Below are 144,179 nucleotides of genomic sequence, written 5' to 3'. Positions count from 1 at the left end.
AGTTGCTAATTATTGTGAGTTATAGTACGTTTTATGTCATTTTCATATATATTACTCGTTTTGTCCTGATTTATGTGATACAAATGAAATTTCAAAAGTCAATGAATTTTTTATAAGTTTTTTTTAAAATTAACTTGTTATTTATTGTGATTTATAATATATTTACGTAAAACATACTCTAAATAAAAATAATTAGCAACTTAAAATATATAAAAACATACTAAAAAATTGATGAACTTCAAAGTTCATATGTACCACATAAATTAAAACAGAAACAGTAATATATATTGGGCCCCGTGCTGGCACGGGGTCCCATATCTAAGTATCTAGTACTACTATATAGAAGAGCCATGTGGTGGACGACCACTGGCACGGGGTCCATATCTAAGTATCTAGTACTACTATATAGAAGAGCCATGTGGTGGACGACCACTGGCACTTTAGCAAATTTGACTTTCATATAAGGGCAAAATGGTAATTATATTCCATAAGCTTTTTCTTACATGATGAGATATATATCCAGTAGATTCCAGAATACTTGTAATAGGAAACATACGTTTTTCCTTCCTTGGTATACATAATCAGTAGATTCTAGAATCCATCTCTCTCTTTCACGTAGCTCTATTTTTTCTCTCCCAATGCATTCCCATCTTTTCAGATATTTTTCAGTTTTGGTTCAAGGTCCATAGCCACATTTGCAGAGCTGTAAGTTTTTTTTTTCAAAGTGTGTCGGTGGTGTTTTTGGTGATTGCCTTGTTTGTCTTCTTTAGGAGTCAATTCTTGAATTTGATATGCTAATCCTATTGTGAGTTGCTACTTTAATTATTTTTTTTACCTGTTTTCTTGATCTATTCAGCACTTTTGCATATGAGGGTCACCATAATATAATATATATAAAAATCATCTATTTACTTGATGTTATGACTTCTGTATATTGTTAATATTTTTTATATTGATATTTACACATATACACGTTAGGTGTTTGAAGAAGTGTGACTATTTTTCTTTAGCATTGTACAATAGTTGTCATATGATAATTGCTTACAGATACAAAAGTGGGATTCTAAAAAAGGAGATAGTATACTCTATATCCTCTGCGGTGCAATGAGTTGACACTGTTCACTATGTCGATCCTAGCAAAATTAGCATATTCATTCGACATATATCTATTATATGACATGGGGCTTTATTGATGAGCTTCAATCATTCTTTGTCTTGTTGTATCTATCTAATTTCAGTTTGTACGAAGATTTAGGACATACAAAGAGAGTAATGGTCCTGTGCGTAAACTTATAAGATGACATCTTAAGAGTATTTTTTCTTATATTGCAGCCTGTCATTTTCAGTACTCAAAAATTTTGTTGATAGGTAGAATTAAGTGCAGAAAAGAGAACATATATTGTTACAATTTGTATTTGTGACATGGCGCGATGTATCCGATAGTCCCAATAGTCTTAGTATGTCTAAACCTATCCTCTTCACCCAACAATTTCGCAATCCCAAAATCACTTAAATGGTCAACCATGTTTTCATATAGCAAAATGTTGCTAGACTTCAAATTATAATGCACCACTGGCTGTGAATAGACATTATGGAGACTAAATTGGGTATATTGTTGTTGTATGTTTAGTGGTAGTACTTAAGTAGAACGAGTTACATTAGACCTCAAACATACCTAAGTATCTAATAGTTTTAGCTTCATACCTCATTTGTTGTGCTAAGAATTAGTATCCAGGAAATCAACTAATTCGTCACTTTAAGAGGTGAACTGTTGCGAAGCTGTGTAACTATGTTTGTAAGGTGCTGAAGCGAAGCACCTTTGAGAAGCGAGTGCTTTGGCAAAGCGATGTTAAGCGTGAAGTAGTATGAAACAACTTTCCTTTATATTTTTAACATTTAAAAAGGTTTATTTCTAAGCAAAAAGAAGTTTGACATCAAAATTTTACATTTCACATCTTCTCCGATGATTGACTTTCAGATAAACATCTTTTCTATCTTCTTCTTTCTTCTTCTATTCTCCATATTGCTATGTTTTCTTCTTCTTTCTTCTCCAGCGCTCTCTGTTGTCTGCGCAGCTCTGGCTTCTTGTTTTTCTTTTCTTTCATCTTCTACTTTCTCCATCCTAATTTCAAATGTAGCATGTGATTTTGATAAAAGACAATTCAGAAGAAATTGATCACAACATACAAGATACTCTGTTAGTGTTTGATTTATAAATAGTATATATAAGTGTAATTAGTACTTTCACATGTGTAAATATTCAACTACGTAAATATTCCACTTCAACATCCAATAGTATGACGTTCGCAAAATATGTAGAAATTTTGCAGTTACTATGTTTAAGATAGTAATATTTTAATTTACTTTATATAATGGTGTTTATATGTGATTTGATCATTTATGTTAATCAATTTTAGACCACGAATAAGACTACACGTTGGGCCCGTGTTAGCACGGGCTACACTTATCTAGTGAAGGGTAAAATTGGAAGAACACTCTAAAAGTAATCTTGAAAACTGAACAATTTAAGTTAATTTCAAAAATGTAAAATGACTCAAAAATTCAATTAATATGGAATTGAGGGAGTAGTACATTATTGGATTAAATGTGCATTGTGGGGCTCAATTGTCACTCATTCCAACAAGAATTCTAGCACTCCTTTCTGACTTTCTTCTTCTTCTTGAACATCAAAAAAAAATACATTCTTTTCTAGCAAATTAATTTCAATAAAAAGTCAAAGATGCATGTTCAACTATTGAAATTAAACATGCAATTTTCTTGAAGATTGGTGTTTCAACGTTGGGGATCTTGTCAATGTCAAAAAAAAAAAAAGTTGATAGTGTTGTTGATGCTTAAATAATTGAAAAGTTGATGTAGATCTTGATTCTTCCCTCTACATCTTGCTCAATCACTTTGATCTTCGTCTGCAATTTTTTGTTATTCATATTTTTCAGGTATGAATTTTTTTTTTTAGCATAATGATTTTCAGTCTTTAAGAAGATAGTGGGTTAACGAGATTGTCTGTAAATAGTTTGATTTAATTGATATTTAATTTGAATGCACAAGTTGTTGCAAGAGGGTCTTTTTACATGTCATTTCTAATGTCAAAATACCCAAAAATCACATGCTACACAAATATTTACTACTAAATTACAGTATAATTTCCACATTTTCCTTTTAATATTCACTCAAAATTTATGTTCTTTCTCCTTTTGATTTCTCTTCTACGTGTTTAAAGGACAAATTGGGCCAACAATCCACGTGTTAAAAAGTGAGGGGATCATCATACAAATTTGTTGGTTGTACCTCGCTCAAAATAAAAAAATTCATATATTTGGGTAAATATCCACATAAATATTATGTGTCTTACTTGTTGTTTCGTAGTCTTTTTTACTTATGTTCTTACACCATTCTCAGTTAAGGACCTGATTTATTGACTCGTGGTGGATTCTCACAAGCCATCAAGAGAAAATGACATTTCGATTGTTGATTTCTAGATGATCACTCAACTTATATGTATTATATCAGAAAGTCATTTTCTTATTGAAAAATGAAAATCAAGAAAAATGTGACTTTATGTAATAATAACAATTAATTGAATGATTATCTGAAAAATTAACTCTTCGAATTCTAATAGGTGTGCTTGATCAATAAAAATAGATTATATTGATTGTGGACCATTTTATCTAGGGTTGGGCATAAAATATCAAATTACCGAATCAAATCAAAGTTTTTGGTAATTTGGTATTTGGTAATTCTGTATTTGGTATGGTATTTGAGAGTAAAATTTTAGAATTATGATATTTGGGTTTGGGTTTGGTATGAGACATTAGTATCATTTGGTATTGGGTATTTCCCGAATACCAAATTATTTACTTAATGAAGGTCATATATCAAAATATCCATTACTCATTAGTACAAGGCCAAAGAGAAAGCTAAAGAATAAGCATGTATAATAAATACATGTCTTTTAGTTGCATCAATTTATTTTTCTTGATGTCTTCTTACTTGCTGATCTTCTACTATATCGTGCATTCACATAAAAAGAGAAATGATTTGAGAAATAGTATTAACTTTGTAATACAATCAGCTATAACTTCAATACGGTATAACCGAATACCGTACCAAACCAAAGTTTAATTTACCATTTCCCGAATTACCAAACCAAAATTTAAAATTTTGATATTTGATATCTACTTTTAACTATCAATTACCGAATTATCAAACCCGAAATTTGAAAATCCCGAACCGAATACCGAATGTCCACCCTACTCTTATCTACGACCCTGTCAATTGGCTTCATTTGTCAAAGGATGCCACTAACATTAATGTCAAGTAGAAACTGACACTCTCAATAGTTCGTGTATAAAACTCAAAAAACTAGAATAGTTCAGGTATATTTTTTACCCTTTTAACTCTTACTTCATATTTAATTTCCTTAAACCCTAGCCTTAGTAGCATTCTTTTATGTGATTACCCTTTACTGCTTGGTTGGATGATTCTTACATAATGTTTGTCTCGTATCTTATTGTTATTTTAAATATAATATCTATTTTGTTTGTTACTTAAATTTTATTATATCGTATATATCATTAAATCGTTGTTATATAATGACAAAAAATTATTTTATGTAACGATCGATTTGATTTGATCGCTTTATTGATTTATGTTTCCCTATGTTACCCTTACTAATTATTTAATAATATTAATTTACACTTTATTCTTTTTTTTAATAATAATTTTACCTCGTATTGATTTTTTTTCTTTATAATATTGTGAGTTTATTCTTTAAATTGTTGGTGCATGATATTATAAAATGACGACCGAATTCATACAAACTATCCAAACATTAATAATTAAAACATGAATCCCTACACCAATTTCAACAAATCCAAATGTAAAATCAAAGAACAAAATGCTGATCCTTTTCAGCCTCACATCGCGAACGAATGTTTTATTTTCAAATCAGCTTAAAACATGGTCATAAGTTGATAAAAAATCTAAAAGACTTCATCCATTTTCTAAGATTCCCCTACTATTGTCTCAATTCAAAAATTGAGGTCATGATGGTACACACCCTGAAAATTTAATTTGGTGTGTAAGTCGAACGATATAACACATACAAGACTCCCAAAGGAAAGTCAAGCCAGAACTGAAGAGAAAAGAAATACAACAAAGATGTTCTCAAAATCTGATATCATAAGCATAAAGAGCATATAATACACTTCTAGAATCTGAAGTACACCTCAAGTCTTTGAAGAGAAATTAGAGACGTTAAATGAATGATGGAGACCATTGGTGATTCGAGAAGCAGGATCTCACCACAGCTCTGAATGGAATCACCGGCTAGATCCGATCAACCACCACGAGGAACACCCTGACTAGGATTTGCATCAAGAGGATAACATAAGCAGGGTTAAGTACAATCCACATGTACTAGTAGGTTTGACCGACTGAGTATAAGGAAATCAATCAAACTTAAGAAATAAACTATGAAACATTTTCATCTGCATACAAAAGAGTCTCATTCCAGGATCAGTGCCACCAATTTATATAAGAACTATGCAAGTAAACTAAACACATAAGACTACAAATAATTTCTCATATCAACGGGCAAATTACACAACAAACAAGGTTTTCCAATGCAATGCAATAAAATGATGTGATGGAACCAAGGTTATCGCACAACCTGTAGTATACACTTTGTCGAGCTTTAGCTTCCAGACAATGATCCATGAGGGACTCGCAATCCATATACCAATCTTGCAATCTCAATATCTCATTAACTTGCCACCTAGCTCTTGGTTAAGGATAAATGTAAGGTGTCTCATTTTCTTTCTCAAAATAGTATATCTCCAGTTTCTCATATTCCCATGATCAATGGTATGATGAATGGGGATGAATCCATCACAACACATATAATACAAAGGCATAATCAAATCATTAAGTCTAAAGTTTTCAAATCAATAAGTCGTGAAATACACCATCACATGATAGAAATAGTGAAAGAACCGACTCAACCCCTAACTCGGGCATTACAGGTCAAACATGCCAAAAAAGTCATCTCAAATCCTTTTCTCGGGCAATCTCATGAATCACATGTTTTCAAAGCAAATACTAATACCACATAAGGCCCCCACACTATCAAAATAATACAAATAAGTCCTCACATGAGAAAAACAATAAAGTACATAATTTCCAACATCTCAATAGCATATTACGATCATATCACATAGCCTAATTCTAAGAACGATCAGTTACCCAACCCAATTTAGAAGAAGGACAAACCAAAACCTATCTCAAAGGTCGAAACTTCACCCGAACCATTCTACCAAAGTCTTTCTTCCACCAAACGATCTCCAACGATTTTCAACTATCAAGAATGGAAAGAATTCATAAAGGATTCCAGTTATACCCATAATGCTGAGTTGAGAATCAGGGATAAAATAATCTAAAAATCTCTTCAAAATTGGAAAGGGTAAAATCAAATTGTTATTTGCAAAATATGCTCGACAAGTAACAAAAAAACAAGTAAAAATCGAGTTCCACATCATTAAATTGCCAATTTTCCAACTTAGGGGAAAATCTCAAAATCCACATTGAAATCATGATTTAAAAGAGTTTTAAAAGATGATATACAAAGAAATCTATAAGGAATTGATAGAAGAAGCTTATCCACATGAGTTTTCTGAAAAATACCTTTCAAAAATCACATATCCTAAGCTCCAATTGATTGAAAATGGTGAGATATGAAAAATAAGAAGAATCCCAAAATTATGTTCTATCCAGGTGCAAAATACTCATTGCGGTCTCGAGCCACTAACTTTTGCAATGGTGAAGAACACTGAAGTAGTGCATCATGAACGCGAACTCAATGTCGCGAATGTGAAGCTCTTTGAAGAAGACTATTCACGAACGCGAGTCTATATATCATGATCACGAAGAGTACATGAGTTATACAACGTGAAAATGCTTATTCGCGTAGCTCTTTTGCCTACTATGGGTTGTCACAAGATGTTGTTGAATCAATTTCACTGTATCCATGAAATCTTTAAATAATTATGTACCCCAAGATCGAACCTCAATTGAATCAAAACATCCAATGGGAAATCTACCCCTCCTCCCATACAAAGCCTCAAATGGTGTCATTCAAATTCTGAAATTGGTACCAATGACCACCAAAGTCCATGACATAATCTCGAAGCATATCCTTAAGTACCTAAATAGTCCGCTAAGATTGACCATCAGTCTGAGGATGGAAAACGGTGAGGTGAACTGAGTACCTCTTTCAAATACAATAGAAATAAACACTTCATGTAACCGAACAATCTCTCCGATGTAGATCATACTTACCCAAAGTTAAGGGTAATCCAGTCACAAAGTACATAGTAATGCGCTCCCACTTCCAATTAGGATTAGGCATTCTTTGCATCGTATCACTCGATCTTTGATGCTCCTACGTCACTTGCTTATAGTTCAAACACTTGGCTACAAAGTACATAATGTCACTCTTCATGTCACATCACCAATAGTGTTGCATCAAGTCATGATACATTTTTCTCCCCTGGATGAATAGAATACTTTGAACAATAAGCCTCATACAATATCATACGTACCCGACCACCAATTCTAGGTACAGAAACACAACCACAAATCCTCAAATCTCCCTCAAAATCACAAGAAGCCGACTTAGCTTCACCTTTTAAGACTTTCTCGGATCACTCTCAACTTATCATCTTCAAACTAGTGGGAACGAATCTGATCAATCAATGTAGACCTAGCCTCTACTCAGGCCAAAATACGTCGAGGTATCAAAATATCAAGTTGGACTAACTACCTAGCCAAAGACTAAACCTCTAATATCAAAGGTCTCTCCTCCATCTTTTGAAATGTCAAGCTACCCAGGTAGGTGTTTTTCGACTCAAAGAACATTAGTTAGTCCAAAGAACATGACCACAAACTTATAATGCCTAAAACGAGTCCTGAAAGCAGTCTTCATAATATTCAAATCTCGAACTCTCAACTGATGGTAACCAGTTCAATCTTGGAGAACATTGACGCACCTTGAACTGATCAAATAAATCATCAATGCAAGGAAAAAGATCCTTATTCTTAATTGTAGCTTTGTTTAACTATCGATAGTCAATAGGCATCCTCATACTACATATTTCTTCTTCAGAAATAAGATCAGTGCGTACAACGGTGAAATACTAGGGCGAAAAAACCTCTTCTGCAAAAAGTCTTCTAATTGTGCTTTCAATTCTTTCAACTCCTCCGGAGCCATCCAATAAGGAGAGATAGAAATGAGATTAGTTCCCGACTCTGAGTTCGTATCCGAAAGGAGTGATATCCTTTCTTCGTGCTCGTCACATGATGGAGAAGTGGTGTTTATCTTTACTATTCTTTATAGACTTTTTATACATTTAAGTTCTCTATTTTTATTTTTAAACACAATCATTTTATGTGACGTATTTTCCTTTTCGATTCATCTAAATAAAATATGTTATCTCTTTAAAATTAGAAACAATTTAACTTTAAAATTCTACTTTTATCCTTAATGAAAGGTAATGTCTTTCAAGGATGACACCTTTAACTAATTAATGTGAGAACTATTACTCCATTTGGTAGCCCATAAATGATCTAAAGTACTACCTCCATTTTAAAAAAATAATCTAGTTTTCTTTTTAGTTTGTTTTAAGAAGAATAATCCCTTTACTTTTTTACAATACCTTAATTTCAGTTTTTCATCTATTATGTTAAAGGCCACAAGGTTAAAGAGTATTTTCATACATTTGACATAACTTTAATTTAGGACCATGAAATTAATATGTATTCTTTATTTTCCCAAATTTCGTAGCAAATCAAACTAAACCAATTTTTTTTAAACGGAGGGAGTAGCATTTTTTGCTTTATAGGAGGACGACATAATGCACGAAGCAATCTGTTAAAGAAGTTATTAGGTATTCCTTTTCTTCACTTTTACTTGTCTATTATTCTAAAAATAAAACTTCATTTTCAATTGTTATTTTTGACATATCAAGAAAAATACATTATTTTTTTCAAGTTTACCCTTAGCATCAATGACTTATTTCTCAAATCATTATTCAAGACCTAATACTAAATATTAATTAATAGGAATAGTGTGGTAAAATCAATCAGTATATTTTTAAGAAGTCTGTTTTAATGTCACTCCCCGACCCTACACCATGGACGTGAATGACACTCGGAGACCATTGTTGGTCACGAGCGAATCCTTGACCTGGCTAACTATGATACATACAACTCAATAGAATACGGGGAAGCTTTAATAGATGAACATTTAAAACTTTTACAAAACTTAAAAGAGAAAATGGACAAATGACCCCCAACCTATTATCGGATTTTCAACAACACACTTATACTTCACGGGGTCCTATTACCCCGTGTGCTATTTTAAATAAGAATTATTTCCTCCCTAAAATGTCATTACTAGGCATGTGTCTTGTGGTGAAATACACACACTTGACACGTGTTAATAAAAAAAATATCCTCTTTCCTCCTCCTTTCTTCCTCAATCATTTCTTCGACCCTAACTATAATAAATACCATTTTTTACCTCAATAAATTTTTATATCTCTAAAAATTTATAAGAACGAAAGTTCAGGTCGGCTTTTCAGCCACTCTGAATCTCTAAAGCCTTGAAGATAGTAGTCTTAATCAAATATTTCATTCAATTAATTCAATAATCTTTTCACATTTCATTTGATTTGCTTAATTAGACAATTTCAGATACACATTGAATGAGTCATGAACATTCGAGATTAGATTCAACCTCTGATTCCGTTGACGGCTCAAAATTATCAGGGATAAGTAGACCAATTTGTAACACCAATTTGAGAAACCTCTCTCTCTCTTTCCCAATATTTCTCCCTCTAAAATTTTCATGATTAATTTATAATTTGAGTTTTTGATTTTGATTCTTCATGGGTTTTAGGAGAACATGTAGGGTCCACTTTTAAAATGTAGAAGAAATTATTTTGTTTCAGTTTATTCATAAGTTTGAAAATCTTTTTTTAAAATAGTATTAATTCACTTTGACTTGTTACTCTTGAGTCCGTGACATTTTAAAAAATCAATTAATGGGTATATTTTTTTGAATAAACAAAATTTGTTAGATATGTTTTGAATAAGTCTATTGAAAAATTATTTATTCATAAAATGCATTAATTGTTGACAATTTTTATACCAAATATCCATTGATTAAGCTTCAATAATAATAATAGTGAAGAAGGTATAGTTGTATAGATAAATAAGAAGAAAGAAAGAGAAGCAAAAACGTAAGTTAAAAAAAATAGGCAACTCAATCTCTCAAAGATAGTGAAATACACTCTCTATGCCAACTCAACACTTAAGGGGTTATTTATTTCATTTTAAAGTAATCCAGGGAGATAATATGGCTCCCGTGAAGTATAAGTGTGTAGTTGGAAATCCGGTAAGACGCTGGTGGTCATTTGACCATTCATTGTTTGAAAATACTTAATATAATAGTTAAACATTAAGCAAAACATCTTAAAATTACTACAAACTATCTAACTTTGTCTGTCTATGAAGCCTCTACTATCTAAATATAGGTAATGAGACAAGACCCACGAAACCTTAAAATATGACTAAAACCAAAAAATAAACTAAAGTCCTCTGAAGCAAAGAGGTCTCACCAAAAGCTAGTTGACGAGCGCATAATGTGATCTTAACGGAATGCATGTTGATGATCCTAAGTACATTGGATATACGTGTATGTAATGGGGTTGAATAAAATAAATAACTAAATTGAAGGGCTGAAAGCAACTCAAGTGAATCACTACATGAATATGAGGTGAAAATCATTTAAGCTTTACAATAAGATATGCAGTAAAATCTATATGAAAATAATATACTTTACTTTGTTGGGGAGTTTCTCTAATTGAAAATCATCATTATAATCCTAGCGATGAAACAACGTTCACCTACGTTGAAAAGGTGATCTTGTACTTTGCAGAGGTATTAGATGCTAACTATAACTAGGAGTCATCCAATAAGTCTTCTTGAGGCAGTGAGGAGTCGTCTGAAAGTCGGTACAATCTTATCCTATGCTGGCAAGGTAGTTTTGTAGGGTTTCAAGTTAAAAATAGACTCTTACCTAAATTGATGCTCGATTCTACTACTAGAATGATCAATATCAATATGCTCAATAGTCCTATGAGAGAACATACTTTACATTACTTTCACTTTTCTTTATTGAAGTACTTTTCAGAAAATCAATTATACTCTTTCTCTTTCTGAATTGTCAAATAATACATATGAAACCATTCATATCCTTTCTTTAAAAATTCATTTCAAAACATGCATTTAAAATGTATACTTTCAGACTCACCTTTTAAGTCCAAAATCCATCGTATAAGAAATCTCATATATTAATCTTTACAAAAAAATAGAGTTCATGTGATACGAAACATGAACAACAATTTAGAATTCAATATGCAAAACAGAAATCAAAATCTCAACGGTTAAAAAATTGGAACTCAGAACAAGAAACACAACTGAATTTAAATTTCAAGAAAATTGGGAATATAATTCTAAACATAGTGTTTCACTGACTGAATTAAGATGTAGGGAGTGAGAACAGACTAGTCCATCACTATGAGTAGTCTTACATACCTGGAAGAACAAAGCACTTGAAGAGGTCTAAAAAAGAACAAGATTAGAAACCTTGAATGCCTAGATTTTGTCTTCCTAGCGGTTTTTTTAGTATGGGAGTTGAGAGCGTAGAATTAAAAGAAAATTGATTACTTGGTGGAATATATTCCCATAATTGAAGTTAAAATATCATGGCTTGGGCTTAGAAAAAGTAGGAAAAGACAAAAGAAACCCCACTTAGAAGATTGTTGAAAACCTTCCATGGGGCCATGCATCTACGGTTCGTGGATTGATCTACTGACTGTATGTCATTCCCCGAGCCTACACCCTGGATGTGGCCGACATTCGAAGACCATTGTTGGCCCAGAGCGAACCATTGGTCTAGCTTACTTAACTCAGTGGAAGACAATATTCATATAATAACTTAAAGAAATAATATCTTAGCCAAAATGGCAACTCAAATCTTAAACGATACAAATGAAAGGAATAATACTAAAGAACTAACATCTGGATGTCTACGAAACCTCTAATAACAACTGAGATGGATGTTGGAACAGACCCCATAACATCCTAATAAACTAAACTAGAAAGCAATTAAATGGATCCTCCAGAATGCAAGGAGGCTCACCAACAGACTCTGAACTGATCATTGGATCAACGATGCGCTGGAATGACGGTCCTAGTTACCTGTGTCTGCATCATAAGAAGATGCAAGCCAACTGGCATCAGTACATTGAATGTACGAGTATGCGAGTTGGAATGCCAAAACAACATAGGCTAAAAAGAAACTGAGAAAAACTGAAGAACTTACCTGGCTCAACTCAAGTCAACATGACTGAACTCATTTCAATATAAGTTTAAAAACAAGTGCAATATAAACAAAAGTTGTTTAAAAACATTATATTAACTATGTGTGTATACAAAGATATAAATAACTCTGAGACGTATGTAAAAATACAAATAATTGATGTATATAAAAATACAATACTTCTGTGGGAGTTTCTCTAACCGACAACCATCACATAAGAGCTATAGTGATGATATAGCAATCTACCTCACGCTCCCAGCGCATTCTATACCCGGCCAAAGGTATAGGACCTAAACTATCTAATGGATCCACTAGTCTATTCCGAAAAGGATTCATCTAAAAAGTATGACCCCTTTCTACCCATGGTAGCTACATGGTTTTATGGTGACGTAAGTTATCTGAACTCATGCTCGTCCCCAATTCGGTGCTCAATACTACTCCTAAAATATACTAGCTCTTATGTTTAAAAATAAACATACTTCTTCTCTGATTTGAGATTAGTGCTCAAAAACTTAGCTCAAATGTTATCTTGGAAATCTCAGTTTCCCTTCTTGCTTCATTTAGAAAGCTATTACTCCTTTCTGAAAACTAGCCCGAAGGCTCTCTGGAAATCTCAGTTTCGTTCTTATTTAAATGTGAAAACCATTTTAAATCTCTTTGAGTAAATACTTAGTCCTCATATGCTTCTTTCAAGAAAAGAACTTCAACTTTACGCTTTAATGAACTCAAAACTTAAGTCTTAAATCAAAGTTAAAACATTTGTGAAAGATTTTTTGAAAACGTTAAGAACGTATCTTAACTTGACTCTTGACTTTTCTTGATTTTGATCTTAACTGCTCTTGACTTGACTCTTAACTGATCCTTGAATTGAATTATGGATTCAAGGATTATGATTTGTGTTTGGAAAGACTTCATGATGTTTCGGAACGATTTCGAATAGCTAAACTTGAGAAAAGTTATGAAATCACTGTCTTAAAACAAGTCCGCAATACGGAGATGTTTCTAAATAAATACTCGCAAAATTTAATTTTGAGACAGAGGAGTCTGTGTCCTGTCCGTGACGCGGAGTCAATTTTTGTTCACTGGGGGAACAAGTCAGCGACGCGGACTTGATTGACGAAGTCTGCTCGACTTTTTCCTTCTTCGTTTTCCACCCCCAATTCGCCTAAACTCTAATAGTTTCCTCAAATTCATTTTAGATCCCAATACCCAGTATATGTACTCAAGAACCTAACTAAATGTAACTCTAAAACACAACGTAAAGATCTCAGAAACTCCACAATTCAACCCAATTCAAGAACAACATTCAATTCAAGAATTCATGTCAAGAACATCAACATTCAAACTCTTTTAGGACGAACTGCGCTGAACTAAACATGTTTGATGTGTAGGTGAATGAACCCAACGCTATGAGAGACTCGTATACCTTATAGGATCAATTCTTTGGCGAATCCACCACCAAAATCGATCGTTCTTGGCGAATCTTGCTTTTCTTCTTCTCCTATCTCTTCCGTTAGTTCTCCAAAAACCCTAACTCTAATTTTTCGAAAGCGTAAACTGAACTAACTCAGTCTTGACCCCAATTATTTTACTAACAAAGGATATAATTGATTGGTTAAGAAAAAGACCAAACTACCCTTTAAAAATCCGATTGGGCATTTCTTTATTCGAACTGCCCAACTTCCAAAAGACGTAACTCACTCATCCGAACTCGGAATCGCACAAACTCGGTGGCGTTGGAAGATAATTCCAAGAGATTTCCAACAATATCTGTAATCACATCTAAATCATCTTGAGCTAGGAATTATAGTTGTTTGAAATTGACCAAAAACTCACTTTAACTTACTTAAAAATTTCTAGATTTCCTCATTCTTTCCAAAAGTAACTATTTCCAGATTTTAAACTTCTTTCTAGTTCTTTCTAGTTGCGAGATGTTACAATATCTCTCCCTTGGGAACATTCATCCTCGAATGAGATTACTCTTACTAGGCTTAGGGTGTAGCATCAAATTCAAACACCCAACAAGCAAATGCAAACAAAACAACATGCTCATTCATAATTTAAAGAGCACTAAGAAGAAAATTTGTACCTTGATCTGCACTTTCTTTAGATTTAAAGAGATGTGGATATCTCTTCTTCATATCTTCCTCAGCTTCCAAGTAGTTTCCTCAACAAATTGGTTCCTCCAAAAGACTTCGACTTATGCTAACTCTTTTGTTCGCAACTTGTGAACTTGGCGATCTAGAATCTGAACAGGAATCTCCTCATAAGTTAAGCTATCCTTGATCCCAATATTTTCAGTTGGTATGATCAATGAAGGATCGCTCATGCACTTCTTCAACATGGAGACGTGAAATACCGGATGAACAGTTGCTAACTTTTGTGGTAGCTCCAAATCATAAGCTACATTGCTAGTACTATTGGCTATGCGATAAGGTCCAATATACCGGGGACTAAGCTTCCCCTTCTTACCAAACCTCATAACACCCTTCATGGGTGAAACTTTCAAATACACCCAATCATTTATTTCGAACTCTAACGCCCTTCTCCTAACATCAGTGTAGGATTTTTGAGGACTCTGTGCCGTTTTCAATCTTTCTTGAATCAGCTTAACCTTCTCCATTGCTTGATAGACAAAATCTGGTCCTATCAATCCTGCTTCACCAACTTCAAACCATCTAAAAGGAGATCTGCATCTTCTCCCATAAAGGGGTTCATATTAAGCATTTGGATGCTAGAGTGGTAATTGTTGTTGTAAGCAAACTCAATTAAAGGTAGGTGATCATCCCAATTGCCTTTGAAATCAATCACACATGCCCTCAACATATCTTCCAATGTCTGATGGTACGCTCTGCTTGCCCATCTATCTGAGGATAAAAGGCAATACTCAAGTTCACCTTTACACCCAAACCTTTCTAAAAAGATTTCCAGAATTGTGCAGTAAATTATACACCTCTATCTGAAATAATGGAGAATGGAATCCCATGAAGTCTTACCACCTCCTGAATATATAATATGGCATAATCTCTGCTGAATGGGTAGTCTTTACCGGTAAAAAATGGGCTAATTTTGTCATTATGTCGACAATCACCCAAATAGAATCATATTGTCTGCGAGACCATGGCAAGCCTGTGATGAAATCCATATTTATCATCTCCCACTTCCATTCTGAAAGTTCTATATTTTGAGCCAAACCACCGGGCCTTTGGTGCCCTACTTTCACTTGTTGGAAATTTGGACACTTAGCAACAAACGATGCAATGCCTTTCTTCATGTCATTCCACCAATACACTTCTCTCAAATCGCGATACATCTTTGTGGAACCCCGGTGAATGGAATATCTGGAGCTATGAGCTTCCTCCATGATCCTCTCTTGGAGTCCATCCACCATAGGTACGCACAATCTACCTTGATATCTCAATACACCATCTGCCCCTTGTTCAAAAGCTAATACTCTTTGCTTATGAACATTTTCCTTTAAGTCTAGCAAAATGGGATCTCGGTCTTGCTTTTCTTTCACTTTTGACACTAATGATGATTAGCCCCATTCGTCACCACTATTCCTCCTTTTGTGGAATCCATAAGTCGGACTCCTAAGCGTGCAAGTCTATGCATATCCTTCTCTAAATCTATCTTTTCTTCCTTAACATGGGCGGTACTACCCATAGGTAACCTGCTTAAAGCATTAGCAACCACATTAGCCTTACCTGGGTGGTAAAGAATACTCATGTCATAATCCTTGAGTAATTCTAACCACGTTCTTTGTCTGAGATTAAGCTTTTTCTGAATGAACACCTATTGAAGGCTCTTATGATCAGTGAATATATCAATATGAACACCATACAAATAATGACGTTATATCTTTAAAGCGACTACTGCAGCAGCCAACTCTAAGTCATGGGTTGGATAGTTCTTTTCATGAACTTTCAACTGTTTGGAGGCATAAGCTATAACTTTTCCATTCTGCATTAAAACACAACCCAAGCCAACTCTAAATGTATCACAATACACCACAAAACCTTGAGTACCTTCTAGTAAGGTCAACACTGGGGTAGTAGTTAACCTCTTTTTCAATTCCTGAAAGCTTTTCTCACAAGCTCCAGACCATTGAAATTTCACTATTTTCTGAGTCAACTTCGTCAAAGGTGACGAAATGGATGGGAAACCCTCTCCAAACCTTCTATAATAGCCAGCCAAACCCAAGAAACTCCTAATATCAGTTGGAGATGTGGGTCTAGGCCAATTCTGCATTGCCTCAATTTTCTGAGTATCAACTTTAATTCCCTCTCCAGAAACAATATGGCCTAAGAATGCCACAGACTCAAGCCAAAACTCACACTTAGAGAACTTGGCATACAACTCCTTATCTTTCAAAGTCTGAAGAACTATTCTGAGATGACTAGCATGATCTTCTCCATTCCTTGAATAGATTAGTATGTCATCAATGAAGATGATAACAAACATATCTAAATAAGGTTTGAAGACCCTATTCATAAGGTCCATGAACGCTGTAGGTGCATTGGTCAAATCGAACGACATGACCTTAAACTCATAATGACCATAACGGGTCCTAAATCTTGTCTTGGTAACATCACATTCCCTTACTCTCAACTGGTGGTAGCCTGATCTGTGATCTATCTTCGAGAAAAAGGAAGCACCCGAAAACTGATCGAAAAGATCATCGATCCTCGGGAGAGGATACTTATTCTTGATGGTAACCTTATTCAACTAACGGTCATACATACACATCCTAAGGAAACCATCTTTCTTTCTCACAAACAAGATCGGAACGCCCCAAGGCGAGGCATTGGTCGAATGAAGCCCTTATCTAACAGATCATTTAACTGCTCTTTCAACTCTGTTGGTGCCATTCTATATGGCAGAATAGGTATAGGACGAGTATCTGGAAGAAGGTCTATACCAAAGTCTATTTCTCTCTCAGGTGGGACTCCAGGAAGATCATCTGGAAAGACTTCTGGAAACTCTTTACTATTGGAACTGACTGAATAGGAGGTACCTCAACACTTGAGTCATTAACTCGAACTAAGTGATAGATACAACCCTTCAAAACTAACTTCCTTGCCTTAAGGTACGAAATGAAACAACCCTTAGGCACTACTGAACTATTTTTCCACTCTAAGACTGGCTCATTTGGAAACTGAAACTTTACTACTCGAGTCCTACAATCAACTGAGGCATAACAGGCATGAAGCCAGTCCATACCAAGAATGACATCAAAGTCTACCATGTCTAACTCAATTAAATCAGCCATGGTACCCTTGTGATTAACGGAAATATGACAATCATGATAGACTCTCTCTTCTAGAATAAACTCACCAACAGGTGTAGAAACACTGAATGGTTCTCTAAGTTGCTCAGGAATAACATCAAAATTCATAGCAATATATGGAGTTACAAAAGATAAACTCGCTCCTCGATCTAGCAAGGCATAAACAGTAAAGTCAAAGACTTGAATCATACCAGTGACAACATATGGCGAATCCTCTTGCTCTTGGCGACTAATGATCGCATAGAGGTTGTTTGCTCCTCCGCCAGTACCGAAAGTAGCTCATCTAGGTGCAACTCTGTCTGGTGGAGCGACTGAAGAAGACTGAGCTCCTCCGCCAGTACCGAATCCTTCTTGTTCTTTGGACACTCTCGCATGAAATGCCCACACTGACCACACTTGAAGCAACCAGTAAATCCCTTACGAAAAACACCTGAATGGTTCAACCACACTTGGCACATGCAAGAGGCTTACTACCCCCTTACGCCACACTGCCCTGAGAATAAGCAGGCTTGGCTCTAGAATTCTGACCATAGTACTCACCCTTGTTCTTAGGTGCATGTGCACTAGCAGATGATAGAGCATGTCCTTTCTGTTTCTGTTGGAAAGATGACCGGTTGGCATTACTCTTTTGTTGTCCGAACTCGTTCCCTGTCTTAGCCCTTTCGTTCTTAAACTCCTCTATATCTCTCAGCTTCTCTTCCTCTACCTGTTGCATATAGACCATCAACCTTGAAATGTTCATGTCCCCAATAAGTATTGTTGCTCGGCCCTCTTTGCTTTATAGACGGCTCAACCCAGTAACAAACAAGCTTATTCTACTCCTCATGTCCTTAACCATTTCCGGAGCATAACGGGATAGTTGGGTGAACTTCAACCCATATTCATGAACACTCAGAGAATCCTGCTTAAGTGTAAGAAATTCCCGTACCATAGCCTCCTTCAACTCCCAGGGAAAGAATCACCCCAAGAAAGCCTCTTCGAAACATGCCCAACTCGCAGGTGGTGCATCCTCAGCTCTACCCCTTTCCACTGATTAAACCAAGTCTTAGCAACATTTTTCATCTGATATGCAGCTAGCTCAACTCTCTCAGTATCAGCAACACGCATCACATCGAATACCCTTTTCAGTTCCTCAGTGAAGTTCTATGGATCCTCAGTAGTGCTTGAACTAGTGAAGCTTGGAGGATTCATCCTCAAGAACTCACGAATCCTTGAAGCGTCAGGCTCTCCCTATCGAGCTCCTCTTTGCTGCCCAGCTTGATTGGTCACAACTTGACTGAGGATCTTTATAGCTCATAGAACTCAGCATTGGTCACTTCCCCTTGAGGTTGCACTTCAGGTGCATTGGGTAACTTTTGTTCCTCAATATTCCTCCTAGCTAGACGACCTTTGATTGCTCTTCGTGGAGGCATGATTATCTGAAACACGCGCAAGCACGAATTAGAGAGAAACTTTTAGAGATTAAACTCTAACGCACGAAATGAGTGTGAAGGAAGTGAAGAAATTCCTAAATATTGCAGCCTCCTAATAATAGATGTGGCGCGATTCACATCGATAACTAGGAATCTACAGACATGGCTTCATAGACTCCCTAGAACTCTTGAACTCTGTGCTCTGATACCAAGTTTATCACGCCCCGAGCCTACACCCTGGACATGGCCGGCACTCGAAGACCATTGTTGGCCCCAAGTAAACCCTTGGTCTGGCTTACTTAACTCAGCGAAAGACAATATTCATATAGTAACTTAAAGAAATAATATCTCAGCCAAAATGGCAACTCAAGTCTTAAACCATACAAATGAAATGAATAAGACTAAACAACTAACATCTAACTGTCTATGAAGCCTCTAATAACAACTGAGATGGATGTTCGGACAGACCCCACAACATCTTAATAAACTAAACTAGAAACCAATGAAATGAATCCTCTGAAATGCAAGGAGGCTCACCAACAGACTCTGAACTACTCACTGGATCAACGACGCACCGGAATGTCGATCCTAGTTACATATGTCTGCATCATAAGACGATCCAGGCAAACTGGCATCAGTACATTGAATGTACGAGTATGTAAGTTGGAATGCTAAAACAACATAGGCTAGAAAGAATCTGAGAGAAACTGAAGAACTTACCTAGCTCAACTCAACTCAACATAACTGAACTCATTTCAATATAAAGCAATTTAAAAACAGGTGCAATATAAAGAAAAGTTGTTTAAAAACATTATATTAACTCTGTGTATATGAAAATATACAAATAACTCTGAGATATATGTAAAAATACAAATAACTGATGCATATAAAAATACAATACTTCTGTAGGAGTTTCTCTAACCGACAACCATCACATAAGAGCTATAAAGATGATACATCGATCTACCTCACGCTGTCAGCTCATCCTATACCCGGCCAAAGGTATAGGACCTGAACTGCCTAATGGATCCACTAGTCTATTTCGAAAAGGATTCATCCAAAAAGTATGACCCTTTTCTACCCATGGTGGCCACATGGTTTTATGGTGACGTAAGTTATCTGAACTCATGCTCATCCCCAATTCGGTGCTCAATACTACTCCCAAAATATACTAGCTCTTATGTTTTAAAAAAAACATACTTCTTCTCTGATTTGAGATTAGTGCTCAAAAACTTAGCTCAAAGGCTATCTTCGAAATCTCCTTCTTGCTTCATTTAGAAAGTTATTACTCCTCTCTGAAAACTAGCCTGAAGGCTCTCTGGAAATCTTAGTTTTCGTTCTTATTTAAATGTGAAAAACATTTTAAATCTTTTTGGGGAAATACTTAGTCCCCATATTCTTTTTTGAAGAAAAGAACTTCAATTTTACTCTATACTGAACTCAAAACTTAAGTCTTAAAACAAAGTTAAAACATTTGTAAAAGACTTTTTGAAAACTTTAAGAACTTATCTTAACTTGACTCTTGATTTTTCTTGACTTTGATCTTAACTGCTCTTGACTTGACTCTTAACTGATCCTTGAATTGAATTATGGATTCAAGGATTATGATTTGTGTTTGGAAAGACTTCATGATGTTTAGGAATGATTTCGAATAGCTAAACTTGAGAAAAGTTACGAAATCACCGTCTTGGAACAAGTTCGCGACGCAAAGATGTTTCTAAATAAATACTCACAAAATTTAATTTTGAGACAGAGGAGTCCGCGTCATGTCCGTGACGCGGAGTCAATTTTTGTTCACTGGGGGAACAAGGCCGCGACGGGGACTTGTTTGATGAAGTCTGCTCGACTTTTTCCTTCTTCGTTTTCCACCCCCAATTTGCCTAAACTCAAATATTTTCCTCAAATTCAATTTAAATCCCAATACCCGGCATGTGTACTCAAGAACCTAACTCAAGGTAACTCTAAAACACAATGTAAAGATCTCAGAAACTCCACAACTTCAACCCAATCCAAGAACAACATTCAAATACAAGAATTCATGTCAAAAACATCAACATTCAAACTCTTTTAGGACAAACTGCGTTGAACTAAACATGTTTGGCGTGTGGGTGAATGAACCCAACGCTATGAGAGACTCACATACCTTGTAGTATCAATTCCATGACGAATCCACCACCAAAATCTATCGTTCTTGGCGAATCTTGCTTTTCTTCTTCTCTTTTCGCTTGCATTCTTTCTCCGAAAATCCTAACTCTGATTTTTCAAAAGCGTAAACTGAAATAACTCAATCTTGACCCCAATTATTTTACTAACAACGGATTTAATTAATTGGGTAAGGAAAAGACCAAACTACTCTTTAAAAATCCGGATTGGGCATTTCTTTATTTGAACTGCCCAACTTCCAAAGGACATAACTCACTCATCCGAACTCGAAATCGCGCAAACTCGGCGGCGATGGAAAGATAATTTCAAGAGATTTCCAACCACATCTGGAATCACACCTAAATCATCCTGATCTAGGAATTATAGCCGTTTGAAGTTGACCAAAAACTCACTTTAACTTACTTAAAAATTCCCAAATTTCCTCATTCTTTCCAAAAGTAACTATTTCTAGATTTTAAACTTCCTTCTAGTTCTTTCTAGCTACGATATGTTACACGGTAGATCTCTGTGGAATTCATATAGAAGTCTTAAGATTCAGAAGTTCATTCTAAGGGCGCAAATTACGACCTGTAAAAGTTCATATGACCCGTAGATGGGTCCGTAGGAATTGGACCTAAAAAATTGACTTTCAGTACTTTTTCCATGAGTCAACAGTACGGGTCGTAACTCTTTCTACAACTCGTAGAAGTGATTCTTAGGTTACTAACTCAGAAAACTCTGTTGTAGTAGTCTCTGGTAAAACAATCATAACTTTTTACTCTGAATTAAGAATGAGGTAAACTTGGTGGCATTGGAAAGATGACTAATAAAACTTTAATTTCATAGGCAATAGGCCACCATAATCAGTATGTGCTAAGAAATATAGTTATTTGGAGTTGACCTAAGTAGAATCTTGTATCAAACTTAATTGGGGAGGAAGCTTTCAACTCAACTTTGTGCTAGGAGATTCTAGTGACCTTAATTCATATCTCCCTCACTAAATAATTGACCTTAGCACTTAAGAGAAATTTAAGAATGCCCGATACGACTTTATATGCAAAAGAAGAATGATTCGGATCTTAACTTTGAAATTTTTAAGGTGTTACAGTTAATTTCAAATGTGACAAGTAAAAGTGAACCTAGAGAATATGAATATATTTGTTTTCTAGCTCTTTACTACTCTTGGGTCCTAACATTTAAGAATTTATCAGGATATTAAAAATAATTTCATTTTGGATAATGACTTTCATAATAATATTACATCAAGAAGCTATTAATTTAAATAAACAATTCTTTTATCTTTATCATCCTCCATCTGATTATGAGTCCGTTTGGATTGGCTTAAAAATTAGATTTTAAATCAAAAATAAAAAGTCAAACTGAAATGACTTCTAAGTCAAAAAAAATAAAAAATAGGGGGAGACCTACTTTTGGTTTTTGACTTATTATAAGCTATTATAAACTTATTTTAGGTCATTTTTTACCTTGCCAAACACTTCCTAATTTATTTTGAGCTATTTTTGTCTTATTTCAAGTTATTTTTTATATACTGCCGAACACTTCTAGGAGTCAAAAACCGACTTAAAAGTAGATTTGACCAACTTTTAAGTCCATCCAAAAAAATGATAGAAACTATAAAGTAGCTAAACCTTTTTTTCTGTGTGTCATTTATGAATTAGGACTTTGGTTAGCTAGTGGCTAAACAAACTATATATCCATATAAATAAGATTTCCTTGTAAACAATTTTGGCCACTCATCTAATAACTCTCTTTAATTAAACTTTGTATTAGTCATGCAGACTACAAGCTTCTCCCAATTCAACATTCCATCGATCGTACGGGCCTCACCTCGCCCTACAACCACCATGCTCCGTTGCCAAACCACCTCATCACGGAGGTTATCTCCGCTTTACGCAATGGCTTCATCCACATATCGCCACCAGGTTACTCACTCAATGCCACCAGAAAAATTGGAAATCTTTAAGTCATTAGAATCTTGGGTCTCAAAAAATGTCCTCTCACTCCGCATGCCCGTAGAGAAATGTTGGCAGCCCATTGAGTTTCTTCCTGACCCATCTCAAGGGCCTGAACAATTCGAAGAAGAGGTTCCAGCCCTAAGGCAACAAGTTTTAGGGCTTTCGGATGAGTACTTTTGTTAGATCGAGAAAGATTTTGATAATTGACAAATAGAGGAACAGATGAAAGGAACCGGTTGCTCCAACATGTCCCTTTCAGATTGAATCTGACTGGGATAAGGAGAACGTCAACCACGCAAATTAGAAGTTATAAAGCGGTGGAAGGGTTGCTTTTTTGACAAGAAACCAGTGCAAAAAAGTTTTTTTTCATAAAGAAATCCTAAGCGGAGTAGGAAGCGTAAATAAAGTAGGAAGCATAAGCAAAGTAGGAAGTATAACAGTGTGAATAACTTTCAAATTCGAAACGGAGTAGGAAGCATGATCAGATATGTAAATCGAGTTCAAGTTGAAAAAGGTTTTGAAGAGTTCAAAGTCTATAAATAGGGCAATATTTTCTTTGGAGAAAATCGCGCACTTAAACAGAGTGTTACAAGCAGAATACAATCAAATAAAGGGAGTTCATATTTGAGTGAATTCTGATTACGAAGTGCAACCAACGCAAGGAAACAAGAATTGAAGAACTGATTCATAGGCTTATGTTTTATAGTTCTTAAGTCATGTTTGCTTGTATTGAGTTTTTATCGAGTTGTATCTTTAATTCTTTCTAGATCCAGTGAAGTATAAACTGGAGTAGGAATAGAGACTTCAAGTTGGATAGACTTAAAGACTTGGGAACATAAACCTTGGGGGGTTTATGTTGGAGTTTAGGAATTAGAGTTAGTTCCTAGGATTGCAAGAGTTGTAATCTGAATTCATAACTTCAAGTGAGGTCGACAATCTAGTTGGTTGTTGGCGTCTAGGAATTAGAGTTTATAATTCCTTAGGTTACATAGGCTTATAATCTTTTTTTGAGGCTCAGAGTTTAATGAAGTGGAGTTAAATCCTACAGAGGTGTAGGTCGTGGTTTTTACACTTGATGAGTCGAGGTTTTCCGCGATAAAATATTGTGTCATTACTTTATTTTCTTTACATAACGTAACTGTTGTAATCTGCAAAGAAACAGATAGAATATACATGTTCCTTAGGCAAATCTGGGGGTCAGTACTCCAACAACTTTGTTATGTTGGAGGGTAATATGCTAACTGAGGATGCTTTGCCTACCTATCAGACCGCGAATAATACATTTGATGGAGTACGCAATGAGACTGGATCCAGCCCATGTCCATGGGCAATTTGGACTAGGGCATGGTCCGCTGAGGAAAATCAACTTATTGATCTGCTACGAACTTATTTGTATCTTTCAGGGAGAGTGGATATGTTGATGGTCGAGAAAACACTACAATACTCTATTGGAGCTGGAATTGTAAGTGTTGCTCTGAACATTTTCATAAAATTATTTAGTTAAGATGACCTATATATAACATCATATAACCTAAATAATGCAATAAATAAGTTGAATGAAACCACCAAATATATTGCACTACTCCTAAAAGAAGTAACGAACACCAATTAAATGTTTAATTTACTACCCTTCTGTTCCAAAATAATAATCCATCCGTTTACTTTTACTTGTCACTTATTTCTAAGAGACTAACTTGTGTGCACTGACTATGTAAAGTTTTTTACATCATCAGGTAAGTTAATTTCTATGTTAATCTATATTTCTAAACAGTTTAAGTGTTGTGCACGATCCGTGTATAGATTTTCTACACTATTAGGTAACTTTTAAGATAAACATGGTAACTTAATTAAGTGATTAATAAAATATATTTTTAATATAATTATAATTATGGTAAAATAAAGTAGATTAAAATTGAGTCCTTTTTTCTTCTCTAACCAAAATTAATTTTAGTTATCTTCTTAATTAACCAAGTTTATTTGCTTTTCTACATTTGAATATTTTTTTTCATCAGAAGTAATTTTCAATGCCACAAATAATTTCTTAATTGTCGTTGTTTTTTCTTTTGAATTTTTGGCAAAGTCATGATCAGTACACACAAGAAGAAGAATTAAAAAAAGTAGCAACTTATTATTCTGATATGCAATATTACGATATATATCCTGAAGATCAAAAGGTTGATAACAATATAATCACTAATACAAATATAATTATTATCCCTAAGAAAATTCACGAACAAGAAAACATGATTTTTACTGAAAATAATTAAAATATCAATACGACGAAGACGCAAAAACTAAAAAAATAGAACAAGAAAATAAAGAGATAAAACAAAAAAAAATCAGATTCAAAAAACCAAATTAACTTGGTTAATTAAGAATATAACTATGAATTAATTTTGGTTAGAGAAGAAAGAGGACTCAACTTTCCTTTGCTATATTTTACCTAATTATAATTGTATTCAAAAAGATATTTTACTAACTACTTAGAGCCTATTTGGTATTGCTGATAAAAACTGCTTATAAAATGCTTTTGAAAAAAAGTAATTTGTGTTTGGCTAATTCATTTGAAAAGTGTTTTTGACAAGCAAATTGTGTTTGACTAATCTTTTTTAAAAAGTGTTTTTGAGAGTCAAATTATGAAAAAGGATAAGTATCAATGTACTTTTAATACTAAGATTATTTTATAGAGAGAAATTATTTTAAATATCTATTAGAAATTTTTTAATGAAAATATGCATATTCAAATTTTGAATCAATATTATACATAAATTAATTAATTAATTAAATATTAATATAATATTAACATGATGACTTAAATATAATTCAAAATATCAAGAAAAATAAATTTAAAAACTATTCCACAAATTAAACCACTATATACAAAAAATTCACCACAAAAATAAATAAAATCCTTCATATTTTTAATCCTACAAAAATGTTGTTGTTACATTTATTTCTGATTCTGTAAAATAAGACATAAATTAAAATATAAAATAATAATAATAGTATATAAACATAAAATACAAAATTATTATATAAAAATAAAAAATAAAACTCGTGCACTAACGGTGCACAAAACTTAAACTTATTTTTAAAATAGATTTTTATTTTTACTTGTCACTTTTGACATTTCAATAAAAGACAATATTTTTTTCCATGTTTTACCCTCAACATTAAATATTTATTTTCAAGACATCATTTAATAGAGGATAGTTTAGTAAAATACATATATCATTAATTATTTTCTTAATGGGTGTGTCAAGTCAAAATATGACAAATAAAAATGAATATAGGGAGTAATTAATGTTTTTAGTTTAGGCACATCACTTAATTAAGTAATATTTTTATTTTATTTCTATGAAATTACCATCGCCAAAAGGCTGGGTCTTTGGCTTATGGGGGCTGGCTTGCCCATTCAATCTACTCAAATCTTAAGAAACTACTCATTTCTAAAAATAAAAAGTATTTTTATTAACTTAGCCCTAAATAAGAAGTGTTAATAAATTCAAAGACTGCTCATTCCAAATTCATTCGAACAATGTGATACGTAGTCTTTGAATTTGGAATATTAAAGTTTGTGTATTAAAAATCATATAAGAAGCAATTCCCTGCAAATTTTTGAAAAATACATATGTCATAAATATAAACTATCTATCATGTTTGCATCTTAGGACGTCGGAGTAGAGAACAATCCATTTATGGGCTTTGTGTACACATCATTTTAAGAGCGAGCCACATTTCTAACGCATGGTAATATGGCTAGGCTAGCTATAGAAGGCGGAGACCCCGTGCTAGCGCGTATATGTGGAGCCATTGCAGCAGACGAGAAGCGGCATGAGAATGCCTACACAAGAATTATTGAAAAGTTACTGGAAGTGGACCCAAACACGACTATGATAGCCATTGCATATATGATGAGAAAGAGAATCACAATGCCACTGCACCTCATGTATGATGGGTAAAATTCGAATATATTTAAGCACTTTTTGGCAATTACCCAAAAGCAGGGGGTTTACACATCTCGTGATTATGCTGAATTATTAGAATTTTTCATAACAAGTTGGGAATTGGAAAAACTTGAAGGCTTGACAACGGAGGAGGCGAGACGTGCACAGGATTTTGTGTGCAGACTTCCACGTAAGATTAGGAGGTTTGAAAATCGAGAAAATATATTAGAGTCACATCCGGTGAAGTTTAGTTGGATTTTGACAAGCAGGTTTGTGTTTGAATGTATTGATTTGTAATAAATATGTAAAATTAAAACTAGTACATCGTTAAATTGTTTGTAGCTAATTTAACTATCGCGAGCAGAACATATAACGAATATGCCTGCAAAAGAAGAGGCAAAGAGACTACTTTTTAATCATGTCTAGGAGTGGCAAACGAGCAAGTCGAGTCGCATATGTGTCGATCGAAAACGAGTTAAATAAAAATGGATAAAGCACTCAATTCGAGTCACATTTTAAATGGTAAAAACGAGTTACCCAATGGATAATATGAATAAATATGGATACCCATATTATAGTAGAGATCTTGTTAAAAATAAAAATAAAAATAAAATCTTTTTAAATTATTTTTTTTATCACTTCACCCTCCCTACCCCCCCCCCCCCCCCCCCATCCCATAAAAATTAGTTTGTTTTTTATTTTATTTTTTAAAAAGTTCTTTTTCATCCAACCCCCTACCAGCCCCCTACGCCCCCCACCCCCTCCCCATTCCAAAAAAATGAAAAATTAATATTTTTTTTACCACCCCACATCCTAACCCCCTCCATCCACCCATGCCCCCCCCCCCCAAAAAAATTAAATAAGTCTTCTTTACCCCACACCCTATCCCAAAAAAAAATTAATTTTTTTAATTAAAAAATTACCATGCCACCCCCCCTACCAGCCCCCCCCCACCCACCCCACCCCTCCCCTCTTATCCCAAAAAAAAATGTAAAAACAATTTTTTTAAAAAAACCTTTTTTTTACCACCTCACCCCTTATCACTTTTTTTTTTATGAATGGGCATCTTTTACCCATTTAAGCTAGTTAACTATCCACTTTTAATGGGTAATATGAGTATTATTCGTTTTTATCCATTTTGAAAGAAGAATCAAGAGAACAACAGAATTGTACTCACAATATTCATCAATAAAAATCACATTTTCTATTATTTATTTTGCTTGTAGTTAATTTTAATTTTCAGCTCTTACAGAAATTAGTTGCGAATAGGGCGGTCTCATTATAAAATTTGAACAATTCTCCTTTCTTTGAGTAGGATCCATCTCACCCGATTTTAACGCTCCCTGCCCAAATTAAATTGCAAAACAATGATGGAAACTATAGAGTAGCTATACATTTTTTTCTCTGCGTCATTTATGAATTAGGCACAAATTATATATCCATCTATATAAATAAGCTTTCCTTGTAAACAATATTGGTCACTCTTTAATTAAACTTTGTATTAGTCATGATGCAGACTATAAGTTTCTCCCAATTCAACATTCCATCGATTCTACGGGCCTCACCTCCCCCTACAACCACCATACACCGTCGCAAAACCACCTCATCACGGAGGTTATCTCCGGTCCTCGCGGTGGCTTCACCCACAACTTCTCCATCACGCCACCAGGTCACTCACTCAATGCCACCAGAAAAATTGGAAATCTTCAAGTCATTAGAACCTTGGGTTTCTGAAAATATCCTCCCACTCCGCAAGCCCGTAGAGAAATGTTGGCAGCCCATTGAGTTTCTCCCTGACCCATCTCAAGGGCCCGAACAATTCGAGGAAGAGGTTCGGGCCCTAAGGCAACGAGTTTTAGGGCTTTCGGATGAGTACTTTGTTATGCTTGTGGGTAATATGCTAACTGAGGATGCTTTGCCTACCTATCAAACTTTGTTTAATACGTTTGATGGAGTACGTGATGAGACTGGATCCAGCCCATGTCCATGGGCAATTTGGACTCGCGCATGGTCAGCTGAGGAAAATCGACATGGTGATCTGCTACGGACTTATCTTTATCTTTCGGGAAGAGTGGATATGTTGATGGTTGAGAAGACACTACAATACTCTATTGGAGCTGGAATTGTAAGTGTTGCTTTGAGCATTTTTATAAAATTATTTAGTTAAGTTGACCTATAACATGAGATAACATAAATAATGTAGTAAATAAGTTCAATGAAACCACCAAATATATATATATATATATATATATATAGATAGATAGATAGATAGATAGATAGATAGATAGATAGATAGATAGATAGATAGATAGATAGACAGAAGCAATTCCCGACATATTTTTTGAAAATACATCTTATAAATATAAGTTGCTCATCATGTTTGAATTCAGGACATCGGAGCAGAGAACAATCCATACATGGGCTTTGTGTACACATCATTTCAAGAGCGAGCCACATTTCTAACACATGGTAACATGGCTAGGTTAGCTACAGAAGGCGAAGACCCCGTGCTAGCGCGTATATGTGGAACTATTGCAGCGGATGAAAAGCGTCATGAGAATGCCTACACAAGAATTATAGAGAAGTTGCTAGAAGTGGACCCAAACACGACTATGATAGCCATTGCGAATATGATGAAGAAGAGAATTACTATGCCGTTGCACCTCATGTATGATGGGCAAGATCCGAATATATTTGAGCACTTTTCTGCCATTTCCCAAAACCAAGGCGTCTATACATCTCGTGATTATGCTGAAATATTAGAATTTTTCATAACAAAATGGGAATTGGAAAAGCTTGAAGCCTTGACAGGGGAGGCGAGGCGTGCACAAGATTTTGTGTGCGGACTTCCATGTAAGATTAGGAGGTTGGAAAATCGAGCCAAAAATTAGAGTCACGTTCGGCGAAATTTAGTTGGATTTTTAACAAGCAAGTGAATGTTTAGATGTATTGATTTGTAATAAAGATGTAAAACTAAAATGTATCCTTTTACTTTTTACTCTTTACTAATAATAATAGTCTTTTTGGCTAATCTACTAAAATGAACTTGTCTTTAGTTAATAGCGGTTTGTATTTAGCTAAATTATTTTGAGAAGTACTTTTATTATTAGTTTGTGTTTGATCAATATTTCAAGTGTTTTTAAATTTCAAATTACGAAAAATATAGATACTGCTAATTAATTCGATAAATATAAAATTTTGATATGAGTAATCTTGTTCTAAAAGAATTACATAAGTATTTATATTTGGAAGAACTTGCATGTTTGTTGGACTTCAATAAGCTATATAGCAATGTATTTTTTTCATTTTTTTTTAGATGTTCAAGACTTTTTGTTTGAGAAGAGATGATACTATCACATTACTCACTTAATGTTTCATACCATATATTGATATGTGTAACAGTTTTTCATGTTTATAGTACTAATATAAAATAATAAAAAAAGCATTTTTGCAAAATGCTTTTTTTATTGTTTTATATTAGTACTATAAACAAATGTTTTTTTTATTATTTTATATTAGTACTATAAACATGAATAATATCACATTACTTTCACTTAATGCTTCATACCATATATTGATATGTGTAACAGTTTTTCATGTTTATAGTGTTATCTCCTGTATTCAGGTTAGTCAAGAATACAGAAACAGAAAATAGATGAAATAGACAGAATGATTTTAATTCGAGTCCACAGAAACCACTGTGTTTCCTTAAGAAATTTAATCCCCTCACTGTACTCGAGGTTGCAGATTAATTTCTCCCAAGATAAAATGGATTAACCTGTTAAAGAAGTAGCGGTACCTCAAACTTCAATAACTTCAGCGAACGCAAGAACAGCAACAAGAGTACACACAGACTCAGTCGATCGACAACTTTGTTTATGTAAGAAAATAAATGCAGAGAGGAAAAAAATTTCAGTGGTGAAAACCGGAAAAAAATATCTTTATTTATGGCCATTTACAGCAAGGAATGCGTCTGTTCAAACAATTCTGTTCAGACCCATTTTTTCCAGAACGTTATGTCTTTTGGGAAAAATAACGGCTTTTCGGAAGGACAGGTCCCTTCAGAACATTATTACCGTTGCACATGAATTTCAAATAAATTTTGTTGCGCCAAATTAATTTTGTTATTTAACTAACATTCTGAATTAATTTATAAGAGAAAAGAAATGAATTAACAAGATTGATTAAATAAATTTTGTCCAAAAATATTATCAATCAATCACATCATATGCCAAATCCAAATCTGACGCCGAGGCCGAGCGAGCGACGACGACAGCGCGAGGGGGCACCTTCTTCTTAACCCTTTAAGAACTAAAGGAAGTGTTTCCTAATATAAGGACAACAATTTCCTTGCTTCTACCAATATGGTAAAAATGACTTTTCATTTTCCGTCCAAAATTGATTCCCCCACTTTCATTGGTTCTTCATCTTTCCATTTTTTCTTTTTATTTCCCATTCACACTTTGTTAAACCCAACAATCCCCCACATGAATGGGAAATGGCTATAGTTAAAACATATGCATGAAAAACTTGTGTGTCTTGTAAGTAAGGGTTAATCACATCTGGATAAGTAGGTTTCCCTTTAAACTTTTCGTAGTGAACATATATCGGATATACTCGGTCAATCGGTAGATTTGAAATCTTTGAACCGTCGAGCTTTGGTGTATACCTAGACAACATAAGTCACACAATCAACCCTTGAACTGTTTTTGGTTCTCATTGTTTTGTTCGTTTCAGCCATGAACACATCTCGGTTAATAAGTGCTTAGAGAACTGGCCTTACCTGATTCTCCTTGAAGCGGCTTACACTTCACACTTACATAGGTGGTTTCTAACTGTGTTATCCCATAGATACACTATTTGATATACTCTGTATCAAACTTAGAAACCATTAAAAAGTCCTTATGCATTTATCCTGATTACTGAACATTGTCCCATCATGAGAATAGACCATAAAATAAGTTTTGACAATGTTGAATCGTCATCTATGACTTTGTTTGATATCCTTGAACCTAGATCTTGGGATCTCTAGTCTTCTAGGTAGAGTTACCGCCACGATGTCTTGTTCTCAGCCATAGTTTCATTCCCGTCGATGATCTCTTAACTCCCTCTCTAGTTAGGCCTTTTGTAAGTGGATCCGACACATTATCCTTTGACTTTACATAGTCAATTGTGATAATTCCACTAGAGAGTAGTTGTCTAACAGAGTTATGTCTTCTTCTTATGTGACGAGACTTCCCGTTATACATAACGCTTCCAGCCCTTCCTATTGCAACTTGACTATCGCAGTGTATGCATATAGGGGCCATTGGTTTGGGCCAAAACAGAATATCTTCTAAGAAATTTCTGAGCCATTCAGCTTCTTCACCTGCCTTGTCTAAGGCAATGAATTTTGACTCCATTGTAGAGCGAGCTATACATGTTTGTTTTGATGATTTCCAAGATATTGCTCCCCCACCAATAGTGAAAACATATCTACTCGTGGATTTCGTTTCAGTTGACCCAGTAATCCAATTTGCATCACTATATCCTTTAAGAACTGCTGGATATTTGTTGTAATGCAAAGCATAGTTTTGAGTGTCTTCTAAATACCCCAAAACTCTCTTCATTGCCAACCAATGATTTTGATTGGGATTACTTGTGTATCGACTCAGTTTACTTATAGTTCAGGCTATGTCTGGTCGTGTACAATTCATGACATATATCAAACTTCCCAATACTCTGGCGTAATCCAATTGATACTGACTTTCACATTTATTCTTAGCAAGATTAAGGTTCACATCAATTGGGGTTTTTCCCTTTTTGAAATTTAAATACTTGAACTTTTCAAGTACCTTTTGAATAAAATGAGATTGAGACAATGCTAGACCGTTAGGAGTTTTGTGAATCTTTATTCCCAATATCAACTCAGTTACTCCTAGATCTTTCATATCAAACTTACTAGCAAGCATACGCTTAGTAGCTTTTATATTGGCAATATCCTTGCTCATTATCAGCATGTCATCCACATATAGGCATACAATGACTTCATGATCCATAGTGTCTTTAATGTAAACGCATTTATCACACTCATTGATCTTAAATCCATTTGACAACATGGTTTGATCAAACTTTGCATGTCATTGTTTCGGTGCTTATTTTAGTTCATAAAGTGACTTAAGAAGTTTGCATGCTTTCTTTTCTTTGCCGGGAACTACGAAGCCCTCAGGCTGTTCCATGTAGATCTCTTCCTCCAGCTCTCCATTTAAGAAGGCGATTTTCACATCCATTTGATGGATTTCAAGACCGTATACTGCAACTAGGGCAATTAACATCCAAATTGATGTAATCCTAGTCACTGGCGAGTATGTGTCAAAATAATCAAGACCTTCTTTCTGTCTAAAGCCTTTGACAACAAGTCTTGTTTTATATTTGTCAATAGTTCCATCATCTTTCATCTTCTTTTTGAAGATCCATTTTGAACTCAAGGGTTTGTTCCCTGGAGGAAGATCAACCAACTCCCACGTATTATTGCTTAAGATTGATTCAATCTCACTATTGACAGCTTCCTTCCAAGAGGTTGAGTCGCTAGACAACATCGCTTCCTTGAATGTTTAAGGCTCACTTTCAAGAAGGAATGTTACAAAATCAGATCCAAATGAAGTAGTTGTCCTTTGACGTTTATTGCGCCTTGGACTCTGTTCATTGGTTTCATTCTCTTTTGGTTCTTCTCGAGGTTGTTTAGACCCCCCACTAGATGACTCAAGTCTAGTTTTATACGGATAGATATGTTCAAAAAAATTAGCATTATCTGATTCCATTACCGTATTATCATGAATATCTGGATGTTCGGACTTATGAACCAAAAATCGACATGCCTTACTATTTGTGGCATATCCAATGAATACACAATCCACAGTCTTAGGCCCTATTTTCACCCTCTTAGGTATAGGAACCTAGACCTTGGCAAGACACCCCCACACTTTGAAATATTTCAAGTTGGATTTTCTACCTTTCCATTTCTCATATGGAATAACATGTGTCTTCGTGTGAGGCACTCTATTGAGTATTCGATTTGCTGTAAGGATTGCTTTCCCCCACAAGTTTTGTGGTAAATCTGAACTTATAAGTAAGGCATTCATCATTTCCTTTAAAGTTCAGTTTTTCCTTTTTGCAATTCCATTAGATTGTGGAAAGTAAGGAGCAGTAGTTTGATAGATTATTCCATTTTCCAAACATATTTCTACAAATGGAGATTCATATTCTCCACCTCAATCACTTCTGATCATTTTGATCTTTCTATCCAACTGATTTTCAACTTCAGTTTTATACTGCCTAAATACATCTATTGTTTCATCCTTACCATTTAGCAAATAGACATAATGATATTTAGTGCAATCGTCAATAACAGTTATGAAATATTTTTTTCCACCACGTGTTGGTGTTGACTTCATGTCACAAATGTCAGTGTGAATCAGTTCTAAGGGAAATGAATTCCTTTCAACAGATTTATAAGGATGCTTAGCATACTTAGATTCAACGCAAACTTGACATTTTGATTTTTTTTGCACTCAAATTTAGGCAAATTATTTAAGTTAATCAGTTTTCGCAAGGTTTTGTTATTAACGTGTCCCAAATGTTCATGTCATAAACATTTAGACTCAAGCAAGTAAGAAGAAGCAGAATCTTTATTCATATCAACTGCAATTACATTGAGTTTAAAAAGGCCCTCAGTGAAGTAACCTTTTCCTACATACATCTCATTCTTACTTACTACAACTTTATCAGAAACAAATACACATTTGAATCCATTCTTAGTCAGAACTAGTATAGAAACTAAGTTCTTTCGCAATTCCGGAACATACGAGACCCTGTTCAAAGTCACCACCTTGTCTGATGTCATCTTCAGGAGAATCTTGCCAGTTCCTTCCATCTTTGCAACAGCAGAGTTTGCAATAAACAACTTCTCGTCTGTAGGTGCTGGAGTATATGATGAAAATAATTCTTTGTTGGCACAAACATGGCATGAGGCACCAGAATCTATCCACTATTCTCTTGGATTTCCAACCAAGTTGCATTCTGAAAGCATTGCACAAAGATTGTCCATCTCTCCTTTGGATTCAGCCAAATTTGCTTGATCCTTCTTCTTGTCCTTCTTGGGACCCCTACATTCAATAGCCTTATGACCACGTTTTCCACAGTTGAAGCAGCTTCCATTGAATTTCTTCTTAGGAGGATTGCTCTTTGGACAAGATGTTTTCTTTCTTTTCTTTGATTTTGTGGGATCTTCTTCAACAATATTTACTCTAGATTTTGATGAATTACCACGTGACCTCTTTTTTGCGGCCTTGTTGTCCTCTTCAATTCTCAGCCTTACCATGAGATCTTCAACAGTCATCTCCTTGCGTTTATGTTTCAAGTAGTTTTTGATGTCCTTCCGCAATGGAAGTAACTTATCAATAATGGCAGCCACTTGAAAAGGATCATTCACAACCAATCCTACATTAAAGATTATGTGAGTATTAAGAATAAACTTAATATTTCCAACATAGGTATTAAATAAATGTATACCTTCAGCAAGGAGATCATGGATTATGACCTGCAATTGACTTGGGTGACGACGGTTTTACTGTCTATCATCTTATAGTCTAGAAACTTTGCCAAAATAAACTTCTTCATTTCGGCATCCTCTGTTTTGTACTTCTTTTCTAAAGCATCCCAGAGTTCTTTTGAGGTTTTGACATTATTGTACACATTGTACAGATTATCCTGCAGGCCACTTAGAATATAATTTTTACACAAAATAGCAGAATGTGTCCATGCCTCTATTACCAAGAATCGTTCTTCAGGCGGAGTTTCATCCGACATAACAGGAACGTTCTCATTAATGAACCTCTGCAGACTCAACGTAGTCAAATAGAAAAACATCGTTTGCTGCCATCTCTTGAAGTCGACTCCAGAAAACTTTGTAGGTTTCTCAGCCGGTGCTAGGGGAGCAGTTGAACGATTGTGTGCAACCGATGTTGTTGCAGCACTTACTGTTCCAGCATTTACTTGACGTGAATTAGTCATTTTTCTATCACAAATGGCAGACAATTTTAGTATGTGAAATACTAACAGTAAAGAATAAATCTTTACACAGATTGTTTCTGATTTAACGATAAAGCTTTTCTGTTCTTTTAATCGTTAATCGAATAAATTTTAAAAATTCAAACAGAGTAGAAAATCATAAGGTTTTAATCTCCAGAAACCTCAAATATAGAAACTATAAATTTCTTAAGATTGTTATCTCTTGTATTCAGGTTAGTCAAGAATACAAAAACAGAAAATAGATTAAATAGACAGAATGATTTTAATCTGAGTCCACAGAAACCACTGTGTTTCCTTAAGAAATTTAATCCCCTCATTGTACCCGAGGTTGCAGATTAATTCCTCCCAAGATAAAACGGATTAACCTGTTAAAGAAGTAGCAGTACCTCAAACTTCAATAACTTCAGCGAACGCAAGAACAGCAACAAGAGTACACACAGACTCAATCGATCGACAACTTTGTTTATGTAAGAAAATGAATGCAGAGAGGAAAAAATTTTCAGTGGTGAAAACCGGAAAAAACATCTCTATTTATAGCCATTTACAATAAGGAATGCGTCTGTTCAGACAATTCTGTTCAGACCCGTTTTTTTCCAGAACGTTGTGTCTTTTGGGAAAAATAACGATTTTTCGGAAGGAACATGTCCCTTCAGAACGTTATTACCGTTGCACATGAATTTCAAATAAATTTTGTTACGCCAAATTAATTATGTTATTTAACTAACATTCTGAATTAATTTATAAGAGAAAAGAAATGAATTAACAAGATTGATTAAATAAATTGTCCAAAAATATTATCAATAAATCACATCATTTGCCAAATTCAAATCCAAATCCAAATCCGAAGCCGAAGCCGAAGTCGAGGCCGAACGAGCGGGCACCTTCGTCTTAACCCTTTAAGAATTAAAGGAAGTGTTTCCTAATATAATGACAACAATTTCATTTCTTCTACCAATATGGTAAAAATGACTTTTCATTTGCACTTTGCAATGACTTTTCATTTTCCCTCCAAAATTGGTTCCCCACTTTCATTGGTTCTTCCTCTTTCCAGTTTCTCTTTTTATTTCCCATTCACGCCTTGCTAAACCCAACATATAGTACTAATATAAAACAATAAAAAAGCATTTTGGCAAAATGCTTTTTTTATTGTTTTATATTAATACTATAAACATGAAAAACAGTTACATCAATTATATGGTATGAAGCATTAAGTGAAAGTAATGTGATAGTATCATCTCTTCTCAAACAAAAAGTCTTGAACACCTCACAAAAAAAAAAATTAAAAAAATACATTGCTCTATTTCATATGGTATATTTTTTTTTTTGTCAGGTGTTCAAGACATTTTGTTTGAGAAGAGATGATACTATCACATTACTTTCACTTAATGATTCATATCATATGAAAAAGATAGAGTATATGAAGATCTCATCCCTTATCTTATAAGATAAATATTTTATTTAAATCAAGGGAATAGGGTCTGAAAAATACCCCAACTTTGGTCGGATTTGTTGTTGCAATACTAAACTTTCATGAGGACCTATTACCTCCTTAGACTATTTAATACCGTATTTTTTACTCCCTGAACTATTTAATAGTGTATTTTAAAGGTATATATGTGCTTACGTGGACACATTACTACTTATAATTTTGCATTATTTTTTATCTCCACGTGGCAAAATATATATGTTTAAAATACAGTATTAAATAGTCTAGGGAGGTAATAGGTCCTCATGAAAGTTTAGTATCGCAACAGCAAATTCGACCAAAGTTGAGGTATTTTTCAAACTCTTATCCCTTAAATCAACTAACATTTGACTCTAAATATTTTGTCACTACATTTCATATTTTTTAATTAGACGAGAAGTCAATAAAATGTTGCTTCTTTTTAACAAGTCACGATATTCTTGGGCAAGCCAACAAATAACACTACATGTTGTTGTTGTTGTTGTTGTTGTCATCGTCGTTGTTGTCGTTGTGGTCGTTGTTGTTGTTATCGTCACCAACAATAAGTGTTGTATTTCTACTAGATACATTAAATAAGAAAGTGTTGCCCATAAGATTTTAGGTTTGAGATCGATACATTATTATTTGGTAATTGTTATGTATCAGATGCATTTAGTATAAATTCGAATTTATGTATCATAACTAAAAAATTAGTGCATGATACATTATTATTTATGTGTCTTATTTTATTTGAGATCATGAAGATCCTTTCAATTTAAATTGATAAGTGTTGTATTTCTAGTAGATACATTAAATAAGAAAGTGTTGTCCATAAGATTTTAAGTTTGAGATCGATACATTATTGTTTGGTAATTGTTATGTATCATATACATTAGCATAAATTTGAATTTCGTATCATAACTAAAAAATTAGTGTATGATACAATATTATTTATGTATCTTATTTTGTTTGAGAAATACTATATTTTAAAATTAAAAAAATACATTATACATGTAATTGTTCCAAAATAGCTTCTTCTTTTTTTGTGTGATAAATAACACAGTTTATGTATCAAGTACATTTATATTGAACATGATAAACACTAATCAAAGATTCAACAACATTAGAGTTATGTATCAATACCTTAAATATGAACATTATACATTGCATAAAACAAAGGTTATTGTAGCAGCGTATCAGATCAATGATAACACTAACAAAGACTAATTTAAGACTCAAAATAAAAGAGATACATTAAAAATTTGTATCTTTGATAGTGATGGCCGTGCTATGGCAGATCCAACTTTTTTCTTCTTTTTTTGGACGTTTTTCAATAGTAGAAACATTAAAAGAAAATAATATTTTTTCAAGATAAATATTCAACGATAATATGATTAACTAAAATAGCAATGGTTCAATAAGATTTCAATGAGGGCAGGGCGAAGAGGTAATTTTATTTTTATTTTTTAAGATGAAAAGATTAAAAAATAATAATAAAAGAAATCAAAAATTGAAGTGATGGAAAGAAATCTACCTCTTGAATAATTTGAAATCATTAATTGGAAATAGAAAAGATTTGAAATTCAAAAAATAGATTAATTGATAAACTTGAGAGAGACACCTTCTGAAAATCAAAATGAATTTGAAATTTGTAACTGCTAAAGAAGTGGAGAGAATTTAGGAACAAAATGGAGGAGTGAAATGGGGAGTGGGAAACGTAGGTGTAGGCTGAAAATAGAAGTGAAATATTTATGTATCCGGAAGATTTTATGAATTGGGGGAATTAAGGAAGTTTTGAAATTTTTAAAAAAGGTAGGGATAAGTGAATATTAAGGTAAGTAAATGTGTGTATATAAGTAATTTTCCCTTAAAAATATGGTCTTAAAGAGGTGGTAGACAATACTTCTTTAAACTGGAAATTATATTTATTATTTCTTTTAAAAAATCTACCTACTAATAAAATATTTTTAAAATACAATTGCTACTAATTAAAGTAAATTTTGAAATTAATTATAATCGTGCCAAGCACGGTTTAGTTTACTAGCTAATAATAATAACAACAGGAAGCAACTATGTCAACTGTTGAGCTACTTGTTCACTCTTTTAATATGAGAGAGAAATAAGTATGGTTACAAATTACAATAACATAGTAACAATTTATTCCCTTTCGGTTACCACTAAACTATATTATATTGTACTAAAGAAAGTAAAGAAAATAGTAAATTTCTTGGCCCAAAGGATCTTTTACATAATTTTTCTATCACTATCTAAGTGGACACTAATAATAGTGATGATTTAACTTTCATAAGTCAATAATCTTCATAACTTTTACAAAATTGGAACCCAAGAAAAGAAACTTGATCCATGTATGAGAACTCTAAATATATAATTACTTGTCAAAGTGCTGGTTAGATCAAAGTAAATACACCATAATTATCCGCATGGGGGGCCAAAGATTTTCTTAATATTTTTTTCTTTTATAGCCCCAATAGGACATAATAAAGAAGGGTTACTGGTAATGAAACCAACATCCCAAATATAACCCTGCAAAACAAGAGAACAAAGTCATTTCAAAATTATATCTTTTACTAAAAATATTGATAATGCAAGGGCAAAATAGGTATTTAAAAAATTGATTTTATAAAGAGAAGTTAACGATGTCAATGATTTTTCTTCTTATTATTATTATTCTTATTATTATTATTTTTATTATTGAGGATAATATGTTTCTAGGAGTTGGGTTCATCGGATAAAGAGAAGAGGGTAGACAAATTAAGATTAATTAAATTGTTTAAATATTTTATGTTGCCTTCGTTACACCTAAGGGCATTTTTGGCCCATTTCACAAATAGTAAAGGCATAAATGGACCAAAATATAAACAAAGGACATTTTTTATCATTTCAATTTTCATATAGTATGAAGGCATTTTTTACTCTTTTCCCTAAAATATATTTTTTAACATATTTCTAATATAAAGGAGGCCAAAACACATATTTTAATAAATTGATGTTAGATGTGTTAAATTATATATCATAATCGAAATAAGAATTTATCAATAACTAAGGGATCGAAAGTAATAAATTAGATGAACTTACCCTGTACTTAGTATGTCTGGATGCAACCCATATTCTCTAGCGAAGACGAATGGAACGATTCCTTGGGGAAGAGCTGCCTGAATATTAAGTATAAAATTAAATTTTTATTTCCTATAGTTATCTTAATTTATTTAAACTTATAATATATGAAAAAATAGAGTTTCTTTTTTTCAAACCAAAATATTGCATTTTCAAATGAAAAAAAATGAAAAATCTCAACAACTAAAAGCTTTGAGTTCATGCATGCTCTGAAAAATGTTATTACAAACTTCAATAATTAACATCATGGTGCACGAATTGAACCACTAAACATGTAATTAAGTGTAAATATAATGTCCAAAACTTTTATGTCATATGATTGTTTGAATTAAATTTGATAACGGTATTATTATCAATGTTCAAATTAGAAAGAATTAAGTAACATATATTGTTAATGAGTTTAACTAATGTGCACCAATAATGGAAAAAAAAATTACATTATTATGTCAAGAAAAAAACTTAATAGTAGAATTTCTATAGGGAGTACACACAATTTAATCGTAGACAGTCATGCTATATTTATATATATTGTAATAGGTAATTATTTGCCTTCAAAATTACAAAGCTTATTTTTTTTTATAAATATTTATCTATAGATAAATTTTTGAGTGACCTGATAAGTACCTGTACAATTGCGGTATGAAGTCGAACTCCTTTAAGTCCAACGGCAATAGAAGCGGCTGACATTACTAGAGGTCCACCTATAAATCTTATGGCCATCCCTATTGTTGCCATCTTAGTACCACACGCAATTATTCGAGGTTGAAGTGCCATGAACAACCCTATAAAAATACCATACACATATTGAATATAATGTTACGTTGCTAGGCTAGTACGGCTCGCTTGGCTCTTCAAGCAATTACTTACTAGTTATTTCATTGGGGTACGTAAATTTTGGTAATTATGTGACATACCTAAACTGAACATTGCCATCCCAAGGCCTGCATCTGAAATTATTTTAATGGAATATTTTACCAAACTTGGCATCCCCACATTCCATCTGCTCAAAAAGTTAGGCAACTTTGTTAGTAAGTACTCTATGATTCAAGGAAAGTAAATGACTTTTTTTTTTCCTTTTCTGAAGATAGTACTAAAGTTTAGTCCCTCTATTTGACTTCTGAACAGGTTGAACCATCATTTAAACTTTGGCATCATTAAAATGACCCTTTATGGAGTACAATGCCAACAACCAATAAAAAATTATATTAGTACATTATATTAACCAAAAGTATTAAAATAACTTTATTAAGTTCCAGAATTACATGGGTAATATGTAATAATTACTCTCTCTTTCAATTTGTTTGTATACTTTTTATCCGATACGAAATTTATGAAGAAAAAAAAAAAACTTATAATTTGATGGTCTTAAGTGAAAGATATGTAAATTATAATGTACCAAAAGATCATTTAATATTGTGGCTAAAGAGTTGTCAAGAAAGGAAAGAGACGTCCTTAATCGGATCAGACGGATTAAAAAGAAAAATAAAACAAATAAATTGAAACGAAAGGAATTAGATTTTAGGGTGTTTAAAGAACTTACCTGAATGAGATAAGAGACCATAGAAGTCCTAAAATACTGGAATAAGTGTTTGGATTACGAGAAAGTTTTCTCCCAACCATAACGATAATGAGCCTTAGCATGACTAAAGCATTTGGCATTTCTTGTTTAATAATATTATTTGTATTTGATGAATCAGCAGCTCCAACTTCTTGCACTGGGAAATTTGATATATCTCTGAAGCTGATTTCCTTTTCTGGATTAAACAAATCATAACTTGTTGTTAGTGATTAAAGAAAAAAAATTTACTTAACCATCAAAATTCATTGGTCTGACTAATCCAAATTCATTAAAATAGTGATTACACTAATCAAAGGAGTGATTTCTACTAGAAATTTCTTTATTTAAGGCTCCAACTGAGTTGATCGACTTGTTAAGTATATAGAAATTTCATTTATTCCATCACAGTTGACTGAGACGAAGTAGGTTAAAAGAAGCATAAACAAAAGTGGGCAACAATGGAGTGGAGAGATGATGATTTATCAAAGTTGTGTTTATGAGTAGCAGATTGAAAGTGCGCTCTATCAAATAAGTCTCTCCATCAAAACACACGTGCTTTAAAGTAATGATATTGTCTATATATGTTAAAGTCTGGTCCAATTATTATTTTGCCCATTTAAGAGGAAATTGTTGTTCTCATTTCCCTTTTTGACTTTTTCCATTTTATTTTTGCTTTTTACTTATATCCATATTTTTTTATTATATGAAAATAAAACTCGATGCTATAGATTGCACTTTTTTCAGGATAGACAAGTCCCTGTTTAGGAAAAGTGGCACATGAAAATCAGTCTTATACGCTTCTCAGTGTTTTAATAAATTATTACTTTAAATAAAAATATTTTCTTATCATTTAGCAACAAAAGAATAATTTAACGCAATAAGTATTCTTTGAACCAAGCTAAATCATATATGTACCACTCTCTTTGTCATGAAATTTAAAACAGAAGGCAAAAGTTAAAAAATTATTAGTCTAAAATTATCTTTAAATAGTAATGCTTGTGTAACTATAAATTATGGCATGATTAATGAAATAATTTATGATCAATACAAGGGAGATGCCACCTGCAGGGCTAATTATATAAAAAGAAATAGTATAAAATATCTCATTAAAATTATCTTAAATATATAAAAGTGATATAACTTTTGGGACAGGTAAAAATAATAATAAAAGAAGTCCAAGCTAGTTGATGAACTTTGTGATGGACTATATTTAATCGAAGATATTGATAGATCAAACCAATCAATTAAAGTATATAACATACTAAAAATAAAAATTGTATCTGACATAAATACTATATGCACAAATATATTAAACAAATTTAATTTGGTATAATTTGAAAAGGAGTAGTAATAATAATTCAGGTACTTTGAGTGGTCAAATTTATTGAAGATTTTGGAGTCATTATAAGAATCAACCAATTTGTTGTATTTGATATGTCAGGTCACAGGTGATATGTCTGGATGTAAGAAATATGAAAGTGAAAAGGATACAACATGTGAGAATCTAGGGACAATACTTTATTCTTGGGCATGCAAATGAGAAAGCAACCTATCTATATTATAGTTTGACTCTACCCAGTCAAAGGAACTATATAACTAATTTATTTTTTTCTTGGGATCAACATGCTTTGTTTATTTTGCATCATAATTTGTTTGTAATATTTCCATGTACTAGTGTTAATTAAGTAAATTCTTGAAAAGGAACTAAAGACACGTTATTTTAGATTACAAGGAGTATTAGTATCAATGGTAAAATATGCATGACTCACCGCCAAAGATTCCTCCACCCTTAACTAAACATTAAATAGGCTGTCGAGTTTAAATTTGTGTATGGAAAAAAATGGCATGTTATATATTTCGATGGTCTCTTAAAAATAATTAAATTCGCTATTTAAATATTAATTATTTTATTTTCAAAATGTAATCATCATTTACTCTCTCTATGTCAATTTATATAATAAATTTTTATTTTTAGTTTGTCTCAAAAGAATGATATTATTTTTATTTTAAAATATCAATTTTAATATCAATGAAATGATTTATAGCCAAACAAATATTTATAACTTATTTTAGACCACATGTTTCAAAAGTTTTTTAAAAAAAAATAAAATCGTATCAAATTAAACTAAATCATATAAATTGAAATAGTAAAAGTATTAATATACAAAGCATACATATTTGCAGATTAATTACTAGTATTATTTTGATAGGTAGCTTCAATTTCTATAAGAAATATCTTAATAAAATCGTGTTATCTTTTAAATAGACCTTATGCCACACAAATTTTAATTTCAGATAAGAAAAATTTTAAAAACCACCAACTGCGCATAAGTCACAGAAAACAACAATTCCAGAGACCAAAACAAATAAGTTTGAGTTTGACAAGACATTATAGCAAACGTACCTCCAACATCATCTCTGTACCCTTGTCTCTCTCCATTTAGACATGACGACTCCCACGCCATTTTACTAGATGGAGACGCCTGCTTCAACACCTTACCCGCCACTGGGGACATCACCCACATTGGGGTATTCCCACTTGTTGTCACAGTAATTGTATCCAATTCATTGAAATTCGAGCCCCTGGGCGTCGGCTGCAGCGAGTACGCGTCAGAAGACGCGTATCCGCCGGATAAGCGAGGACTTGCTGCACGAAACCCGACGCCCAGGTCCCCGTGCCCGAACGGGATATCCCCGTTATGTAAAGGCGTGTGAACGGAGAAGATTTCAGCATTGGAGAGATTTGATGCCCTAGGTGTAATTCCTATAGAGGATGAAAATGCGGATTCCGGTGCCGATGACGTGGATCGACGGATACGGACGTGGATACGTCCGTTACCGTTGATTTCTGATTCCGTACAAAGTGGATTCCGGCCGTCTAGTGAGATGACGTCATTGTCGATCTCGAATTTCGTTATGGATGCAGCAACATTGCCGGGGAATTGATTTTTGATTAATATTGTGGCAGCTCTATATTCAAACAAGAACAATAATAAAGTATACCTGCATTAAATTAGAATTGTAATGATTAGACAGTTCAATATGGTATCAGAGCAGTCAGAATTTGTGAGGGGTATACCATATAATGCATTGAAGGACAACAAGTTGAACCATGAGGCTTTGAGTGAAATCACCATACATGGCATTAAGCAAAGGAATGCCCATAACCAAAGTATTAGGCAAAGTTGAAACAGAAAAAAGAGTGATAAGCCAATCCAACTGCCCTTTACAAATGGCCCAAACTGAGAGCAACACAAGAACCAAAATCTTTGACAAAGTATCAGCCATTATGAATTTTGTGTCCATTTGGTAAGGATTGTTTTGAGAGATGAAGTGGAAGGATAGCACTGGAACGGCAAATACCGCGACGAAACGGTTGATGCCGGAGCATTGCTCCGGCGAGAATATCTTCCACCATTTTACTGAACCATATGCCACTATCATAGCAAAGTATAATGGAACCATTGCACACATTACTTTGTAAAAATCATTTACACCTATCATCTTACAATTAAGTATCTTTTTTTCCTCTTTGGGTGTAATATATTATTGTAAGGAAAGTGAAAGGGTTGATTGAGTTTATATAGAAAAAATCTATTTGTTTAAACTTTGGATGTACGTTAAATGAGATTCTTAATTAATTATTAGGAGTACTAAGCACTGGGATTAATTGGTTGGTAGATTCAATAATTACTGTTCTTTTAACGTATGGAGAAATTTTATAAGGCGCGGGAAATATCTGATGGTCTAGAATTACTTTAAACATACTCGCACCAAATTATATACACTCAGTTGACTTTTTTACTTTCATTTCTCGAAAGTTAAATTGTATATGAATTTTGATTAATATTTTAAGATGTATCTTGTCATCATTTTAGTATAAGATAGATTGCAACTTAAAGTATTTTTCATCATATAGTTTTGAAATATCTAAATTTAAAATAATTAATTAGTCTAATTCAATTTAGTTGCAAAAATAAGTCAAATTGACTCTCATGAAGTAAAATGTGACAAGTAAAGTGTGCAAAGTTCATTGTGTATATATAAAAGTGAATAGACGGATTAGGGAGTAATCCCTCTGTTTCATATTACTTGACTCATGTTGACCTGACACAATACTTCTTAAGAAAGCTTTAATTAGAGGTGTATTTCACTAAATTAATCTTATTTATACAATTTTAAGACAATAAATTTGACTACTACTTCTTTATGTGGTTATTTAATATTCCCTCCGTCCCATTTTATATGTCATCCCTACCTTTCTATAAATGAATGTACCACAATACTTGTCATTTTATAAAATTTATGCATAAATTACCACATTTTACCTATTATACCCTTAAAGAATAGTTAATTAATCTTGTCATTTATTAATAAAGTTGAATTAAGAAAATATTAAACAAGGGTAGAAGGGTAAAGTTACATCATTTCTTAATGCAAGTGCAAAGTAAAAATATGACATATAAATGGGACGGAGAAAGTACTAAGTTATTATGTGAAAAAAAATAATAGAACTCTCTTTATTTGCTAAAATAATAGTAAAAAAAATATCTAATTTTATTACGGAGGACAAAGTAAAATAAAATGGAGGAACTACTATATATACATGTGTTTGCTAAGGAATTATATATGTTATTTACTGTCCAAGTCAATTAAAATGACTATTTTAGTATTAGGATGATGTAGCTTTCCTTTTTTTTGACAAAAGAAAATTGTTTGGATGATAACTATTTTTTCACTTTCAATTTTAAGATTGTAAATTCGAATCAGGATAAAAAAAGATAAAAGCTTTATTAAAAAAATGATAAATGTAACTTTCCTTAATCATGCTACCTTCGAATCCTCTAATCCTTTCATTGTTTTCTTTAATTTGCTTTCTTGCAGGAAATTAACATCCAAATTCACTCATCATGAATTATGAATTGATCCTTCATTGTGCTTAATTAATTAATTCATGAATAGTTCTTCTAAATGGCACTCCAGCCGACAAGCTGGCCATGGGAATATTTAGGAGGCACATTGGGATTTGGGATTAATTATGCGCATCCTTCATTCATATGTTCCATATGTTAATTTTTATGTTGCCTTTTTTCAAAAATTAATTTGATTAATTTTTAAAGTTAAAATTAGATTACATTAATTTGATATTTTAAATAAAAAATTAGATATTAAAAAATTATACGAAATGTACAATAAATTATAATTTTTTGCATATCAATATAATAAAAAAATACATTGTAAAATATTAATTAAAATTCTTATCATTTGACTCTTAAAAAAATTGTAACAATTAAAATGGATGCAAAAAGCATAATTTTTCAGGTGGGGAAAAACATAGCAAGTTGAGAGTTGAGACAACTAGAATATACTGTAACTAATTAATTAAATGTGTATGTTTTTCAACCGTTTAAATATTTAGATAAAATTTAATCATACATTTCAACATAATATCATAGTAGGTAAGCATTATTGAAATTAAATTTCATCGCTATCCAAAATTTACATCTTAAGAAAGAAAAAATCACTTATTTTATGTAATATTATAAAAATTAAGACAGAGGGAGCATGTAGTTCAAAATTTTGGTGTAGCACGTAAGAGTCAACTCAATTTTGAATGATTTGACAAAATATGGGAAGCATAAAGACAGCAAAAGGTCATTACATTCTCCCATTAAAATCGGCATACATGAAGACTCAACCCTACCTATGAATGGGAAGTCATATATTTATTTAATAAAATTCATGATAATAATATAGTTACAAATACAGTAAAATCTCTATAAATTAATATAGGTGAGATCATGAAATTTATTACTTTATAGAGATATTATTTAATCGATAAATTAATATTTATTAATTTAAAGAATGGTTTGAGATTTAATGAAGGTTAATTTTGATCATATCAAAATTATTGTATCTTACTAATTTATGTATCGTATTTATTGATTTCACATAAAAAAAAATATCATACATAAAGTACAACGAATACATCAATATCATTATATCTTACTAATTTATGTATCATATTTATTGAATTGTCACTATCATCCAAACAAAAGAGCATGGATGACAAGTGTGTTTTTTGATGAATATATCTGTTTGTTTGACCACAAAATGCATGATAGACGAGTTTTGTTTATGGTAGATAATTGTTCATCCCATAATAGAAATATTAAAGGACTACAAAATGTTGAATTGTTTTTCTTGCCACCCAACATGATATCCAAAATTCAATCTTGTGATGCTGCTGGGATAATAAGAGCTTTCAAGATGTATTATTGTGGTAGATTTTATCGTAGGATATTAGAAGGCTATGAAGTGGGACAAACTGATCCAACAAAGATTAATGTTTTGGTTGTTATCATTTTTACGATCCCTGCTTGGACAACAAATGTTCAGCAAGAGACAATAGCAAATTGTTTTCGACACTATAAAAATTCATTCGGGGGATGCAATCTCAGAGAATTTGAATGAACCCACTTGTGAAAACGTCATTCATGAACTTGAGGTCATGATTAATGATTTCGGTTACCACAATAAAATGGATGTCAATAACCTGTTGGAATATCCGGGTGAAAGTGATACATGTTCAGAGGTCTAGAGCTTAGAAGAAATTGTGGATACCATCGGAAAAAGCAATGTTGATGATGAAGTTGAAGATGATATTGTACCTTTGGAACCAGTTACGCGTAAGGAAGCACTTATCGCATCTAGAACTCTTTACAATTTTATGGTGCAGTTCGAAAAGACAATATCGGAGCTCTTTGATGCAATAAGAAAAGTTAGAGATAAACTTCAACTAGATTTAAATTTTAAGAAAAAACAGAGCACAATATAATTATATTTCACTAAATTGTCTTAGATATATTTGTACTTTTAAAGAATTATTAATTTATGATATTAATGGGACTATATATTTATATAGGGGTCTTCTGGAAATATATTATCTTATTATATTATCGAAATTGGTGATTTCTCCCCTTGGCCCAAGTTGAAACTGGAGGAAAATATTACTTTAGAGAGATTATTAATTTACCGAATATTAATTTATAGAGGTTTTACTGTAATCATAAAGTATGATAAGATACACATTGGTGCAAATGTAAAGATATTGAACGCTTGGCCATGTATAGGCATGATCTCATATAGTCTCACGGTGTGTTTGCTAAGGAGAAAATATTTTTAAATTTTTTATACTTAATTGATCAAAATTTTATTTTAAAAAAAAAAACTTTAAGATAACGAAATAAATTTGTTAATGGAAGTAGACAAAAAAAGTTTTATAATTAACATTTCACTTATCCTCATTCTCATCCTCCAACATTTCTCCTAGTTACTACACCTTCATAGTGTTTACTTAAATTATACATAAATATCTTTAAAATAAAAAAATTTGAGTTACTTATCACACATCAAAAAGTAGTTAATTATCTATCAGAAAAATATTTTTGTAAAAATATTTCATATAGAACACATCCTCAGGTTGTGTCCGGCATGAAGAAAAATATTCTCTAGCAAAACAAGATTTCTTGCTTATATTCTTGTTTTTGATATAAAGATAATATATTTTATCCTAAAAACATTTATATTTATCTAAGATAAAATTCTGAAAAAGGGGTAAGAAGGGGGTGGAGGTTGGTGTGGGGTGGGCGTAAGGGAGAGGGTGGGGTTGAAAATAGGTTGGGGTGATGTGGGGGTAGGGTCGGCGGGTGGGGGTGGGTGATTATTTTATTTACTCTTATTATGAAATCAATTTTTTTATTTTTAAACAGCTTATTTTTTTTAAAATAATATTTTTAAAAAATTTAATCAATCGTTCACCAAAAAAATTTTACCCAATGCACCTTCAATCTCTTTTCAGAGTCCAATTTAGGAGGCGGAAAAGCTAGCGAGAGACATCGACAGTTCATATTGTCCATTATCATATCAATGCATATAGTAGAAAATTTTGCCACTGACACAAAATATTAAAGTAACTTTGATAAATTGGTAATATAAAACTGACATCCAAATTTTCTGTAACTTTTCACACCTTTAAAGTAATATTCTTAACTTTCTTTAAAAAGAAATCACACAAAGTAAGTTATCATTTTCTTCACATTGCATTCTCTATAATTATATATGTATAGATTTTATTTACTTAACATTAGTTCATTTTCTACTATATTTAATCAAGGTAGTCTTATACTTTGGGAGTTTTAACTTGTTATATTTGGTGTAGTAGAATTTGTTTGTTCTTTTTTTTTTGGTTCAGAGTCCATATTGGAACCCTAACTAAATTCGGATTGTGTATTGTAGGGCTCATCTAAGGGTGAGTGGTGACTCTTTCAATCGAATTTTTTCTATAATCAAGACTCGAACCTGAGACTTTCGATTAAGGGTGGAGCAGTCTCACCACTAGATATGTTGATATTAAAACAACCTTTGTAAATACTTGGGAGACTTCAAATTTAGGTTAATATTAAATCAAATAGTAAGATATTTATGTTAAACAAAACTGTCGAACATGTTATAAAATGTTTTTAAAAGATAATAGAGTAAAATGGGTGGAATAGACAGATGATGTTAGTGTAAGAGCCGGCAATGTTTGTCATTTTATGATGAAACATAAGTTTAGTGAAACAACATATGATGGCCCTATAGATGCACATAAACACCTAACCACCCTCACGCATGCTGCTCACCTCCACTCTCCCATTTGTCTCTGTCTCCTCTTCTCTTTTTCTATAACTTTGATTCGGAAAATGGAGAGGGGATTACACGGTGAGAATTCCTCCTTCGACCTTTGGTCCTTCCTTATTTTGTTTTTTCATGCATTTGATCCGCATGTGTTTGGCTATGCAATTTAGACTTTAAATTTAACGTTTTATTATGAAATTAATATTTATTTGTGATATTTGAACGGAATTTTATAATTTTTCATACACATAAAATAAAATAAAAATTGTTAAAAAAAAAAGAAGTAATGCACACGGACGACAGTATTATATCTTATTTTCTTTCGTTAGACCCATGTCAATTTTCATACTTGGAAATAGGAAGAGATAAGAAAAGACTTTTAATTAATCGTTTCAGTGGTCATTTATTTCCATTTACTTATTTGATGATTTTCAAATTAATACTAGGTGAATGTCTCCAAAATCAGGTATATAAAAGATTAATGTTTGGAAGAAAAAAGAGAGAAGTATTGAAAACACATTTGAATTTGACGTAAATTATTAATTTTGTTTCTGAATTATATATTGACAGCTCTAAAAATGCCTATCTATTTGACTAACTAAACTTAGATACACACGCGATCTCCGACATGACATAACAAGTGATCTCAAATTCTGGTAGGAGAATGAGACTCTTAATAAGAAGTCAAGAGAAGTGCTGAAAACACTCTTAAACTTGACAAGAAGTTCTGAGAGTATTTCACTCATGTTGCAACTTGCAAGATCGGATTGTATTTAATAATTTAGTTGATCACGCAAATACGTATTTTTAAAGCTGTCAATAATTCAGAAAAATAAAAGAAATGGAAATTCATATTAAGTTAATTAGTATATTTTCAATTCTTTTTTTAAAAAAAACTAGTAAAATTTACCACACCATCAAGTAAAAGCATGTGCGTGTACATATAATAAAGTAAAATACTTTTACATAATTAAATTGTTAGAGAATAAATATTCAACATCATATTAGGTTGGAAGGCAAAATTATAGTAATCCACAGACAATGTAACACGGTCTGTGAAAAAATTATGACCATTAATAGCTCTGTCGACTTATTACACGAGTTCTAATCACAAAAAAGATATGAAAAAAAAAAAAAAGATATGAAGAGTAATAAGAAATCAAGATGATTCGTTTCATGTATAGTTGGAGATATTTGCAAAAATATAAATTTTTAAAAAAATGTTATTGTTTGAGCCTTATTAACAATCTTTAGCTATAGTTAAGATATTTATTATTTATAGCAATTATTTAAGATGCTAGAAAAATAAAATCAAATTGAGGTATCAAGTAGTTATATTCGCTATACACATTTAGATTGTATTAATAAATATAGATTGGGTGAATATAAAAATACAAATAACAAAAAATATAAGAAATTTTATTCATTTGCTCTAGTTTCACTTATATTCATATGTGCATTTAGAATGTATCTACGAATACAATGTGAATGTATACAAAAAACAAAAAAACATAAGAGACAGTATTCATTAGCTCTTCACTAGAATTCATTCACTCTAATGTAAAAATACAACAAATTAAGAAAGAGAGACAAAATATAGAAATACAAAGAGAGGGAAAATACGAGTTCGAAGTCAAAAGGACAACAAAAATTTTCGAAAATTCTAAAAGGGCAACAAAATTATTTATCAAGCCAAAAGGGCAATAAATTTAAACACCGTCTAAATCAGGGTTTTCGCCGCAAGGCGCGGATACCCATGCGACCTGTAAGGCGCAGACATCTTTTAGCCTTGTAAGGCTTAGCCGCCATGAGCTTTACAAGGCGCAGGAAATCTGCGCTTTGCTACTTTTTCTATAAAAAAAAAATTTGCTTTGCTGCTTTTTCTATAAAAAAAAAAATTGCTTTAATAAAAAATTTGATGCTTTGCTGTAAAAATTATTCGTCTAAAATAAAAATAAATCAACGGTTACATCAAAATCTACTTTGATATCATTTTTCCTTTAAGTTTTTTCGTGTTTTATCTCTAGTATGTTTGGGGCGAAATTAGTAGTAAAAAATTATTAGATAAAGTGAATAAAAATAATTTAAAAAATACTATATTAAAATTACAAACAAATAAATTTATAAAAATAATAATTAAAAACTATATAAATAAAAACCAAAAACTAAAAAAATTGAAAAAAAGGTGACAAGTCTACTGGCCGTTTGTGTAATATAAATAAATTCCTTTTCACTATAAACATACATAGATAAAACACGAGTAAATTTAAAACAAAAATGATATCAAAGCAGATTTTGGTGTAACAGTTGATTTATTTTTATTTTAGACAAATGATTTTTACAGCAAAGCAGCAAATTTTTTTATTAAAGTAAAATTCTTTTTTTTTTTAGAAAAAGCAACAATTTTTTTTTTTTAGAAAAAGCAGCAAAGCACAGATTTCCTGCGCCTTGTAAGCTCATGGCGGTTGAGCCTTACAAGGCTAAAGTTGCATGTGCCTTACAGGTCGCATGGGTATCCGCGCCTTGCGACGGAAACCCTGATTTAGACGGTGTTTAAATTCGTTGCCCTTTTGATTTGATAAATAATTTTATTGCCCTTTTGAAATTTTCGAAAATTTTTGTTGCCCTTTTGACTTTGGACTCAAGAAAATACATAGTATAGAGAGAGGAGAATGGCAATTGAGGCGAGCAAGAATAGAGGGAAAGGGGGTAGATGCTAGAGAGAGTGAGATATAGTTATTAAATGTATTTTTTTAAGTATAACTATAAATATTAAATATATAATACATATTTACTATATCATAATATATATAAAAAAAAATACCATTAAAACTAAGAAAGAAGAAGAGGAATGTGAAAATTATTTTTTCCCTTTTTTTAGAAAAAAGATAATTCGTCATGGTATACCAATTAAAGGACGAAATTGGTATCTATTTGACTCATTTTGAAAAGTTGACATAAAGTGGTCTTTATCACTTTTTTTTTGCTTATAGAAGTATCAAATAATGACCCATAAATGGACTCACCACTTTGGGCTAGTCCATTAATGTAAGGACAAATTACTTAATTACACTCCTTTACTTACTTTAATATCCATTTATCCCTACTTATTTCAAAATTTTCAAAAATCCCTTATTTACCTATGTATCCCGCATGTATCCCGTGCACAACGCTATGTATTCCGTGCACAACACTATGTATTCCGTGCACAACACTATGTATCCCGCATGTATCCCGCTATGTGGAATGTATCAAACCTAATGTATCCCGTGCACAACGCTATGTATCCCGCTATGTGGAATGTATCAAACATAATGTATCCCGTGCACAACGCTATGTATCCCGCAAACATCATTTTTAAGGGATTTTTGGTAAATAGAAAACTAGAAGGGATAGGATGTTATTTAGTACTTATAATATGTGGTTCCTATAATTTATACTTAATGTAAATATCTAATTTTGTTTGATAAAATTTGACATGTTGGATTTTTATTTTATTTTTAAAAAAATTAGTATTAGTATATATTGATCTGTATTCAACTGGTAAATCTATATACATTTGTTTGAATTGATATACAATGATCCGTATTCATCTAACGATGTTGTATATATTTATTTGCATTGTTATCCATGGGCTCGAGTTCACTTAATAATTTGATATATGTTTATATTAATTTATTGGTTTGTATTCACCTAATAAATTGGTATACATTATTTGTATTAATATATATGATTGTGCATTGGCAGACATTGGGTTCATAACTTCATATTCACTTAATAAGTTGATATACATTAGTATGATATATACTGATTTGTAGTCACTAATAAATTGATACACATTTGCATTAATATATTTATAGTTCTGCATTTGTATATATACAGAAATAGTAGTATGTCTACGATTTTCATCATATTGAAATGCTAAAATATGTTTTTACATGATATAAATATTATTTATATAATGACAAGTAATTATTAAATAATTATTTTTATTAATAACGCGATCAAAATTAAATATGAGAGAAACTCTATATGAAAGATTTGCGCATAACCAACATAAATTAAATAGTATACATATTGCTCATGGAGCCTAAAAGTATTTTATCGATAAGTACTTCTAAAAAGACCTTTAAACATGAAATTATAAACTGATTGTGTATAATGAATAAAAGCATTAGAAGAATCAAATGTGAAAACAAACCTAAAGCTATCAATTTCACTAACTTTCCACGGTCCTTCATTTTATTATATATAGTTCCCAATTAATTTACTAATCTGTGGGTTGAATCTAGTTTGGACCGACGATTTTTTTTTTGCAAAAACAACCCTGTTGGTCCAACAGTTGAATCAGATTTTAATTAATTAATTATTATGTATATTTTAAATTGAGTCATGTCGTGTCGGTGCAGTGGTGGTTGTCTATTAGTCTATTGGACTCCAACGCCTAATTGTTCTAGCCCCCCGACCCATCCCATGAACCGATTTAGGGAGTCAGTCTATGCCACATCAGTGCCAAGCCAATATCACTGGACAATGCTTATTGGACTAGAACAGGATTGACCCAGCTCACTTTACAAGCTTATTGTTGATTTATCTTTAAGGAAAAAATAGCAAACTAGTCACAATTTCTAACATAATTATTAAAAATATCTACACTTTAAAATAATTATTTAAAATGTCAATATGTTAGAAAATAAATTGTATCCTAATATAATTAATTTCTTTTCCTTTTATTTCTCAAATCAAGCTCAAATTAGATCCTTTTTTTACTCCATCATCCCGTAAAAAGTAAAAAATAAAAATACCCCTATTATCTACTTACCCTCTTTCTAGGTTTTACCCCAAATTATTCCTCTCTCTCTCTTCCATTTTTCACCATTGTTATTCCCTTTTCTTGTTCAAGAAAATCAACTCTTCCAATTTCCTACACTTTGTTCAAGAAATCTTACAATTAATTCAAAATATTTTTCAACCATTGATAAAGGTAAATTTGAAGTCAACAAGTATTTTGTGAGATTTCTTGTGATTTTGTTTTCATCATTCACCAAGTATTTTGTATTTCGGATTTTTCGTATTTAAACAGTATTGGTTGGTTTTTCTGTGAGGTTTTCATTTTCACCAAGTATTTTATGAGATTTCCCTTTTTTATGTATTTCGGATTTTTCGTCTTTTAAACTCTATTGTTCAATTTTTTTGTGATTTTGTTTTCATATTTGAGATTTAATAGATTGTAGTAATCTACATTAGCATTCATACATCATGAATTATTTTGATTTTTTATACATTCATAATTAATAATTTCGAATTTTGCTTATAGGGTCACTAATATATGCACAAGTGAATACGGATTTGGATTTGGTGAAAAAAATCAGAAAAAAGGAACATAGCAGAAGAAGACGAAGAAGAAAGAGAGAGTGAGAAGAAAATTGAATTGTATTCGTATTAATATTTGTTTGTCAATTGTTTTTCTTTTACTCATCATTTGTATTTTTATTAAGAACATTGTATTTCTTTTTTAGTTTGTAGTCATTCAAATAGGTATGTCAAATTGATTTATATTTCTTAAGCATAGATGTATTCTATTTTTTTCACAGCCTATTTGTATTTTTTTTTTTAAATATTGTATCCTTCCTCAACATATTGTATTATTTTCACTATGTATGCTATTTTTTTTTCTAGAATCTTGTATCTCTATTTCTTTTATAGTCAATTTATATTATTTTTAGAATATTGTATCCTTTCTCAACAGATTGTATTATTTCCACCATGTATGCTACTTTTTCCAGAATCTTGTATCCTTTATAAATCATATTCATATGTAATGATTAGATTATATTGAGATACAATCAGTATTACTTTTGTAATAAATATAAAAGAAAAAAACATTTGACAATCATGTAATACAATTTTGATCACTTGAATACAAGTTGTAGTTTTCACTATGAAAGTAAAATATCAATTTTAATTTGAATGGTAAAGTCATCACATAAAATGTAAAAATAATTGGTATACAATTACGATTTTAACATAATAAAAAAGAAAGTTGATTTCTTTGAAATTGTAACTGATGAGAATTAAGTGATATGTTCCTTTTTAAAAATATTATATCCCTTGATTGTCTCCTTTATGTTATTAAATAATTGTATTCTTGCAAATCATACAAATAAGAAAATACATAAATCAGATATATAACAAACTAAAATATTGACATTTTAAATAAATATTGAAAGTATGGCTAAGGGATCCTATTAAATGTCAAAATATTGACATTTTGAAAAATTTCCCTTTTTTTAATTGTTTGTTAATCCTAAAAATCAATTTAAGCTCAATCTCAACAGATTGATATTTTAATGTGAATCTCCTCTTAAAATTGAGATTGCTTCTTTGTAACAAGGGAGACTTCAACTTGATGTTGCTTATATATTCTATCACGATAAAAATAGTTTTTACTTGTCAAATATTACATTTTTACTATATATATCGATTCAATGTGTCAAGAACCATGATGAATCATGAAATTTTGATTGTTTATGTATCTTTCTTAATAAGCAATTTTAATTTCTAAAATATCGAGCAATCAATACTTAAAACTTTAGTTAAATTTTGATCCTGATTGTTCGAATTGATCCTTCACTTGTCTTTACACAAAAAGAGTAATAAAACCAACAATCAAATATTGTCCTAATATCCAATAGTAGTAAAGAAAAAAATGGATTTTAATTGGACACCAAAAAGGCATAGATTCTCCCTTAAATTTATTTCGAACAGTCAGTTACACGCTTAAACTATTATGGTGATCTATTACACACTTTTACTACTTAAAAGTGAATTTATTTACCCTCTAAAACTGATGTGGAAAAATAATTTAAAATAAAAATAAAAATAGGCGCGTCAAATTTATTTAAGTAGACAAAAAGAAAATCAAAATTCAATTAGACCCCACCCCACTCTTCACATCTCTTCTTTTTCACAACCCACCCTCCTCCTCTTCTTCTTCAACCCCACTCTCTTGATGGAACACATTTTTCTCCTCTTTCTTTTAAGCAAAAATCTCTCCTTCTTCCTTAACACTACTAAAAAAACAGCGTTTAACGACGGATATTAGCGACGAACAATATTCCGTTACTATATAACGATGGATTTGCGACGGAATAACCATTTTGTTGCAAAATTAACAAATGATTTTTTGATTTATAATATAACAACAGATTTGCAACAGATTATTTAATCGGTTGCTAAATATTAGCGCGAAAATTTGGCGCCTAATTTTTCCTACGGATTTAGTAACAAAGTAGTGGTGACAAATTTAATTAATATTGGGCGACGGAATTAGTGACGGAAAAAAGGTTGCTAAACTATTAAATATATTTTTATAAAAATTATATTATATAGTGACAAAAATATCCGTCAATATAATTTTTTCTAAATATATATATATTTATTTGAAAGCGACGGATGTTAGAATACGTCACTTATTCCGTTGCAAACTCCAATTTCAGATTTTAACTACTCTCATTTAATCTCATCCGTCCATCATGATTCATCAAACTCCAAGAGTCAATCTCATCCGCTCATCCGAATTTGATCAATGGTCCTGATTTAAGACCCTTGCTTTCCTATTTATACAAAAGACCCCAAACCCCTAATTTTTTTTCTTTCTCCTTCTCTCCTCACCAAATCCGCCGCCCAGACCCCTTTTTCCCTCATTTTCGTCCTTCATTCTGGGCAGTGCAGCCTGGAGAACGAGCAGAGAACAACAATGGAGAGCTCCGGTAGGCGTGCAAAGACCACCAGCGAACCTCAATCGCTGGCAACAGCTCTAATCGGCGAGCAACCAGGCGACCAGACGGTCTCAGTCCGGCAACAGCAGCAACACGGAAATGGTGCCACTAGTTGCCTCTCTCTCCGGCGAAAAACATCAGCAACATCAACTCCACACAGCGAGCAGCGATGGTGAGCACCGACAACAGCCAGCTCCAGCGAGCAACATCAGCAAATGCTGGCAACACCCAGGAGAAAATAACGGCGTAGTTCCAAATGGACAGCAGTCGCTGCCTCCACCTTCTCTCTTTTCCGACCAGCAACTGCGACTCCACGCGAGTTCGTGGAGGATAACGGCAAGAGCATTAAAGCTTCGACCAACAACTATGAATACGAAGAAACAAGCTAAAAGCTCCGGTAAATTTTCTGAATTAAGCTAGGATCCATCCAGGTAGGTCCCTTTAATGTCATTTTGTTAACGCTTAATTGTTCATATACTTTTCTGCTAAAGTTAATTTATTTGTTTAAGACTGCTTACTGTTATCTTGTTACTCATATGCTTGACTGATTATTGCTATCTATTCATTCATTTTGGCGATGGTCCGCTTTAAATCCTTTTTTGTTAACCAACTTGTTCCTTATTCAAATTAGAAATAATTTGTATGCGTAATTTAATCATTGATTTTTTTTGTTAATTGATATGTTTGATTTTGAAAAATAATTGGAGTAACTAGCTGATAATAGAAAATGGCTTAATTATGATATAATTTGAGTGATTAATGGATTTGTTCAAAATTGGTATATGATTATAAATGGCATATGATATGCATATAATTGCTTTCTCTTCTTTAGTTGGACAATTTGGTCATAAGTTGTATAACAACTAGTTATTTATAGTAGTATGATTGAATTTTGATTCTTCTAACCAGCTTATGGTAAGTTTTTGAGACTTCCATTTTGAGATAAATTCTAGCTTAATTCGGTAGGAAATTAGGAGTAATTTGTTAATTGATTGTATTACCTTGTTAGCTAGTCTACCAACTAATATGTTATGATTTAATGACTTTGTTGATAGCATCTTGTATGGCAATTATCTCATTCTGCTATGTGGTATAAGATGATCCGATAAAGCCTATGAAACAGTAGTTACAAGTATGTGTACTAGTTCTGTTTCACAGATGGGACTGCATTCAGGTTTGCATAAGGTTGAGCTCTTTCAATCATTCTGGTTCATGTTGAGTTGAAGAACTTCCTCTTCAATACTAGATGTGTTATTTATTCTGTGGGGTTGACGGAAATTTATTTGACAAAAAAATGGATAATATTTCATAGTAAACATTCATCTTTCGGGCTTGTCTAGGAAAATACTCCATACTAGACACTTCAGTTGTTTTCTTTATTTTGAATTTATTGACTTTGCAGATCCAAGATGTTGCATGTTCCAAAGTGAGAAGCATCTTAACGCCATTAACTGTCCAACTAGCCTTGCAAAGAATTTGTCGTTCCCTTGTTTAAAGCAGTATACTGTAGTAGTTTTGATGTCTCAGGCATCTCGTATGAAAAGGTTGAAGTCATTGATGCAATCTGTACCCAAGAGTTATTCAAGAGATGCAAAGGATAGTCTCATGAAGTTCTCATATATTTCCTCTTCCAGCATCATGATCTAATCTACGTTTATATTTATAATATCTTTCCCCTTCATGTGTTCCTTGCCACGGAAAGAAAGAAAAAAGAGAATGTGATAATCAGTCTTTCCCCCATCCCTCAGCACTTTAAACAAGTAAAGCAACATAACATCGACAAGTTCACTTAGGTTGTCGCATGCCTTAGGCATTTACTCTATTCTTGTACAAGTATACCAGTTAATTAAACATGTTTTAGTGTTTTTGCCTAATATTTTTAAGTTACGCGCAACTTAGTTCCATATCTTGGAGATCTTAAATTAATGCACATGCATGAATATAAAGCTAACAAATTAGTGTTATTGCTCTTAGGTAGATTTCTTTCCTAGGCTGACTTTATACATCCATAATCTTCAACGTACAACCTTCAAAGTCATTCTTCGTGTTCTGCTTTTTTATACGGTGTTTTTTATGTCTTGCCTACTATTTTATATTCTGGCTGGAATTGCTGGTGACTTTTTTTTTGAGATGGAACTATTGATTTGGTTTTGTTGCATCATCATTGATACATATAAGCTTAAATGTACGGTAAGTTGGCAAAAAAAATATTAGCACATTTAATTAAGCTAAAAGGTTATGTGTGTTTCAGCATTTTCCTTGCATTATAATTTTATTCCTAATCTTTAATTTTTTCCTTTTATCTCAATTTATTACAGGAAAAATATGAAGAAATATTACGGGAAAGAACAACCTCTCAATCTTATATTGATCAATGTGAAACATACTACCAAGCTGCCCGGGAAGAAAAGAAGAGAAGAATATAGGGTCTTGGATCTGAAGCAAAAACTTACTACGGGCAGAATCTTTGTGCCTTATCATCTGTAGAATATTTTAAACCCTCTAAATATTATTTTATATGAATTTTTGTTATTTTAGAGGTATTTAGTATTTGTTATTTAATTTATTTCAGCAGTGTATATTTAAAATAAATAAATGAAATGATTTTACAAGAAAAATTTTAGCAACAAATTTAATGACGATTTGGTCGTTGCTATAAAAAAATATTAGTGACAGATTAGCAACGAAACATTAAAGTGGCAAATGTACTGGCTCAAATAACAAAATATTGTGTGACGGATTAGTGACAGAAATTTCGTCACGAATTTATTTTAAATGACGAAATTAATTATGAAATTAGCAACGAGCTATATAAGTATAACAACGGACTAATCTGTCGCTAACAATTGGCGACGGAAATCATTCGTCTCTAATACGTCGCTAAACTTGCGACGGAACTCATTTTTTCGTCGCTAAGAGATTACTAACGAGCGATATAGCAACAACCAATAATCCGTCGCAAATTCGGTTTAGCGACGGAATATCATAGATTAGCGACGGATTTCGTCCGTCGCTAAATGCTGATTTTTTTGTAGTGCTTCTTCGACTTCTTCTCAGCTTGCTTAGCAAATTACTTATCATCAGTCTAAGTTTTGTGGGTTTTGATTTGTGTTTGTTAACAAAAGATTTCTTAATTTCATCGACGGGATAAAATTTTGGGGGTTTCTTAGCCGCTGCAGCTATGGCTGGCTTTTTTGAGAGAAATAGGAGAATTTTCCACTCCATAAATCAACTCCATGTTTCAATTAGTGTTCTTGGCGGCCATTGTTAAAATTTTCATCTTATTGTAATTTTGCTATGAAGAAAATATAATCATTACAGAATTTTAATGATTAATTAGTGTAAAATATAGTTAACAAAAGAAAATTTAATTAAAAATAAAAAAAGAATAATTTTATTTTTAATTTCTAACATGGCACTGATGTGGCAGCGAGTGTAATACACCACATATTGTGAGAGTGGTGTTACACGTCTCAGGGGGTAAATAAATTCACTATTAAATAATAAAGGTGTATAATAGATTATCATAATAGTTTAAACGTATAACTAACTTTTCGAGACAAGTTCAAGAGAAATCTATGCCTTTTCCCTAAATTGTTGCTAGTAACATGCACAAATTGAAGCTTCTAGGCAGCTAACTGTCAGCACATAACATGTAGGCGATTGGTTTAAGTGGGATTATGTTTATGTCTAACTTTATTTTAAGGCTTAAGTCATACACAACTCATCAAAGTTGTCCGCATATTTCACTTGAACACTTCAACTAAGTTTTGTATCTATTGAACATCTCTAGTACTTCAAATTGATACAAGTTGAGCATTTTTTACTTATGTGACATTTTGGGTGTGATTCACGAATAATAAGCGCGCGAAAGAATTAAATTAGACATTTTTTAAGCTTAAAAATCTCTTTTTTCTTTATTGGACTTGTTGCCATCACTTCTCCACCTTACCACTCGCATCCGCCATTGTTGCCATAAACACCCTTCTTTTTCCTCATTTTTTTCTCTTCATTTACCATCATAATCATTTTATTTTCCTGATTTGTTATTATCGCAGCCAATACATCCATTTCTTCCTCTTCTTTTAAGCAACAATTGTTAGGACCGAAATAAACAGGTGTAATGCAGAAGCTAGCAAAGCAAAGCTCAAAAGACCACGAGTAAGAAGACAAATGAGAAACATACCAAAAGAGACAGATTTAACGTGGTTCGGTCAATCGACTTACGTCCACAAAGGAGATGAGCAATCCACTATAAATATAAGAGTACAAAATATTGAGAGAAACTACTTCAACCAATTAACTTGGAATAGAAGGAGGTACACAAAATTCTCCTCCATAACCACAACTCTCAAAACCCTAGGACTACATTGTGAATGTTGATTAAGTTAAAAGGAACAAGCCTCTATTTATAGAGTCCTAAACCTTTTCCTACAAGAAAAGGATTAGCCAATCCAAAACATTTTCCTAAAAGGAAAACCTATTTATGGTAAGAAATTCAGGGCAAATAAAACCCAACATCAACTACCATCACCTCTACCATTAACATCGACACTTGGTCTGTATTTTTTTCTTCAACTCTATATTCCTTTTCTTCTTCTTATTATTTCTACAGTCACTTCACCTCCTCTATCACCATTGAATCTATATTTGCCATTGTTCATTTAGAAGATTAGAAAAAAGAAAAAAAAAGGAGAGTAGTGTTCTGATAGGTAGCAAGGAAGAACTTGGGTGGTTGGTAACAATGGTAACTATTAAACTTTTTTTTTTTGAATCTAAACGATCTGCCATTGTTAATCTATGATAAAGAAGAACAGAAAACAAAAAGAGAAAGAGACGGTGGGGGCTGATCATGGGTAGCAGGGGAAAGGTTTGGTGGGTGGGGGAATTGTGCAGGGATTACAAAATTTTCTTTTATTTTTTATATTTTTTTTCACTCATATTGAATTATATTATTTTAATAATTTTTTTGGATCCAATTGACACATGTCATAATTTAATTCGTCATAGTGTCATGTCATAGCGAGTGTATCTCACACATTTAATATTTTTGGCTAATTGTCCAAAAAATGTCAAATAGGTGTCAATCCTAAGTGATAGAGGAGTTCAATAGGTACAAAACTTAGTTAATGTATTTAAGTGGAATATGCGAACAACGTTAAAGAGCTCTGTATGACTTAAAACCTTATTTTAATTATAACGTTGTTAAGATACTCAAAGGACCAATTATAGGAAAACCACCCAAAGGTTTCATGAAAAGGATTGAAAAAACCATCAAACAACGCAATACAACTGCTTAGGTAAAATCAAAGATAACAAAAAAAAAATTCTACTTAATGAGATCACTTATAAGATAATTATAATTTAATTTATATATAAATAATTAGTAATTCGATAAATATCATAATTATAATGACAAATACATTTTAGGAAACCAGAATGACCGAAATCATCCTTATTTTAAGTATAATTTTATTTTTATTTTATGTCTTTTTTATTAAAAAAATAATATTTTACGCATAAGAAATTTGAAAAAAAATTAAACTTTTTTCTATTAAGTGGTAAAAAAATCTTAATTTCTCCTTCTTATTTTCAAGGGAAGATAAAAAAATTACAAGTGGACATAAAACAAAATGAGATACAATATTGTTTTCCCATTGGAATATTAGCATCACTTTACCTATCACATTCTTGACAAAAACTCAAACGACCAACACAAAACAAACAGCTAAAAAGCGGTTTTGGAAAATCCAGTGACTAAAACATGCAAATGGTTTTACTGTGGTCTATTGTATTTTAACTTTTCCCAGTTATAAATATCCCCAGTTAATGCACTGCCTCAACAAAATCAACTAAGTAAACAACCAAATTTGTGTTCTATAAAAAGTTCTCATATTTAGTGATCAGTAAAAAAATCAAGAAAATGTCGACTACTGTAGGCCAAGTCATTCGTTGCAAAGGTATGATTCCATGATTTTGAAATCAGTGAACTTCTCTATTTCATGATTCTGAAATTCTCTCCTCTTGTTTTTTTAATTTTGAGAATTTTTGTGGTAATTATGAACTAATGGGGACATATTATTTATAGCTGCTGTGGCATGGGAGGCTGGTAAGCCATTAGTGATGGAGGAAGTGGATGTTGCTCCTCCACAGAAAATGGAAGTTCGTCTTAAGATCCTCTATACTTCACTCTGTCATACTGATGTATACTTCTGGGAAGCTAAGGTAAACAAAACAAAATTACTTCTTGTTATTGTTGTGAGCAAATGTTATAAGGGGATCAATTTTTGTTTTTAAAGTATTCTTTTGAACTAATTTCAGGGTCAAAATCCAGTCTTTCCTAGAATTCTTGGACATGAAGCAGCAGGGTATGTGCTATCTTGTTTCAATTGATTGATTTAAATTCATCATTTACCGTGTCTAAAGCCAAAAGGGTACTGAATTTTGTTGTTTTCTTGATATCTAGGATTGTGGAGAGTGTTGGAGAGGGAGTAACAGAACTTGCACCAGGAGACCATGTTCTTCCTGTCTTTACAGGGGAATGCAAAGATTGTGCTCACTGTAAATCTGAAGAAAGCAATATGTGTAGCCTCTTAAGGATTAACACTGACAGGGGAGTGATGATTAATGATGGACAATCAAGGTTTTCCATCAATGGAAAGCCCATTTACCATTTTGTTGGGACCTCCACTTTTAGTGAGTACACTGTGGTTCATGTTGGATCTGTCGCCAAAATTAACCCCCTTGCTCCTCTTGACAAAGTATGTGTCCTTAGTTGTGGAATCTCGACAGGTATAAACAAAATGACTATGTTAGTAGTTTCTTTTAAGGGGTTCAAATTGTTGATTGATATGCCTTATTTTCTAGGCCTTGGAGCAACTTTGAATGTTGCTAAACCAACAAAAGGCTCAAGTGTGGCTATTTTTGGACTAGGAGCTGTAGGCCTTGCAGTGAGTATTCTCCATATTGCAAATGACTTTCTTGTTCTGTTTAATCATTTCCCGTATATATGATGTTTTAAGCTTACGAATGATCTGATCTCATTTGGTCAGGCTGCAGAAGGAGCCAGAATTGCTGGTGCTTCAAGGATAATTGGTGTTGATTTAAATGCTAGTAGATTTGAGCAAGGTAATTAACTTGTGCCTTATACATTCTTGATCCATTATCTTATAATTCCTTCCTTGTAACTTGTTTCATAGCAAATTAACTCATGCCATCCATTTTACTTCTATTCTACAGCTAAGAAATTTGGTGTGACAGAGTTTGTGAACCCAAAGGACTATAGTAAACCAGTTCAAGAGGTACTCATATTTACTTCTCCTAATGGATCATTTCGCGAAAGAAAAACAAAAGACAGCCATGAGTCATAGTTGATCATCTTTTCTTGAATTTTGATTATTTGATCAGGTAATTGCTGAGATGACTGATGGCGGAGTCGATAGGAGTGTGGAATGTACTGGCCATATTGATGCTATGATTTCAGCATTTGAATGTGTCCATGATGTATGTTTTCTATCATCAAATTTCCTTAGTTGTATGTTCTTATTAATACATCCATCTTAACGAACATTGTCGTGATTAACTTTCAGGGCTGGGGAGTGGCTGTACTTGTTGGAGTACCCCATAAAGAAGCTGTGTTCAAGACACACCCTATGAACTTTTTGAATGAAAGGACTCTCAAAGGAACCTTCTTTGGAAACTACAAACCTCGTTCGGATATTCCTTCTGTTGTTGAGAAATACATGAACAAAGAACTTGAATTGGACAAATTCATCACTCATACACTTCCATTTGCTGAAATCAATAAGGCTTTTGATTTAATGTTGAAGGGAGAAGGCCTTCGTTGCATCATCACCATGGAGGACTAAACTTACTGTCCTAGAAAAGGAGCTTCTGGCTAGTCGCTACTGTTTGAGAAAAGACCAATAAATTGTCACTGTCCTATTTTCCCTTTCTTGTTTGGTGATTGAGTTGTAACATTCCTGTCCAAGTCCATCCATGTCTTTTCTTTTGGTTTTTTTGCCTATAGATGTGCTTTGTCTTTCGCAATGCCATGTCTATTTCTGTTCTTGTAAAAAAATGCAATTATCTCTGTTTTATCTTAAGTATATTTACAGAATTTCATTGATTTCTATAGTATTCAAACAAGGTATGATAATGCATCTTTTAAATTAGGGCTGGGATAGCACAATATATACATGAAGCTAGCAATCACTGGCAGAGCTAAGTTTGTCGTGTCAATCGTTGTGGTAAAAAAATATAATTATGAGGCTAGCAAGTAGCAACTGTTGCATCTCTAGCATTCAAGTGATCATCCCATCGGCATATTAGTAATCTTTGGTAACTTCTCCTTAGAATTCTCCGACGTCACCTCCTACGATCACTCTTTTCTTTTTCTGCACACTTTTTTGTTTCTGCAAAATACTTTTACTATTGCATTTTCTCATTGTTCATCTGAATATCCTTGAGTAAATTAGCTATGGGAAAAAAATTTCGATAAATCTAAGCTTAGATTGCAATATAAAATTGGGAAAGTAGATTGCAATGAGCTCTTATTACTAATTACTCCCTCCATCTCAAATTATTTATCGTGATTTCTAAATATAATTATCTTTAATTACTCTCGTTGTCCATTTTGACTTGTCTAAAAATAATTATCTCATCTCATTTTTATTATCTAGCTAATTTAGAAAATCAAGTTTTATTATCTAGCTAATTTAGAAAATCAAGAGATAATTTATCATTTGACTCATAACTTACATGTACTATTAACTAAAGTCATTTTTCAAAATATTAAATTTATTATATTCAAATGATGATGTAAAAAAATTGGCATTTTATTTATTGCTCCTTAAGAAGTGTACTAAATCAATATGGATAGAAAAAATATTTATTATTTTAGAAATTCAAAATAAAACTGATTATTTGTTTTAAATTTCATCTATAATAGTAATTGTTCTTGAAAATTAGGAACATGTCAATAGAATAAGTATTTAATAAAGAGGGATTATACCTTAAGACATTAATGATAATAAAATAGTAAAAAGGAATTTAATAAATATTTTTAAAAAATATATAAAAGAGAAATACGATAGAGGATAAATTCTTAGTCAAGGTACACAAATAATACCTTGTATGAATTTTTTAATATTGTATCGCTCGCAGTCTCGCATGTGACATTAGTCTCACAAATTGATTGACGCAAAGATTTAAATTTTTGGGGCCATTAATTTGTGAGACAAAGAGAAGCTTTACACAATTAATATTAGGTGCCTGAGACATAAAGTAAAGTTTTTAATCTTCGGCTAAAAGCACACTACAAGTTAATGGCAGAGTTAGAATTTTTAATAAGAGAATTCAAGATTTAAAAAAATAAATATACAAACTAATCGAAGGGGGTTCGACATATACTATATATATTAAAAAAATTAACAATATATAAATAGTAATATTTTTCGCTGAAGGAGGTTCAGATGAATCTCCTGAATGTATGCTGCCTCCGCCCTTGATTACAACCGTTGTGTAGGGATAATAGTGGGTGGGGTATATGTGGGGTGGCAAGGGTTAAGGCTATATAGGGCGGGGGCGGGGTAAATGCGGGGTGGGAAGGGTTCAAAGCTATATAGGGCGAGGCGATTTTAAGGTTGTACGGGGATGGAAGGAATGCGGGGTGGGGCGGATTATGGGTCTATGTGATTTTATGCGGGTTCATATTTAATTTTAACTTTATACATGTTATAAAAGTGATAGAGCATCATTTCGTAAGATAGTTTTTTTAAAGTTACTAAAATATTCAAGATAGTAAATGAAAATGGTTCAATCAAAACTAATATGATTTCTTACGTGCTTCCCAATTAACTTATACAAAATAAAATTTTAAGTCATTATCTATTAATTTAGTACAACGTAATTTTATTTTTAGTATCAAACTTAACTAAAAAAAGAAAATATTAAAACTATTATGCGGGATGAATTCATGCAGGCGGGTCTATGCGGGACGGAGTAGGACGGATTGAAAAAAAAAAAGTTATTATATAAAATAAAGCGGATTAAAAATTTTGCAAGTTAAGCTCAATCCATCCTACATCCCTATTGTTAGGCGAAGCCACCTTAGGCAAATAAGGATGGTTTAGTACATGCCTTTTTATCAAAAAATTATGTTGTATGATAAAAATTATATATTAGTTATTATGATTGATATTTAATTTTACTCCTCCTTAACGTAATTAAAAATAATTTGTACATTCTTCGTCAATTTTCTGAATCTATCTCAAACCCTCGCCCCCACCCTAGTCCGTTTTTATTAGTTTATTTTTTCAATATAATTTGATAAATTATTGTGTATCTGTATGATAATTTAGTACATGTATATCAATTTCACGGAGGCAATGCATGATATGACATGGAGAGATGTCATCAGGCTTCATTACATTCATGCATGCATGTTATCATCAATGTTTGGTTTTCTTGTAATCCACCTTTGGCTGTCGTCACTTGCATTAGTTTAAGTAACTATTCGTCTCGTATTAATTGTCTATTTTTAAAAAATATATTTCTTAAAAAATTATAAACAAAAAGTGTTTCGTCCTATTTTATATTATTATAGATGTTTATCTTAAATTATTCATCAATTGACAAATTAAGATATAATTAATTTTTTTCTTATTTTATTCTTCAAATTAATTTATTTTTAAAAGTGTTGAATATTGATCGATCACCTAGATGAATATTATAAAGTTATAAAAAAAATTATATTGTTAATCATAGTATTAATAGACTAAGCACATAAATAAAAGTGCATTAAAATGTTAAGAAGGTAAATTAATAAAAATATCTTTTTTATTTATTATTTCTTATGAAGTGTGTAAATAAAATAAGTTGACAAGTAATATAGAACGGAAGGATACTATTTTATTTGTATGTCTCTCCAATAAATTACAATTTATTTAAAAATAAGATTTGGTTAATTTTATTTCAAGGATATTTAATATTAATAATAAAATAGAATAAAAAATAGTTAATAGTTATTTAATTTTATAAAATGATAAGTAAATTAGAACAAGTATATTAAGTAAAATATTGACAATTAACAATATAGAATGTAGGGATATTTCGTCCATCGTTTTCTCCTAGTGTATTCTAGCAACAACTTTACCCCTCCATGAAAAGACTAATTTGCCATCCCACATTATTTATTGTTTTCGTGCAAGTTTTTTTCAAGGCTTAAGTCAGCGACGGCCCCTTAAAGTTGTCTGCATAATTCACTTAGACACCTTAACTAGGACTTGTACCTATTGAACACCTCTACTAATTTGGATTTGAACGCTTTTTTGACAATCAACTAAAAGTATGAAATGTGTGTAATACACCCGCAATGACGTGGAAAATTGACAAATCAATGACGTACATGTGGCATTTTGACCGAAAAAAATAAAAGAAAAAAGAAAAAAATTGAAGTTGCCATCCACCCAGCTACAAATCATGCAACTTGTTGCAATGTCCAATGATGCATTGAGAATTTCTATGAAGTAGAGACAGATTTACTATCAACCATAGTCGTCGTCACTATAGCCCCATCCTCCACCATAGCCATCATCACCTTCAAATCCTCTTAATCCACTAATTTTTTTTAAGTTGAAAATAGCAAATTACATATACATAAAAATTAATCAATACATGTACCTACAAAATATGAACCATTTATAATTTTAGATATCAATAAAATCATTGACTACATAATCATCTAAGCAATACACGGAGAAAGGAGGAAGGAGAGATGATTCATTTTTTATTTTAAATCTGATTTGTTAGATATATTTTTCAATAAGAAAAAAAAATGGAAGAAGAAACAGAGTAGTCATTGTATGAGTCTCTATTTTTTCCAGTAAATAAGATCACAATATCCAGCAAATTTAAAGAAAATGGAGAAGAAAATCGTAATGGTGTTTCTCCAGTTGAATACGATAGAGGTGAGGGGGAGGGAGAGGAAGAGGAGGCGGGAGAAAAAAAAAGGGTGGAAGGTGGTGGTGGCAACATCGACGGCGACGACGGAGATGGTACTGATTTTGGAAGAGGAGGCAGGGGAAAAGAAAAGGGTGGAAGGTGGTGGTGGCAACATCGACGGAGATGGTACTGATTGTGGAAGAAGTTATGGCTAAAGAAGATGGAAGAAGAGAGAGATTTTTTTTAAAAAATAAATCAAAAATACGTTCTGACGTGCTAAATGGATGTGTATTACACCTTCCTTGCCATGTTAGCGAAAAGTGTCAAATAGGTACTTATTCTGAACAATAGAAGTGTTCAATAGGTACTAGTCCAAGTTAAAGTGTTTAAATGAATTATACGGACAGCTCTAAGGGGCTGCAGATGACTTAAGCCTTTTTTTAATAACATATATTAATTAGTAGTAGTTATTAATTAATTCAAATAAATCAATGAGATGTTTAACTTAATATTTCAAATTAGAATACAACAAATCGTCAAATTAGCTGCAGGATATTTTAATTGCTAATTGTATCATAAAGAAGACGAAAAGATATATATTTCTGACCTGTGACCTGTGAGAGTGTCTAGCTATTAGAGAGTTATGGCCTAAGTCAGGAAACTAATATCCATCTGTTTTGTTCTTCTCCAGGTTGGCTTGTTTCACATGGCACATTATTTTACAGCTATATATGTCACCCTACTATATACACAGTTCAATTTTTATAATATATGTTTTCATCACTGACCAGTTCACTGCACTTGTAAAATTATTACAAGCCCAAAAATTTGATATTTTGTTAAAATTATTAAATTCGATCGAATCAATAACTGGTTAGTTATAGTTGTCATTGTCCCAATTGGTAAATATCTTCCATGAGAGATTATATATATAACATGAGTTATTACAAACAAATAATTAGAGGTGATAATAGATAAACAATTAGAACAAATTAAATAAGAAAAAAACAATTGATATCTTCTCGAATCATAGAATCTTCATTCCATATCAGCCAAATTGTCAAAGGGTATCTATCAAAGTTAGAATGTGTTTCAAAATATATAGCGTTCGTCTTTTATTGATATGAATAAAGAAAACATAATAATACAATATATGAATAAAAAATTGGTATACTTTAGTAAGTCAAATAAATTTTAATTAATCTTTCTAATATATTCTAAATTGTTAACTTTTAAATTTTAATTTTTGTAATGTAATTTTAAATATAAAAAATTATTTCTAAAAGCGTGAAGACCTTCTACTCGTATACCCACCAAAATTTCGTATTCGGAACCTCATCAGTCATCACAAAAAGTAAAACAAAAATAGTACAAAAAAACAAGAGGGAAGATAAACAACATAAAAGTACTCCCTTCATTTTTGACATTTATTAATACTTCTAATCAATCACTAAATAAAATAATTTTGTTCTATCAGAGAGTAAGAAAAATGTACCTAAGCACATAACTTAGCCCCTATATCTTTCGATATCCGTATTGAAGCCTGATTACAATTGTGATTATAGTACTACTCTATTGCTCTGACCATTTTATATTACTTAGCTCCAATATTAAAACTTATTACTCTGATTTATAATTTTAATTTTTAATTTTAAATATTATTCCTTTCATTCACTTTTTCTTGTCATATTTTAACTTGCCACGCCCATTATGTATTTTATTAAACTGTCCTATTAAATGATGTTTAGTATTAAGTCTTGAAAAATGATTTGAAGAAAAAATATTTAATGTTGAGGGTAAACATATAAAAAATATACTCCAATTTATTTTTTCTTGATATGTCAAAAGTGACAAGTAAAAATAAATTGAGGGAATAGTCAAATTAAAATAGTACAAACAGAAGAAGATTACATCATGTTAACGTCACTGCTCACATACCCAATTTAGTAAAAAAGGCAAAATAGGTGTGCCATTAAAACAAAAGGGTAATAATGGAATTTCGAAAGCAGTTTCGAGATCCCTAGATGTAATGTGTGGGCATTATTCATCATTACAAATGATTTTCCCGAAGATGCTAACGGTACTCGTAGTAGCATGAAAATATATATGCTCCCCTCCTTCATGTTTTGACACCTGTAAATTTCAGCTACATTCCACATTAATTTCTGTGAACTCCATGTGACGTTATCATTCCCCTTTCTTCAGCCGCTGTATTGAAGTTGTTAATTGCTTATCACACACTGGATGACACGTGGTCATCAAAATTGGCGCGCATGGTATTTCGCCTTCTGTTTTCATTTTATTGACCGAAATACCCTCCATATATCTTTTTAGTACTAGATGATACATTTGGGTGTGTTTAGTCGAAAGTGAAACACTCACTGTCTCAAGTTTGTTAGATTTGACACGAAATTTAAGAAATAGACAATAATTTTTGAAATTTATCATATACAAAGACTTTTTTTATAAATATTTTACTTAGACACCTCAACTAAGACTAGTACCTATTGAACACTTTTATCTATTCAAAAATTGTTCCTATTAGACATTTTTTGATAATCAACAAAAAATATGAAGACTGTGTGATATACTTGCGGTGACATGGCAAAATAGCTAATTAAAAAATAACATGTGTCACTGGGCCCCGAAAATTATAAAAAAAATAATTTTGTTTAAAATTATTTCAAACACATCTATATCTAATTTTTTTAAAAAAGAAAACGAAAAAAAATGAAAATGTCAACCTATTCTACCCAACCCCCCTTTCATCTTCATCATTTTCCCAAAACAAATTCTTTCTCAAATCACAAAATCTACCATTTCATCTTCTTCCCAAACACACATTCATTTTCAAATCATAAAACCTAATTTATTTTCAAATAACTTGAAGATTAACTTTTTTTAAAAATATATATATATTTTCATCCTAAGAGTGAAAAAGAAAGAAATTTTTTTTGGCGGTTATTCAAATTTTCGAATATCATTTTTGATAAATTTAATGTGTTTATATATGACTTTGAGTAAAAATATTTGTTCGAAAATTGTGATAAATAAATATCGGCTAACTTTTTTTATACGTAAAGTTATTTATCTTGTTTCTCTTCTTCATATTTGTTCTATTATTTTTATGAGATTTGAAATAAATCATACAAAAGAAAGTCTTTCTTTCAAATGTGAATCGTATGATTTCTTCATAGTTGATTTTCATTTATCTTCATATTTGAAAGAAATAATATTCTTTTTTTTTTATATAAAAAAGAAATAAAAACAATGTTGGAGCTAAAGTGGAGAAAGCTTTGCAAATTAAATTATGAAGAAAATGACTGTTAGGGGGTGGGGTGCTTTTCTTTTTTGAAAAAAGTGTAAATAAAAGAAGAAAAATATTTTTAAGTTAATTATAATGCCAAGTGTCAATAAAAGAGGAAAAAATGTAAAAAAATAATTAAAAAAGACACTATTTGAATCTTTTCACGCGTTTCAGGGAAGTGCAAAACACAATTTTTGCTATATCAACATTTTGTGTTTAATAGGTACATGTTTTGAACAATTTAGGTGTTCAATAGGTACAAGTCTTACGTGTCTAAGTGAATTATACGGATAACTTTAAGGGGCGATCGATGACTTAAGCCATTACAAAAGGTAAACAAGCGGTGATGATGTATGTATAACAGTCCCATAAAATATCCATCACCATCCATCCACATACATGTGTAAATCACCCCCTCCCCCCGCTTCTCTCCCCCAACCCCTACGCAAAGCTAGAAAAAAAAAGAAAAAGAGAAGAGGATTTGACTTCGTTTTGATTGAGAGAAAGAGAAGAATTGGTAAGGAAAAGAAGGAATGAAGAAGAAAATTCAATCCAATTGAATACAACTTTGACGTCCGTAAACATACTCTCTCTCTCTTCAACTTTCTCTCTCTAAAAAAAATTATACAGCTAAGAAGCTGAATCTATCTACTGAAAGCGCAGTGAAGTTCAAAAAAGTTGACGCTAAATTTTGTGTGTTTTTTGTGCTTGTAGTTCCGTGTAAGGAATATACTCAATCTTCGGTGGGTCGGTGTTGAAATTGTCTTCTGGTAAGTCTTCTTTGCTTTCTATTCTAAAGCTGGATACAGGTTGCTCATTTTGAGCTTTGGATCCACTATTTAGGGTTTGATCAAGTGTTCATATGGTTGTATAAGTTTTCTGCTTATTTTTCTTTCTTTTTTGTTCAGTGTTCAATCAATTACTGCAGCTTCTTTAATTTTTGTTTTGGGTAATATTCTCTATCTGTTGCTTTTTTGAATTTGTGTTTTTTAAAGGGATAAGGATGAAGTTTGATGTCTGTCTTTGAAACTGTTGAGATTTGGGGTTTTGTGTGTCCAATATTCTGATTAGATGATTTAAAGTAAGGTTGGATAGGGTTAATCTATCTTTCTCGGAAGGGAGGGAAAAATTGACACAAAGTTGAACAACTCTTGCAGTGGATGGTGCAGCAAAAGACAGTTATTTGAGAGGAAAGAAGTCTGGTTTAGTTGTTTCAGAGACGAGTTTCCATCTTTTGGGTAAAAATTGGAGACTTTTTGTCTACCTCAGATACATTTAGTAATCACTCGCTTAATTGAATGACATTATTGGTTTTGCTTGGTTCTCCGACTAGTTATTTCTTCGGAGCAATTGAAGTTTCTTGAGCTTAGTGGGGGATTTGATGCCATTTTATGAGTTTTCTCTACTCACTTGAGGCTTTTATGCCATTTTTTAGGAAGTTTCTATATTTGCTCAAGTGTTGGTAGATTGTGTACTTCTTGGTGAAAAATGGTTCCAACAGGGCCTCCTAATCCAATTGGAGGTTCCCAGTCTGTACCGTCTTCATTACTGCGATCAAATTCCGGTGTAATGGGTGGTCAAGGGGGCTCCATGCCTTCACCAGGTGGTTTCCCTTCTATGGTTTCTCCTCGGACAATGTTTGGTAACATGAATATGCTAGGGAATGCTCCCAATGTTTCACATCAGTCCTTTGCAAATGGAGGTCCTAATGCAGGGCTGGCTGGACCAGGAAGTTCTCAGCGTGGTCCTGTTGATAATGGGGCCGAGACTGATCCACTTTCTGGTGTAGGAAATGGGATGGGTTTTAGTGCTCCTTCAACGTCATTTATGTCATCAGCCATGGCGACAAATCCAAATAGCAGTCAAGTTCAAGGACAGCAGTTTCCTAACCCCTCCGGTAACCACATGTTGACTGACCAACAACGATCCCAACAGCTTGATTCCCAGAATTTTCAACATAATCAACAGTTGCAGCAGTTTTCTTCCCCTATCAATTCCCAAACACAGCAACAGCAGCATCAATTTCAATCCATGCGTGGTGGATTAGGAAGTTTGGCACCTGTCAAAATGGAAACACAGGTGACTAATGATCAAACACCGCAGCAGTTGCAAGCTCTGCGAAACTTGGCACCTGTTAAAATGGAACCACAACAGATTCAAAGTATGAGAGGTCTTGCGCCTGTCAAAGTAGAACAACAACAATCAGACCCATCTTTATTTCTACATCAGCAACAACAGCAGCAGCAATTCCTTCAGATGTCCAGGCAGTCCCCTCAAGCTGCTGCTGCTGCACAGCTTTTGCATCAGCAGAGGCTAATGCAGTTCCAGCATCATCATCAACTCTTGAAGACTGCCCCTCAACAACGAAACCCATTACAACAACAATTTCAATCACAGAATCTTGCTGTCAGACCTCCTGTAAAGCCAGTATATGAGCCTGGGATGTGTGCCCGTCGGCTGACTCATTATATGTATCAGCAGCAACATAGACCTGAAGTAAGAAGAATGGGTCAACTAGATCATTGTTTGGCATCTATGCACTGCACCCTACCCCACTGCTTTCCCAGATAATGAAAAAGGAAGTATGATATCGATTTTTTCCCTAACATATTGCTCTACCTTCTTTATAGGACAATAACATTGAGTTCTGGAGGAAATTTGTTGCTGAGTATTTCGCTCCCAATGCCAAGAAAAAATGGTGTGTATCTATGTATGGAAGTGGTCGGCAGACTACTGGAGTTTTTCCTCAGGTTCACTGCTTATGTGGAAGCTATTTACATTTTTGTTTTTGTAATGTTTTTTGTTCTCCCATCAAATGAAAATGGAGTTGTAACTTTCATGCTACAAGTTTAGTATCCTATTACAGCATAGATATATTTTCATCTCAGATACTCCTTTAGCTTGTTCTATAAATGATGCTGATTAGCTGTAGAACAACTGTTAGCAAATGAGTTTATATCTTTGATTAATATTGTGTAAATTGCAGGATGTGTGGCACTGCGAAATATGCAGCCGCAAGCCAGGCCGTGGGTTCGGTATGTTATTTGCAGCATCAAGCTCTTGAATTATTTTTTGGTCCTAGAAGCACTTAACAAACTTTGTGGCTTAACAAAACCCTTTCTTTAATTAATTCATCTTTATTAATTCGGTTTTCCTCGCAGTTGATAATTCTGTTTCAGCATCTGATAAATCTCAAATAATTTTTTCTCAGAAGCGACTGCTGAGGTTTTGCCCAGGCTTTTCAAGATAAAGTATGAAAGTGGCACTTTGGAAGAACTTCTCTATGTTGATATGCCCCGTGAATATCAGAATTCATCTGGGCAAATAGTCCTAGATTACGCAAAAGCGATTCAGGAGAGTGTCTTTGAGCAACTTCGTGTTGTCCGTGATGGTCAGCTTCGCTTAGTGTTTTCACAACCTGATTTGAAGGTTAAATGAAAGGCTGATAGTTTTATATTCTGTGAAGTGCTTATTCATGGACAGTTGAGACCTAGCATGGTGTATATTAATTTTATAATTCGTTTGATCTGGATTTCTTTTGTATCTACTTGGCAGATAGTTTCTTGGGAATTTTGTGCACGACGTCATGAGGAGCTTATCCCTAGAAGATTGTTGATACCTCAGGTTAACAATTTTACCTTTCAACTGCCATTCCGCAGATGCATTATGAAGTCATGCTTCAACTGTGATTTGAATCATACACTTCTATTCACTGATAGCAAACTTTTAGGTGGCCTAGGTTTAAATATACGTAAAAAAAAGTCGGTTGATTTTTTTCTTCAAAAATTTTTGAAGATGCTTTATAAATTCTACTTGAGAAGTAAAGAACTTCAATCGAATTTCTTGCCACATCTGCTATGGCAGAAGCCTTTTCGTTTCATTGACCTGGAACTATGTGCTAATTCAGTGCGATTGATCTTTATTATCGACATTACTTATGTAATTGGATGAGAGTATGGTCGTGTAAGTATTTGTGGTCACTATTTCCTTTTTCTTTTGTCTGTTGGTACAAGCTCTATATACATGGAAGTACAAGATTTCAGTTGCATTTTTGTTCTTTTCTAATTTCAAAATTTACCTGTTTCTTCTTCTTAGCAATATAGAACGGTTTAGAAGCATCTTATTCTCTATCCTCATCTTGTGATATTGAAGTGGTAAGGGCTGCTGGACAGACAGCTCTAAACTGCTTTTTAGATGAATCAAGCTCCAATTAGTTGTTTGTGGTTGCAATTTCTGTTAATTAATGGAAAGAATTGACTGTTCGTAATTGTATGGCATTTCTATTTGTTTTTTTCTTCAGTTTTGTGGAGAATCTGTCTCTGGAAAATGTTTTTGAAAACTATTGCATGGCTGGATTGTGTTCGGATTTAATATTGTTTTTTGAAGTATTTGGTGGATTGTATTGCGTTCTTGAAGATTTTTTTTGGTATCCTGAGTTTGAGCTGGTTTTGCATTGGGTAGAAGTTCTAACCCTGGTTAAGGCCCAAGGGTTTGGATATGTTATGGTCACGGGATAGTTAAGATGTGATGGAGAAAAATTCAGAACAGTTTTATTGGGTGATGTTGATGCTATCTGAGGTCCATGGAACAGGACTTTGATGCTCTAAGTTGTGCATGTTTTAAGAAATTTGTGTTAGCACAGGATAACAAAGTATAATTTAAATAAGCTCCGACTTCAAAATGGAAATTGAGGACTTGTAAAAAGGAGTTGTGCTTTTAATATGATCACTTGCGATTCTAACTATTCCTTGGTATATTTTTCAATCACAACTGGCTTCAAATGCCTAATATCAAGATCTTTTCGCTGATAAAATTTGGAATCAAATTTTCTCTCAGTAGGATTGTTAAAAGAGTAGTACTGGTTGATGGATCTTGGTGCACCAAATTGGACACAACTCAATTAAAAAAATCAAAACACAAATGAAAGCTAGATCTAAGCTAGTAAACCTCGAGTTTATTTCATAACCTTCAGATTTTGTTATCTTTTTGTTTTTGCTTGTATGCCTGTATTATAGTGAACTACTACTATATGATAAAAGTGTGCTACAAAAAAGAAACCAAATGTTAGAAATTAAACTTCAATTGACAATGTATAGAAACATGGACTGAAGTAAGCTTTAAATGTGTTCGTTGTATGAGGATTTACTTAAACAATTCTATGTTTGCTATCTAATAATACTTACATCTGGATTTCCACAAGATATTTAATTAAATATGCTATAATATTAAGTTCTGTCTTTCGGTGTTAGTTTCCTAGCTTTGTCAATGTGCAGTAAGTATGGGGTGAAATACTTTTGGCGCCAGATTTGCTACAACTTATATTTAAAAGAAAGAAAAGAAAAACAAAAGCTAGATTGGAACCGGTAAACACAAAACTCATTAATTTTCACCTAGAGCTGCACTATCTTCTGTTTTTTTTTTTTTTTTTCCTGTTTAAGTGTGCATATAGTGAACTAGGATCTGATATATGCATATGATAAAAACTCATTTTCGAGTAACCAAGTAAAGGATTCATGCTTTAACTATCATTTTTGTATTATGAGTTACTTAAATGAAGTGCCTGTTTGGGCAAATTTCTTGGAGGCCAAAAGTACTTATTTCAAAATTTGAAGTGTTTGGCCAATAAGTAGAACTGCTTTTGAGTAGCAGCAAAATCAGTTTTTTTGCTATTGGAAAGAAGTTAGAATTTCTGCTTCTTAAAAAAGGTGGAAGTAGAATTTTTTTTTTTCAAACAAAAAATTTCCCTACCATAAATACATACTTATCATGCATAACGCCTCATCAAGTTATTACTTTTTTATTATAGAACAACCATTTCCTTTTCTTTTAAAAATAGAAGAAAATAATGACTAGCTTTCAAATTATCTCATTTCCTTTGACTCTTAATATTAGTATCCATGCATTTCATGCCGAAGTTTTTTTCGTCTTTTATTTCGTTGTGTGAATGATTTTGCTTATTTTTGTGGTAAATACCCCATATATGGTTATTTAATTTGAGGATTAATTTTTTAATATATATTGTTTAATGTTTCTTAGTATATTCAAATCATCATGTTAATATTATACTAATATTTAATATTTTCATTGATTTATTAATATGTACCATATATTGAAAATTTTAATATGTATTTTAATTTTAATTAGATAACAGTACAAACTTGATCAAAGTCTTTCATTATTGATACTTTTAAAATAATATTTCTCTATAGAATAATCTTAATTATAAACGTGCATTAATACATGTCATAATTTGACACTCAAAATCATTTTTGTTAGAAAGATTAGCCTAACACGATTTGCTTATCAAATATGAAAAAACACATGCCAAACACATCGCTTTTCTCCCAAAGTACTTTTTTGGGAAGCTATTTTATAGAAAATGCTTCTCAAAATAAACAAATATTAGCAGCTTGGTCAAACAGTTTCTCTATGTGTGCCACTTAACAATTTTAGCGTTTGATTAGGAAGTGACATCTAATTAAACATGCTTTCTTAATAGATCAGTTGGCTTTTGTTTCGTATGTTTAAGTTGCACGGACTCTTCAATTTCGATGCCGCACTCGTGCCGGATCTCCAAAAATACACTACTTTTGGAGAATCCGACACGCACCAGTTGACATTTTTGAAGAGTCCGAGCAACATAACTGTAGGTTTGTCATGCTATTTTTCATGTTTTGGTACACTCATTAGGTCCATTGAAGAACCGTTAGTACAATATTTTTAAGAGATCTTGTGCACAATGAGCAATGTTATTAAAGCATGCTTAATCTCTGAAGCATGACTCATAACACGTTGAACGCTTCACCCTACTTAATGTGCCCTTCAGTGTCGTCATTAAGGCTCTAAGACACACTTTTCCTTGTGAATGAGCGTTCCCTGAAGAGGCGACTCTAAACCATTGTTATATCATTTTATCCTAAAAACAATAAATTTCTTTGTCCATATATATATATATATATCCATTTACGCTTTTCTCAATAAAGCCAACGCTTTATTTGTGCTCAAAGACCAACGCTTTTTTTGCGCTTTTGATAACACTTACGGTGAGTGGATCAGGTTTTCTACTTCAGGATGTCTCTTTGAAGCAGTTCTCAATTTATTGTGTGTGATCGTACTTCTGTGGCATCTAGTTGTTTTAGCATATAATTTTTATGTTAGCTGGATGTCGTTTTAGTTTTGAGTGTTGATGTTGCATATGAGGTAGGGGCTATAGAATCATTTCTGATTTGCCTATTATTGTTTTGATATGCTGTACAGGTTAGTCAACTTGGTGCTGCGGCTCAAAAGTACCAGGCCGCCACCCAAAATGCATCATCTAGTGCGTCTGTTTCTGAGTTGCAGAATAATTGCAATATGTAAGTCCAGATACTTACATTAAGGCGTTCATTCTAAGTATTGGGTTGGGAATATTCCATAACTTTGTTTGATTGTTTTGTTGCGTTACAATTTCTATTTAGCTATCTAACCCTCTTTTTTAAGAGGTTTGCAATAGACTAACTTTGTTTAATGGTAGTTGTTGTTGCCTAGCAATTTCTATTTTGAATTTTGAATATCTAACCCTCTTTATTAAGAGGTAAGCTGTGGCCAATTATTAGATCGCCGTCATTAGTGGGCAGTGATGATGAGATAGGATCTATTTGTAATTCACATTTTATACAGCTCTGTTTTTGGCATTGAGCTTTAATGGTCTTTACTGGTGCTGTTACCTGCTCTTTCTTAGCTTAGGTTAGCCTCTCCATGCTAAGGTAAGATGTTCTACCAATGAGTTGCTCTAGTAAGCTTTTGGCTATCCAATAATTTTCTTAAAGCTGAAACTTACTGTCATCTGATTCAGTGATTTACCGGGTACATATTTTCTTGTCTTTCCTTTGTTGGATGAATTTGGTATAATGGAGTATGGTCAATTTAGCATACTGTTGAACCTTAGAAACTCAAACTCTTTAAACATTATTATGAATGTCTAGTTGATAAATATTCTACCACAATGGTGTGTTTAGGTGCATGGCTGTCTACCTTCCTTCAATACTTTTTTTTTTATTGAAAGTTGAACTTTGGAGTGTCATGATTTTGGGGTGTGGGTTGAGGATGTTGACAGTGACCTGCGTGAGTGTTGATTTATATTCTAGTCCTCTCAGTGCTATGGTGACATATGGGAGGAGCTAGGGATGTCATCTGGTGGACCTACCAAAAGGGAAAGGAATAAATCTTCTTCCCATGGAATAACATTAATCTCAGGAGCTGTGAGTAGTGGTTTGAGGTGGTGGGGTGAGGGTATGTAAAGATATGCATGCCCTTTGAAAAAGTCAGAAGTGATCCATGTAAGCATTCAGTTGTGAAGTTATGTTTAGAGATTCCTTGATTCTCAAAATTTTATTAAGATTGTGAATCTGCTATCATCATGTGTTCCTTTATTTAGCTTAGATGTGTGAGTTATTTTGTAATTTTGACTTCTAATTGCGCTTCAGGTTTGTTGCTTCAGCTCGTCAGCTAGCAAAAGCTTTGGAAGTTCCGTTAGTAAATGATTTAGGATATACAAAGAGATATGTGAGATGCCTACAGGTATGTACCTTGTTCTGACATAGAGAGCTCCTCTTTCCCCCCTTTTCTGTCCCTTGTGTAGGTTTTTGTTTCAGTAGTGGGAATAGTCCTCATGTATCTATTGAGTCACTAAATGTGATTGTTGGAATTTTAGCTACTGTAATAGTTAGTTATTAAGGGTCTTGGCCAGCTTATGCATCTCTCTTTTTATGTCTGATTCAAAAGTCAATCAGTTCTGTCGACCTGTCTTCAGTTCATTTCTTTCCATATGTCCTCCTGCTGTTTTCAGAGCAGATTCAAAAACAGAGATGAATTCAATTCTTTAACAGTCCGCAGGTTAGAGATGGTTGTTAATGTTGTGGATTTAAAAATTCCTTTTAATAATGTGTAATTAACTCATGTATAATGCTTCAGCTTTTCTCTTGGATACAAATATGTGGTGTAATGTTTTCCTACTGTTGGTTGTCTTTCCTTCAGAAATTGACTTCGTTTGAAAATGCTTGTTCTAGCAGGAAGTCAAGGTCTTTTGGTTTTAGGTTCTTCTAATTCAGTTTATTTATTTCTCAAATGTTTTATAATCATTAATTTTGAAACCAAATATAAAGTTGCTTTTGTGTGATAACATCTGGTCAAATGATGTTTTGCTTGTGTGATTAACTATGGATGTGTTGTGTTCTTGGTGGATTGCAGATATCGGAAGTGGTAAATAGCATGAAAGATTTGATTGACTATAGCAGGGAGACAGGGACCGGACCCATGGGTAAGTTCAACCTACTTAACCTTTCTATTAGTTCCTTACATCACAGTTCAAATTTCCTGACCTTGTGACAAACTAATGACTCACTAACATAGGAGGATAGATGGGGTTGTTTTCCTGTGAGTTAGTGTTGCATACAACGACAACAAAATACCTAGTGTAATTTCACAAGTGGGGTCTGGGGAGGATAGAGCAAACACAGACCTCAACCCCCCTACCTTTGGATGTAGAGAGGCTGTTTCCGATATACCCTTGGCTCAAGGAAAAGGAAATAGCGGAACTAAAGAAGCTACTAACATGGCATATTGCCAACTAATTGATATTTTCTCTATAAGGTGTTTTTTCCTTCCGTTGTGACCCATTTTTGCTAAGCCTACATAGATTCTAAGAATTGTACGTTTTTCGAGACACTATCGAGCTAGTGTTGTATAAATAATAATGTATTTCACAAAGAGGCATCTGATTGTTATTTAAAGGTGTCCCAGGAGTTTGATTCAATGGGAAATGTGTGCTACGCTGTTGGTGCTCCAAGTTTGGTTCTAGGTGAAGTGTAGAGAATTAGGCCGATTATCTTCTTGTGAGGATTGTATTGGAGAAGAATATTATTGAAATTGTGTATCTGCATTATTACATAGAGACCCTATTTATAGACACTACAATATAATCCTTTACCAAGTAGGATACTATTTACTATTTCTATTACTATTCCTATTCGTATTCTAAATAGGATTTTATAAACCTATTCCTATTCTATCACTTCTTTTAATAAGTAAAGAATGACACTTAAATAGAGAGGCATTAGGATCATTATCCTGAATTTCTAAGCTGAAACAACGGATTTCTTAGTCAACCAAAAAAACAGAAAAAGAATAAGAGAGCAAATTGGGGGGGGGGGGGGGGGAGGGGGAAAAAGAAAGAAGATTGCCTTTTGAAGTAAATTTTGCTCATACCATGAAATTGCTTTGCGGATGGAAAATAGAAACCATCATGTGTCTGAGTAGAGAACCCATGGGACAAAGCAGATTCCGCTGCATCGTTAGTCAACTTTGTTGGTAATATAACTATCATTTAATAACTAGAGCCATGCAATATGCATGAATGTGGGGGACTAGAGAGTAGCACACTCAACTCTTGCAAACTAAGGCTCACTTTCATATTGGACATAATGTATCGTTAATTTTCTCGCTGATGCTGACACTGTCTCTATCAATGATGTGTTAGACTCATTATAGGGATAGGACAGTGCCTTTAGAGTTCATTATGTAAATATGGTTTCAGTACAACCCATTTACTGATTTAAAGAAATAGAAACAGTTACCAATCTCAAAAAAAAAAAAAAAAATTCTCGCTGATGCTCATTGATCCAGTTGCATAGTTTCCCCCCTGAATTTCTTATCAATTCCCTCTTTTGCCCCAAAATATATCACTTTTCCTAGTGGCATTCTGGATTTGGTGTTTAGTCTTTTTTCGATAATGAGGATTTGGTGTTTTATATCTTAGTGCTACCTCTTTGTGCTCTGGAGTTTGCTGTGGTATTTAAGTCCCAGGAGACCGGGTAAGTGGTCAAGTGTTTCCCCAACATTCATGAAGTTCAAGTGGTAATCTACCAAAATTCAATTTGTGGGGTAAATGAGTGGGAGCTCAACTTATCATTAATCAGTTTTTATGTCTGGCCCAGTGTTATCCTCTCTACCTGTGATGCGTATGTGAGTGGGCCATTTTTGTGTGCGCTAATTGATAATTTGGAGTAGATATTCAACTTGAGCTTGATGAACTTTTTTTTTTAATTTTCATCTAGTATTGATTATCTGTCCTGTGTTTATGTTTAACATTATTCTTACTGTTCACATTGTGCCCAACTCTTAATTTTCCAGAGAGCTTGGCTAAGTTTCCTCGTAGGAACGGTTCTTCAGCTGGAGTACAAGGTCCAGTTCAATCAACTGAGGATCAGACTCAGCAGCAGCAGCAGCAGCAACAACAGCAGCTGCAGCAACAACAACAACAGCTGCAGCAACAACAACATACACATCAAACAGTCAGTAGCTCGAACCATGAGACGACTTCACAGCCTGGTGTACCGCCTCTACCTTTGAGCAATGGTATGTCGAATGTAAACAATTCTGTGAACCAAGTAGCTGCTACTTCGTCTAGTGGTACAGTTGTTGGATTACTGCACCAAAATTCCATGAACTCCAGGCAACAAAATCCAGTGAATGGTGGAAGTAGTACCTACTCAGGAAATGCTGTCCAAATGCCTTCACCTAATACTTCAAGTACAATGCCTCAGTCTCAACCCAACTCTTCTCAATTCCAGTCTCCAACACCATCATCATCCAACAATCCACCACAAGCTTCACACAGTGGCTTATCATCAGTGCAACACATGAACTCTGCAAATTCCCCAAAAATCACAATGCAGCAACCAGCCCATTCAAGTGACGTGGATGCTAATGACTCTCAGAGTTCTGTACAAAAGATCATACATGAAATGATGATGTCTTCACAGCTCGGTGGCGGTGGCATGGTAGGTAATGGTACTATTGGGAATGATATAAAAAATGGACATGGGATGTTGGCAACAAGTAATAATTCCCTTCTCAATGGAAGCAATTGCCTTGTTAGGAATGGGACAGCCAATGCTAACAGTACAGGTGTTGGTTCTGGATTTGGGAGTATGAACAATGGACTGGGACAAGCTGCAATGGTTAATGGAATGCGTGCTGCATTGGGTAATAACCCTTCAGCCATGAATGGGTTAGTGGGCATGACAATGGTGAGAGAACGTAATATGAGTCAACAGCAACAAGATCTGGGAAACCAACTGCTAAGTGGTTTAGAAGCAGTCAACGGTTTTAACAACCTGCAGTTTGACTGGAAAACATCTCCGTAAAAAGGTTCAGGTTGGCAATTATTTGGCTATGTTCTGCTGCTTGTGTTGCAAAGATTGTTTGATGAGTTTGCCTCTCATGATGAGAGTAGCCATGGTTGCTGAAGCAGAAGTGGTTTCAAAGTTTGCCCCGTTTGTACTGATTTGAGTGGGAAGGACAACGTATAGGGTGGCATCTTAACAGCTGAAATGTTATCTCATCCGAGAGTGCACTCTCTTCTAACTTGATTTTGCCTGGTTTGTCGTAGCTGCTCCTTTAATGGGACATTCAGGGAACGACTTGGCTAATGGACTGCTACATTCAATCTGTTTATACCATGCGGAGGCATTTGTTAACTATGTATGGGCTGAGCTATTGCCCCTATCGTACTGCATCTCTACACCACTCCAGAGCATGCAGTTGTATATAGTTGGGGTTCTGTTGTAGAGCTTTCAGTAGCTTCTATAATTGGCACCGGTGCAATCATCATTTCCTCTCTCCTTCCTACTTGTCTTTCTGTTAGGCTTATTTGGAGTGGCTTGACAGGAAAAAAGAAAGTAGGAAGAGGCTTGGTGGAATTAAAGTAAATCCATTAGTATCAAGTTATATCTGAAGGAATTTGATTTTAAGCACTGGAATTTTCATAGGGGCATAATTTGAAGTATTTCTATTAGCCTGTTGATTAGGAATTGCTGGCTTGATTTTAACCCACAGATGTTTGTTCTAATTGCTTTACAAAGTAGAAAGAGCCAGTTGCTCATGTTTTTTGCTGGAAAAAATTAAACCAGTGATGAGGCGGTCCTACTTTACTCTTGTTGCCATCATCTTTAACTTGTTATTGGCTTTCTGGAGTGCAGTGTTTTTCTTTTATTGAACTGCGAGGAGAGAGATGCTATTGCAAGGATACTAGTCATGAAGAAAACTTGTCGGCAACATATTCTGGTGTCTCTACTGCCGGCAACTCCATGAGCTCCAGAGAGATCATCGACAATGGAGCAGCAGAAACCTATCATTTGCAATTCTTAATTTATATAGTTTGAATCTCGAAAGTTCAAAATCTCAGGTCCGACGAAGTTAATGTAATGAAAAGAATGCATGTAGTATAAAATAAAGAGTTCAGAGGAGAACCTTTTTAAATGTTCATAAATTGCGTTCAAATTACAATATTAAAGTAAATTTATTGACAAATACTAGTAGGAATAACGTGGCGTTTTATAGAAAAATAATAAATATAACGAGGGTACTTCGTAAATATTGTCGATATCAAATGTCAATTACAAAGCAGAACAATGTATGTATAACAGTCCCATAAAATATCCATCATCGATCCGTCCACATGCATGTGTAAAGAAAAAAAAAAGAGATTTGACTTCGTTTTGATTGATTGAGAAAAGAGAAAATTAGTAAAGAGAAGAAGAAGAAATAAAGAAGAAAATTCATTCCGATTGAATACAATTTTGACGTCCGTAAACACACTTTCTCTCTCATCAACTTTCTCTCTCTAAACAAAATATACAGCTAAGAAGCTGAATCTATCTACTGAAAGGAACCACAGTGAAGTTCAAAGAAGGTGACGCTAAAATTTGTTTGGTTCTTGGTGCTTGTAGTTCCGTGTATGGAATATACTCAATCTGCGGTGAGTCGCTGTTGAAATTGTCTTTTTGTTTTCTAAAGCTGGCTGCAGGTTGCTCATTTTTATCATTTATTGCGAGATTTAGGGCTTGATCAAGTGTTCATATGATTGTATAAGTTTCCTGCTTTGTTCTTTTTTCTTTTTTCTTTAGTGTTCAATCAATTACTGCAGCTTCTTTCATTTTCCGAGTTTGAAAATTTGGGTGTTTTTGGGTAATATTCTCTGACGGATGTTTTTCTGAATTGTTTTTCTAAAAGGGATAGGAATGAAGTTTGATTTCTGATTAGACGATTTCAAGTAAGGTTGGGTAGGGTAAATCTATCTTTATCGGAAGGGAGGGATAAATTGACACAAAATTGAATAACTATTGCAGTGGATGATGCAGCAAAAGACAGTTATTTGAGCGGAAAGAAGTCTGGTTTAGTGGTTTCAGAGACAAGTTTCCATCTTTTGGATAAAAAATGGAATGATATTGTTGGTTTTGCTTGGTTCTCCGCCTAGTTTTTTCTTCAGAGCAATTGAAGTTTCTTGGTAGGGGGCTTTGAAGCCATTTTATGAATTTTCTGTACTCACTTGAGGCTTTTATGCAATTTTAGGAAGTTTCTATATTTGCTCAAGGGTTGGTAGACTGTGTACTTCTTGGTGAAAAATGGTTCCAACAGGGCCTCCTAATCCACTTGGAGGTTCGCAGTCAGTACCTTCTTCATTACTGCGAACAAATTCCGGTGTAATGGGTGGTCAAGGGGGGTCAATGCCTTCACCAGGTGGTTTTCCTTCTATGGTTTCTCCTCGGACAATGTTTGGGAATATGAATATGCTAGGGAATGCTCCCAATGTTTCACATCAGTCTTTTGCAAATGGAGGTCCTAATGCAGGGCTGGCTGGACCAGGAAGTTCTCAGCGTGGTCCTGTTGATAATGGGGCCGAGACTGACCCACTTTCTGGTGTAGGAAATGGGATGGGTTTTAGTGCTCCTTCAACGACATTTATGTCATCAGCCATGGCGACAAATCCAAATAGCAGTCAAATTCAAGGACAGCAGTTTCCTAACCCCTCTGGTAACCACATGTTGGCTGACCAACAACGATCCCAACAGTTTGATTCCCAGAATTTTCAACATAATCAACAGTTGCAGCAGTTTTCTTCCCCTATCAATTCCCAAACACAGCAACAGCAGCATCAATTTCAATCCATGCGTGGTGGATTAGGAGGTGTGGCACCTGTCAAAATGGAAACAGAGGTGACTAATGATCAAACACCGCAGCAGTTGCAAGCTCTGAGAAACTTGGCACCTGTTAAAATGGAACCACAACAGATTCAAAGTATGAGAGGTCTTGCGCCTGTCAAAGTAGAACAACAACAATCAGACCCATCTTTATTTCTAAATCAGCAGCAGCAGTTCCTTCAGATGTCCAGGCAGTCCCCTCAAGCTGCTGCTGCTGCACAGCTTTTGCATCAGCAGAGGCTAATGCAGTTTCAGCATCATCATCAACTCTTGAAGACTGCCCCTCAACAACGAAACCCATTACAACAACAATTTCAACCGCAGAATCTTGCTGTCAGACCTCCTGTAAAGCCAGTGTATGAGCCCGGGATGTGTGCCCGTCGGCTGACTCATTATATGTATCAGCAGCAACATAGACCTGAAGTAAGAAGAATGGGTCAACTATATCATTGTGTGGCATCTATGCACTACACCCTACCCTACAGCTTTCCCAGATAATGAAAAAGAAAATATGATATCAATTTTTTCCCTAACATATTGCTCTTCCTTCTTTATAGGACAATAACATTGAGTTCTGGAGGAAATTTGTTGCTGAGTATTTCGCTCCCAATGCCAAGAAAAAATGGTGTGTATCTATGTATGGAAGTGGTCGGCAGACTACTGGAGTTTTTCCTCAGGTTCATTGCTTATGTGGAAGTTATTTACATTTTTTGTTTTTGTATTATTTATATGCTCCCATCAAATGAAAATGGAGTTGTAATAACTTTCATGGTACAAACTTAGTATCCTATTACAGCATAGATATATTTTTTATCTCAGATACTTCTTTTAGAGCTCGTTCTATAAATGCTGCTGATTAGCTGTAGAACAACTGTTAGCAAATGAGTTTATATCTTTGATTTATATTGTGTAATTTGCAGGATGTGTGGCACTGCGAAATATGCAGCCGGAAGCCAGGCCGTGGGTTCGGTATGTTATTTGCAGCATCAAGCTCTTGAATTAATTTTTGGTCCGAGAAGCAGTTAACAAACTTTGTGACTTAACAAAACCCATTCTTTAATTACTTCATCTTTATTTATTTGGTTTTCCTCTCAGCTGATAAATTCTGTTTCAGCATCTGATATATCTCAACTCATTTTTTCTCAGAAGCGACTGCCGAGGTTTTGCCCAGGCTTTTCAAGATAAAGTATGAAAGTGGCACTTTGGAAGAACTTCTCTATATTGATATGCCCCGTGAATATCAGAATTCATCTGGGCAAATAGTCCTAGATTATGCAAAAGCGATTCAGGAGAGTGTCTTTGAGCAACTTCGTGTTGTCCGTGATGGTCAGCTTCGTCTAGTGTTTTCACAACCTGATTTGAAGGTTAAAGGAAGAACTGATAGTTTAATATTCAGTGAAGTGCTTATTCATGGACAGTTGAGACCTAGCATGGTGCATATTAATGCTATAATTCGTTTGATCTGAATTCCTTTTGTATCTACTTGGCAGATAGTTTCTTGGGAATTTTGTGCACGGCGTCATGAGGAGCTTATCCCTAGAAGATTGTTGATACCTCAGGTTAACAATTTTACCTTTCAACTGCCATCCCATGGATGTATTTTGAAGTCATGCTTCAACTGTGATTTGAATCATACACTTCTATTCACTGATAGCAGACTTTTAGGTTGCCTAGGTTTAAAATAGGTAAAAAGAAGTTGGTTGACTTTTTTCCTCAAAAATATTTGAAGATGCTTTACAAACTCTACTTGAGAAGTAAAGAACTTCAATCTAATTTCTTGCCACATCTGCTAATTCTGTGTGATTGATCTTTATTATGAACATTACTTATGTAATTGGATGATAGTATGGTCGTGTGAGTATTTATGGTCACTATTTCCTTTTCTTTTGTCTGTTGGTACAAGCTCAATATACATGGAAGTACAAGATTTCCGTTGCATTTTTGTTCTTTTCTAATTTCAAAATTACCTGTTTCTTCTTCTTAGCAATATAGAACGGTTTAGAAGCATCTTATTCTCAATCCTCGCCTTGTGATATTGAAGCGGTTAGGGCTGCTGGACAGACCACTCTAAACTGCTTTTTAGATGAATTAAGCTCCATTTAGTAGTTTGTGGTTGCAATTTCTGTTAATTAATGGAAAGAATTGACTGTTCATAATCGTATGGCATTTCTATTTGTTTTTTCTTCAGTTTTGGGGAGAATCTGTCTCTGAATAATTTTTTTTTGAGAAATATTGCATGGCTGGTTTGTGTTGGGATTTAATATTGTTTTTAAAAGTATTTGGTGGATTGTATTTCGTTCTTGTGATTGGTTTTTGGTAATCTGAGTTTGAGCTGGTTTTATCTCAATTCCTAATAAAGGTAGATTCTGCTTTGAACCTGCTATCTAGGAACAATTTGAAATGCATCGGGTAGAAGCTCTAACCCTGGTTAAGGCCTAAGGGTTTGGATATGTTATGGTCACGGGAGATGTGATGGAGAAAAACTCAGAACATTTTATTAGGTGATGTTTATGCTATCTGAAGTCCATGGAACAGAACTTTTGATGTTCTATAATGTGCTAGTTTTAAGAAATTTGTTTTAGCACAGGATAACAAAGTATAATTTAAATAAGCTCCGTCTTCATAATGGAAATTGAGGACTTGGAAAAAGGAGTCAAATTGTTGTGCTTGTAATATGATCACTTGCTATTCTAACTATTCCTTGGTATATTATTTTATCACAACTGGCTTCAAACGCCTAATATCAAGAAGTCCCTTTCACTTATGAAATTTAGAATCAAATTCTCTCTCAGTAGGATTGTTAAAAGAGTAGTACCGGGTAATGGATCTTGGTGCATTAAATTGTACATAACTCAATTGAAAAAAATCAGAACACAAATGAAAGCTGGATCTAATCTTGTAAACCCTGAATTCATTTCATAATTTCCAGATTTTGTTATCTTTTTAATTTTGCTTTTGTACTTGTACTATAGTAAACTACTACTATATTATAAAAGTCTTCTACAAAAAAGAAAATAAGTGTTAGAAATTAAACTTCAATTGACAAAGTAAAGAAACATGGATTGAAGTTGTCGCGACCCAAAAATGGGTGTGTGATGGCACTCGTCTTATCCCACCAAGAGTCAGCCTAAAATTCGAAACCTAACGATAGAAATGCGGAAAGTAAATGATCAAAACATAACTATGGATAACTTAGTCAAACTCATAAATGCCCTCAAAAGTTGGTTGATATGTGTAGTAGCCTCTAATGTATTACAATAGGATGAAGAGAAATACAAAGTCTTTATGTCATTGTTTCTCGAGTAGAACAAGAACATAAGAAAGGAATAAGAGGGCCACTGAGATGACAAACAACTACCTCTCAAGTCTCCATAGTAAAGCCTCAGACAAGATAAAGGGGAAGGGTAATCAAGAAGATCTTGACTCGTAACCTACACAAGTGTTGAAGCAGGGGGTGAGTACCAATCAGCACGATACTCAACAAGTACACAACTGACCCAAAGTAAAGCATTATTGAACACAGGTACTCCAACTACTCCATCTGAACCTCCATAACTACAACCTGCAACAATCAAACAACCTAACCTAAACATTTCTCACTCCACCAGTGACGGAGCCACCTTACAATTAGGGGTTTCATCCGAACCCCCTTCGGTGGAAAATTATATGATTTATACATGGTTAAAATAACTTTTTAGGTATATATAGTAGATGTTGAACCCTCTTCGACTACTTCATGTGTTTATTTTTTCAGATTTTGAACCCCCTTATTGAAAATCTTGGCTCCGCCACAACACTCCACATCACAAAGCTAGGAATAATTCAATTTGCACCTCAACACGAGAAGTCCATCAACACAGGGTTTTACAAAATCAAGGTTCCCAACAACATACATATCAATGGTTATAATCAAATAAAGTGCAATGCAATGATGTGCAATGTCATATAGAGTGATGCATGTGTGTCCTAACGACACACAACCACTATCTCTTTGTTTGGGACCCATGGGGAACTTCTCAGTCCATGCATCTGCCACGGTCGTATGGCCCGATCCCAATTTCATCTCAATGAATCCGACACGAATGTGTGGTGCGTTCCTTATTTCCACTCAATAATTCCTCCATGGATGTGTGGCCCGATTTCTATTTCCTTTCATCCTCACCAATTTCATCACAACAATGGTACAACATCAATGCAAACATAATACTGCAATGATCAAATATGAGGATCATAATTCAACACCAATATCTAATTACAATCAAATAAAGCATGTCATCAAGTGAGTAATCTCATTCGGCCAATTGCCCACAACAAAATCAAGTCACACATAACAAGATTCTTGTTTTAACCCAAGTTATTTAGCAAGTTCACCTCATCAATTTACAATATGAAATTCTTACATGAATCCCTTCACCAATTCCCATTTCTCCCAATCATATCAAAGCATACAAGGTTCAAAACTCTTTAAGAAAAATCAAAAAGTCTGCTTGCCTTAAGAAAATCACACAATCACTCCGGCACTTGAACTTTTTTCTTCTGAACGGTATCCAAATCAATGCAATCTAATTAAATAAGTTATCACAATAAGATTTCAAGTCTATCAATACTCATATCAAACATTTTGGAAAAAAGAGTCAAATTGACCCAAAAACCCGATTCATAAAAACAAATGTTAAATCTGGAAATTTATACATGAAAACGCTACCCAAAGAATTTAGAAGTCACTGGTAAAAACCATTTTGAAAATGGAGTTGAAATCATTCACAAACCCCCATTTTCCCCCAAAACTCAAGTTCTTGAAAAATCCCCCAAGTTTGAACCCAAATCAATAATTAGGTGGAAAAGTATTTACATAATCAAGGCATAATAAAGGGGGAGAGTTGAAATCTGTTACCCAATTGAAGTTTCTTGAAAATCCTCCTTGAAATCGCCTAAGTCAAGTTTCTAGGGTTCAAAAATAGAGAAAAAGGGAAGAAATTCCATCATTTTGAAAATACACATTGCCAAGGGTCCTCGCAAACGCGAACTCAGGTTCGCAAACACAATCCCTAGTCATGAACACGACCGCTAGATAAAATGACCCTTCGCAGATGTGGTCAAGTCTTTGCTAACGCAAGGCACAACAATCACCAGACGTAAGAAAATCAACCAACACACAAGTCTCCGGAAGGACCTTGGGAATTCGTTCGAAATCTCGTACACAAACCAAATTTGTTACCCAACTAAACTCGTTCCGAACTTAATGGAACATCAAAACACAAATCCAAGGTCTTCTTGACTTGAAACTCGTGAAAGTTGCAATAAATTAACATAACGCCTAAAAAGACCAAACTAAGCTTGAAACCTTTGAAAATTCAACTGAGACCTCTCATAGGCCTAAAATCATCCCCCAAATTCGATGGAATTGCTGAAAATTCGATCTGAGCATTCGAACTTCGAATGTTGACCAAAGTAAACTCAAGGCATAAAATTACATCAATTTCCAACTTAGGACCTCAAATCCACAGAACCCCTCTAAATTTGAAAATGACAACTCTCCTAGTCTAAATTTCACATTTCGAAACGGATGGAACTGATGGAATTCCATTACAAGGTTCGAAACTCTGAATGCTACCAAAAACTATCTTGCTCGGACTCTTCAAAAATGTCGACGGGTGTGTGTCGGATCCTCCAAAAATAGTGTATTTTTGAAGGATCCAACACGAGTGCAACTACATTTTTGGAGAGTCCTAGCAACTTAGTCCAAAAACCACTTTTAAACAACTTGAGTCTTTCAAACTCAAAACTTCCAAAAATCCATGTAAAAGTGGCTGATTCAACTTCTAATAGACTTGTTAGTTCCGCAGCTCAAAAATCATTCCTTTCCAATCAATTTACAAATCCAACTCCATAAACTGATCAGAAATGACCTGGGGCAACTTTCAGGAGGGGTAAAATGGTAATTTTATAAAATAAATTCAAAAATGACCTTCCGGGTCATTACAAAAGTAAGCTCTAAATGTGATCATTCTATGTGGATCTACTTAAAGAATTATGTGTTTGCTATCAATAGAAAAAAGTTGTTTGCTATCTAATAATATTAACATCTGGATTTCTACGATACATTTAATAAATTAAGTATGCTAGTAAGTTCCTGTCTTTCGGTGTTAGTTTCCTAGGTTTGTCAATGTGCAGTATGGGTTGAAAAACTTTTGGCGCCAGATTTGCTACAAACTTAGATTTAAATGAAAGAAAAGAAAAACAAAAGCTAGATTTGAACCGGTAAACCCAAAACTCTTTAATTTTCTCCTAGAGCTGCACTATCTTCAGTAATTTTTTTCCTATTTTAAGCGTGTGTATAGTGAACTAGGATCTGATAAATGCATATGATAAAAACTCATTTTTGAATAACCAAGTACAGGATTCAGGCTTTAACTATTATCTTGGTATGATGAGTTACTTGAATGGATTAGTGCCTGTTTGGGCAAGTTTCTTAGAGCTCAAAAGCACTTTCTTCAAAATTTGAAGTGTTCGTCCAATAAGTAAAAGTGCTTTTGAGTAGCAGCAAACTCAGTTTTTCTATTGTTGGGAAGAAGCTAAAATTTCCACGTTCTTGAAAAAGGTGGAAGTAGAAAAATATCCCTACCATCAATACTCTTGAGAATATCATTAACTAATAAAAGTGTGCTCTCTAACAACTTAAGCTTTTAGATGAGATGGTCACACACTTTTACATGGTATCAGAACAGGCAAAGAACCTGATATCGAATCTCACTGCCACCCAAATTTAAAAAGGATTTCCATGTGATTAGCCCATGAAAAAGAGACAGGTCTGCACGTGAGGGGACGTGTTGAGAGTATCATTAACTAATAAAAGTGTGCTCTCTTTAAGAACTTAAGCTAAAGCTTTTAGATGAGATGGTCACACACTTCAACAAACACATACTTATCAATCATATCCCCTCATTAAGTTATTACTTTTTTATTATAGAACAACGATTTCCTTTTCTTTTAAAAATAAAAATAGAAGAAAGCAATGACTAGTTTTAGAATATCTCATTTCCTTTTGACTCGTAATATTAGTATCCATGCATTTCATGTAAGAGTTTTCTTTGTCTTTTATTTATCTCTTTGTTAAAATGAGTAATATTAATAATTACTAATATGCTTCATATATCGTAGTGAATTTTCGTTGTGTGAATGATTTTACTTAGTTTTGTGGTAAAACCCCATATATGATGATATAATTTGAGGAATGATTTTTTAATATATATTGTTAATGTTTCTTAGTATATTCAAATTATCATATTAACATTATACTAATATTTAATGTTTTCATTGATTTATCTATATGTACTATATTGATTGAAAATTTTAATATGTATTTTTATTTTAATTAAATAATAGTACAAGTCTTAACAGTCTTTGATTGTTGATACTTAAAATATTTTTCTCTATAGAATATCTTAATTATAAATGTGCATCGATACTTGGCCATTTTTGTAATTTGACGTTCAAAAGCTTTTAAAAAATAAATAAAGATTAGCCTTATACGATTTGCTTATCAAATACTGAAAAAACACTTTTAAAATGAACTACTTGTCAAACACATTGTGTTTCTCCGGAAATACTTTTTTGGAAAGCTATTTTAAAGAAAATGCTTCTGAAAATAAACAAATTTTAGTAGCTTAGTCAAACAGTCTCTTTGTGTGCGCCAATTAACAATTTTAGCGTTTGATTTGAAGGTGACATCTAATTAAGTATGCATGTTAATAGATCAATTGGCTTTTGTTCCGTAACTCTAAGTTGCATGGACTCTTCAATTTCGATGTTGCACTCATGTCATATCCCCAAAAATGTACTACTTTTGGAGAATCCGACACGCACCAATTGACATTTTTGAAGAGTTTGAGCAGTGTAGATGTAGGTTTTTCATGTTGCTTTTCATGTTTTGGTACACACATTAGGTCCGTTGAAGAACTTGTATATAAGTGTGTGCATGCATGTGTACACATATATGAAATTGATACTTGTATACATGCGTGAGTATAAATCTTTCTCTTTTAGGCAGTTAGTACAATATTTTAAGAGATCTTGTGCACAATGACCAGTGTGAATGAGCATTTACTGAAGAGGCGTTGCTAAACCATTGATATTTCACTTTATCGTAAAAGCAATAAATTTCTTTGTCTATATATTTCTTTATTCATGCTTATAATTATTAGTCTTGGACTATACAGGGGCAGAAAGGGGTGTCGCTTGACACCCCTTCGTTGGAAAATTACTTTGTATATAGAGGTCAAATTTTGGTTTAATCAATATAAATACAAGTATTGACACCTCTTAACACAAGTTAAAGGTTTAGTCTAGTGGTTACGGTGTTGTGAAAATTCCTTGAGGTTGTGTGTTCTAGTCCTACTAACCTCATAATTATATTTTTTCTCCAACCATCGACACCCCTAATGACAATACTGGGTCCGTTTACATATATATATATATATATATATATCTTCTCCATTTGCGCTTAAATCCCCAACGAACTTTAGAGCTTTTTTGCGCTTTTGATAACACTTACGGTGAATGGATCTGGTTTTCTACTTCAGGATGTCTCTTTGAAGCAGTTCTCAATTTATTGCGTTTGATCGTACTTCTGTGGCATCTAGTTGTTTTAGCATATATGCTTTGAAAGTTGATGTTGCATATAAGGTAGGGGGCTATTGAATCATTTCTGATTTGCCTTTTATTGTTTTGATATGCTGTACCTGTACAGGTTAGTCATCTGGGTGCTGCAGCTCAAAAGTACCAGGCCGCCACCCAAAATGCATCATCTAGTGCGTCTGTTTCTGAGTTGCAGGTTAATTGCAATATGTAAGTCAGATACTTACATTAAGGTGTTTATTCCAAGTATTGGGTTGGCAATGTTCCATAACTTTGTTTGATGGTTTTGTTTCATTACAATTTCTATTTAGCATATCTAACCCTCTTTTTTAAGAGGTCAGCATTAGACTAACTTTGTTTAATGGTAGTTTTTACCTAGCAATTTCTATTTAAATATCTAATCCTCTTTATTAAGAGGTAGCCGTGGTCAATTATTAGATCGCCGTCATTAGTGGGCAGTGATGATGAGATAGGATCTATTCGTAATTGACATTTTATATTGCTCTGTTTTTGGCATTGAGCTTTTGTGGTCTTTACTGGTGCTGTTGCCCGCTTTTTTTTAGCTTAGGTTAGCCTCTCCATGCTAAGGTAAGATGTTCTACCAATGAGTTGCCCTAGTAAGCTTTTGGCAATCCAATAACTTTCTTAAAGCTGAAACTTACTGTCATTTGAGTCAATGATTTACCAGGTACACATTTTCTTGTCTACCATTGTTGGATGAGGTAGCTTAGAATTTGGTGTAATGGAGTATGGTCAATTTGTCATACTGTTGAACCTTAGAAGCTCAAGCTCTTTAAACATGAGTATGAATGTCTAGTAAATAAATATTTTACCACAATGGTGTGTTTAGGTGCATGGCTGTCTACCTTATTTTCATACAATTTTTTTTGTTAAATCGAAAGTTGAACTTCGGAGTGTCATGGTTTTGGGGTGTGGGTTGAGGATGTTGACTGTGACCCACGTGAGTGCTGATTTAAATTCTAGTCCTCTCATGCTCATCCAACTTCTCCAATTAGTTCGTCTCAGTGTTATGGTGACATGTGTGTGAGGGGGGTGGGGTAGGAGCTAGGTATATCATATGGTGTCTGGTCCTACCAAAAGGGAGAGGAATAAATATTCTTCCCATGGAATTAACATTAATCAGGAGCTGTGGGTAGTGGTTTGAGGAGGTGGGGCAAGCGAATGTAAAGATATGCATTCCCTTTGAAAAAGTCACAAGTGATCCATGTAAACATTCAGTTGTGAAGTTATGTTTAGAGATTCCTTGATTCTTGAGATTTTATTAAGATTATGTAGCTGCTACCATCATGTGTTCCTTTATTTAGCTTTAGTTGTGTGAGTTTTTGACTTCTAATTGCGCTTCAGGTTTGTTGCTTCAGCTCGTCAGTTAGCAAAAGCTTTGGAAGTTCCGTTAGTAAATGATTTAGGATATACAAAGAGATATGTGAGATGCCTACAGGTATGTACCTAGTTCTGACATAGAGAGCTTCCTCCCCCCCCCCCCCCCCCCCTCCCTCCCTCTTTTCTGTCCCTTATGCAGGTTTTCGTTTCAGTAGCTACTGTAATAGTTAATTATTAAGTGTCTTGGCCAGCTTATGCATTTCTCTTTTTAGTCTGATTTAAAAGTCAATTAGTTTAGTTCTGTCAACCTGTCTTCAGTTGATTTCTTTCCATATGTCGTCCCGCTGTTTTCAGAGCAGACTTGAAAACGGAGACAAAGTCAATTCTCTTAACAGCCAGCAGGTTATAGATGGTTGTCAATGTTGTGGATTTTGAAAATTCCTTTTGATAACGCATGTAATTAACTCATGTATAATGCTTCAGCTTTTCTCTTTCCAACTGTTGGTAATTCTTGTCTTTCTTTCAGAAATTGAATTCATTCAAAAAATGTTTGTTCTAGCGGTTACTCAAGGTTTTTGGTTTTAGGTTCTTCTAATTCAGTTTATTTACTTCTCAAATGTTCTATAATCGTTAATTTTGGAACCAAATATAAAGCTGCTTTTGTGTGATAACATCTGGTCAAATAATGGTTTGTTTGTTTTATAATACTTGTTCAATTAAAAGAGGCTTGTGATTAACTATGGATGTGTTGTGTTCTTGGTGGATTGCAGATATCGGAAGTGGTTAATAGCATGAAAGATTTGATAGACTATAGCAGGGAAACAGGGACTGGACCCATGGGTAAGTTCAACCTACTTAACCTTTCTATAGTAACTTACATCACAGTTCAAATTTACTGACCTTGTGACAAACTAATGTCTCTTTAAAATAGGAGGATAGATGGGGTTGTTTTCCTGCGAGTTAGTGTTGTATACAGCGACAGCAAAATACCTAATGTAATTTCACAAGTGGGGTGTGGGGAGGGTAGGGCATATGCAGACCTTAACCCCCCTACCTTGGGATGTAAAGAGGCTGTTTCCTGTATCCCTCAGTTCAAGGAAAAGGAAATAGTGGAACTAAAGAAGCCTACTAACATAGCTTATTGGCAACTAATTGTTGATAGTCATTAGAAGATTTTTTTTTCCTTCCGTTATGTCGTATTTTCGCTAAGCCCCACATACATTCTAAGAGATCGTACGTTTTTCGAGACATTATCGACCTAGTGTTGTATAGATCAGAATGTATTTCACAAAGAGGCATCTGATTGTCATTTAAAGGTGTCCCGGGATTTTGGTTCAATGGGAAAGATTGTACAACACGAGATGTGGTAGGCTACTGTTGCTCCAAGTTTGGTTTAAGGTGAACTGTAGAGAATTAGGCCCATTATCTTCTTTTGATAAGTAAAGAATGACACTTATATAGAGAGGATTAGGATCATTATCCTGAGTTTCGAAGATGAAACAACGGATTTCTTAGCCAACCAAAAGAAAAAGAAGAGAGCAAATTAAGGGGGAGCAAAAGAAAGAAGATTTGCCATTTGAAGTAAATTTTGCTCATACCGTGAAATTGCTTCTGGGGATGGAAAATAGAAACCTTCATATCTGAGTAGAGAATCCATGATGCAAAGCAGATTCCGCGGCATCTTTAGTCAAATTTGTTGGTAATATACTGTCATGTAATAGCTTGAGCCTCGCAATATGGTAATATAACTGTCATGTAATAGCTTGAGCCTTGCAATATGCATGAATGTGGGTGAATAGAGAGGACACTCAACTCTTGCAAACTAAGGATCACTTTTATATTGGACATAATGTATAGTTCATTTGCTCGCTGGTGCTCATTGATCCAGTAGCACAGTTTTCCCCCTGAATTTCTTATCAATCTCTCTTTTACCCCGAAATATATCACTATTCCTAGTGGCATTCTGGATTTGGTGTATTGTCGTTTTCAATAATGAGGATTTGGTGTTTTATATCTTAGTGCTACCTCTTTGTACTTGGTAGTTTGCTGTAACATTTAAATTCCAGAAGACCGGATAAGTGGTCAAGTGTTTCCCCATCATTCATGAAGTTCAAGTGGTCAAGTGTTTCCCCATCATTCATGAAGTTCAAGTGGTGATCTAACAAAATTTAATTTGTGGGGTAAATGAGTGGGAGCTCAACTGATCATTAATCAATTTTTATGTCTGGCCCAGTGTTATCCTCTCAACCTATGATGCGTCGTGTGTCAGTGGGCCATTTTTGTGTGTGCTAAATCGATAATTTGGGGTAGATATTCAACTTGCACGTGATGAACTTTTTTATTTATTTTCATATAGTATTTGATTATCTGTCCTGGCGTTTATCTTTTACATGTTATTCTTACAGTTCACATTGTGCCCAACTCTTAATTTTACAGAGAGCTTGGCTAAGTTTCCTCGTAGGAACGGCTCTTCAGCTGGAGTACAAGGTACAGTTCAATCAACTGAGGATCAGACTCAGCAGCAGCAGCAACATACACATCAAACAATCAGTAGCTCGAACCATAAGACAACTTCACAGCCTGGTGTACTGCCACTACCTTTGAGCAATTGTATATCGAATGTTAACAACTCTGTGAACCAAGTACCTGCTACTTCGTCTAGTGGTACTGTTGTTGGACTACTGCACCAAAATTCCATGAACCCCAGGCAACAAAATCCAGTGAATGGTGGAAGTAGTACCTACTCAGGAAATGCTGTCCAAATGCCTTCACCCAATTCTTCAAGTATAATGCCTCAGTCTCAACCCAACTCTTCTCAATTCCATCCTCCAACACCATCGTCATCCAACAATCCACCACAAGCTTCACACAGTGGTTTATCATCAGTGCAACACATGAACTCTGCGAATTCCCCAAAAATCTCAATTCAGCAACCAGCCCATTCAAGTGACGTGGATGGTAATGACTCTCAGAGTTCTGTACAAAAGATTATACATGAAATGATGATGTCTTCACAGCTCGGTGGTGGCGGCGGCATGGTAGGTAATGGTATGATTGGGAATGATATAAAAAATGGGCATGGGATGTTGGCTACAAGTAATAATTCCCTTCTCAATGGAAGCAATTGCCTTGTTAGGAATGGGACAGCCAATGCTAACAGTACAGGTGTTGGTTCTGGATTTGGGAGTATGAACAATGGACTGGGCCAAGCTGCAATGGTTAATGGAATTCGAGCTGCATTGGGTTATAACCCTTCAGCCATGAATGGGTTAGTGGGCATGACAATGGTGAGAGAACGCAATATGAGTCAACAACAACAAGATCTGGGAAACCAACTGCTAAGTGGTTTAGAAGCAGTCAATGGTTTTAACAACCTGCAGTTTGACTGGAAAGCATCTCCTTAAAAAGGTCCAGGTTGGCAATTATTAGTCTATGTTCTGCTGCTTGTGCTGCAAAGATCGTTTGATGAGTTTGCCTCTCATGATGAGAGTAGCCACGGTTGCTGAAGCAGAAGTGGCTTCAAAGCTTGCCCTTCTGTACTGATTTGAGTGGGAAGGACAATGTATAGTGTGGCATCTTAACAGATGAAATGTTATCTCATCCGAGAGTGTACTCTCTTCTAACTTGATTTTGCCTGGTTTATCATAGCTGCTCCTTGAATGGGACATTCAGGGAGGGACTTGGCTATTGGACTGCTGCATTCAATCTGTTTATACCATGTGGAGGCATTTGTTAAGTACGTATCGGCTGAGCTATTGCCCCTACCGTGCAGCATCTCCACCACCACTCCAGAGCATGCGGTTGTATATAGTTGGGATTCTGTTGTAGAGCTTCCAGGAACTGCTAGAATTGGCACCGGTGCAATCATCATTTCTTCTCTCCTTCCTACTTGTCTTTCTGTTAGGCTTATTTGGAGTGGCTTGACAGGAAAAATTAATTAGGATGAGGCTTGGGGAAATTAAAGTAAATCCATTAGTATGAAGTATATCTGATGGAATTGATTTAGCACTGGAATTTTCATAGGGGCATGATTTGAAGTATTTCTATTAACCCGTTGATTAGGAAATGCTGCCTTGTTTTTAACCCACAGATGTTTGTTCTAATTGCTTGACAAAGTAGAAAGAGCCAGTTGCTCATTTTTTTTGCTGGAAAAAATCAAACCCGTTGATGAGGCTGTCCCACTTTACTCTTGTTGCCATCATCTGTAACTTGTTATTGGCTTTCTGGAGTGGCAGTGTTTTTCTTTTATTGAACTGCGAGGGGAGCGATGCTATTGTAAGGATACTAGTAATGAAGAAAAATCTCAATATATATTCTTGTCGGCAATATATTCCGGCGTCTCTAAGTGCCGGCAACTCCAGAGAGATCATCCGGCAACGGCAGCATAGACACACCATAATTAGGATTCATTTCCTTGGGGTGCTTTGCAATTTTTCATTTAACAAATTTATATAGTTTGAATCACTAAAGTTAAAAATCTCACGTCCCACAAAGTTAATGTAATGAAAAGAATGCAGGTAATGTAAAATATAGAGTTCAGAGGAGAACCTTTTTATGCATCACACAATTGACACCATGTTGGGTGTGTTTGGTATGAAGGAAAATGTTTTCCTAGAAAATGTTTTCCTGGAAAAAAAGTTGATTTTTGACTTATTTTCTCATGTTTGGTTGGTGAGTAGAAAATATTTTTCGGAAAAGAATTTTAGTGTTTGATTTATGAATGACAAATATTTTTGAGAAATATCTTTTATTTTTACTAGAGTAGAAAATAATTATTGAAATTGAAAATAGTTTTTTAAAACAAACTTGAATTTTTTTTGGGGGTGGGGGGTGGGTGAAGGGGGGGGTCGAGGGTAGGGGTGAAAAATTGAATTTTTGAAGTTGAAAATATTTTTTAAAAACAAACTTAAAATTATTTTTTGGGGGTGGGGGGGGTTGGTAGGGGGGTGGGTGGGTGGGGGTCGAGGGTAGGGGTGAAAAAATGAAATTTTGAAATTGAAAATATTTTTTAAAAACAAACTTGAAATTTTTTATTTTTTTTTGGGGAGGGGGCTGGTAGGGGGTGGGTGGGTGGGGGTTCTAGGGGAGAAAAAATGAAATTTTGAAATTAAAAATATTTTTTAAAAACAAACTTAAATTTTTTGTGGGGGAGGAGGGGGGCTGGGTAGGAGGTGGGTGGGGGGGGGGGGGGTCAAGGGTAGGATGAAAAAATGAAATTTTGAAGTTGAGAATATTTTTTAAAAACAAACTTTATTTATTTATTTATTTTGGGGGGGGGGGGGGGGTTGGGGTTAGGGTGGGTGGGTGGGGGGCTGGGTAGGAGGTGGGTGGGGGGTCGAGGGTAGGGTGAAAAAATGAAATTTTGAATTTGTAAATATTTTTTAAAAACAAACTCAATTTTTTTTGGGGGGTGGGGAGTGACCGGAGAGGGGGGTGGGTGATCGAGGAACGGGATGAAAAAAATAAAAATTTGAAGTTGAAAATATTTTTAAAAAATCAAAATGGGTCATTTCTAAATAAGGGATAACACATGGCTGAAAATTTGATTTTTTCCATTCAAATTTCTTCTGAACAAATGGGTAAATCAAAATGAAAGTTCATATCTTCAATGTCTTCCCCAATTTTCAGTCGTGGGAAAAATCGAAATGGCATTTCTATTCATGCAATAGACAAATTCAGTTTCTTTGTTGATGTTGAATTTGTAGTTATGATATATATTTGATCGACGGATCTTTAATGTTGTTAGCGGTTCATTACTATTCTATTGTAAATGGGTGAGTAGTGGATGACTTTTCTCTGTCCTTTGTCTCCCTCGAATGTAGTCTATTGAAAATTTAAATTCTAATTTTTTATGGATTTACTGATTTCTGCAAAAAAATTCAACTTGCATGTTTCTATTTTTTCTAAAATTTCACCAAATAAGTATTTGATTTGATGAACCTTTTCGAGAAGCCATGCTATATGGCTGATTTGTACAATACTTCGTGTCGCTATTGTTGATAAACTTATTTTCCTAGCAGACATATGGCACTAAGATTGAACATCGATCTAATAACAACAACCGAAACAGCAGATTGGACATGTAAAGTCCAAATTGTGGACATGAGTGGAGGAAGAGTAAGCCCAGAGAAAAAACTCAGATTCCAAAATCTAACTTTGGAAGACGAAGAGGTACTTACACCTATAATGATAACAGTTAACTTGTATGCAGATATAATTTAGTCTCATCAATATAGACATTAATATTTACAACACTTTACAGGAGCAACAAATTAGGGGAGTTATGTATGCTGCTGATATTGATAATTATGCTGACAAACTTAAAACTCTTTTAACACATATCTGATTACCAGTGCAAGAGTTGAAGTTTCATCAACTTCATATGGAAGACCAATTCACAAATTCTATTGGGTACTTGATGATGGAGAAACTATAATTGAACGTGTCAACCTTACTGACGAGCATGAAAAGCCACTGCCACCACCGACCATACTGAAAGATCACATAGTTACTATGTTTTCTGCTCCAACTACAGAAATTGGTATATTACTCCTAATAACTACTACTACGCATAACATATATACAATTGCATACATGTGTACACATCATTATATTTGATTACTTCTTACTTGCAGATATACTAGATGTCGTTCTTCGTTGTGGCCCCTTAAAATATGTTGGCGCCTTCAAAATAAGTGTCGCGAGAATACTATTGTAACTGTAACTGGATAGAAAAGAGAGTGGACTGAGCATCTTTCCAATTTCAAAGATCTATCAAAGCCCATTTGAAATGAAGACCCCTGCTTTCGAACTCTTTGATAATTCTGAAGACCTAACCAAGAGATATTATTGTATTACTTTTCTCTCTGCTTTCTCTGATTGTTCCATTTCTTCTCAAATTTATAATATTTTTAGTGTTGAAGCGGTTTCTATTCTTTTGTAAAGGCAGTAAGTCCATTGTGTGATGTTCTCTTAGATCCTGATGTGTGATTCTGTAATAATTCACTTTGCTGTGTGTTGCTTCGTATTAAGTCCTTTTCGACCAATTTTTTTTTGATATGCAATTGTTACTTTTGTTGAAAGAATATTTGTCTACCAAGTATTCGAGAGTTTCACTATTTGCTTAAGATTACTGGTTTTTCGTCAATTTATATTTGGTGGATTTATGATGAGCATCTCCTTCGATCAATTATCTGGCATGGTCCATTTCTCTTTTTAAAATTGATTTATTAACAACCTACAAAGCAAGAGCATGTTGTGTGGTTGCTATATTTTCTCTGTGACCTTCTCCAATCTTTAGCTAGATTAGATTCTATACGCATTAATTCTGACTTTTTGCCTCATTTGCTTATTGCAATATTGGGATGTCTAACTTGGAAAATAGTGATATTTCGGAACTTCTCTAGCACTGTGAACTCATTGACTCATACCTCTTCTTACATACTTGATTGGATCAACTATTTCAGCAGAATCAATAATATTCATTTTCTACACTTTCATTGTTGTTGTTTATGGGCTTAACAATTTTTTCTTCTTTTCAAATCTCAATTTCAGTTCTTAGCCGCAGGGGTTGTTAATGACTTTCCATTGGTTAGGATTGTGTTGATCTTCGCTTATTTAGAAATGCCTCTTTGAAAACGTTGTGAAAAGAGAATCAAGTTAGGAAGTTATAGTTGAGTTGATACAGATTTCAATACTTTCGTCTTCGCATTCTGCAGGTTTTTATTGATCTTCTTTTTGTTTCTTTCGTAGACAGCTAGCTGACTATGAACACTTTGTATCAATTTTTGAGAGCTAATTTTTAACAGTGATAGCAGTAGAAATTATCACAAATACATAGCTATCAATGATTGCCTGTATTTTCTGTTCTTATTTTACTCAGGATCATCATGAACTTTTTATTTGTTAATTTGCCCTATTTTGTATAACTGATTTGTTCAAATGTTTTATGAAAATCTGAGAAACTAATCTAATAAATTTATTCAGGTTGGAGGAGGACGAGGAATATTCGTGGAGAGACACCTATTTACTCAGATTGCAGTTACTATTTTAGTTGGTCATTGTTTCTGTTGTGAAAAAAATTATTTGAAATGAAAGACAACAACAACCAATTTTGAGCTATTGAGTTGAGAGTTCTACACAGTTATATGTTTCAGCGCACATTAAAAAGAACGAAAATTTACAATACCAAATTTTGATTACATGTTTCACCGCACATTAAAAAGAACAAACATTTACGATACCAAATTTTGAATTATAATTTACTCTTTCTATTACTGTCAATGACATATTGGGCCCGTGCCACGGGCTTCACCGTATATTCCATCAATTGTAGTTTTTTTTTTGGAAAAATTGTATATAATAGCAAACTATTAATTCAAATTAAATGCTATAAATATAGTTTGATTTAATTGTACCCCATTGCAAACTATTGCTATTTAACCTCTCTTCTGGTGAATCTCGCTCGTCACTCTCGTTCTCTCCCTCGCCTCTCTCGTTTTTTATACAAACGCAAGTGTATAAAGTGCGTTTGTGTTTGTATAAAGCGAGAGAAAATTGTATATATACATATATTTTCGTCCCCCTCTCCCAGATCTCGCTCGCCACTCTCCCAGATCTCGCTCTCTCACTCGTCTCTCTCACTTTATACAAAAATCGCAAATTGTATAAAGTGTGTTTGTATTTGTATAAAGCGAGAGAAAATTGTATATATACATATATTTTCGTTCCTCTCTCTCCCCTCTCATAGATCTCGCTCGCCACTCTCCCAGATCTCGCTCTCTCACTTTATACAAAAACGCAAATGTATAAAATGTGTGAAAATTGTATATATACATATATTTTCGTTCTCCTCTCTCCTCTCTCCCCTCTCCCAGATCTCACTCGCCACTCTCCCAGATCTCGCTCGCTCACTCGTTTCTCTCACTTTATACAATTGATCTTTTTGTATATGTATACCAAAGCAGATTATACAATTGCTTTCTTTTGTATATGTATAGCGAAATATACATATTTATGTTTGCTATGGAGCGCAATTATGTAAAGTTTGCTATAACATACAAATATGAATTTTATGTTTGCTATATGTGAAAGTTGCTTTTTTTTTTTCGGGAAGAGAGATTTTAGTAGGTATTGTCCTTGAACTTTAGTAAGTTATAATACATCATTGGTGTTTTTTTTTAGTATATGATTCATTTGGGTGGTGTTTAGTACAAAGTGAAATACTCACTCTCTTGAGTTAGTTAGACTTGATACAAAATTTAAGAAATGAATAAACATTTGTAAAATTTAGGGTCTAAAATGAGTGATAAATATTTATGTGGCTATAAATTATTTTATTAATGAAAAAGTTAGTATTTTAAAGTTAAATTGTTAATAGAAATGCGTCATTCTTTTTTAGATTGATTAAAGAAAAAGTGATTCATATAAATTGAGATAGATAAAGCATTTTTCATTATAAAATCATTCAATTAAATTAATAACCAAATTTAGTGAAGGAGATGTAAATCTTTTTGAGAATTTATTAGTGTGGCCAAAGGGAAGAAAATGAGCTGGGAGAACGGGAAGAAAAAAAAAAAAAAAAGAGAGCAACGAAGGTCTATTAGTATTTTACTTCAAATTCATATAACCTCTTGTATTGATCAGGAAAATCAAATGTTATTTATGAAATTTTAAAGAAGTATATAATTGATAAGGTAATTTATATTTTATTAAGGGATAAGGGTCTGTAAAATATCCTAACTTTGGTCGAATTTGATGTTGCGATACTAAACTTTCATGAGGACCTATCACCTCCCTAGACTATTTAATACCGTATTTTTTACCCCCTGAACTATTTAATAGTGTATTTTAAAGGTATATATGTGTCCACGTGGACACATTATTATTTATAATTTTTTATGTCCACGTGGACAAATATATATGTTTAAAATACGGTATTAAATAGTCTAGGGAGGTAATAGGTCCTCATGAAAATTTAGTATCGCAACAACAAATTCGACCAAAGTTGAGATAATTTTTCAGATACTTATCCCTTTTATTAACTAGAACAATAAAAGAAATTAGTGTAAAAGTAAAAAATGGTTACTTATCGAGGAATTATAATCAAGACAAATTTAGGATTTAAAGTTTAATTTTTTACGTCATTATAAAATTATTATAATAATTTTTATATATTATAAAATTATATATATAAACATATATATATATATATACTAGATATGGGACCCGTGCCAGCACGGGGCCCAATATATGTTATTGTTTCTGTTTTAATTTATGTGGTACATATGAACTTTGAAGTTAATCAATTTTTTAGTATATTTTTATATATTTTAAGTTGCTAATTATTTTTATTTAGAGTATGTTTTATGTAAATATATTATAAATCACAATAAATAACAAGTTAATTTTTTTTAAAAAACTTATAAAAAATTCATTTACTTTTGAAATTTCATTTGTATCACATAAATCAGGACAAAGCGTGTAATATATATGAAAATGATATAAAACGTACTATAACTCACAATCATTAGCAACTTAAAATATCTATATATCTATATTTCTCCCAATTTATGTGGTATAGATGAAATTTTGAAAGTTAACAAAAACTTTTTATATGTTTTCAAATATTTTAAGCTATTAATTATTATGATTTATAATACTTTTTACATAAAAAATTTATTTATATAAAGTATAAAAGAAAAAATTTTAAAAAAGGAAACATAAATGTTAGCAGGAGTCCAATCTATATTAATTGCTATGTTTTAATTATTGTAATACCGATTGAATTTGGAGAGCCAATTAAATTTTTTTAAAGTATTTTTTTATAAATTTTAAGTTGTTAATTATTATAATTTATAATATTTTTATTAATTTTAAACCATATGTTTTTCTCTGTCTCAATTACATGAGACATATGGAATTTGGAGAGTCAACTAAAATTTTAAAATATGTTAAGTTGTTAATTATTATACCTTATAGTACTATTACGTGATTTTCAAATAAAATATGTAATTTTTTTAATTTCAATTTATATGTCATTGATATAATTACATATATTAAGTAATGAAGAATTAATGTCTAAATTATGTGACACCTATGAATTTTGGAGTTTAAATCAAATTAGTTATATGATTTTTAAAAAATAAAGCGGTTAATTATTACAATTTATAATACTTTTTATATATTTTTTAAATGATATATATATATCTTTATGATATTGATATTAGTATTATAATAAATTAAATTTTATTATTTTTAAATTTATGATCTCAATTGTCAGCCTATGCCACATTATAAAATGTTCCAAAGTAGATATCAGATTTACAAAAATGTCGATGCCAACTAAAGTAATAAAATAACATCTAAGGGCATGAACCTATATATGTATATATAAAGCTGACTATAGACAATTTGATGTGGTATCTCTCTATGACCAGTATTTCTATTCATCTTTTTTCTCCTTTTTTTGTCATTTTATCTTTGTTTTGTATTTCTTATTTGTATTTTTATAAAAAAAGTATTTATATCATACCCGATTAATTATGCCCTTTATAACATCCAATACACTAATATAGATTTAAGTAAATGAAAATGGAAGATGAAAAGATAAAAATTATTCATTTTTCATAACTGTTTATAATTATTTAGCCTATAAAAAAAATAAAAATAGTTGACCATTTGTAACAAATAAGAACAAATTTCTTCACTTTGGCTCTTCTTCTTCTGACGATGATAATCAATATATGGTATCAACTTCTGACGCTAAGATGTCCATCAAATTTCCAGGTCATGTGACTTTTTTAACAAAAGAGAAAGAGAGAATATCTCATGATTCTTGTGAAGACATTGATGTAAAGAAAGAGATTATGTAACAAAAAGTTATTTTCAAAATAAAAGACTTTTTGAAAAAATGTTTATTCCTCCTACAAGGAGAGAAAATTCATTGTGGTTGAGAAATTTATAAGAAAGTTGATTAGTGTTTCAAAGGGTAAGAAAAATTATTTGGAGAAAAAATCATTCTATTTATGGAATTCGTATCAAATTAGGAGAAGAACAAGCAAAAATTTATTTTGTGATTTGAAAAGAGAGAAAATTAGATATTATTTCTTTCAACCTCATTATTCTTCTAATTTCTTTCATCTTTTATTTTGTCTTGATTTTTTGTATCTTTAAAGGTTTTTTTTCTTATTTATCTTTAGTTAAAGTTTATATATATTTTCTTAAAAAAGAATTTAAAAAGATGATCATATTTAGTTCCTTTCCTCATCAATGCTATTAATCTCATAATTAGTGTTATTTATATTATTTTCTTAATTACTTTTTTTTCTTTCATTTAATTATTCATTTGAAGAAATTAGTTATTATAACTTTATAAGAATTACACATGTATTTTTACATAATTGATTTGTTATTTTAAAATTTTTTGGATCATTCTTCATCTTAAAGTTTCTATCTATATGTAATAATAAAGCTAAAATAGAAAATGTGGGGTGACACCTTTTTAGCAATAGATACTTATTTATTCTTATCAATGTTTCTGACATTTTTTGTTATTTTTTCCTTAAAATAATTGTTGCCTCGATTTTTAGTTTTAGTTTTATTTTTTTAGCATTTTCTAATTTTAAAAGACTGAAAAATTTATATTGAAAATTTACAAAAAATAAAAAATGATTTATTTAACTCCTATCATCATCAATATTATTATTAATTTGTTTTACTTCTTTTCTTAATCTTCATTTCATCATTAATGTAATTTATATCATTTTCTTATATATATATATATATATATTTGTGACATTTCTTAGAAGTTAGGATTATTATTTATTTAATTTTTTAAAATTTTGAATTCTTTTGTCATACTAAATACAACATGTTTTATTATAATTACATTTAATATATTAATGAATATGTTGTATGAATGAAAAGAAAATTATCATTTCACAAAAACAAAGGTTAAAATATAATTTATTATGGTTAAGGAAAGATAAAATTATTATTCCAATATCCATAACCATATATAATACATTAAAAATTAATTGAAAAGCTGTAAATGGAAAAGGAATCACCATTTAAGAAATCATTATTTTTAAATTTTTGAATCATTTCTTCTTCTAAAAGTTTCTATCCATATGTAACAATAAAGTTAAAATAAAAAATGTAGTGACACCATTCTTAGTAATAGATACTTATTTATTTTTATCAATTTTTTCTGACAATTTTGGTTATATTTTTCTTTAAAATAATTATTGCCTCAATTTTATTTTATTTTTTAATTTTAAAGATTGGAAATTTTATGTTAAAAATTTAAATAATAGAAAAAATGATTTATTTAACTTTTATCATCATCAAAACTACTAATTTATTTGACGTTTTTTCTTAATCTTCATCTGATCACTAATGTTATTTATATAATTTTCTTAAATCACTTATTTTTTCTTTTTTAACTCTTTTATATATATAAAGTTGGATATGTAAATGATGATGTGACATTTCTTAGAAGTTAAGATTACTATTTATCTAATTTCTCCAATTTTTGAGTTCTTTTGTCATACTAAATACAATATGTTTTATTATAATTACATTCAATATAGTAAACAATATGTTCTAGGAATTAAAACAAAATTATCATTTCAGAAAAATAAATGTTAAATTATAATTTTATTATGATTAAGGAAAGATAAAGATATTATTTCAATATCCAATAACCACATTCAATACATTAGAAATTAATTGGATATAACTGTAAATGAAAAATGAATCACCATTTAAGAAAAATAAATGTTTGCAATACCATAATAATTAAGGAGAGAGTAAGATATTATTTTAATATCCTAATTCAGAACTTTTAATCTACTACTCAATTAAAAAGAAAATGCATTTAATAACATTAAAAAGTTATTAGTTTAATATTTTTTCTCATTGTACTAATTCAATTCAATCAAACTTAATTTTAAAGATAAAATAACAGCTTCATTTTAATTGTTATCAATATATTTTAAGAAATTATCGTGAAAAGGCTTTTCTTGCACCTTATTTTAATTTTCATATACTATTATTATTTTTTCTGTCATTTTTCAATGATTTTTTATTTCGATTTAAAATTTAATGTTTATTCTTAAAACTCTGATGGTACAATTAAGGTGGAGTAGAATATAATAAATGATGATTCTTCTACTAAATAAGAAGATATAATGAAATTGAAAGGGTGAATTTTTATTTTTATTTTAAATGGATAGGAAATTCTATTAAGGTATCATTACGTCATCATTCAATATATTTTTAATATAAATTTCATTTGCTGATGCATTTGTTTAGTACTCCCTCTGTCCCTAATTACTTGTTCACTTTTCCTTTTATAGTTGTCTCTAATTACTTGTCCATTTTGACAAATCAAGAAAGAGCATTTTTTTACCTATTATACCCTGAATTAAATGAGTACTTTGAAAATTGCAGAACTTTTCATCTACTTCATAATTAATAGGGGTAAAATGATAAACTCACTATGTTATTAATTGATTTCTTAATAAATGTGTCAATTTAAAAGTGGACAAGTAATTAGGGACAGAGGGAGTATTACAGTGTTATTTGACATTATGAGATATTTCTTACACATTTAAGGAGAATGGTACACCGGAATATATATTATTTATTAAAGGATCAACTTCATGCAATGGAAGAATTTGTTATTAGCAAATATATTTTAACTTATTTGATAAAAAATATATTCTTCCTCATTTAATAGATGTAAAATTTGTGAAGCTTTATTTTTTTCACAATCTCCATATTATTAAAACAAATAATAATATTACGATTAAACAACAGAGTAAATATAAAATTAATCAAAAATATTTAATTTTAATGATCGTGCGAAGTGCGACCAAGTTCTCTAATTTAAAACAAAAAAGTCAAATTTAAATGGGTCTACTATAGAATTCCTAGAAATCCAACTTCAAAAATTATGTTAAAAATGGAAACTAAAAAGTGAAATAAATTTAATTGAGAGTTATCCTTCGTCTGTCCCATTTTATGTGACTCTTTTTATTTCTCAAGAATCAAATAGTTTAAGTTTGACCATAAATTTGCGTATGATATCTTCAATTTTTTTAAAATGAATTTTATATATTTGTAAACTACGTAAAAATCAAAACATTATAATTCATAATAATTAATAATTCAAAATATTTTAAAGATCTATGAAAAATTTAAGATGAAAGATAAACTAAAGAGAGTAAAAGGGGAGAATGGAAAGTAGAAAAAAAGAATAGTTAATCTTTTTGGTGGGTCTCAATGTACATATAGCTTTTAGTCCAACTCTTTAGTGCAATGTTGGTCCTCCAAACTCCCATTTCTAAATAAGAGTAATATATATATATATATATATATATATATATATATATATATATATATATATATATATATGTTTGTTTTTTAATAAGGATTTTCTCTAATACTCCCTCTATTCCATATTAACTTGATTTTTGAGACTTTTTTCATTATTCTAAATCATTGCATTGTTCAAAGTTTAGGATGAATGTGTGAAACTTTTTTCATATTTGCCCTTTCATTTATTGAAGTATTGTATATTCTAGGAAATAAATTACATTACTTGCAAAGTTATATTTATGATTTCACAAAAGACAATTGTGAAAAGTATGACTTAAATTGTGTATTTAAATATTTTCCTTAATATATGCATCGACTCACAAATTTAGTTAATGTGGAATAAAAAATGTATATAAGATATGGATCTTTTTAAATTAAAATTATTGTGGAATTCATATTTACATGACATAAATATTTTGATATGACAAATTTAATTGAGTGTTTTACTAAAAATTTCTTTTAAAGTCAAATAATTTGATTGATACAAAATAAATTAAATGACTTTGCTACATAATTTCTCATATTAAGTGATCGACTGAGATATTTAGGTAAATTTTTGCTAATTTCAATTATACAAGTTTCTTTCAAAAAGTGTTGAATTCTATTGGCTGATTTTTATTATTGATTAAATATTTTTGTATTATTATCTTCATTAAAAAAAGGTCTAATCTATGTGTAACCCCTTAAAGTTCGCACAAAGTTTCACTTAGATAGCTTAATTGAGCAATGTTTTTAGGATCCCGCTGTGTCATTGACACTTTTTGCACAGTCTCCTATTTACCACAAGCGCGTGTGACACAATCATGTCCACATGAATTAATTGACCAATTATATTATGCTAATTCTCAAAGCCTTTACGTTTTATATTTGCTTCAAATTAAAAGATTTTTTTGTTAACTTAAAAGTTTGGAAGTTTGTCAGACAACCATTAGACCATCCCAAGCTCCATGATCGTAGTTGAGAATGATCATCTACGGCACCATAACCCGAAGAAGGCCATGGTTGGCTGTTAATCACGCTCTAGTCTAATGACCATGATTCATCCACCAGACTTGTTTCCTATCTCCTTAGAAATCAAGGATACAGTGGTACGAGACTATAGAACAAATCATGTTCAAGTAAGGTCGTAAAAGTTGAATTGATCTTTAAACTTCTATTTTCGATTTTCTCACTTCTTCGACTTCACCCGATCACATTGATTACTTTGTTTTTCACTCAATTCACAATTATTACTAACTATTATCATAATTTATGTCACCATTTTTCAGGGTTTAAGATTGAAAATCAAGTATTGACATTCAATTTCTCTAATGTTGTAAAGCCCGACAAAAACGTATCATCGATTTATTAAGCGTCTCTTTTTTGTAATTGAAAAGTTTATTATTCAAGAATTATTTTGAACAAAATAACAAACATCCTTAATTAATTTGACACTTTACACCCACAACATATTTTTGCTTAAATGAACAAGCCTAGTTAACGTATCTAAGTGAAAGCTTATACCAACTTTAGGGGCCATCGATTAATTCAGAAAATAAAAAAAAAGAGAGAAGAGATTTGACTTCGTTTTAATTGAGAGAAAGAGAAGAATTGATAAAGAAAAGAAGGAATGAAGAAGAAAATTCAATCCGATTGAATACAATTTTGACGTCCGTAAACACATTTTCTCTCTCATCAATTTTCTCTCTCTAAAAAAAAAATACAGCTAAAGAAGCTGAATCTATCTACTGGAGGCACAGTGAAGTTCAAAAAGGTGACGCTAAAATTTGTGTGTTTTTTGTGCTTGTAGTTCCGTGTAAGGAATATACTCAATCTTCGGTGAGTCGGTGTTGAAATTGTCTTTTTGTTTTCTAAAGCTAGCTGCAGGTTGCTCATTTTGAGCTTTGGATCCACTATTTTAATAATTTATTGCGAGATTTAGGGCTTGATCAATTGTTCATATGATTGTATAAGTTTTCTGCTTTGTTTTTTATTTTTTGTTTAGTGTTCAATCAATTACTTCAGCTTCTTTTATTTTCTGAGTTTGAAAATTTGGGTGTTTTTGGGTAATATTCTCTTGACGGTTGTTTTTCTGAATTTGTTTTTCTAAAAGGGATAGGAATGAAGTTTGATTTCTGTCTTTAAAACTGTTGAGATTTGGGGTTTTGTGTGCACAGCATTCTGGTTAGATGATTTAAAGCAAACATCATTCTGATTAGATGATTTAAAGTAAGGTTGGGTAGGGTTAATCTATCTTCATCGGAAGGGAGGGAAAAATTGACACAAAATTGAATAACTATTGCAGTGGATGATGCAGCAAAAGACAGTTGTTTGAGCGGAAAGAAGTCTGGTTTAGTTGTTTCAGAGACAAACTTCCATCTTTTGGATAAAAAATGGAAACTTTCTGTCTACCTTAGATCCATCTAGTAATCGCTCGCTATTATTGGGTTTGCTTGGTTCTCTGCCTAGTTCTTGTTCAGCGCAATTGAAGTTTCTTCAGCTTAGTGGGGGCTTTGATGCCATTTTATCAGTTTTCTGTAGTCACTTGAGGCTTTTATGCCATTTTAGGAAGTTTCTATAGTTGCTCAAGTGTTAGTAGATTGTGTACTTCTTGGTGAAAAATGGTTCCAACAGGGCCTCCTAATCCACTTGGCGGTTCCCAGTCAGTACCTTCTTCATTACTGCGAACAAATTCCGGTGTAATGGGTGGTCAAGGGGGGTCAATGCCTTCACCAGGTGGTTTCCCTTCTATGGTTTCTCCTCGAACGATGTTTGGTAACATGAATATGCTAGGGAATGCTCCCAATGTTTCACATCAGTCCTTTGCAAATGGAGGTCCTAATGCAGGGCTGGCTGGACCAGGAAGTTCTCAGCGTGGTCCTGTTGATAATGGGGCTGAGACTGATCCACTTTCTGGTGTAGGAAATGGGATGGGTTTTAGTGCTCCTTCAACATCATTTATGTCATCAGCCATGGCGACAAATCCAAATAGCAGTCAAGTTCAAGGACAGCAGTTTCCTAACCCCTCCGGTAACCACATGTTGACTGACCAACAACGTTCCCAACAGCTTGATTCCCAGAATGTTCAACATAATCAACAGTTGCAGCAGTTTTCTTCCCCTATGAATTCCCAAACACAGCAACATCAGCATCAATTTCAATCCATGCGTGGTGGATTAGCACCTGTCAAAATGGAGACACAGGTGACTAATGATCAAACACCGCAGCAGTTGCAAGCTCTGAGAAACTTGGCACCTGTTAAAATGGAACCACAACAGATTCAAAGTATGAGAGATCTTGCGCCTGTAAAAGTAGAACAACAACAATCAGATCCATCTTTATTTCTACATCAGCAACAACAGCAGCAGTTCCTTCAGATGTCCAGGCAATCCCCTCAAGCTGCTGCAGCTGCACAGCTTTTGCATCAGCAGAGGCTAATGCAGTTCCAGCATCATCATCAACTCTTGAAGACTTCCCCTCAACAACGTAACCCATTACAACAACAATTTCAACCTCAGAATCTTGCTGTCAGACCTCCTGTAAAGCCAGTATATGAGCCCGGGATGTGTGCTCGTCGGCTGACTCATTATATGTATCAGCAGCAACATAGACCCGAAGTAAGAAGAATGGGTCAATTATACCATTGTGTGGCATCTATGCACTACACCCTACCCCATAGCCAGCCCAGATAATGATAAAGAAAGCATGATATCAATTTTTTCCCTAACAAATTGCTCTATCCTCTTTACAGGACAATAACATTGAGTTCTGGAGGAAATTTGTCGCCGAGTATTTCGCTCCCAATGCCAAGAAAAAATGGTGTGTCTCTATGTATGGAAGTGGTCGGCAGACTACTGGAGTTTTTCCTCAGGTTCACTGCTTATGTGGAAGCTATTTACATTTTTGTAATGCTTTTTAGGTCTCCCATCAAATGAAAATGGAGTTGTAATAACTTTCATGCTACAAGTTTAGTATTATATTTAGCTCAGATACTCCTTTTAGAGCTTGTTCTATAAATGCTGCTGATTAACTGTAGAACAACTGTTAACAAATGAGTTTATATCTTTGATCAATATTGTATAATTTGCAGGATGTGTGGCACTGCGAAATATGCAGCCGCAAGCCAGGCCGTGGGTTCGGTATGTTCTTTGCAGCATCAAGCTCTTGAATTATTTTTTGGTCCTAGAAGCACTTAACAAACTTTGTGGCTTTACAAAGCTCTTTATTTAATTAATTCATCTTTATTTATTTGGTTTTCCTCTCAGCTGATAATTCTCAGCATCTGATACATGTCAACTCATTTTTTCTCAGAAGCAACTGCTGAGGTCTTGCCCAGGCTTTTCAAGATAAAGTATGAAAGTGGCACTTTGGAAGAACTTCTCTATGTCGATATGCCCCGTGAATATCAGAATTCATCTGGGCAAATAGTCCTAGATTATGCAAAGGCGATTCAGGAGAGTGTCTTTGAGCAACTTCGTGTTGTCCGTGATGGTCAGCTTCGCCTAGTGTTTTCACAACCTGATTTGAAGGTTAACTGAAGAGCTGATACTTTTATATTCAGTGAAGTGCTTATTCATGGACAGTTGAGACCTAGCATGGTGCATATTAATGCTATCATTCGTTTGATCTGGATTCCTTTTGTATCTATTTGCAGATAGTTTCTTGGGAATTTTGTGCACGACGTCATGAGGAGCTTATCCCCAGAAGATTGTTGATACCTCAGGTTAACAATTTTACCTTTCAACTGTCATTCGGATGTATAATGAAGTCATGCTTCAACTGTGATTTGAAATCATACACTTCTGTTCATTGATAGCTCACTTTTAGGTGGCCTAGGTTTAAAAATAGGTAAAAAAAAGTGGGTTGATTTTTTTCCTCCAAAAAATTTGAAGTTACTTCATTAAAAAATGGGGAAATGCTTGTAACGATGGATCTTGGGCCTTACTCAACCCCAAGTCCATATAAAGGAGACCAACTTTCCATCCCTTTTTCGATGTGGGACTTCTTAACAATGCTCAAATATGCCATCGAACTTTGACAAAAGGATTATCTATGCCATAAGTTTGGCTCATTTATGCAATTTCCTTTTGAGAAAAGGCTTATCCATGCCATTATTTGTTAACTGAAATGACATAAATGAGCCAAACTTTTAACGGATGGCAAAGATGAGCTTTTGTCAAAGTTCGATGGCATATTTGAGCTCTTTCCCTTAAAAAATTTGAAGATGCTTTTCGATGAACTCTACTTGAGATGTAAAGAACTTCCATCTAATTTCTTTCCACATCTGCTATGGCAGAAGCCTTTTTGTTTCATTGACCTGGAACTATGTGCTAATTCGGTGTGATTGATCTTTATTATCGACATTATTTAAGTAATTGGTGAGAGTATGGTCGTGTGAGTATTTATATGGTCACTATTTCCTTTTCTTGTCTGTTGGTACAAGTTCAATATAGATGGAAGTACAAGATTTCAGTTGCATATTTGTTCTTTTCTGATTTCACTTGTTTCTTCTTCTTAGCAATATAGAATGGTTTAGAAGCATCTTATTCTCTATCCTCATCTCGTGATATTGAAACGGTAAGGGCTGCTGGACAGACAGCTCTAAACTGCTTTTTATATGAATTAAGCTCCAGTTAGTAGTTTGTGGTCGCAATTTCTGTTCATTAATTGAAAGGATTGACTATTCATATGGCATTTCCTATGTTGCGCGGACTCTTCATTTTTGAAGGCGAACCCGTCTCGACGCGACACTGGTGCGGGTGCGGGTGCGTGGTGCGTGTCGGATTCGGTCAATCCGATCCGGACACTTTGACCAGAGCCGAGAAAAAAATTTGGGGAAAAAGAGATCAGTTTCCGGCGACCTCTTCAGAGAGGCGGCGGAGCTGTAAGAAGCTTGAAAAAGTAAAAAGAAGAAGAAAGAGGAGTTTTTTCTTCATTGAAAAAGTAAAGAGAAGAAGAAAGAGGAGGAGTTTTTTCTTGAAAAAGTACAGGAAGTACAGCTTTTTTATTTTTTTGAAAAAGTAAAGTCTTTTCAACTTTTCTTGAAAAAGAAAACTAAAGGCTAAGGGTTTCTCTAGATAAGTGTGTCCTTTTTTATTTATAAAATAAATTAATACTTTTAATGTTTATTATATTCTCTCTTTTCTTTAACAATTATACTCCTTTTATTTTGTATGTAATTATACCAAAATATGCAATTCATTATTAAATATATTTCATAAATATTTTTAATAATATTTTATTTTATATATATATATATATATATATATATATATATATATATATATCCACTTATTTGATTATACTAGATATATTATTATTGTTGTTATTGATATAATTTATTTTTCGAGGTACTCTAAAAATAATAAACAATTATACCATGTATATATAATATATTACACCTTATATTATATATACCATGTATACCAATTAGCCGTATCCCCGCACCCGTATCCATACTCGGATTTGCACCCCCGAATCTTAAAATTTAAATTTTGCCGAATCCGACACTCGGATTCGCATCCGTCTCGGATACCCGCACCCGAGTCCGAGCAACTTAGGGCATTTCTATTTGTTTTTCTCTTCAGTTTTGGGGAGGATCTGTCTCTGGAAGATATTTTTTGAAAACTATTGCATGGTTGGATTTAATGTTGTTCTTTGAAGTATTTGGTGTATTGCATTGTGTTTTTGAAACCAAATAATTTGTTTTGGTTACCTGAGTTCGAACTGGTTTTTGCTCAAGTCCAAACAAAGGTAGATTCTGCTTTTGAACTTGTTATCGAGGAACAATTTGAAATGCGTTGGGTAGAAGGTTCTAACCCTGGCCAAGGCCTAATGATTTGGATATGTTATGGTTACGGGATAGTTAAGATGTGATAGAGAAAAATCAGAACAGTTTTATTGGATGATGTTGATGCTATCTGAGGTCCATGGAACAGGACTTTTGATGCTCTAAGTTGTGCAAGAGAAATTTGTGTTATCACTGGATACAAAGTATAATTTAAATAAGCTCCGACTTCAAAATGGAAATTGAGGACTTGGAAAAAGGAGTCAAATCGTTGTGCTTGTAATATGATCACTTGCGATTCTAACAATTCCTTGGTATTATTCAATCACAATGGCTTCAAATCCCTAATATCAAGAAGTCCTTTTCGCTGATGAAATTTAGAATCAAATTCTCTCAGTAGGATTGTTAAAAGAGTAGTACCTGGTGATGGATCTTGGTCACCAAATTGGACCAACTCAATTGGAAAAAACAAAACACAAATGAAAGCTAGATTTAAGCTAGTAAACCCCGAATTCATTTCATGACCTTCATATTGTTATCTTACTGTTTTGGCTTTTATGCCTGTATTATAGTGAAGTACTATATGATAAAAGTGTGCTACAAAAAAGAAAACAAATGTTAGAAATTCAACTTCAAGTAACAAAGTAAAGAAACATGGACTGAAGTAAGCTTTAAATGTGATTGTAGCATGCTGGTGATTCACTTAAAAATTCTATCTTTGCTATCTAATAATGTTAACGTCTGGATTTCCAAGAGACAATTAATTAAATATGCTATAATAGTTAAGTACCTGGTTTTCAGTGTTAGCTTCCAAGGTTGTCAATGTGCAGTAAGTACGGGGTGAAGAACTTTTGGCGCCATATTTGCTACAACTTAATTTAAAATAAAGAAAAGAAAAACAAAAGCTAGATTTGAATCGGTTAACCCAAAACTCATTAATTTTCCCCTAGAGCTGCACTATCTTCAGTTTTTTCATTTTATTTTCCTGCTTTTAAGTGTGTGTATAGTGAACTAGGATCTGATAAATGCATATGATAAAAACTCATTGTCGAATAACCAAGTAAATGATTCATGCTTTAACTATTATCTTTGTATTATGAGTTACTTAAATGAATTAGTGCCTGTTTGGGCAAGCTTCTTGGAGGTCAAAAGCACTTGTTTTGAAATTTGAAGTGTTCGGCCAATAAGTAAAAGTGCTTTTAAGTAGCAGCAAAATCAGTTTTTCTGTTGTTGGGAACATGCTAAAATTTCTGCTTCTTGAAAAAGGTGGAAGTAGCAAAATATTTATTTTCAAACAAAAATATCCCCATAAATACATACTTATCAAGCATATCCCCTCATTAAGTTATTACTATTTTATTATTGAACAACCATTTCCTTCTCTTTTAAAAATAGAAGAAAATAATTGACTAGTTTTAGAATATTCCATTTCCTTTTGACTTTTAGTATAGTATCCATGCATTTCATGTAAGAGTTTTTTTTGTCTTTTATTTATCTATTTGTTAAAAAAGAGTAATATTATTAATTACTAATATGCTTCATATATCGTAGTGAATTTTTGTCGTATGAATGATTTTACTTAATTTTTGTGGTAAATTCCCCATATATGGTGATTCAATTTGAGGAATGATTATTTAATATATAATTGCTTGATGTTTCTTTGTATATTCAAATCGTCATGTTAATATTATACTAATATTTAATATTTTCATTGATTATCTATATGTACTATATTGATTGAAAATTTTAATGTCTTCTTATTTTACTTAAATAACAGTACCCGCTTTAACGTGCATTGATATTTCGTAATTTGACACTCAAAAACATTTTTCGTTTAGGAAGATTAACCTAACATAATTTGCTTATCAAATACTAAATAAACACTTTTAAAATGAACTAGTCAAACAGCCCCCAAGGCCTAGCTTGAGTGGCAAAAGGTGGAGGATTTGTGGCTTAGGTCGCAGGTTCATGCCCCACACCATGCAAAGCGAAGCCCGGTATTTAAGTGGAGAAGGGTAGAGGGGCGGGCCCATTATCCACCGAGTTTAGAAGGCTGTGATTGGTCCAAAGGGCGGATCACAGACGAATTTCTCGGTTATAAAAAAAAATGAACTAGTCAAACACAAATTGCTTTTCCTGAAGTACTTTTTTGGGAAAACTATTTTAAAGAAAATGCTTCTCAAAATAAACAATTTTTAGCAGCTTGGTCAAATAGTCTCTCTATGTGTGCCACCGAACAATTTTAGCATTGATTTGGAGGTGACATCTAATTATGCATGCTGCCTTAATAGATCTATTGACTTTTGTTCCGTAGGTCTAAGTTGTGCGGGCACTTCAATTTGATGCCACACTCGTATCGGATCTCCATAAATACACTGCTTTTGGAGAATTCGACACGAACCCGTTGACATTTTTGAAGAGTCTGTGTTTGTCATGCTATTTTTCATGTTTTGGTACACACATTAGGTCCATCGAAGAGCTTATATATAAGTGTGTGCATGCGTGTGTACGCATATATGAAGTTGATACTTGTATACATGTGTGTGTATAAATAATTCTCGTTTTAGGCAGTTAGTACAATATTTTAAAGAGATCTTGTGCATGGTGAGCAGTGTTATCAAAGGTGCACTTAAGCCTTGAAGCAAGGCACAAAACGCGTTGAGCACTTCACCTTGCTTAATGTGCACTTCAATGTCGTCATCAAGGCTCTAAGACACTTTTCCTTGTGAATGAACATTTCCTGAAGGGGCGACGCAACCCATTGATATTTTGCTTTATTGTAAAAACAATCAATTTCTTTGCCCATATGTTTTTTATTCATTCTTATAATTATTAATCTTGATTTTATCCATCTCTCTCTCTCTATATATACCACCCAAACGGTGTGGCCTAGTGGTCAATGAAGTGGTTGAGAATACTGATCTCAGGTTCAAAACTCAGTGGAGACAAAAAAACACTAGGTGATTCTTCTTAACTGTCCTAGCCTTGGTGGACAGAGTTACTTCTTTCGTACGGAAGACATGCTAGCACGCATTCTAAATAAAGTGGAAGGGTCAGACAAGGTGTTGAAAAAAATGAAAGAGGATGTTTCCACACTCAATCAAACGGTTATGTTGCTAGTTGGAGGTGGCAGGTATCCCCTGGGATTAGTCGAGGTGCGCGAAAGCTGGTCCGTACACCACGGTCATATAAATGAATAAATAAATAAATAATATTTCTATATATATGTTTTCTCCATTTGTGCTTTTTCTCAATAATGCCCACACTTTATTTACGCTTTGCGCTTAAAGCACCAATGAACTTTAGAGCTTTTTGCGCTTTTGATAACATTGACGGTGAGTGGATCAGGTTTTCTACTTTAGATGTCTCTTTGAAGTAGTTCTAAATTTATTGCGTTTGATTGTACTTCTGTGGCATCTAGTTGTTTTAGCATATACGTTAGCTGGATGTTGTTTTAGCTTTTTAGTGTTGATGTTGCATATAAGGTAGGGGCTATTGAATCATTTCTGATTTGCCTTTTATTGTTTTGATTTCCTGTACAGGTTAGTCAACTTGGTGCTGCAGCTCAAAAGTACCAGGCCGCCACCCAAAATGCCTCATCTAGTGCGTCTGTTTCTGAGTTGCAGAATAATTGCAATATGTAAGTCCAGATACTTACACTATGGTGGTTATTCTAAGTATTGGGTTGGCAATGTTCCATAACATTGTTTGATGGTTTTGTTGCCTTACAATTTCTATTTAGCATATCTAACCCTCATTTTTAAGAGGTTAGCAATAGACTAACTTTGTTGAATGGTCGTTGTTGCCTAGCAATTTCGATTTTGGATATCTAACCCTTTTTATTAAGAGGTTAGCTGTGCCCAATTATTAGATCGCCGTCATTAGTGGGCAGTGATGATGAGATAGGATTTAGTTGTAATTCACATTTTATACAGCTCTGTTTTTGGCATTGAGCTTTGATGGTCTTTACTGGTGCTGTTGCCTTTCTTAGCTTAGGTTAGCCTCTGGATGCTAAGGTAAGATGTTCTACCAATGAGTTGCCCTAGTAAGCTTTTGGCAATCCAATAATTTTCTTAAAGCTGAAACTTACTGTCATTTGATTCAGTGATTTACCGGGTACATATTTTCTTGTCTACCATTGTCGGATGATGTAGCTTAGAATTTAGTGTAATGGAGTATGATCAATTTGTCATACTGTTGAACCTTAGAAGCTCAAGCTCTTGAAACATGATTAGGAATGTCTAGCTGATAAATAAATTACCACAATGGTGTGCTTTTAGGTGCATGGCTGTCTACTTTCTTTTGATACAATTTTTTTTTGTTTAATTGAAAGTTGAACATGGTTTTGGGGTGTGGGTTGAGGATGTTGACTGTGACCTGCGTGTGTGTTGATTTAAATTCTAGTCCTCTCATGCTCATCAAACTTCTCCAATTAGTTCGCTTCAGTGTTATGGTGACATGTGTGTGTGTGTGGGGGGGGGGGATAGGAGCTAGGGATGTCATCTGGTCTCTGAACCTACAAAAGGGAGAGGAATAAATCTTCTTCACATGGAATAACATTAATCTCAGGAGCTGTGGGTAGTGGGGCGAGGGATGTAAACATATGCATGCCCTTTGGAAAAGTCATAAGTGATCCATGTAAGCATTCAGTTGTGAACTTATGTTTAGAGATTCCTTGATTCTTGAACTTTGATTAAGATTGTGTATCTGCTATCATCATGTGTTCCTTTATTTAGCTTTCGATGTGTGAGTTGTTTTGTAATTTTGACTTCGAATTGCGCCTCAGGTTTGTTGCTTCAGCTCGTCAATTAGCAAAAGCTTTGGAAGTTCCATTAGTAAATGATTTAGGATATACAAAGAGATATGTGAGATGCCTACAGGTATGTACCTTGTTCTGACATAGAGAGTTCCTCTCCCCCCCTCTCCCTTTTCTGTCCCTTATCCAGGTTTCGTTTCAGTAGTGGAAATAGTCCTCGTGTATCCATTGAATCACTAAATGTGATTGTTAGAGAGTAAAATAGAGATTTGGGTTGGAGTTGATTGTCTGGAAAAATAGAGAACTCTATATTGGGAGAGTAAAATTGAGAATATGATTGGAGATCCCCTTATGTCTGATTTAAAAGTCAGTTCTATCGACCTGTCTTCAGTTCATTTCTTTCCATATGTTGTCCCGCTGTTTTCAGAGCAGACTTGAAAACGGAGACAAATTCAATTCTTTTAACAGCCAGCAGGTTAGAGATGGTTGTTAATGTTGTGGATTTTGAGATTCCTGTTAATAATGCGTATAGTTAACTCATGTATAATGCTTCAGCTTTTTTCTTGGGATACAAATATGTGGTGTTATGTTTTCCTACTGTTGGTAATTCTTATCTTCTTGTCATGAGCCAGCCCACCGAGCCGGTGGGCATCTACTCTAACATCTAGCTAGGAGAATCCTTACCACCCAATTTAAAACTACAATGCGGAAGTTTGTAAAGACATAGTAAATCTCTTTAATACTTTGAAATCACCATGAAACATCGAATATAAAGAATATCTTTTTACAAACAATCGAAAAATCCCCCCAAGGAACTAGTCTAAACAGGTACAAGAGTTACTAAGAGAGTACAATGTATAAAAGAAAATGAGACACTGCTCCCACCATAAGGAAAGAGTAATAAAAGTTGTCGGAGATCATCATTGTCTTCACCTAAGAAACTTTACTGTATGCAGCAACAAAAGTACCAAACCACGCCAAATGACATAGCAAGAGTAGTATCAATACAAACAATACATACGGGTAGGCATCATCGGTCGACCCGAATCCACCACATAATATAATGCAGATAAATAAAGGTTAGGAAATAAAACAACATGTTTAGGATTCACACAAGTCACCTTAAGTCATCCATCTCCTTTTGCTCCAACTTCAACCTCTAAGGGCCTGTTTGGATTGGCTTTTGGCTTATGAGTCATAAGCCAAAAGCCATAAGTTAGGATTTCTAACTTATGATTTTTGGCTTATTTTTGTTATTTTGGCTTTAAAATAAGTGCTTATAAGCACTTTTTAACTTTACCCAAACACTTCAAAACTACTTAAAAGCTATTTTGGCTTAAAAGCACCTAAAATAAGTCAATCCAAACGGGCACTAAGTCATTCCACCCACACATTCGATCGTAACCTCACCCCTTCTATACATTAGTCATTATTAATTTTGTTACTCAATTTACTATTTCCCCTCAAGCTCTCATGCCAACTCCTTACCTTACATTGCCCCAATTGTACGGAAACATGAACAAACAATCACCCTTATAAAAACAAAGATATACAATTATACCCACAAATGGAAAATAGCCCGGACTCCCTGTCTTCATCCCTACTTAGCATTCTCCGCCCATCACACCTCATTCATCACACCATCCCAATACTCGAACCACTAGGATTCCCTAATTATCTTCTACCCCGTTTAACTTGCTATATCGGTCTGCACAAAGGTCACCCCAGCATTTCAATAACCCAACCTGGCCACTCAAGGACCAATAAGTGATACCTAAAACACAATTGCCCTCTCACGGACCAACCCATAACCATCTCATCACAAAGAAGTAAACCTGGTTCTCTTCATGGAATCCCCACACAAATATTTAGTGTACCGACGTGGTACTCCTCTATCGTTGTTATGTAAGAGGAAAAGAGCGAAAAACTTACTTTTAGGTAGTGGCCTAAGCGCTAAGAAGTGAACATCATGCTACTTAGACAATATGCTTAACACATGCAAGTCGAACTGCATCATGTCCATATTGCTATGACTGTACTATCAAGTCTTAAGACTGATGGTACATTCAACCAAGAACGTCCATTGCAGTATCTAAAACTTAAAAGACCGAAGAGATGCGACTCGAATGCTTTTATGTCATAATAATATATGATATATGTATCGGTGTGGTACCCGATCCAATAATAATATATGTATCGGCATGATACTTGATTCAATAATATATGTGTAGGTATACGTGCTGATGCTGTACCGATCCAACATCCACACACAATAGCGACCACACTTGTACATTCAAGTAACACATTTATGGCAAGCAATTAATAATTTCTTCCGGAATAGCTCTTTGATCACAATTTCCCTAATCATAGACATGCATGCATTACTAATGAAGCAATTAACAAGCACATATAGCATAAACGGAATAAACAACTATTACCTATGTGAGATAATTTCTTCCCGAATAGCTCTTGATCACAATCCGACCACCCAATTATCCTCTAGGATTACACCCGGCAACCATCAATATGCCAACAATAACTAATCAAGTCCATCACCAGCCTAACCATAGCTAACCATACATTCAACCATTCAGACTATGTTCCCGAAGGCCTATGCATGAAATCTCCCAACAATCTACAAGATATTATCCAAGTGAAAACAGATCTAACTACTTGGTTAAGAAAACCTAGTCTACCTGGGCGTCAAACAACTGCGGAAGAACATTGAATGCAAGCTTTCGGATCCTTGGGGTGAATCTTGACAAACGTGGACTGGAAATTCCTGGGGTTTTAACCTTCTTTGCACTGAAAATCCTCTCCTCCATTGTTCTCAGGAATCGAGTGGCTTAGGGAGATTTTGGGAGTAATGCTCGTCTGGTTTCTCCCTGGAAAGTGGGAGGTAAAATAAATGACACCGCTTAATTAGGGTCTGATTCTGTCAGGACGCTGCATAGCGGGAGGCTTCTTGCTACGGTGGACTGATGTCATCCCGGATCAGTTTCAAATTTAAATGATTTCGTCATGTGCCCCAAATTTTAATTTGGCACCGTATTTCAGGAATTTTTGGGACTCCGCACGAGATGCATTTAAGTAACGGAGAATCGGGTCATTTCACTTTCTTTCAGAAATTGACTTCATTTATGTTGTTCTAGCAGGAAGTCAAGGTTTTTTGGTTTAGCAGGAAGTCAAGGTTTTTTGGTTTAGCAGGAAGTCAAGTTTTGGTTTTAGGATCCTCTAATTCAGATTATTTATTTGCAAGTATTTTAATTTTGAAACCAAATATAAAGCTGTTACTACTTTTGTGTGATAACATCTGGTCAAATGATATTTTGCTTGTTTTATAATATTTATTCAATTAAAAGAGGCTTGTGATCAACTATGGATGTGTTGTGTTCTTCGTGGATTGCAGATATCGGAAGTGGTTAATAGCATGAAAGATTTGATCGACTATAGCAGGGAGACAGGGACCGGACCCATGGGTAAGTTATATCTACTTAACCTTTCTATTAGTTCATTTTATCACAGTTCAAATTTAATGACCTTGTGACAGACCAATGACTCATTAAAATAGGAGGATAGGTGGGGTTGTTTTCCTGAGAGTTTGTGTTTTGTACAACAACAACAAAATACCTAGTGTAATTTCACAAGTGGGATCTGGGAAGGTAGAGCAAACACAGACCTCAACCCCCCTACCTTGGGATGTAGAGAGGCGGTTTCCGATATACCCTCTGCTCAAGGAAAAGGAAATAGCGGAACTAAAGAAGCCTACTAACGTGGCATATTGCCATCTAATTGATATTGTCTCTATAAGATTTTTTCCCCTTCTGTTATGTCCTATTTTCACAATCACGAGGCATCTGATTGTCATTTAAAGGTGTCCCAGGGCTTTGGTTCAATGGGAAAGGTGGTACACCACGAGATGTGTGGTAGACTGCTGTTGCTCCAAGTTTGGTTTTACCGTGAAATTGCTTCCGGGGATGGAAAATAGAAACCATCGCATCTGAGTAGAGAACCCATGGGACAAAGCAGATTCTGTTGCATCTTTAGTCAACTTTGTTGGTAATATAACTGTCATGTAATAACTTGAACCTCGCAATATGCATGAATGTGGGGGACTTAGAGAGTAGGGCACTCAACTCTTGCAAACTAAGGCTCACTTTTATGTTGGACATAATGTTCAGTTAATTTTCTCTCTGGTGCTCATTGATCCAGTAGCACAGTTTTCTCTCTGAATTTCTTATAATTCCCTCTTTTGCCCTGCAATATATCACTATTCCTAGTGGCATTCTGGATTTGGTGTTTAGTCTTTGTCGATAATGAGGGTTTGGTGTTTTATATCTTAGTGCTTTGGAGTTTGCTGTGACATTTAAATCCCAGAAGACCGGATAAGTGAGGAAGTGTTTCCCCAACATTCATGAAGTTCAAATGGTAATCGAACAAAATTTAATTTGTGGGGCTAAATGAGTGAGAGCTCAACTTATCATTAATCAATCAATTTTAATGTTTGGCCCAGTGTTATCCTGTCAACCTGTGATGTGTATGTTAGCAGACCATTTTTGTGTGCGCTAAATTGATAATTTGGAGTAGATATTCAACTAGCGCGTGATGAACTTTTTCATTTTCATGTACTATTGATTATCTTTCCTGGCGTTTATGTTTTACATGTGATTCTTACAGTTCACATTGTGCCTAACTCTTAATTTTCCAGAGAGCTTGGCTAAGTTTCCTCGTAGGAACGGCGCTTCAGCTGGAGTACAAGGTCCAGTTCAATCAACTGAGGATCAGACTCAGCAGCCACAGCAGCAGCAACATCAACAGCAGCAGCAGCAACATCAACAGCAGCAACAACAGCAGCAGCAGCAACATCAACAGCAGCAACAACAGCAGCAACAACAGCAGCAGCAACATACACATCAAACAGTCAGTAGCTCTAACCATGAAACGACTTCACAGCCTGGTGTACCACCACTACCTTTGAGCAATGGTATGTCGAATGTACACAACTCTGTGAACCGAGTACCTGCTACTTCGTCTAGCGGTACTGTTGTTGGATTACTGCACCAAAATTCCATGAACTCCAGGCAACAAAATCCAATGAATGGTGGAAGTAGTACCTACTCGGGAAATGCTGTCCAAATGCCTTCACCCAATTCTTCAAGTACAATGCCTCAGTCTCAACCCAACTCTTCTCAATTCCAATCTCCAACACCATCGTCATCCAACAATACACCACAAGCTTCACACAGTGGCTTATCATCAGTGCAACACATGAACTCTGCAAATTCCCCCAAAATATCAATGCAGCAACCAGCCCATTCAAATGACGTGGATGCTAATGACTCTCAGAGTTCTGTACAAAAGATTATACATGAAATGATGATGTCTTCACAGCTCGGTGGCGGTGGCATGGTAGGTAATGGTACTATTGGTAATGATATAAAAAATGGACATGGGATGTTGGCAACAAGTAATAATTCTCTTCTCAATGGAAGCAATTGCCTTGTTAGGAATGGGACAGCCAATGCTAACAGTACAGGTGTTGGTGCTGGATTTGGGAGTATGAACAATGGACTGGGCCAAGCTGCAATGGTTAATGGAATGCGAGCTGCATTGGGTAATATCCCTTCATCCATGAATGGGATAGGGGGCATGACAATGGCGAGAGAACGCAACATGAGTCAACAGCAACAAGATCTGGGAAACCAACTGCTTAGTGGTCTAGAAGCAGTCAATGGTTTTAACAACCTTCAGTTTGACTGGAAAACATCTCCTTAAAAAGGTTCAAGTTGGCAATTATTAGTCTATGTTCTGCTGCTTGTGCTGCAAAGATAGTTTGATGAGTTTGCCTCGCATGATGAGAGTAGCCGTGGTTGCTGAAGCAGAAGTGGCTTCAAAGCTTGCCCTTCTGTACTGATTTGAGTGGGTAGGACTACGTATAGCGTGGCATCTTAACAGCTGAAATGTTATCTCATCTGAGATTGCACTCTCTTCTAACTTGATTTTGCCTGGTTTATCACAGCTGCTCCTTGAATGGGACCTTCAGGGACCAACTTGGCTAATGGACCGCTGCATTCAATCTATTTATACCATGTGGAGGCATTTGTTAACTACGTAGCGATTGAGCTATTGCCCCTATCGTGATGCATCTCCACCACCACTACAGAGCTTGCGGTTGTATATAGTTGGGATTCTGTTGTAGAAGTTGTAGGAGTTGCCAGAATTGACACTGGTGCAGTCATCATTTCTTCTCTCCTTTCTACTTGTCTTTCTGTTAGGCTTATTTGGAGTGGCTTGACGGGGAAAAAAAATAGGACGAGGCTTGGGAAAGAATTAAATTAAATCCATTAGTGTGGAGTATATGTGAAGGAAGAAATTGATTTAGCACTGGAATTTTCATAGGGGCATAATTTGAAGTATTTCTATTAATCTGTTGATTAGGAAATGCTAGTTTGTTTTTAACTCAGACTGATGTTTCTTCTAATTGCTTGACAAAGTAGAAAGAGCGCGTTGCTCATGTTTTTGCTAGAAAAAATCAAACTCGTGATGGGCTGCATTTGTGAGTTGTTTTTAGCTTTCTGGAGTGGCCTTATTTTTCTTTATTGAACTGCGAGGGGACGTCCTGCTACTGTAAGGATGCTTCAATGCTAGTCATGAAGAGAATCTCAATATATGATTAGGATTCATTTGCATAGGGTGCTCTTGCAACACATTCCGGCGTGCTGGAAACCCTTTGCATACGGTGCACTTTTTTTTTAAAAAATGAATTAAACCCAGATGGGTCACTTATTTATTTGAATTAAAAAGACAAAAACTCAAAGTATGACAGTTCAAAAGAACGGTCCCAAATCCAATTTATAAGTCAAAACTATTTTTTGTTTGCTCCTCTTCCATCTTTAGGATAGTTGAGGTTTTTCACCCTCTTTCATGGTTGTTCCTTCATTTCTTTGTACCGCTGGAGCTGTGTTGTTGTGTTCCTTGAATAGATCTGTGCTTGAGGATGCTCCTGATGGCCTTTGTTTTCTTCTCCATTCACTGTGCTTCTCTGATGACCTCAACTCCTCTTGTTTTGAATTTTGCTGACCACTCTCTCTCTGTTGGGTATGGAAAAGACCTTGAATTCATTTATTGCTTCTGGGTTTTGATGGCTCTCTGGTTTGATTTATCTTCCTTTGCTGTATTTCTTATATGCCCTCATTGTGATGAATGTTGTGAATTCTTCTACTCTTAATTCTGATGTATGGAACTCCAGATTTGTCTGAATTGATAAGCTTCCCCCCATCATAGTTAGTTCATGTCCAAAGGCTAGACTTGTCATATAATCTGCAAATTTATTTGCTTCTCTGAAAATGTGTGTTAACTCCAACATGCACATTTTGCATCATGTGCCTTGTTTCCTCTATTTGTAGTACTACCTCCCATGGTGGTTTCTAAATACCTGCAAGAATATTCTTGAGTACCATTGAGTCTGTCTCTATCTTAGCATCTTGAATTCCATGTCTGTAGCAATAGCTCATAACCTTAATTGACTTGTAGTTTCTCCTATTTGCCCAGCCTGTGCATAGGTAAGATCTCCTCTGTCATTCCTTAGACAAAAACCATAGGAACTTGGGCCTTGGCTTGCTCCATCTGTGTTGATCTTGATTGTGCCTGTGACTGGCTTCCCCCACCTAACCAAACAATGATGTAGTCTCGGCTTATAGTTTCTCAAGTACTGTTTCTCGGTATTTATTGTAATACATGAGCAATTAAAACATACTTGCCTCCAAAGGAAAATAATTTATTTTGCCATGACATAACACTCTTCATTACTTTTTTTACCATTTTTTTTTTCTCCCATGATAAACCGGACATCCTAAACATGTGAAAGGAAAATCCATTTTTCTCATTCTTGTTCTTCTCCTGATTGTATTGTTGATAGCAAACTGACATTTTATCATGAACTTTTAGCATTATTTACCATTTGACATGAACAGTTGTCGATCATCTCCTTCATTGAATAAGGATCTGCAGAATAGAATAAGATAGTATCATCAGCATATGATAAATGATTGATTGATAAAGTAAATCATACCTTAAAGTTATCATCTTCATTGAGCTTATTAACACCCCTTGACAGTAATGTAGGTGAAAGGAAGTCTCCGACGTCTACTCGATTTGAATAAATCAGGTGGCTGTCCATTTACTGACACGGAGTACCAATTATTTGAAATAAGCCTCCACACTATATCAATTAGAACTTCTGAGAAACCAAGTTGCCTTGGTACCTTCGTTATATATCTTGGAATCTCCTGCCCGCAGAAAAATGGTTTAACCACATTGGTCACATCCTGATCCCCTGACCAGCATCTGGTCCATTAAGCCAAAGACCGCATTCATTCTTGACCTCCTCCATGCTAGGTATATCTGCTAAGATAATATTTTTTTTCTTGTGTAATTACTATTGGGATATTTAATTTGCAGCATCTCAAAATCAGTCTGGTTATTCTGCTCTCAAAACTGTTCTTCTTGTCTTTCATCAGTTTCATGATACTTTTTCATTTTACATAAGAATGAAAAAACTTGCTATTTCTATCTCCATCTTTTCATTCCTGCTCAAAATTCTTAAATATGCAATTTTCCCATTCCACCATGTGAATTTACTTCATGTGTATCTCATTTCTATAAGAGCACTATTATTCACATGGTGAGCAAAATCAACAATTTCATGTAAATTTTTATTTTGTCTTGGCGATAAGCTCAATGGTTTTCTCCTCTTTTTTGTCTCTTAGAAGGTCTATTTCAGTTGTTCTTCCTTAGCATCTTTTCCTAGTGCTAACTCTTTGCCAAAATTAATTTATGATCGCCTTTGTAGTATTAGTGTCTGTACGTAATCTTTAGTTGTGTGCCCACCCACATCTTCTGCATTCCCTTTTTATAGTTCTATGTTGTCTTCAATGCTCATGATGTGTTTTCTTCTTATATGTTAATTGGTTGTACATCATTGCCATTCCATATAAACAACTCTCTTCCTCCCTTATCATGTGTTTTATTATTAATCCTATTTATTTTATCGGAGTACCCAATCTTTCGCATACTTGGGTGTTCCTTGTACCTTATGATCTTCTCCCCTTTGTTGAGTCTTCTTATTCTATCCCATTAAATCGTTTGTATTTTTTTGTTGTAACTGTTTTACTCGAAAAATAAAAATGGACTTGTTTAGAAAAATTGACTAAACTTATGACTTGAAAAGAAATCGATTTTTCAAATAGAGTCTCCACTTAGTTTTTTAAAGAAATTAAGAAAACTTATATTTATTTTTTTTCAAAAGATTTAAACAGAATAAAATCATTTGAAATTTAAAGTGGTTCGGAGTTCAATTTACATTTCGAGAAGGTGTTAGGCCCTCGAAATGTCCGCTAACTTGCGGTTGACCAACGATTTTACTAAAATATTTGACTAACTTGAAAAATATTAACTAAGTAAGAAAACTCATTTTTTTTAGGGGAATAACTAAAGGGAAACCTTCTAAGGGGAATAATTTATATGTTGCAAGACAAATAATAAAAATAAAGCTAAGTAATAAATATATATATTTTGAACATAAAAAGAGAAATGACTATCTTTTGGGAATTAATTAAGTTAAACAAAAAATGTTAGTCAATACAATAACAAATAAATAAGGAAAAATTACTTAACTACACAACATTTATTATCATATTTTCTTATTTTCCCTACCATTTCAAAAAATATCAAAAATTTCTTATTTTCCTTCCATCATCCCCTTTTCCGAATACATTAATTTGAAATCTCATACCCATGATTTTCCTTCCTTTTGTCACGCCACAAATCTTTCCATAATTACATCAATTAATCTATTTTTGAATTTCAAATCTTTTCTATTTCCAATTAATGATTTCAAATTATGCAAGAGGTAGATTTCTTTCCATCACTTCAATTTCCGATTTCTTTTATTATTATTTTTTAAATTTTTTCATCTTAAAAAATAAAAATAAAATTACCTCCGCCCCCTGCGCCCATTGAAATCTTATTGAACCTTTGCAGTTTTAGTTAATCATATCGTCGTTGAAAAATTTTCTTAAAAAATATTTATCTTCTTTTAATGTATCTACTATTGAAAAACGTCCAAAACAAAAAGTTGGATTTGTCATTGCACGACCATCATTATCAAAGAAACAAATTTTTAATGTATCTCGTTTATTTTGAGTCTTAAATTAGTCTTTGTTAGACACTGATTTGATACATCACTGCTACAATAACCTTCGTTTTATGCAATGTATAATGTTCATATTTAAGGTATTGATACATAACTCTAATGTAGTTGAATCTTCGATTAGTGTTTATCATGTTCAATATAAATGTACTTGATACATAAATTTTGTGTTATGTATCACACACAAAAAAGAAGCTATTTTGGAACAATTACATGTATAATGTATTTTTTTAATTTTAAAATATAGTATCTCTCAAACAAAATAAGATACATAAATAATAATGTATCATGCATTAATTTTTTAGTTATGATACGTAAATTGGAATTTATATTAAATGTATCTGATACATAACAATTACCAAACAATAATGTATTGATCTCAAACCTAAAATCTTATGGGCAACACTTTCTTATTTAATGTATCTAATAGAAATACAACACTTATCAATTTAAATTGAAAGGATCTTCATGATGTATCTTCTCAAAATTTTCAATAATTTTGAATCAAAATTGAAAGGATCTTCAATGAACTAGGAGAATAATTTTGAAACTCAAAATTTTCAACAATTTTGAATCAAAACTGAAAGGATCTTCAATGAACTGGAAAAGAATTTTGAATCTCAAAATTTTCGACCATCTTGAATCAAAATCGAAAGGATATTCGATAAACTTGAAGATTCACATTGTTTGTCCAACAACAATTCTATCACTTTTGTATCCTTCATAACTCACCTTACTTATCCAAAATTTCGACAATTTTTTTTATGAAATAGAGAGAACGATGAACAAGAAGAAATTTAAATTTTGATTTTTTTGATTTGTTACACTATATGATTGAATTCTTGACAATAATTTGGCATAAAATAGCACAATTTATGGGATTTTAATTTGATTTTCAAATTTTTTTCCCTTTAATTAGTGCAACAGATGGATACTATGAGATCTTAATTTGATTTTTCAGTTTTTTTTCCTTAATAAGTGCAACAGATTGATACATAATGTATCAACAAAAATGTATCCGGATCCTTAATTATGTATCCGAAATGCCTCATAAACATGAAATTTATGTAATTAGAAAAACAATAGGGATAGAAGGTAATTTAGGTTTTACACTATGAGATTTATGTAAGTTATACAATAAATAAAGAGGAAAAATGAGAGAATGTTTGAACTTGGGCCATTTGCCCAAATTCAGCTAAGTTGGGCCTTTGGCCCACCTGTCCTAACTCTAAAAAATTGGTTCAAATAAGGACTTTGGCCCAAATTCAAACTTTGTTGAACCTGTCCTAATATTAAGAATTACCCAAAAACAAGGGTTTGGACCTATTTGGACTCTCCTTCAATTATGTTGATTATTTCATTGGGCTTTGGCCCATTTTTTCTGCTACCTGAACCTGTTGGAATTTTTTTAAAGGCTTTTGGGCCTATTTCCCTTTGGAAAATCTGCGTATACATTCTATGTATACCACTGTATACTGGCAGTATTTCTGCATCATTCATGTATATTAGCTTTTGACCTATATTTCTTCTTCGAACCTGTATTCTCACATTTTTGTGACCTTTATATTGTATATTCGACTGTATACTAGTGTATACAACGAGTATATCAGCCTCTTTTTGGGGTTTTCAAACACCGAAAATCCTACTTTCAGCCACTTGTACTGCCTTAAACTTGTTCACCTGTTTCTCTATTGGCAATGAGGCTGACTCGAAAGAGAAACAAGTGGATGTGGGGCTTTACGACCCATCCAGAATATGGAGAAGAAGATAGGAGTCCAAGAGGACTCCGATAGTATCACATGTAACAAAAAATGATGGTAAGGATTAGTACTCATTATTAACATCTCAAAACCATAGTTCTAAACGATAACAAGATTCACTAATTACGAAACAATAATGCATCCAAGGGACTGTGACTAAATACATCTCAAGCAAAGCTAAACAAATAAATAATTTGAATAATATGACAACTACTTTGCAGTAGCTAGTATGCTCATGACCTTTGAGAGGACAAAATGAGTTGCTGCTCATCCGACAAATAATTTACACTCATCAATGTCAAAGATTTAAACAATAACAAGAAACCCAAGCAGAGAGTTAATCAACATTAGATTGAGAAACAAGAAATTGACACCAAATTGTTAAAAGGAAACAAGCATGGAGAAAGCATGAAACACATACATATACACTCAAAAGTAAAATCCATAAAAGGGGCTATACACAGAACACACCACCTCATGATGAACAAACAATTAACAATCGACACATAATTTCAAAATATTGGAAAAAGAAAGAGAGCATAATGCACATTTGATGACTTAACTCACATTATACAATAAACAAGATGCAAGCTTATCATACTCACATAAACAAATTTGCTGGAACAAGTGACAGACAAAATAACTTTTAGCAAGGAAAAAGACGATTACATATCTCAAATGACTAAACAAGGCCATATCAATATTCAACCATACATGTTAACAAAAAAGCACAAATATACATGATTAAATGTAATATCTATATAGAGCAGTAACATCAAGCAAAAGACTAAGATAGACATCAAGTTAAGAAAAAATAAGATCGATATTTTCAGATTTTTGACAAAAGTAGAAAATCTATTTTCTGGAAAAAAGAAGGCAACCTTAGCTAAATCAACACATTACAATAGTTGAGATATGAGCATGATATCATGAGCTAAAACTAAAGAGACACAAACATCATTTTGGCTAGTGAGAAGAGACAGCCCGGAAACATACTTTAGACATCTCAAAGGAAAAAACTAAACTCTTAAACAAAAGCATTTTGAGCATAAATTAAACATAAAGACACCTTTTACGCCTCAACAACAAAAATACACCAACTCAAACTGAAAGACTGATCACTAAGCATCAACAACAAACTAAGGAAGAGAAGAGACATTTGAGCGAGAAGAAACAAGAGTCAACAATAAACTTCAGATTACGAACGAGATACCAGCTAAAAACGAGTTAAGGTCAAAAGGAAGTTATCTTTTTCGGGGCAGCGAACTAGGCAACAACGAGCAGGGGAGTAGCGACTTTACCACCAATGTGATTCCAATGAGCTTTGCAAGTAGTGAGCAAAAAGAAAAAAAACAATATCTCTTATCTTTTATAGCTAGTGATTCTTTATGTGTATTCTTGCCTGAGTATATATCTCTCAAACTTTAACAATGAAGAGGAAGAGAGTATTTTATTGGCAAAATTAGGGTTAGGTTTTCGGGGCGAAAAGTACGAGGGTATTTGGATAAGAATGGGCCTAAAAATTTGAAGTCCCCATCCAATTCCTCAAGAAACCCTCCGATTTCATACAAATTCATCCAATTTTCCAACGTTCTCGATTGAGGTGGACGATGTAGATGAATCCCATGTCCTTGCAGCTCGACGTGGCATCATCTCGCACTGGTGAGGACGAAATTGCAGCTAGAATTGCGAAAAGTCTTACGAGTAACAGTACTAGACTGAGAGAGAAGACGCGTGAACAACTATTTACTTTTCATCTATTTGACACCGTGAATCTTATTTTGTGAACATTGGAGTTGGGTTACTCGCGTGAAGAGAGGTGAGGCATCTCGGTGACCATTTTGAACCTCAAGAATTGCTTAGCCATCTACAAAAATGTACAAAGAATTATATATCCCAAACCCAAGGCACAACAATTTGTAAAACAACGCATACACCCTTCAAACACGTAAGTATGAATGTTCGTTTGAGCCGTGAGCCTTTTGGACTCTGATATGCTCAAATTGCACCTCCCTAAAGAAGTATATGCGATCGTTATTAAGTAAAGTACCCAACTTGGAGATTGGGGTCGATCCCACGAGAAATATGGTTTAGACTTAAACTTAACTTACAATTATATTCTTTTAGTTAACGTACTTTTGAAACACGTAATTAGGGGGGGATTTGTGAAACAAATTATGGAAATTATGTGAACAATCAGTGAGCAAGATTCACACTTTAGTTGTTATCAAGATGAGAGAGAAACTAGGGTGTACGTGTTTTCAATAAGCTCATAACACAGTAATCATAATAATAGTAATCCTTTCCTAGTGTATTACATGCAAAGTGATAAGTTAGGTATCTCTAATTCATTGGTCCAGAAACTAGAGAATTTCGCCCCGCACGTTAGTCCGGCTACGTGTGTATAATTTACTAACCCTTACTTTACCTCATATTAAACATCACATCAATATATGGTTTAGTTTTCACCCTCACACCAATTGACACTATACTATTAGATAGTATCATGCTAAATCTATGTTGATAATTCTTTTCTTATTAACTACCTCTTTGATCCGACAAGTAGCAACAAAACGAGTTCTAACGTTGACTACCGTTAAAAAGACTTCTAAATGAAAGAATTATCAACGTATGCAATAACACTATTCGAGAATTACTTAATTACTATTCATACGTTCTTAATCGCTCATGGTTCCCACAACCCTAGTTGTGGATTTAGTTACCCATAGTAGCAAGAACACAATTCATATTTTTAGATAAAAAAATCATGAACTTACGTAATGAGAAGAATAAGCCCAGAATCTCAACTTAATTTCAAAGTCAATCTTCAAAACGAACTTAGAAAATTAAGAATTGCTAAAGTTGCAAGTTAATCTTCAAAGCCAAAAACTAAAACTAAAATAATAAAATCTAACCCAAGTAAGAAGAAGAAAAGAACCCTAAAAAGTATCCTCTTATGAATTCCTCTATTCCAAAATAATATTTCTATGGACTATTTATAGATATAGAAAATCCTAAATAAAATAATTGAGTTCAAATTAAATTAGGAATCCAAAATCAAAAGGAATTGGATTCCTTTTTTTCGTGAAGTTGTCTGCGTGAAAAAGTACTGCCGCTTCAAGCACTTGTTGCGTTAATTTCCTGCCACGTGTTAACTGCAATTCTCGTTCTCTTAATGGCTGCCACGTGGAAACAATTGAAAATTTGATATTTGATCAGCCACCTTTTCCATATATAAAAATATATTATTTTATTCAATTTCATCCATTAAGCTACCTGCTTTTCCTTCTTCAACCTTCCATCTTTAATTCGTTTTAGCCCCAAACTTCTTCATTTTTTCACCAATTTAATCCTACAAATAAAATATACTATTTAGCACAATTCACAAAATCCAAGCTTAAAAAGGATAAATATAAATATAAATAATAAATGTTAAAATAATAATGATTAACAATATGTATTTTGACCTCACATCAGACTCAAGGTGATATTTCTAATGGGCCCAACACGCCTTGGGTGTTAGGTCATCTTAGGTCAATGCGTTAAATTTCGGGATTGAGTTTAACTCTAGACTAGTCTGACTAAGAGTGAACTTTATTTATAGTGGATAGGTGATCCAAACAGACTATTTGGGCTGGGACAGTTAATGATCGTTAACTATACATTAGCCAACTATATTTGTCAGGGTTTCTCGAAAAAAATTTGGTTAACGAACGACTGCGGTCTGCATAATCGTCCTTTAAGTGAAAATAAAATAAATGTCGTTTGACGAAATATGTCAAACTATGATTGTAACAGTTTATAGCAATTTAACAAGTAAAACATACAAACAGTTTAACAATTAATAAAAAATAGTCAAATAGTCAACATTTCGGTTAGAATCTAATTAATTTCCTAGCAGAGTCGCCATTTATGTTTTACTCGAAAAATACAAATAAAAATAAAATTGTTTCAAAAAATTGACTAAACTTATGACTTGAAGAGAAATCGAATTTTCAAATAAAGTCACTACTTAATTTTTTAAAGAAATTAAGAAACTTATATTTTTTTCAAAAGATTTAAACAGAATAAAATCATTTGATATTTAAAGGGGTTCGAGGTTCAATTTACATTTCAAGAATGTGTTAGGTCCTCGAAATATTCGAAATGACACATTTAAACTAGAATGTTTAAACTTGGGCATTTGCCCAAATTCAGCTAAGTAAAACTTTGACCCACCTGTCCTAACTCTAAAAAAATTATCAAAATAAGGACTTTGGCCCAAATTCAAACTTTGTTGAACATGTCATAATACTAAGAATCACCCAAAAACAGGGGTTTGAGTCTATTTGGACTCTCCTTCAATTCTGTTGATTATTTCATTAGGCTTTGACCCATTTCTTCTGCTACCTACTTGAACCTGTTGGAATTTTTTTTAAGGCTTTTGGGCCTATTTTCCTTTAGAAAATCTGCGTATACATTCCATGTATACCCACTGTATACAAGCCGTATTTTGGGCCGTATTTCTGCATCATTCATGTATATCAGCTTTTGACCTATATTTCTTCTTCGAACCTGTATTCTCACATTTTTGTGATCTGTAATAGTATATCCGACTTTATACTAGTGTATACAACGGGTATATCAGCCTTTTTTGGGCTTTTCGGACACTGAAAATATAATTTCTAGCCATGTGTATTGCCTTCAACCTGTTCAGTTGCTTTCTATTGGCAATGAGGCTGACTAGAAAGAGAAACAAGTGGATGTGGGCCTTTACGGCCCATCCGAAATATGGAAAAAAAGATAGGATTCCAATTCCTTAATAAACCCTTCGATTTCGTACGAATTCATCCAATTCTCCAACGTTCTCGATTGAAGTGGACGATGTAGATGAATCTCATGTCCTTGCAGCTCGACGTGGCATCATCTCGCACTGGTGATGACGAAATTGCAACTGAAATTGCGAAAAGTCGTACGAGAAACAGTACTAGACTGAGGAAGAAGACGCGTGAACAACTATTTTCTTTCCGTCTATTTGATGCTGTGAATCTTCCTTTGTGAACGTTGGAGCTAGGTTGCTCGCATGGAGAGTGGTGAGGCGTGTACAAGGTCATTTGGGGTCGTTTATGCGTTGCCGTTGTTTGGAACAAACGTGAAGACGCCGTTCTTCCTCTGTTTGTATTGTCGTTTGTGAGCTGCTGGAAGACATTGTTGAGAGCTTCTGGGTTCCTTTTTAGAATAGAAAAATAGGCTGGGTATGGGAGTAGAATTGAGCTGCTGGAAGAAATGAATTGGAACGTTGGGAATTTGGGTCACTGTGTCGGTTGGAAAATTGGAATTAGAATGGGAAATGGTGGGCTGGGCTATTGAAAGTGTTTCTTGGGATGATTAAAAGGTCCAATTTCTGGGTCTTAAAGACTTGAAGGCTAAGATAGGGAATGACTATATTTGCAATTACAACATAACCATTGAGTTACAATTGTAACCGATTTAAGTTGAAATATTAGCCAAATTGAATTAAATTGGCGAATTCGGCTAACAACAACACAAGACGAATTAGTATCAATTAATGAGCTTCTTAATCCTAACGAAAGAAAATAATTAACTTAATTAAAAATAATTAATTTAAATACAAACTAATTAATTCAAAATTGTAATTATGATTTAAACTAAACTAAATTAATAAAACAAAATCTTTTTGATGTGATTTTCAAATATTTATAAAAATATACTAATTACATATATAACTATATGAAATATATTTATTATTCAAAACACTATAAAAGTTGACTGAAATTATTTAAAATAACCTTGAAACTATTTGAATTTTTTAAGGCTAATTATTCTAAATAGTTTGAAAATTAAGAAGTTCGAAAATCAATTATTATCAGGGAGGGTCAAAATTGGGTGTCAAAAATTAATAAAGAAAAGTTAATTAATAAAAAAAAAGAAAATAAAAAATTATAATTAATAACATGACGTTGACGTATCACTGATGTGGCAGCGAGTGTAATACACCACATAATGTGTGGTAATAAATTCACTTTTGAGTAGTTAAGGTGTGTAATAGGTCACCATGATAATTTAAGCGTGTAGCTGATTTTTTGGGATAAATTCAGGGGGGAATCTATGTCTTTTTCCCTGTTCCTTCGATAAAATTCTCTTGTCCTTTATGTGATATAC

General features: G+C 33.4%; 6 protein-coding genes, 1 long non-coding RNA gene, 1 other non-coding gene and 1 pseudogene across 9 annotated transcripts; 6 read left to right on the top strand and 3 right to left on the bottom strand.

The window, feature by feature from the left end:
* Positions 1-23,097: 23,097 nt before the first annotated feature.
* LOC125838276 (stearoyl-[acyl-carrier-protein] 9-desaturase 6, chloroplastic-like) lies at positions 23,098-27,508 on the top strand (annotated as a pseudogene).
* Positions 27,509-28,718: 1,210 nt separating this feature from the next.
* On the top strand, positions 28,719-30,118 carry LOC125838277 (stearoyl-[acyl-carrier-protein] 9-desaturase 6, chloroplastic-like). The gene is made up of 2 exons (XM_049517354.1): positions 28,719-29,352; positions 29,618-30,118. The coding sequence occupies exons 1-2, from the start codon at positions 28,735-28,737 to the stop codon at positions 30,116-30,118; spliced, it is 1,119 nt and encodes a 372-aa protein (XP_049373311.1). The 5' UTR covers positions 28,719-28,734.
* A 9,693-nt stretch (positions 30,119-39,811) lies between these two features.
* On the bottom strand, positions 39,812-45,961 carry LOC125838271 (auxin efflux carrier component 6). The gene is made up of 7 exons (XM_049517350.1): positions 45,513-45,961; positions 44,838-45,436; positions 42,416-42,629; positions 41,790-41,875; positions 41,500-41,657; positions 40,837-40,913; positions 39,812-40,284 (listed from the first exon to the last, which is right to left on the bottom strand). Exons 1-7 carry the CDS (start codon positions 45,935-45,937, stop codon positions 40,218-40,220), a joined length of 1,626 nt encoding a protein of 541 aa, XP_049373307.1. The 5' UTR covers positions 45,938-45,961; the 3' UTR covers positions 39,812-40,217.
* An 18,534-nt stretch (positions 45,962-64,495) lies between these two features.
* Positions 64,496-66,788, top strand: LOC125838177 (alcohol dehydrogenase 3). Its single transcript, XM_049517250.1, has 9 exons — positions 64,496-64,853; positions 64,982-65,118; positions 65,215-65,261; positions 65,360-65,685; positions 65,761-65,843; positions 65,946-66,021; positions 66,133-66,194; positions 66,301-66,396; positions 66,483-66,788. Exons 1-9 carry the CDS (start codon positions 64,817-64,819, stop codon positions 66,759-66,761), a joined length of 1,143 nt encoding a protein of 380 aa, XP_049373207.1. The 5' UTR covers positions 64,496-64,816; the 3' UTR covers positions 66,762-66,788.
* Positions 66,789-74,723: 7,935 nt separating this feature from the next.
* Positions 74,724-87,452, top strand: LOC125838267 (transcriptional corepressor SEUSS-like). Its single transcript, XM_049517346.1, has 11 exons — positions 74,724-74,913; positions 75,301-76,639; positions 76,774-76,893; positions 77,130-77,178; positions 77,355-77,572; positions 77,699-77,767; positions 81,401-81,498; positions 82,609-82,702; positions 83,372-83,441; positions 85,313-86,332; positions 86,418-87,452. Exons 2-10 carry the CDS (start codon positions 75,632-75,634, stop codon positions 86,326-86,328), a joined length of 2,742 nt encoding a protein of 913 aa, XP_049373303.1. The 5' UTR covers positions 74,724-74,913; positions 75,301-75,631; the 3' UTR covers positions 86,329-86,332; positions 86,418-87,452.
* Positions 85,455-131,452, bottom strand: LOC125838270 (uncharacterized). The gene is made up of 2 exons (XR_007443555.1): positions 131,194-131,452; positions 85,455-85,699 (listed from the first exon to the last, which is right to left on the bottom strand). It is a non-coding gene; the product is annotated as an uncharacterized LOC125838270 (long non-coding RNA).
* Positions 88,312-132,416, top strand: LOC125838268 (transcriptional corepressor SEUSS-like). Of its 2 annotated transcripts, XM_049517348.1 has the most exons (11): positions 88,312-88,516; positions 117,055-118,121; positions 118,256-118,375; positions 118,595-118,643; positions 118,816-119,033; positions 119,159-119,227; positions 124,834-124,931; positions 126,078-126,171; positions 129,457-129,526; positions 130,756-130,870; positions 130,925-132,416. In XM_049517348.1, exons 2-11 carry the CDS (start codon positions 117,126-117,128, stop codon positions 131,820-131,822), a joined length of 2,727 nt encoding a protein of 908 aa, XP_049373305.1. In that variant the 5' UTR covers positions 88,312-88,516; positions 117,055-117,125; the 3' UTR covers positions 131,823-132,416. The 2 variants fall into 2 exon arrangements, with proteins under 2 accessions (XP_049373305.1, XP_049373304.1); XM_049517347.1 differs by lacking the exon at positions 88,312-88,516 and having other exon boundaries at positions 116,591-118,121.
* On the top strand, positions 88,564-132,416 carry LOC125838269 (transcriptional corepressor SEUSS-like). The gene is made up of 10 exons (XM_049517349.1): positions 88,564-89,586; positions 89,721-89,840; positions 90,084-90,132; positions 90,310-90,527; positions 90,654-90,722; positions 97,913-98,010; positions 99,166-99,259; positions 99,912-99,981; positions 101,578-102,549; positions 131,827-132,416. Exons 1-9 carry the CDS (start codon positions 88,588-88,590, stop codon positions 102,543-102,545), a joined length of 2,685 nt encoding a protein of 894 aa, XP_049373306.1. The 5' UTR covers positions 88,564-88,587; the 3' UTR covers positions 102,546-102,549; positions 131,827-132,416.
* LOC125838281 (small nucleolar RNA U3) lies at positions 115,437-115,653 on the bottom strand. The gene has a single exon (XR_007443557.1). It is a non-coding gene; the product is annotated as a small nucleolar RNA U3 (small nucleolar RNA).
* Positions 132,417-144,179: the final 11,763 nt, after the last annotated feature.

This window comes from Solanum verrucosum, unplaced genomic scaffold (assembly GCF_900185275.1).
Source record: "Solanum verrucosum unplaced genomic scaffold, falcon-dt-bn FXZP01000079.1, whole genome shotgun sequence".
NCBI lineage: Eukaryota > Viridiplantae > Streptophyta > Magnoliopsida > Solanales > Solanaceae > Solanum > Solanum verrucosum.
The sequence above is the reverse complement of the archived record's forward strand: the minus strand, read 5'-3'. Positions and strand labels throughout refer to the sequence as shown.

What these genes read in the sequence shown, in the direction of transcription:
- LOC125838271 (XM_049517350.1), bottom strand. Translation starts at nt 45,937, where the DNA reads ATGATAGGTGTAAATGATTTTTACAAAGTAATGTGTGCAATGGTTCCA. An exon ending in GTACAGAGATGATGTTGGAG is followed by an intron (nt 42,630 to 44,837) that starts GTACGTTTGCTA and finishes TGTTTAATCCAG; the next exon opens with AAAAGGAAATCAGCTTCAGA. An exon ending in TGGTCTCTTATCTCATTCAG is followed by an intron (nt 41,876 to 42,415) that starts GTAAGTTCTTTA and finishes CTTTTTGAGCAG; the next exon opens with ATGGAATGTGGGGATGCCAA.
- LOC125838277 (XM_049517354.1), top strand. Translation starts at nt 28,735, where the DNA reads ATGATGCAGACTATAAGTTTCTCCCAATTCAACATTCCATCGATTCTA. An exon ending in ACTCTATTGGAGCTGGAATT is followed by an intron (nt 29,353 to 29,617) that starts GTAAGTGTTGCT and finishes GTTTGAATTCAG; the next exon opens with GACATCGGAGCAGAGAACAA.
- LOC125838177 (XM_049517250.1), top strand. Translation starts at nt 64,817, where the DNA reads ATGTCGACTACTGTAGGCCAAGTCATTCGTTGCAAAG. An exon ending in CCAAGTCATTCGTTGCAAAG is followed by an intron (nt 64,854 to 64,981) that starts GTATGATTCCAT and finishes TATTATTTATAG; the next exon opens with CTGCTGTGGCATGGGAGGCT. An exon ending in ATAGTAAACCAGTTCAAGAG is followed by an intron (nt 66,195 to 66,300) that starts GTACTCATATTT and finishes TTATTTGATCAG; the next exon opens with GTAATTGCTGAGATGACTGA.
- LOC125838268 (XM_049517348.1), top strand. Translation starts at nt 117,126, where the DNA reads ATGGTTCCAACAGGGCCTCCTAATCCACTTGGCGGTTCCCAGTCAGTA. An exon ending in AGCAGCAACATAGACCCGAA is followed by an intron (nt 118,122 to 118,255) that starts GTAAGAAGAATG and finishes TCCTCTTTACAG; the next exon opens with GACAATAACATTGAGTTCTG. An exon ending in TTTCACAACCTGATTTGAAG is followed by an intron (nt 119,034 to 119,158) that starts GTTAACTGAAGA and finishes ATCTATTTGCAG; the next exon opens with ATAGTTTCTTGGGAATTTTG.
- LOC125838269 (XM_049517349.1), top strand. Translation starts at nt 88,588, where the DNA reads ATGGTTCCAACAGGGCCTCCTAATCCACTTGGAGGTTCGCAGTCAGTA. An exon ending in CTACTGGAGTTTTTCCTCAG is followed by an intron (nt 89,841 to 90,083) that starts GTTCATTGCTTA and finishes TGTAATTTGCAG; the next exon opens with GATGTGTGGCACTGCGAAAT. An exon ending in TTTCACAACCTGATTTGAAG is followed by an intron (nt 90,528 to 90,653) that starts GTTAAAGGAAGA and finishes TCTACTTGGCAG; the next exon opens with ATAGTTTCTTGGGAATTTTG.
- LOC125838267 (XM_049517346.1), top strand. Translation starts at nt 75,632, where the DNA reads ATGGTTCCAACAGGGCCTCCTAATCCAATTGGAGGTTCCCAGTCTGTA. An exon ending in CAAGCCAGGCCGTGGGTTCG is followed by an intron (nt 77,179 to 77,354) that starts GTATGTTATTTG and finishes ATTTTTTCTCAG; the next exon opens with AAGCGACTGCTGAGGTTTTG. An exon ending in GAAGATTGTTGATACCTCAG is followed by an intron (nt 77,768 to 81,400) that starts GTTAACAATTTT and finishes TATGCTGTACAG; the next exon opens with GTTAGTCAACTTGGTGCTGC.